The sequence below is a fragment of the Prunus persica genome, chromosome G1 (genome assembly GCF_000346465.2).
Source record: "Prunus persica cultivar Lovell chromosome G1, Prunus_persica_NCBIv2, whole genome shotgun sequence".
Taxonomy (NCBI): domain Eukaryota; kingdom Viridiplantae; phylum Streptophyta; class Magnoliopsida; order Rosales; family Rosaceae; genus Prunus; species Prunus persica.
In genome coordinates, this window is record NC_034009.1 from 1,879,290 (window position 1) to 2,021,233 (window position 141,944).

The following is a 141,944-nucleotide window of genomic DNA, read 5'->3' on the forward strand; positions in this document are numbered from 1 at the left end:
ACAGTGGATGGAAATGTCAACTGTAAACTTGATGATCTTCTGTAAGAATTTTGGATCTGGTGGTCACCGTTGACCCAAAAGAGCAAGACTTCTATTGGCGACCTCTCCCATACGGCACTCTATCTTGGCATCTACCGTCAACATTGCCGGTGAAATCACAATCAAACGCATGACTTCAATTTCTCACGCTGACCCCGAAAAAAAGACTTCAATTTCTCACAGATATTTTTCTTCTCTTAACTGTAATTAGCTTGAAAGGCACGTTATGGCAGAAATTTTACAGCTCTTTGTGGTATTACCTCTGTCTTCCAATTTAAACCTCTGTAGTAGTAGGTCAAGTAAGTCAATCTGCGTCTGCTTTGTGTTTAGGAAAGTAGGATCATTCAAATGGAGTATCACCTGGCATAAATAATTCATTCTGATAGTATGGAATATGAAATATGTTACAGTTAGTCGCTCAAACTCTCTACTGTTTCTAGCAAAACCCATTAAGTCTTAATAATTCAGTGGTTCTACTATCATAGGACGTTCTGATCAGAAATCCAAACTTAATTATATCGACTTGATCTGAACAAAACAAATCATGTTAACAAATCCACTGGATTATGGTTATGAATTAATGACTACACGGATTTCCCTGGTTGACTAGAAAAATTGTATAAGTTTGAAAAAATTTATGTGGTGGGGCCCTGATCCAATTGACGATTGGAAAATAGATCACTACACTGTACAGAAGCATCTTTTGACTACAATCTTGACAAGGTTTTCCAATTCTTAATTTTCTTCCACTTCAAATAACACCAATACATTACATTATATATATATATATATATATATATATATATATATACACATGTAGATCTAATTCAAAGACAAAACAAAGAGCAAGAACTAGAAAAGAAGAAGAAGAAGAAAAAAATGAGTACCAAACCCAAGTACGTCTCTTCTGCCCTGCTCTTCTTCCTCTGCTACCATCTCTTTCTTCACCATTCACAAGCTCAAATAGTACCAAGACCAGTCACTGAAGGCTACACCTGCACAGCCAACCAGAGCAGCTATCCATGCCAAACCTATGTCTTTTACAGAGCCTCGGCTCCTGACTTCCTTGACCTTGCCACCATAGGTGACCTCTTCTCTGTTAGCCGCTTCATGATTTCAAAACCAAGCAACATCTCCTCCTCAAACGCAACTCTCGTCTCTGGCCAGCCTCTCTTTATCCCAATCCCTTGTTCCTGCAATTCTCCCAACGCCACCATGACCATTTCTTATGCCAATCTCTCAGTCACAATCAAATCAGGTGACACTTTTTTCCGCCTCTCAAGCCGCAGTTTTCAAAACCTCACCACATACCAATCTGTTGAGCTTGTTAACCCTCATCTTGTGGCTACCAACTTGACAATTGGTGTCACTGCATTATTTCCGATCTTTTGCAAGTGCCCAAACAGAACCCAGTTGCAGAACCAAGTCAATTATCTCGTCTCCTATGTGTTTCAGCCTTCTGATAACATATCAGCAGTTGCTTCACTGTTTGGGGTGCAGGCAAAATCTATAACTGATGTTAATGGCAATAACATTCAGCCTTTTGACACCATTTTTGTACCAGTGACTCAGCTTCCAGAGCTTTCACAGCCTGATGTTACTCCTTCTGCTGCAACTTCTGTGAAGACTGAGAGGAAAGGGTTAATAAGAGGATTGGCAATTGCGTTGGGGATCACTGGGTTTTTGTTGATTTTGGTTGTTGGGTTTTCAATTTACAGAGATGGTAAGTTGAAAAAGAGAGTACGTAGGAAGGGAGATGAGGAGAAGGAGAACCAGGTTCTGTATAGGAGCAAGCAGGGATCTAAGAAGTCAAAGGAAATGGAGGTGAGTTTGATGGCTGATGTTTCAGATTGCTTGGACAAGTACAGAGTGTTTGGAATTGAAGACTTGAGAGAGGCTACAAATGGATTCAGAGAGAATAGCTTGATTGAAGGCTCTGTGTACAGAGGTTCCATTAATGGTGAGCTCTATGCCATCAAGAAGATGAAGTGGAATGCCTGTGAGGAGCTCAAGATCTTACAAAAGGTAATTTAACTTTTTGCTTTTGTTTTTCTTTTTACCCTTAGTTAGGTTCACACAGGTCCACATAGAAACATAGAAACAAGGACTTTTCTACCGGAAAAACTTGTGTGAAACAGTGTGCTATCCCAGCCAATCACCAACTGCCACATGGAAAGTTATTATACATGGCATGTCATGATTGGTCGGGGCACAAGTATTTCTCATTTACTAGCCACGCGTAGAAGGTGTCAGTTTAGACTTTCATTAACAGGATATTATTTTTTGCTATCCCCACCAATGACGTAATAACACATGAGATAACTTTTCTAGGTATCATTGTATTATCAACCATGATAGCAAAACAGTGTTAACCACGTTATAAGTAAGTTTTTGTGCATAAATTGGCCACCTTTGCTCTAGGACCCAAAAAGATTTTGTTTTAAGGTTTAGAGCTTTTTTGTTTATTTTTGTACAAGCGATATTGCGATATTAGAGGAAGGAGGAATGAAAAATAGGACGTCAAATGTAGGGATAACTCCTCTTAACCACTCTTAAGTTTTTTAGATCTCTGTTTAAAAACTGAACGTTAAACTCAGTGGCAATACCAGAAGGAAAGAATAAAAATTAGGCCACCCAATTTGAACTGCTCTGCCGTAAAACTTTATTAACCAGAGTGTCATATAAAATAAACTGTGGTCGATGTCAGCTCATTTGAATGATTCTTCTCATTACGTTAAACCAAAAAGGCTCAGTTAAGCAAGGCACGGCGTTTATGTAAGTTGTTTATCTTTTAATTAATAATTAGTAGTACAATTAGGGTTCGTAAGCATGTTTTGGCTGGTAGGTACAAGAACAAAGTCACAAATAGTGATGAGGAAGAGGTTGAATCATTCCAAAAGATTAATGATGAAGAATAGAACAGCTGTTAAAAAACCTCATTATAAAATTGCTCGGTTGCTAATGTTCAATTATTTACTGCTAATATAAATATGGTTAGGTAATCTGGTAATGTGACTTGTCTGTTTATTAGGGTTTTGTTTTTTTCTTAAAATTATTTGAAGTTTTGAAATTTTGTATCTCATTTGGTAGGAAGCTTTGAAATATTACTTAGGTTTAACGCACGCCAAAGAAGAAAACAATGCTAGAAAATTTGTTTGCCGTCAGTGGTGTCACATTTGGGTCCATTTCAACATTTAATATACTCGAATAGAGAAAGGGATATTCATATATATTACTTTTTTATTTAAAATATATATGGCGTCCGCACGGTAAGAATGTCTGAAGTCTGAACGTTCACATAAGAGAAAATGATGGTGAGTTTTATAGATAAAATGAAGTCACAATCCAGATGATAAAAGATGAAGTCAAATATTGTGTTCATTGGACTTTTAATGAAGTCAAATATTGTGTTCATAATCCATGTGCAGAAACTTCCAAACGTGCCCTTGCAATTTTGTTTTATAGTCATTTTTTTTGGTTCAATAGTTGGAGTTGGACGGTATGTATTTGGGTTGGAATCATTTTTCGTCTGGCTGAGGTCAAAGAGGACATTTCAATGCCCTTCTATGTTTGTCAGAGAATTGAATATGCAATATAGACTGTTTAGATAAAAGTCCAGGCTTGGAGTTGAAGGGCCCAATCTTCATGAGTATGGGCCTTACACTAATTTCCCTCCCAGAAAAATAAATAGAACCCAACAAAATTTGAAGATTATTTTCCCTTAATTTAGTATTCTTGGCCAAATTTAAGAGTTATAATTGACAAAACAGTGGGTTTCAAATTTTGTAGGTAAACCATGGAAATTTGGTGAAGCTAGAGGGCTTCTGCATAGACCATGACGATGATTGTTGCTATCTAATTTACGAGTTTGTCGAAAATGGTTCTCTATATTCATGGCTGCATGAAAACCAGAATGAAAAATTGGGTTGGAAAACAAGGCTGCGAGTTGCTATTGATGTTGCTAATGGTCTCCAATACATTCATGAGCACACAAGGCCAAAGGTTGTGCACAAAGACATCAAGAGCAGCAATATTCTCTTAGACTCAAACATGAGAGCCAAAATAGCCAATTTTGGGCTAGCAAAGACTGGTTGCAATGCCATAACAATGCACATTGTTGGAACTCAAGGCTACATTGCACCGGAGTATCTAGCTGATGGGGTGGTGTCAACAAAAATGGATGTGTTCTCTTTCGGGGTGGTTTTGCTCGAGCTTGTTTCGGGGAAGCCTGCCATTGATGAAGATGGGAATGTTTTATGGGCAAGCGCTGGTAGGATTTTGGAGGGGAATGAGGAAGAGAAGGCAAGGAAATTGCATGAGTGGGTGGACAGGGAACTTTTCTTGGAGTCTTGCTCAATGGAAAGCATAGTGAATGTTTTGACTGTTGCCATTGCTTGTGTGCATAGAGATCCTTCAAAAAGGCCAAGTATGGTGGACATTGTTTATGCCTTGTGCAAGAGTGATGATCTGTTTTTTGACATCTCCGATGATGGATTATCGGCTCCCCCAGTACGAGCGAGGTGAATCCTGATGAACTAAGCAATTCGTTCTTTTTGTTTTTTTATATTCCCCTTCTCGTTTAGAGAAAGAAAGAGTCGAATTCTCATCATGAATACGAGTGTGTAGTATCGTCTATGTAGTTTCACAACTATTTTAATTTGCTAGTAAAGACAATGTACAAGAAAAAAACAAACCATGAGCAGTAAAAGTTTGAGTCACATTATGTATCTGCAAATAAAATAAATCTGTTTCTACTTGTAACATTTTCGTCATGGTGACATATGTAGCTGGTGAAACAGGATACGGAGTTTAACTTTATAGCAGCAGAGAGTATGTCAGAGTAACGACCAAATCCAACAACTGACGGAAGCTTATGAAACAAGTGGGGCAAAGAAAGTGAAAAGAACAGGACCCAGCTCTAGCCTCCCAGTTTCTCAAAACCTGACTGTTAACTTGATTTGAGTTATATCAGCGAAGAAATAAAAAGGGTTGGAGGAACCTAATAGCTGGGAAAGAGAAGCATTAGGTGCCAAAATTCTAATTGAAGGCCCATTAAATTAACCAAGAACACAGCAAGAGTATAGGAAGTAAGAACTCTATGGTCTTGTAGATCACGTCACTTGTCCGGCACACACAGACAAAAAGACTCGTATATTGAGATTAGACCAGTATGAAATTCAATGTGTGACTAGACATGTGATATAATTCATCTGCTGGACCAAAAAATTGTGCTAGCTAGTATAGGAGGTCACTCTCCAACCACATCAACTTTCCAAAATTACAAATCTAGCATTCAAATCATGTTCAAAAAGCTGAAACCCCAAATTGGCACTTTGTTTCCTTTTGGTCAAGATAAGGCATGGTCCTAGAAATTCCTAGTGAGTGGGTTGTCACAGTGGTCCTTGTTTTGCCGTGCACTTCAATGAGTGCCAGAGCTTGTTTATCCCATTTTTGTCTGTTTTAGCTAGCTGCTAAAACATCCTTATTAGGAGACTGTTAAAATGACCTTTTCCAATGAGATTTTAAAGTAACAAGATTCTTTACATTTGGATTAAACCCTTATTTGACCTTAAGCATACATAAGACTTTCAACTTAGTTTGTTGTACCATCAACTAATCAAGTGTCATATTATCTATCTATTAGTCTTTGGTGTGTTTATATTTTTATTTTTTTATACACGGAGGGGAATTGGAACTCAAATATGTTGTGAGGGAGCATATCTACTCTAGCCAACTTGATTAAACTCTTATCTACGCATTGAAAGATTAGGACATTTTTTAATTTAAAATGAATAGCTCATGTAGGCTTAACTATACGATGTCACATCAAAGGTTTTCTTATTATGAATGGTCTTTTAAAATTTATTATGTTACTTTCTGTCAAGTGATCATTATTTCCCACGTGCTTCAACAATCCACCTCCTCCACTCACTTGAGTTGCCACGATCAAGAAGGTATAACTGGTGCGTACCCTTCTCATGTCTCATTTCTTGATGTCAATCAAGTAATGGAATGACAAAAACCGTAAGGAGAGACAAGTGACAAGTTGAAAACAGAAACCACGGGACTGATTCATCAATTCAATCTGTCATTGGGTGAAGATTCAGTCGTATATTAAAGAAAATTTCAAAGATCCATAATATTAGTACACCCCCAAAAAACGAGACGGGATTCTAATGTTCATAAAATAAGCCACGTGATCCAAACATGTATCTGATATTAGACTTGTGTGAAATTGCAGATTGGTCATAAGTTATATATATATATATATGTTAAATGATAATAATCTTACCCATTTCAGACCACTTAAGGAACAAGCGTGAGTTAAATCAGTTAGTTAAAATAGTGAGCTCGCCCTTTTACATTCAAATTTGAGTCATTCTCTTTAACTTCACTTGTATTTAAAAAATCACTGAAGACTTATAGGCATCCAAAACTCCATATATGAAATTTGTTGAAGTTTTCTTATTCAATCATATATTCTATGAAATCTTTGCGTGCAAAAATAAAATCACATCATTATTCATACATGGATTGCCATGTCAAATAAGTACATTTCTTCTTCTTCTTATAAAATAGAAAATAACATGCCATTATCATTTGCAATCCAATCCTCAAACAACAAACATATCATGCCATTATCTTTACAAAACAAAAACAAAAAACAAAAAATTTCTTTTTTTGCTATTCTTGTTTGATTGAATGCATTAAAAAAAATAAAATATAAAAAAAACATCCAAAGGTGCGTGGTGGTCATTACTTAAACTTGAAACACTGTGGGTTTCCAAAGGGCTGACAAGGACTGTATGTTTGCGAGGACATTGGGAGGGACCAGGTGGTCCATGTTGGTGCCTCGCGTAGATTACCAAAAGCCTGTTAATATTGAAAAAGACAGCTCAGACTTTAATGAATCTCGCTTTCTCTTTCTTTTCTCACTTTTCTTTGTGTTGCTGCTGCCTTTGTGTTCTGTCTCCTCGTCGGCCCCAGTTTCTTTCTTCCGAACCTCAAACTCAAACATCTCTGACACTACACACAGCAATGGTTGTGAGTCAGTTGCAGAGCTTGCAGCTATGCGTTTTGCCTCGTCGGGTTCCTCCTACACCCAACCGTTTTTCTTCCTCAAAGAGGTATTTGTTCTTCATCTTTTCAATTACCAAAGTGGCAGTTCTTCTTGATGCCATTTTGGTTTTGTTTGTGTGTTTCTGTGACAGTGTGTTTGTGGTATTTGATTATATGGCATTGGCATTCATATGAGAATTTTAGTGCGGTTGGTTTTCTGGACATTTAAGGTCAAAAGGGTTTATTTGCTGGTTTATGAATTAGTTTATTGTTGCTGCTATGCTTTGACCAAACTAATTTCAACCCCATCACTTGGTAGTTGGTTGGTGTTCTGGGTAGATTTTAATCTTCTTAATTATTTGGGAACTGGGGAGTGCTTGAAATTCTTAGCAGGTGAGGTGAATGTTATGCGAACCAAGAGATTTCAGGTTTTTACCTCTTGGGTAATGCCAAATTCTGTGATAAATAAAAGTGTGAACTTGTTGGAGTTGGTAGTTTGGTAGACAAAGGGAGTGTGTTGGTTTGCCTAGAAGGAATTCAATTTTTTTTTTTTTATGTAACTAAGTTTAACTGGATGGAGCTGGAGTATGGTGGCAAGGGCAAGGGAGTGATCATCATGAATTTCTTGAGGACTTCTCTAGGTTTTGGTTCACCTTTCCTTTGCAGAATGACATACTGGATTTCATTGATAATCTAAATATTTTGGCTCAAATGTTTTACTATTCCGTGGATGTTGAATGAAATGCTCTGCATAAGCTACCTTATTATTTTGGCTAAGTACTAGTTTACTAATTGCCTTTCGCATGCTTTGGTTTCTGCCGTACAGTGACATTCACATCGTTGCCTGCTTGGATTTTGGAAGTATGCATTCTTCCTGTAGAGTAGGAACTTATTGATGAGAATGATTAGTTAATGTCTGATGTTACACACATAAATGTCTCATGGTTGAGTTCCATTTTATAATTGCTGATCAAACTGCTAGATAGTTGAGGAACCAGTATGCAGGAATATCAGATTTTGTTTTTGCACGAAGTGATTGATCATATAGTATTATGTATGAAAGCTTTCCAATTTCTGTCTGAAGCGTATTGTGTGATAATACCATTTTATGTAACAGAGGGAAATTGTAATTTAGAAAGCATTTGCTCATGTCTGTTTTTGTACAATGTACTATATGTTACACGTACTGGAGCAAGTATTGAAGTATAGTTATCCTGAATTTGAGTGTAGATGAGCCATATGATGCTAACTTTGACACGATACTTCTCAGGAAATCAATGCCATGCCAATTTTGGTGGATAAAATCTTCATCTTTACATGCAAGTAATTTCATAGTACAAAACAGAGGTGAGAATAAGCTGTCTATACTCATAAGATTTTGGAATGTTGTATGTTTATTTTATCAAGTATGAAAGCATTGATATTTGATTTAAGAAATTGTTGAGCTTCTTGTATGAAGTTGAGTCCATGATTCACATGAGGAAGGGAGTCGGATTACTATGCCAGTTATTAATTTTTAAATTAGTTTATCACTATGTAGAGGACTTACCTCAACAATCTCAACAATTTGATGCTATTTTTGTTTTACAAGAACACAATTTTATTGAAAATAATGAGTACAGATCAGAGGATATTATGTCCACTGAAAACAGAGATGAAAATATTACATGCACTGAAACTTATTTTGAAAAACAGCAACCCTCAAATCTGGAAAAATTGCAAGGAAAGGTATACCCTGAGATTCTGTAGAGACTGAAGCCCATAATGATCCCCAAAAATGAACTTTATTTCACAAATTCTCCACCTCTTCACCCCTACAGCTGTCAAAGTTCTCTTTTCTTTCCAACTAACTCACCCAAAACACAGCCAAAGATCAGGTCTATTAATTGGCTTTATATTCTGATGATTCCCTAGGGAATATTTTGCATTATTTTATGTTTCATACATACTGTGATTATTTTTGTTACAGGAAAATGTGAGGTCAGTTCTCAAAGGGCAGGAAATAAGTTAGGTTCCACTGTGTATATAAATATTGCAGATGATTCGAATGACAAACTCCCTAGTACAGATCAGATTAATATTTCTCAGGTGAGCATTTGATGTAAGCTTTCTTCTTATTCTTCTTCTTCTTTATTTATTTTATTTTATTTTATTTATGACAATAGCATTAGATGTATGAATCTGCTTAAAGAAAATTGTCATTATTTTTTGTTGCATGGGATCTTTGGTTTAATCTTCATAGCTATAAGCACAAGAATGAAGTTCCTTTATGTTTGGAAATCTCTCTTTACCATAATGAGAACATGCCTATGTAAGAAAGGGATGTTACAATGGCACACGATACTTACAAATTGATAACTACAAGTTAAGGAGCAATGATACTTGATACTTGCAGAGCTCTTTTCACTGCTCTCAATAATTTATGTGTTCTGGCTGGCCCTTGCATTGTTCTCTACTTCAACAATGACAGCACCAAAAAAGGCTAAATTTTGATCACAAATCATTACAAGGCTTGATAATATTTCAGAAAAGCCATGGCATAGCAGTGACAACCTACTCTACTTTTTCTTCTTGTTGTAAAAGATGGCTAAAATGTCTGTATTCTGTTTTTTCTGGAATTTACTCTTCAAGCTATACGTACGAATTAAGCTTTTTTATTTACTAAATCATTGTTCATTTGCCCATGCAAGGTAAGACTCTTAGATTTGTGAGAAAATGCATATTGAAGTCTATCATTCACTAGTTATACTTTCTTCCAAACCTCTTTGTATCACCCGTATTTAGTCTTCTATCAAGTTAACAACTTCTAAACAAAGCTTGTCCCCAGAATATATTTTGTTTGATTGCTCTCATTGCTGAATAAAAGCTTACACCACTTTCCATGTTCCTCTATTTAGTGAATTCACTTGTTTACTCTCTGTTATCAAGTATCTGTATCCATGATAACTTGTACAAACTCATTCTAATCTGAATCTTTTTAATCTGGTAGAACCTTCTGGCTTCAGATTTTTCACTTGATTAATGTCATGGTGCTGTTAGTATTTAGTAAATTTCTTGATGGAATTTGCTGTATGTGCAGGTTCACCTTACTAAAGTCACGATGGGATTGGTGTCCTTATATTTGTCAATTAGACTGGCAAAGTCAAATGTTTTTAACACTTTCATTAAGATTGTCCAAGAGAAACTTCCCAGTGTTGTTCAAAATTTTGGGGCTGCCACCTTGCCTTTTGCCTGCGTTTCTAATTCTTTGAATAAACCCATGCCTCTTGAGTTGGATGTGTCTTTGCCTTCATTTCAAGATATTAGGTGGAGTTTTGCCCGGTTATTGTATCTATTTAACATCCAACTTGAGAAAAATGTTGCCACGTAAGTGAATTATATAATTGTTTTTGCCCTTGTTCATAACCCTTCATCTTGTAATCATCTGGTTATTTTGCTGTTGAATTGTTAAGTTCATGTTTTGGTTTCTTTTTTAAGATTTTGTGGTTTCAGATGTTAAGATATCAACCTGGCATTATTTCATCAACATGAGTGGACAGTAGGGTAACTGAACTACTTTATTGTTGCCCTCTTGTTTGAAGTAAAGATGCAATGGCATAAATTTAAACCATTTTGTTCAGTAAGTTACCAGAATAGGCAAGTATCCCAGTGAACTACGATTAGGGTCACTCGATCCAAAAGGTTCACTTTTATTCAAGCTAGGTTTGGCAAAAATGAAAGTGATATTAAAAACTTATGTAGAATAGATTATGATATTTTGATCCATAAATTTCCTTCTATTTCATCCTGGCCCATAAAACATAGTTTAAAAGGTTTGCATCTTATTCTTTTCCCCACTATAAATATAATCTGTTGAATTTTATTAGTTGCTCAACTCTATTGATTGTGCACTTATCTGTTTTGGTACTATTTAAAACTCAGATTGGGAAGAAATTGGAATTTTGTAGAATCATGTAGGATTAGAAGGCCACGAATGATGCCCTCAGGGTGTACACACAATAATCGTGATAAATGTTTTATTTTTTTTCCCTAATTCTTACTCAGGGTAGGTTTACATAATACTGCGTTCTTTGACACTAAATGGTCAAAAGCTTTCTGTGCTTGGGCTTATATAATCATGCAGAAGCTCCATAAAAGATGTATATTATTCAACGTGGATCTGTGTATGCTTCTGTGACAATCTAAAGTTTAATGATAAAATCAGCCTTCTGGTTAATTTTAGTTGTGAATGGTCAACATTGTTCATCTGATTGTTCAAAAGTATTTTTTCTAATTCATCATTTCATGCATGTAATTTATTTGGCCTTTATGTTCTCATTTGACTGAATTCTTTTGTAAATGTTTTCTAGGTTCTTTCTAGTGCTCCTGGTAGCATGCTTCTCATTTGTTGTCATTGGTGGTTTCCTGTTCTTCAAGTTTAGGTAACCTATATTCCTTTCTAACAGCAGTTCTAATTACTTTCACATGGTAAATGGCATTGTCTGCTTCATGTCGGTTTATGGTATTTCATTATTTAGCCAAATTTCTTTTCTTCTAGCATCTAGAATATTAGATTGCTATACTTTGTTTTCCCATCAATCCATCTATCTCTTGAGCAACTTTGTTTGGTTGACAATCCATTTCGGTACTAGTCTTCGCAAGTGAATTTATTATTTCTGCATTTAATTCTCATGCTTGTTTGCAATCTGATGCATTTCAAATTACACAGGGGTAGTAACGAGTCTTTGGAGGACTGCTTCTGGGAGGCTTGGGCATGTCTGTGTTCATCATCGACACATCTAAAAGTGTGATGGCGTTTTCTGATTTTCTGATTTGGTTCATTTGTCATAATTTTCATTTTTTTTCGTATTTGGTTATATGATTGTAAATAATATGTACTGTGCAGCAAAGAACACGCGTTGAACGTGTTATTGGTTTCATTCTTGCAATATGGGGCATATTGTTTTACTCTCGTTTATTGAGCACAATGACTGAACAGTTCAGGGTAAGTTCTTGAATCAATAAACATTATCATACATCTAACATTATGTAGATTACATCCTTATGACCATCATTTGCACAGAATAATATGTACAGGCTCAGAGAAGGCGCACAAATGCAAGTTCTGGAGAGTGATCATATCATTATTTGTGGAGTGAACAGTCATCTTTCTTTCATACTAAAGCAACTAAACAAGTATCATGAATTTGCCGTCCGCTTAGGTACTGCTACAGCTAGGTAATCTTATTCTGTACTGCCAACAGAGGTTCTTATATCAGGATTGCATGGCTAAATTACTGGCTTGTGTATATGTTCACAGGAGGCAGAGAATTCTTCTTATGTCGGATCTCCCAAGAAAGCAGATGGACAAGCTAGCTGACAATTTAGCCAAGGATCTTATTCATATTGATATCCTTACAAAGAGGTACAACTACTTAGAAATCATATAACTCAAGTCCTATAATCTTGTAAAATTCATCTCTATCTAGTGTTGCAATAAAAAGTTGTCAAAGTATTGGTATAATGGCCTTTGTGTTCTGATTCTTACATTGAGGTTCTACTGTTACAGTTGCAGCCTTAGTTTAACAAAATCATTTGAAAGAGCCGCTGCCAACAAGGCTCGTGCCATAATTATACTGCCAACGAAGGGAGATCGGTGAGAACTTGATCAACTTTTACTTCTATCTGAAAAGTCATCTTAGAGTATACAAGGTTTTTGTCAAAGTTTATTTGGAATTGTATATCATTCCATTGGCAGTTATGAGCTATATTGAAAATGCCATTGAATTTGTTACCACTTCGAAAATTTCCACTCTCTTGAACTTGTTTTACTTGACATCTTCCACTGTTTAGGTATGAAGTTGACACCGATGCTTTTTTATCTGTTCTGGCACTTCAACCCATCCCCAATATGGAATCTGTCCCCACAATTGTTGAGGTATATCACTAGTCAGTCTTTGCACTGAACTATATTGTGAAGTTTGCTAAAATCATGTTACATTTGCCCTCCCCAATGAATGCAGGTCTCAAGTTCCAATACATGTGAGCTCTTGAAGTCAATCTCAGGGTTAAAAGTAGAGCCTGTAGAAAATGGTGCATCCAAATTATTTGTTCAATGCTCTCGTCAAAAGGGACTCATAAAGATCTACAGGCACTTGCTTAATTATCGAAGTATGGTACAAGTCCCTCTTCAAGGAGAAACTAGTTTTTTCGTTAAGACATTTACTACATTCTATTTTTTATTCCTCAATTATACATTTCCAAAACTTTGAATTGTTATTCAAGAGGATAAAGAATAATAGACATTCTCGAATGCTATTGTCAAGGTAATTTAGAATGGCCATTCCAAATTCATGTGTTGGTTTGGTTCAGATTACCAAATGCAATTAGTAGTAGTTCCTTTACTATTGGTTACATAAGCAATATATATTTTAAGATTTTGGATATGGGAGAGTTCCAATAAAACTGCTACTCTTTAAATTTTATTTGAACTAAATATTGGTGGAACCATTAATGATATGTTTAATAAAATATTTGATGCTTTATTCAGTAAACTTTTTTGATGTATTTTAGGACTTTTTTGACATATTGAGAATGGGGAGATTCTTGTAACCATTTTTGAAATATTTTCTTTATCATTCCCTGTTGAATTTACAGAACATTATGGATATGAAGATCCAGCTTCTACATAACCTTTTAACTCATTTTCGTCTTAAAATCTAACCATGAGAGAGAGAGAGAGAGAGAGAGAGAGAGAGAGAGAGAGAGAGAGAGAGAGAGAGAGAGAGAGAGAGAGAGAGATTGTGGTGTTGTGTAATTCTCAACCTCTTGTTATTCCATGTGACACTAAGTTATCTTCTGCCTGTGCTGCTTTGGTATGCTTGTTTTTATATACGTTTGATGTTATTTTCCCATTAGAGGGAGAGTGAAAATTATTTAAGTAAAAGGACAAAGATTAACAATCAACATTCGCAAAATTACAGATGAAATGCCTTAGTTGTTGTTGATAATTTCTCCCAAAATATATTTACTTCTGTGGATAATTCCATACCTTTAGACCCTAATATCTTTATAAATATGAATTGAAATGTTTGGTCGGAACCGATGCACTAGAACTTTGATCTATCAACTCAGACATGGATGTGTGTAGTTGTTCTTATTTGTGGTGGCAATTTTTACATTAGGTTGGTCTTATTGTTAGGTAATTGGAACCATCTCCCTGTTCAGCCCTGAGATGGCGCACTAATTAATATCATTTCTACTCATTGCAGAAAATGTATTTAATCTTTGCAGTTTTCCAAGTCTAGCAGGGCTCAAGTATAGGAGAGTACGGCATGGGTTTCAAGAGGTATTACCAGCCTAATGTAATTCTGCTAGTGTAAAATTTATTGCACTTGGCTGATTTTTATTCTTCCTCTGACTGGATATTCCTTCAGGCAGTTGTTTGTGGGCTTTATAGGAACGGGAAGATAGACTTCCACCCTTATGACGATGAAATCTTGCAGGAAACTGACAAAGTATGAGAAGTTCTCGACTTGATTTACACCAATAGCTCTGAAATTTCTTATGACTTCTGAAAATTTGAATCATGAACACAATGTCAGTTAAAGTTTCTTTTCGTTAATATCTCTAGAAAATGATGGTTAACTTTACTTTCACCAGTTCCTATTTTATTTATCATGACTGGACAGTTAGACAAAACTACTATTAATTTAATAGTTACAAAAATAGAAGAAAGAACTAAGAGAATCATGGAAGCCTGACCGGATTCACTGTGCGACCGGTTCATTTGTTTTGGTGTTTGCATTATGCTGTTTGCTGGCTGACTGGGTTGTGGTTAACCATCATTTTCAGCTATATGTTTATGAAATGTTCTGCATTTATGAAACTGTTAAATTCCTCCCATAGTTTTATTTGTGAATTCTCAACATTGTGCACTTTCCTCATGTAGGTATTGTTCGTTGCACCTGTTAATGGGTCTAAGAAACCAAATGTTGCTTATTCAAATGTTGTGAGAGAAATAGGCAATGCTAATGAAAATTTGGAAGATCAAGAAAAGAATGGTAGTACCCAATCACGTGATTTACAATTGAAAACACGACTGGAAAACATTGTAAGGCGTCCCAATAAACCAGGTTCCAAGGTGCGACTTTACTACGACATAATTGCTTGAAGGCCACCAGGGCTTGAAAGATTTGGTTTCGAAATCTGAATTCTCTTATAATGCAGGGCTCAGACTGGACCCTAGGACCAAAAGAATTTATACTTCTGCTTGGATGGCGCCCTGACATCATAGAAATGATTGAAGAATATGACAATTATCTTGGACCTGGCAGTGTCGTGGTATGCTCTTATCTCTTGGGAATCTTGTTGTGAGTCCTATATGCATTGAGTAAGCATTCAGCAACTCTTGCCTTGAACTGTAAAAACTTAGCGCAGCTACTTGCTACTTACGCAAGTACATGTATGATGAAGGCTTTCAAATTGTAAATGAATCAATGGGGAAGGGATTGAGGAACTTAATGGATTCTGGGAAATTTTCTCCACCTTGAGGAAAGCATGACAGAGACTAAGTTGCATGACAGAGACTAAGAGGCATGCAGCCTAATTGGAGTACTTTTGAGATGTGTCCTTGTATTCTTTGCTATTACGTTTTTCAGCATGTAGCCTAAGATGCATTTCCTCATCAATTGGTTTACAATTGGGGTTGTTGTTCTATATATAATTGTATATGGATGTTAAATCTGATGCCTTCATGAGCTGTCATTGTTATAAATTCTGACACTTGATGAAAGATAATTTTCATTGGTCACTTAGCTAAGTTTCTGGACATAACATCACTCTTAATTTATCATCTTTATGCATGCAGGAAATTTTATCGGATGTACCGTTAGATGACAGAAATAGGGCAAGACAAGTTGCTGGTCAAGGCAAACTCAAAAACGTCAAGGTTTCTCATAGGGTACTACCTCACTCTTTCAACCTACAGAGTTGAACCTTCTCTGCCGTTATCTTTGTTGCTTTATAATTAGTTTTTGTTGAAGTCTCCTTTTCCCCTTCTAAAGCTTCATTTATTTACTTCCGTATGCTACAGATTGGGAATCCAATGAACTTTGACACCTTACAAGAAACCATAATGAATATCCAGAAGTCATTGAAGAACAAAGATATTCCCTTGTCCATCGTTGTAATATCTGATAGAGAATGGCTTCTTGGAGGTGAACATACAGAATTCCCCCTTTTTTCTTGGTTTTGTGTTGTTTCAATTAGCCTAAGGTCGCGTTGCATTAAAGTATTCTCCCCTCAGATCCAACCAGGGCAGACAAGCAATCCGCATATTCTCTTCTTCTTGCTGAAAATATTTGCAACAAACTTCATGTAAAGGTAGGTCAAGTTCAGTTAAAACATACCAGTCTTCATTTTCAATTTGTGAAATTCAGACTTTTGAGTTTAGTTAATTAAATAGCTTTCACAATAACTAAGACATAATCTTCACTAGAGAAAGTAAAGTAACAAGGTTGTGGCGTTGCAGGTACAGAATTTAGTTGCCGAGATCGTGGACTCAAAATTGGGCAAACAAGTATACTTCAGCAGACTTTCGTCGATGTTTATGATTTCTACTGATATTTGTTCACATTAGTGTTACTATTGAAATATTATACACCGAAAATTTCTGCAGATCACAAGAATTAAGCCGTCCCTGACTTACATTGCTGCAGAGGAAGTAATGAGCCTCGTAACAGCTCAAGGTCTTGAATCATTGTACTACACTTAGCTCTCGTAACATATATACCAGTCGTATTCCAAAATAACAAGTGATCGTCTGTTTGTGCATAACAGTTGCTGAGAACAATGAACTAAATGAGGTGTGGAAAGACATTCTAAATGCAGAGGGTGATGAAATATATGTAAAGGTAAGTGCTTTTAATACTCAATTTTAATAGATTTTTCCAAGAAAAATAAAAGAAAAGGAATGAAGAATTAGGAGGGCTTGGTCACATTCGGAATGAGAGACATAGACATACTGATTTGGGTACACCCCGATTGGATGTCGTATTTTTTTTTTCTTTTCCTGCCAGAAGATCCTGATTGAAAATCCATCACAGCCTTGTATTTTATACTTTGCATGTGTTTGTTCTGATAGGATATAAGCCTCTATATTAAAGAGGGAGAGAATCCTTCATTCTTTGAGCTTGCCGAAAGAGCGCAATTACGGAAAGAAGTTGCAATAGGTTATGTGAAAGACAACAAGAAGGTAAAAACATATTGATTTGGATTTGACTCTGAAATTGCTTTAGACTTCTCATACACGTCTTATGTGATGTTGCAGGTTATTAATCCAGATCCCAAGTCAGAACCCCTCTCCCTTGAGTTGACAGATTCATTAATAGTTATATCTGAACTTGAAGGAGAACAACCCATCCTTATGTAGAAAGTACATTTGGTCTTCACTTTGCCTGTCCCCATTGTTTTCATTGCTGCTATGTTTATATGATTTCAAGCTGAAACTATCACCCAAACTTTCCTTTTAAAAATCTAAAACCCTTCCTAAATAGAAGCACTCATTTATTTTGACAGTGAAAGTGTTCTCTGAGCTTGTACCATAGAAATGGCATTAAAACTGCAAGAGAATTGGAATAAAAGAAATCTGGAGGTTATGCCATAAACTACACCATTTTCAATAAACCGTGAGCTATTAAGGGAGTTGGAAGAATCAGCAGACTAGCTCAATCCTCAATAGAAGAGTTAGATATTTCATGCCAATGTCTCAATTCTTTTCGTCTATACACCCTATAATGAGGGGTTACAATGAGCATGACCTTTCATAAGGGAGCAATTGATCTAAACCACTACACTAACACTCACCATACTATTTTGATTATACTGCAACAACCTAAAAATAATGACGCAAATCGTGAGGCCCCTAAACATTTACTCATCCCCTAACCCGTGAAATCCCCTATGTGATTGAAGATGGTGTTGGAGATGGAGATGGCGATGGCCTATGGCAACGGTGCATCTCTCTCATATCCTTGAGAGAGTGCTCTGCTTATATATACATGGAAACCGAGAATAGAAAACAAATTTCACCATCAAGCAACCTGAGACCATGGTCTGTAAGTCAATCCCTCTTTTTTATTGGGTTAGAACCCGAGTTATTAAGTTTGATACTAACTCAATCTTACAATAATTCATATTTAGTGGGTCTGTCACATTCACATATTCGTATTTCTTTTCAAAAGAAAAAAGAAGTTTATCATTTACGCAATTTAAACTCCGCACTTCTCTTTGTTCACCCCAATATTTAAATTATGGCTTAAATGCTAAAATGGACCCTGTGTTTTATTACGTTGGTCAATTTAGTCCATGTGTTTCTAATTTAGCTAATTAAGTCCTTGTGTTTACAACTATTAATCAATGTGATCCATTCTTTTAAATCTAAGTTTAAAAAAATTTAAAACTATTTAAACATTAATTAAAAACATAATTATTTGAGTTCAACCATTGTCTAGCCATTTACCCTTATTTGACCAGCTCCCAGCAAGATCTCCCAGATCCTAACCCTTGCCTAGCCATTTGCCCCATCCTCAGTCATGGCTCCCAGATCGTTCACAACATCTCCAACCCCCATCTCTCCCTCTTCTGTTGTATGCCTTCATTCATCACCCACCCCCACCCTGCAATGGTCAACCCCTCTTCCCACTACTCCACTCATTAAGCAGCCCTTCCCCTCCCCGGACTACGCCTCCTTCATTTTTTCAAGTTTTTTTTTCCCTAATGTTATGTTAGTTTAATTGAAGTTTTAATATTTTTAAATCAATTCAACTTTTTTTAATTTAAAAAAGCTTTATACGTTTTCAAAAAAAAAAAAAACCAATCATGTTCATATTTAACGACTATTTTAACTGGATGGACTAAATTGGCTAATGATCATAAACACAAGGACCGAATTGGCCAAATTAAAAACACAGGGATTAAATTGGCCATTGTGCTAAAACACAGGGACCATTTTGACACTTAAGCCTTAAATTATTAACTTGTAAGTTTTATTATTGTGTAAAAAGACAAAAAAGGTCATCCAACTTAATACTTAATTCTAGTACATCTATACACACACCCCACACATCCTATCACTCTTCATATTAAGTTTTAGAAAAATACAAACTCTTGTACATCCTATTGTCAGATTACTCCTCTTTTACACCTTCATTATCTTCCCTTTTTATCTCCTATAAAATATAGAGTTATCTCCTATAAAATATAGATATGCTTTTGTTTCGATGTTACCACTGATTGTGGAGAAAGAAAAGTATATAAGGATTATCATCTTAAATGCCATTTTTTTTACTGTAGCAATGTTCTCAAATAGCAAATGACATTCATTATATCATATCATCTCAGTAGGCTAAATGTCACTTTTCTGTTGGGTAAAAAATAAAAGAAGATGTTGTGGTCATTAGTTTTCACTGTCATCATTAAACAAAACCAAACTACAATTTCTCGTATGATCTAATCACATGATAAAAACAGCTTGTGAAAACAACAAAATCTCATGTATGCTATAAATATTGTTTAATGATTTAAGTATTGGGGTGAACAAAGAAAATTGTGGGGTTTAAATAGAAAATCTCTTTTATTTCTTATTTTTTTAGCTTGGGGTGTATTTAAGGATAGTTTTGAAAGATAGTGGAGTTTTCTTAGAAGTTATGAAAATTTAAATTAAAAATTAGGGTGAACTTGAGGTGAACTAATGGAAGTGTGGGGTTTAAATAGAAAATCTCTTGTAATTTTCGAAAGTGTAGGGTCAAAATAAAAAATGCCTTAAAGCTTTAGGGATGCCCGTAGAATTAATGTAGGTGATTTTTAAAATTTATATTTTATTTCACATTTACAAAAATAAAAAACTCAAAACCCAGTTGCGCTTGAAGTTCGCTGTTTTTGCTGTGTGTCTTGGCGATTATTTTGGAGGCAAGGCCATGGCTCATGGTGGCTACGCCAAGCGGAGGGTGAGTCCGGCGGGAGGACGACGGCCCAAGTCGGCGTTGGGCCCAGAGAAGAAGCCCAAAACCGTCAACCTCAAAAAGCAGATTCGCTCCATCGAGCGCCTGCTCCGTAAGGTACTCTCTCTTTCTTCACAATCTACTCTTTCATCTCGTTCAGTGATGTGTTACTGCCCATTTCGATTCTGCTGCCGTTTTCGTTGATTCTTAGGGTTAGGGTTTGTATGGTTTTCGGGGCTTCAATGTTGTTGAGTTCTTTGCTACCCCTTTTGTGTATCAGTGATACACACAATGAGAGAGAAAGGTGCATAACTGAATTTCAGAGGAAACTGAAGCCCACAGAAATGCCCCAAATTGAACTTTATCTCGCAAACACTCCACTCCTTTCCTCCTCCTATAATGGTCTTCTGACCTAATACAGCTTGAATCAGTATTCAGTAGATTTCTTAAGATTATAATAGGAAACTTTGAGGTTTTAGCTATTGGTGAAGCCATAATCATTGTGAAATATGGCCTAACACGACGATTATTGTACCAAGAATCTATCAGCTGAAATGAAGGAGGCTCAGGAAAAGAAGTTAGAAGGACTCAAGAAACAGCAGGAGATTCAGTTTCGTCTTGCTGTGGAGCGCAAGATATTTATGCGTGACAGGAAGATTAAGTTTTTCGGTATGATTTACTGATTTATTTATTATGTATAGAGTTGATTTCTTGCGTGATTTATGGCTTAATTGCTTGGTGGAGTGTGTTTGACTCAAATCATATAAGTAACACGGACTTTTTTCAGAGAGAAGAAAAATAGAGAGAAGAATAAGACGTTTGGAGAAACTCCAACGTGCTTCTTCGTCTGGTCAGGCACAAGATGCAGAGAGTTCTGTGCAACTTTCCAAATTGAAAGAAGATCTTGAATATGTTAGGGTAAGCTATATAGTGGTATATAGTGGTCCTTGGTCTTTCTGGTTTTATGTGAATGCATGCTTGTGGAATTTGTAATTGGGAATTTGGTATGTTTTTCTGTCATGAGAATATCATAAGCTTTCATTGGAATTGAAATGTGAACTTCCACTTGACCTTGTGCCTTATGGTGAAGGGCTGAATGTATTTTACTTTACTTGGTACAGGCTTTGAATTGTTTCTTGAAATAACACATACTTGTTTCCAATAATGTCAAAAGGCTGATTTTTATTTTAATTTTACTATCAGTTCTTTCCCAAGACCGAGAAGTATGTCCCTTTGTTTACTGGTGGTGAAGTTTCAGATATAGTTGATAAGAGAAATAAGTTGCGTGAGAAGATTAAGGCCAATTTAATTGCTGCAGCAGCTAGTGGAAAGGATGTTGAAGGTATTTCTTTTATGCTTTATTTACTTCCACCAGAAATATCTCTTATAGAGGTATTCTTCATAAGAAATAACCATCTGTTGTAATGCACAATACATCTTTTTTAGTTATCTAAAGTTGTTTGAGTCATTGTTTGAATAAAAAGGTGAAAGCCCAACTTGGTGCAGCCTTCCTTCAAAATTCAATAAAGGTATATACCATTTAAAAAATAATGTAGGATAAAGACCTAGCGAACTGTCTAGTCTTCAGATGAAATTAATAGTAGAGGTAAAAATGACTGCAAGAAAAATGGATGTTAAACCTACCAAACAAAACATTATACCAAATTTTTCTTTCCACATTCCTGCCATGCTACCATTTTCTTTGTAAAATGTAGATGATGTTTATGTTTTCTCTGAGGGATGCTTTTCACCTCTCTTTTCTTCTTGCAGTTGTCAATTATGAACATAATCTCAGGGTTGCAAATCATCAAACAATTTTGTTACACTCACAAGCATGCTTTATTTTCTTGGATTTCTTACAGAAACAGGGAGCGAGGACGATGGGCTTCTGGATCTGAGTGAAGATGATTTCTTCCTAAATGGGAGTTCAAGTGATGAAGCAGATGCAGACGATGAATGGACGGATAAGAGTACAAGGTATTTATCTAACTGTGAGTGAGATGTTATATTTGAGAATATATTATTTTTCTTTTTTTTGAAGGATCATTCATGAATTAGATGACCGTGCACTTCAATAATTATCACTTTTCTTAACATGAGCCCACTGTTTGTACTTTAGCCGGGGAAGCTAAAATTTTAAAAGAACCTATTTGAATTAGTATGTAGACTGTTCTTTCATTTTTATGTGTGTATTAAAAATATGGTCTGTTATGATGGAAGTTGCATCATAATTTTGTCATCTGTTTTTTCAGAGAACAGGCTTCCAGTGCTTCTGGAAAAGCAACTTCTGGCATGTCCAGTGATGAGAGAAATCAGGTTTCCATCTTTTAACTATTGCACTGTTGTGATTACACATATTTGCTTATTGATTGTTTATATTTCTGTCTCCTCACCTGGATTTCTTAAATAGCGACAGGTTTCTGCTAGAGCTTTGATGCCTCCTCCCCGGCCATCTAGCAATTCTCGCACAAGTTCAGTTCGTGCTCAGTCAAGGTTTGGTCCTTCATCAAGCAAAAATTCCTCAAAAAAGATTGCTGAAATGTCTACATCCAGCAATACATCAAATAGCAGAAGTGGGACTTCCTTCAGTACATCAACTAGCAGAAGTGGAACTTCCTTCAAAGCTAGGGGATCCTCAAATTCAACAGCTGCCCAAAGTAGTAATTTGAGCTCCAACTCTGATGCTCGTAAGCCCCGTAGAAAGAGGAGGCCAAAGAAGAAAAAGCAGCAGGTTGGAGTTACTTGTTAATGTTAGATATGTTTTACAGTTTGCTTTTCTTTTGATGAGATCTATAGTTTATTCTGTTGAAAATTTGTTACAATGCTTTAAAGTGTACCTACTGTTAATAATTCTCCTAATATAATAAGAAAAAAGCATGGAAATTGGCCACTTATCTAGGTAGTCATGGTTTGACCTAAGGTTACCTGATTTTTGCTTCTGTTTTTTTTTTCAAAAGAATATACATCCTTGTCATACTTTCAGCTACAGAGCTGCTTGACAAGAGCTAGATTGAGTATTTTCTGTTTATCCCACTCACTGGGGGTATGGTTATTGGGTTTAGCATGCATAGATGGCACTTATTACCCACGCTACATTTCTGTCTATGATGATTATATGCTATCATTGTACAATTACCCGGGGATTTGGGTTTCATCTTGCACAGAGGGTCAAAATTGGCCGGTTGGATTGTAAGCTTCCAAGTTCCTCTTTTCATGATTTGTGAAATTGATATGCCATATTGGTTTAAGTGTTGCTTCAATTCATTTGTTAGTTTATGAGGTGGGTGCAAGGTCAAGACTCAACCCCAAAGGGTGTCAGTTGAGGTGATGGTCTGTCTTATAGGCAACTCCATTAATAGAGTGGATGGGCATTTTTTTGGCTAACTTAAAGAAGTTGGATGTATATCTCAGCCCGATTGATTTGAGCTATCATTCAAGCTGGAGGTTAAGTGAAACTAAATGATGGACTGTTATTGTTTGTTTATTCTTGGGCCCTTTATTCTTCATCTCCCTGTACTGTGCTAAGTGATTTCTTCTATTATAATATACTTTTCTCTTATCTCCCTCCCCGGCACTTATTACCCACGCTACATTTCTGTCTACTCATTTCACTTCTACTGCTGTCTGTTGTACAATTGTAACATTTTTTCATAAACAACTACTTCTATGTTTGCAGGGATGAGTCGAAGACGCGTGGTGCTTATGTGAACTTGTTTTGATGATTTGATCACTTTGAGTTGTTTATGCGAAATTCTTACAGCTCAGTCTTGACACTGAAGCGCGTAATTTATTTTTCCATGGGTAAAATAGTTGGAAGCTTGTGCTTACTGCCGTCTGTAACAATCGGTCTTACTCCATGCCTAGTCACTCCGAGCTAGGCTTGATTTATCCTGAAAATGTCTCTCTGCTGTAATTTTACAAACTCCAGCCTGATCTAGTGACAATCCCTGGATGGCATAGACTTGTACTGATTGAGATCTTGGATCGTGCCCTAGTTTGTTTACCTAGTTGTGTCTTTGCAAGGCAATTTGTTTGGATACAAAAATGAAAATATACTGAATTTCTTTCATGGGACCGTTTTGCCAAGTTCTTGCCTATGCCTAGGCAATGCTTTGTCTTGCATTTCATTCATATCCATCTTGTTGTTATGCTGCACACAACGATCATAATCAATGGAGTTTGGTAGAGATATAACCCAACAACCGACCACCCTTTTTCTTGTTTATAAAATGGAATTTGACCCTTTTTCTGATGGTTGAATTGTTTACTGTAATAAAATGATAGTTTTACCCTTTTCTGAAGGGATGTTTGTATACATGTTTATTTAAATTTTTTAGTTAAAAAAGAACTTACAAAGGATCAAGGGGACAAGATGAAATGTAAAAGGAGTTTAACAATCCTTCTGTCTTTTAGGATTTTGATTTATACTGCCTTTTACATTCATTTATAAGATATGGAACATATTTTCGTCTCCTTGTCTTGAAAAATACCTGTATTTAATTTTTATATAAAAATTGTCTAAGAAAAAATACGGAAAAATACGGGTATCTTCGCCTAATTTGTAATTGTACATGAAATTATATTTATTTATTTTCAAAGACAAGTCACAACATAATGTACATAATTTTTATATAAAAATTGTCATCTCCTTGTCTTGAAAGACAATAAGCAGCTTCAAGTAAAAATAATTAATTTATAAAACTTAAAGCTTCTGCATTTTGTGGCTGAAATTTTTCATTATTTCTTAAACAAATATATCTAATTAGATAAGTATTGCCTGCCTGCCGCAAGCGCTCAGACACAGTGCACCAAAAAGTTACCAAAAAAGGGAAAAACAGACGTTAAGTTAACGGAGTTAACTACTACTGCAACTCTTCCTTCTCCAACAGGCAACAACGAACAACGGTGAGTTCAGAAACTCATCGAGACAGAGTTACAGATAGAGAAGAGAGACAATGACAGCTCTAAAACCTTCACTTCCAATGCTATCTTTCTTCTTGTTGCTCTCACTATATTCCAACACTTTCATCCACACAGCTCTCGCCGATGGCGTCACTCCCGAGGAAGCTAAACAGCTCAGGGACGAGGTAATCCCCATCCAGTTCTCGCAATTATCGTTTCCAATCATCCTCTAAAGTTGAGTCCGATTAGGGTTTGGGTTCAATTTGGCAGTGCCATTGGGTTCTATATAGTATTAACTTTATTTTGTGATTGAAAAAGTTGCTGTGTTTGTATTGATTAAAGCAAATTGGGGCCCCTTGGTCTTCTAAACCCCATTTCAGAAAATCCCAAATTTTCAATTTTGCATAAGGCAGGGGATGTTTTCCCATTTTCAAATTAATCTGTTGACTGTTTAGCATTTTAGTACAAGTGGAATGTAGTTCACTTACCCAGTTGGGAGAAGTTTTAGCTTATTAGTAACTTTGAGTGAAAATTTGGATTTGAGGTGGTTTGGAAGGTCAACCATGGTTCTGTGAGAATGTATTTTCTGGATCTTAGGTTAAAATCAGGACTTCTCATTTTTGAAAATTTCAGATTTTATTGAATTTTCTTATTATAGCCCTAAACTTTCTCTGCAGTTTTACGTATTGTTGAACACAATCTCTAACTTCATACTGTCTTGTATTCTATTTGAATCAACAACACAGTAGAAGCCTTTGGTTCTTGGTTTCTGTATTTGATGGTCTACATGCTCAATGTAGGTTGTAATTCCTACTTTTGGTGCTCGCTATATGCTGCTTCAAAGTATATTTAGCGAATTCTTTCGGTTATATATTTTTTTCATTGCTTGTAAAATTTGTAAATTTCACAAAATACTGCTTGTCAGGTATTGCAAATTACAATGTGGTGTTATAACAATTCGGAGATATATATAATATATATTTTCAAATGCAGGTTAGGGAAATGTTTTATCATGCATTTAATGGATATATGGAGCATGCTTTTCCACTTGATGAATTAAGGCCTCAGTCTTGTGGGGGTGAAGATTCGCTTGGTGGTTATGCCTTAACTTTGGTAATACAAATCACAAACTCTTTTTTGAAATTTTTTATACAGCAAGTAAATTTTTTTTTACTTTCTGTTTTAATGTTTGAAATATGTGTTTTTGTTAAGCTCTTATGTGATGTTTTTGCCATGTCATTGTCACAGATTGACTCCTTGGACACACTAGCTTTACTTGGTGATCGAGATCGCTTTGCGGCCTCTGTTGAATGGATTGGTAAAAACCTTCAGTTTGATATAGTGAGTAGTGTTTTTCATTCCTTTTTTTTTTCCCTCTGAAGTGGTGTTTTAAACTCAAGATATTGCAAGTGGTGTTTTAGCTTATGTACACAGATTCATATTGAACTTCTTTAGCTTTTTTGCTTTTGTGGAAGATATCTTATTAGTTTACTTGACAACAGGGCTTTTAGTTTGATGAGCTGACTAGTTCAAATCAAGGTTATCCAAAAAGTCTGGTTCTTAAGACTGTTTACATGATTTGAAATGTGATGATCATTATTCACATTCACATTGAACTTTTTTGTTTTTAGGAATAAATGGATGGACTTTCAAGTTTGTTTTTTATGTATTTGCTGTAGATATCTCACTATTTCACTCGACAATAGGGCTTTTAGTTTGATGAGCTTACTAGTTCAAATCAAGGTTATCCAAAAAGTATGGTTCTTAAGACCGAAATAGGCTGTGTTACATGATTTGAAATGTGACAATTATTGTTGACATGTTACGTGTCATGTAATAATGTAGCATGAATTGCAGTGGCAGAATGTTCCCATTCTAATATGATATATTGTCAATATTGATTGTCATTCAAAATCTCCTATTATATATCAGTCTTGTCCTGCTTATGGAATTATGTTTCCTTAGGACCCTTATCTTATTGTTATCGTACATTCATTTGTTTTGCTACTATTGCACCGGTTTGCAATTAAATATTTCCTTAGCAATAATAGATGAAATTGTCAATCTAACTTTCGAATCTTTGAAAATGTTGCAGAATAAGACAGTATCTGTTTTTGAGACTACCATCCGTGTCCTTGGGGGTCTACTCTCCGCACATCTTATAGCAAGTGATTATGCTACGGTAGTAATTAGTTGCGTTCCTCTATGTTTCAAACTTTCCCATCTTTAACAAATCCATGAATTACCTTTTAATGCCATAAGCAAACATTGTACTGTGCCCTTTAGTTTGAGCTAGCACATATTGTGTTGCAACTTGCCAAACTATGTGGTATATATGCATACCAATATAAGCAGAAGTAGGGTGTAAAAAAGTGAAAGCTACCTGGTCAGATTAAAGCTAAGGGGTTACGAAAGGAATTGGTTTGCAGTTTTTGCTTTCCTTTGTTTTTTCTCTAATTACCAGAAAAATTAACAATTCAGTGGTTATAAAGCAAATTTTCCGGGCAGAACTGAATTGGAATTCTAACTACAAATAAGTTTTTGCTCATGTTTCACATTTTAGGAATCTAGGTGCATTGATATGGATTTAAAATATCAATTTCTTGGACACTATACCTTAACACTCTCGATTATCTTTAACACTAGGTGAATGCTCTACCGCCTGTCCTATCATCATATATGGCATCCCTATAAGATCAGATGTATTATTTTTGTTTGTTGATAGACTTATGACTTCACATTTGACCCTGGCTTAACTACGCTTCTGGGAAAAGAAAATACAAGATAAAAATGAAAAAAGAGGTGCCAACGGGTCCATAGCTCAGTGGTAAGAGCATTTGCCTGCAGATCAGTGGTCTCAGGTTCGAACCCCAATGGCACCTGCCCCTCCCCCTTCCAAACTTTGACCAAAAAAAAGAAAAAAAGAGGTTGTTTTAGTTTGTACGAAAGGATACATAGCAATATCATGTATGTTTCTTTTGCTATCAGAGTTTACTGGAAGCTATTTGGTTAAGTATTTATGTCTGGTAGGAGTGCAGTGTTATAGGATATAGATATTTAAAGGTCGTTGTTGAATTATTTGTACATCTTCTATTGCAGGGCATGAAAATTCCAACCTATAACAATGAGTTACTTAACTTAGCTGAGGATCTAGCCCGGAGGTTGTTGCCTGCATTTGACACTCCTTCAGGTGTGCCTACTAGATTATCCCTTTCATTTAGTATACACACGACTCTATGCAAGATGTTTCTGGCTGAACTTTCACTGTTTTGCACTCTTTGTCATTCCCAGTGTTTCAGAGGAAACTGGTGACATTTGTTGGTAGATACTGCAGGAATATGATTATGGATGTCTTTTGTTACCCTAGCCAAATAGTAATAGATAAGAACATGTTTATGTTTGAAGAACACCATGGAGTGATGGAAAGGCTTAGAAGGATTTATTCTATTTTAATGACTGAATACTGGATTTTTTGGAAACTTAACTTGATGGGAAGCTTACTGTAGCTAAACAAATCCTAAAAGCATTATGTAGAGATAGGTCATGAATGTAAAACTTTTTGTTTCTAGTTGCTGAAGTGTAGGTATTTAAGTACTGGCATTTCAAGTGTCCTTTTTAAGCTATCTTGTATAAGTATCCTTTATAAGGGGTCTTGCATTGCAGGAATTCCTTTCGGCTCTGTCAATCTGATGCATGGAGTTGATGAACATGAAAGCAAGGCAAAGCTTCTGTACATTTTCTCTTTTCTGTGCAAGTTTCTGTCTTATTCACTGTGTTTTTTCGCATATTGTAGGACAATTAATGAGTAGATCTGCTTTCTTTTTTTTTCCTCCGATAAGAAGTAAATTTTCTAGGTTCAGGATAAATTTTAAGTGAAGATGTAGAATCTTAACCACAATTGGTTATTTGTTAGTTTGGGCAAACATTTTGTGATTTCAAATTTACTTGTTAGTCTAGATAACATCAACAGCTGGTGGTGGGACTTTGACTTTGGAGTTTGGAGTGCTCAGCCGATTGACAAAAGATCCCAGTAAGTAGCAGCTATCTTTCCTTCAAGCTAAAAGTATAATCCATCTAACTTGAGGGGATCTGACTTCAAAAGAAGTATGCACTTGGACTTCACCAGTAGACAAAGATGCATTTTGTTGCAGCCTTTAATGGACAGAATTTATGCTGAAACATATAGATACATTATATTATATTTTACTTGCAATCTTATTTGGTATTGATGTTGTAACTGTGAGCTCTTTCCTCATAGTTCATCTTTTAGAGCAGATTCTTGAAGTAGGATGTTCTTTACCATCTTACTTTCCCCTTCTTTTCCTCCCTTATCTGATTGGTTTTTTCCTTTTTGTCCTTTTGGTTTTGCGATTTCTTTCTTATTGCAGTTTTTGAACAAGTTACCATGAATGCAGTTCGCGGACTTTGGGCTCGCCGTTCAAGGCTTAATTTAGTTGGTGCTCATATTAATGTTTTTACAGGTGAATGGACACAGAAGGTAACATTCCTTTAACATGATTACATTGAGAAACATACAACTCTGAGGAGGTAGATTTACTATCAAGATAAATAATAATATCCGCATAAATTTTATTTGCATGAATGGAATATTGAAAACTAAGCAGGAAAACCTACACATGAATCGTGGGCTGAAACAAGCCTTTGAATTATCTGACTGGGTCTTGGATTTTTATTGCTTATTTTGAACATTAGGTAACAAATGAACTTCAAATATATTTTCTTCCTCTATTGTTAAGATTTTTGAAGATAAATATAATGTCTTAAGGTTTCTATTTGATTGGCGATGCTCTTTTCCCCTTCTTTCATTGCTGCTTTAGTTTTCAGGCATCACTTTTTTGGTCTTAGATGTGCAGGTTCTTCTGTAATCATTGGAAGATATATTTTGCCAGTCAAATATAAAACTTTAGTTGATTTATCTGGAGTTTGAAAAGCTGAGTCTAATAATCATACTTGTTAATTCCTGTCTGGCTTGAGGATTTAGGTGTGAATAACTGTACTTTAAGAAAAGGAAGTTGGCATATTTTATAATAGTAGACGGCATCAGCTTAGTATTTATAAACAACATGATTGTCCCTCTTCATTAGATTTTATTTGAATAATGCTGATCAACCTTCTGTAATCAGCTATTGGTCTACTACCGAATAATTGATTTCTATGTAGGGCGTCCCCCTTAGTCCATTTTTCACAGTGGACTGGACATCCTAACCCAATGCTTATAGTTCATCCATTACTATTAAGTGGACCAAATGGTTTGGTCATCCTGCTAAAATGGGATTATAATCTTGCAAGGCTGGCACAGTCCCATTAAGCTACCTACATTGTGCGCCAAATGCAGAACTGATATTTAATCTTATCTTCCCCTCTAGTCTGACCTTCCAAAGAGTCCTAGATGATAGGATAATTAGTAGGTGATTTTCTTCTCTCCTATGTTCTTTGTGTGGCATTAACTATACTTATGTTTCACTACTTGTTTGCAGGATGCTGGAATAGGAACTAGTATTGACTCTTTCTATGAGTATCTTCTAAAGGTTTGTAAGATCACTTGGAATGTTGAAACCTTCTTGTAGCTATCCAATTAGATTATTTGAAATGGAAGTATCAGGTTTTCAGGCACTAGATCAAATAGTTGATATCTCTATGTCATGACTGATGAGAAAAACTCCTAGAAATTAAATCGGAAAGAAAGGATAAGTGGTGCTGAAAAGTTATGTGGGAGTGTTTTGTTGCTTTGCAGGGTTAACAGGGAGACATCATATAACATTATTGCCTAGATTTTTGGAAGATAGTGCATTCTTATTACAATAAACTAGTTTTATGGTCTTGTGGCAATCAGTTAGCCGGGAAGTTTAAGTGTTTGCTTAGTAATTTGGTGTGGCTCTTAGCTTTGGGACCTTTGCAATAATAACCATCAATTTAGAGATTGAGAACTCCTTGTTTTTCATAACTATGTTAGCAGAGAAACCATAGTCCCAACTTTTGGAATTCTACATCTAATGGTTTTTATGCCTCTGTTGATTAGTGTCTTTCGCTTTCTTTATGGGGAACGAATATTTTATGATTTTTCTTTACTTTCAAGTTCAGCATATATGATATATTCATTTTCACTAACAAAAGGGAGTTGTGACAAATAGTGATTTTGTTTTTTTTCTTGTTCTTTCTATCTTTTTTCTTTACCATTTCAGGCTTATTTATTATTTGGAGATGAAGAGTATCTATTCATATTTCAAGAAGCGTATGCTGCTGCTATGCACTATCTTTACAATGATCCTTGGTAAATGCTACTAATTAGTATATGATTCTTTGTAGTTATACATTCCCTTTAACTTAATAGAACTTCAATTGTACTTTTGTTTGGTAGGTATGTAGAGGTAAATATGGATTCTGCTGCTGTTGTCTGGCCATTATTTAACAGTTTACAGGCATTCTGGCCAGGACTTCAGGTTTGTAATATGTTTTGTCATAAGATATTAATATGTATACAGTTGATACTGGATAGTTGAAAATTTGTTCATTAGGTTTCAGTGAGATTGATTACCTTATCTTTTGGAAGGTTTTAGCAGGAGATATTGATCCTGCAATTCGAACCCATACTGCTTTCTTTAGTGTGTGGAAAAGATATGGTTTCACTCCAGAGGGCTTTAATCTTGCTACGCTCAGTGTTCAGGTACCATAATCAACTTTTTCTGAACCCTAATACAATTTTTATTTGCTTTTATTCAAATTGTTGGATTTTTTTTACTGGGTGCATGCTGGTGTCTCATTTAATGGTTTTATGTGTCTAGTTACATCCATTTTTTCATAAGTGAAAACTAAACTGCTGTGCAACTTTGGAGTATGCTAGATAAAATCTTTTACCTTAAGGTTATTATTAGAACTTGAGGTCTAGCTTTTATTCATGAATGGTTTGGTAAAAATTGCCGTACTGCTCTTTCCATCCCACTGGCCAAACAGATGGTCAGACAGGTCTTAGTTTGAGGTGTGAACATTTTGTCTTAGTTAAACCTCTGTGTATGGAGTCATTCTGCGATAGTACGAATAGTAGGGCAGTCAATGAAAACCTCTAGGCCAATGCCCCTATTTAACAATTAATTAGCGTCTTTCTTTCTCTCTCTGTTTTTTTTATAGATAACTTTCCAAGAATAGATTTCCTAATCAATGGTTTTGTTTATAGTACTATAGATTTTAGATTTCACTTTATTATATCAATTGCATGTGTAATGTTTAAGTCTACATTTTTTTTTAGCATGGGCAAAGAAGTTATCCACTGCGTCCAGAGTTAATGGAGAGCACATATTGGCTCTACAAAGCCACTAGAGATCCCCAGTAAGCTCGGAAATACCTCTGATTTGTGGATCGCTTTTTAGTATTTTGTTAACAACATGTGTAAGAGGGACACTTCTGTTACCCAAAAAAAATGTATACTTCAGAGTAGGCATTTTAAAACCATGTCTTATGCATTTCTTTGTAGATATCTTGATGCTGGACGAGACATGGTTGCCAGCTTGCAGTACAGTGCACGATGCCCCTGTGGATTTTGTCATATATCAGACGTTGAGTTCCACAAGCAGGAAGATCATATGGAGAGCTTTTTCCTAGCAGAAACAGTAAAAACTAGAACTCAAATATCTCATCTTCATATGGCTCTCAGTAGAGTAAGATTATTATGGAAAAATACATATGAAAATCTTAATTGAATTGTTTTGTTATTGCTATAAGAAGAATTTGTAAGAATATAAAACTTATTAAGAATTTATGTTGGGAGTGGGACTGAGGATGGTGGGTCTCAATTTTTGCAAATATCTCTCTGTGACAAGATGTTGTTGGGGATTAATTTGGGATTAATTTCTTAACTCCTTTGTCTAACATCAATGCTTTCCTACGGGTTTGTCTTCTGTTCCATTTTTTCATTCATTTATTTTCTTTTCTTCTCTTCCATTACATGTTATTAACAACTTGTAACACAATTAGGTTAAATACTTGTGGCTTCTTTTTGATTTGGCTGTGGGACCAGATAACCTTGTTGAAAATGGGCCATACAAGTAAGTTCTGCACACCCCTATCATTATGCTTTAGTGCCATAACTTATTTCCATAAAAGAGCTAACTTATCTATTTTTTACATGTGTGGTGGAAATGTCTCCTCCTGCAGGTACATCTTTAGTACCGAAGGCCATTTATTGCCTGCAACCCCTGAAATATCTCTTGTGCAGGAACATTGTTCATATTTTGGGGCTTATTGTCACACCGGCAACATGCAAAATGAATCTTCTGCATCAGATGTTGCAAGTAATCCTCAAGAAACTAATGATGGTAGCTTATATGGAAGAGTTCGCACTAGATTTCCTTCAGGCTCCACTTTTTCTGATTCAACCCCTATATCAGGATTGATAAAAGTGAGTATTGCATACTGGGCATTTCTCTAAAAGCATTATAAAGTTCCAAGTTTTACATAAGTATAGGGGCTAGGTCTCCGTAAGTTTATGCATTATTAAAGTATCACTTTGAAGTCTTTTGAAAATTTCTTGTCTCTTTGCAGGGTGTTTGCCCAGGACTAACTCATGGGCAAAAGTTCGGTATATCATATGTGGCATCAAGCCACAGAGCTCAGGAGGAGTCCAGGAACCTAAGAAAACCAACTGTTGCAGAGAGCCATTCACTGGTGGTTGTCCCAGGCCAAACTTCTGAGTACTCACCATCAGAGAACAAGAATTACCACGAGAAATTTTCCGAATCGAGTGTGGGAGGAGCAGTGAGTGATACACCTCAAAAACGATGATGGCGTCTTTTTTATTAAATTGAACTTCTTTGTAGTTGGTTGGAATTGCAGCCTCAGAATAATCATTTCAGCCCCTTCGGTGCTCGTCCTATATTCTTCTGCTAAAAGATCATCAACAAAAAAAAATGATTTTGGGAAGGGTCTGGCATGTCAAACTGATTGAGGCTGTTAATTGGAAGCCTTGGAACTGCTTGAGATTCTCAAATTCGGCCTACATGTAAATTATGCGGCAATTGCTTACAGAATGAGCATGGAGCTTTAGGGTAGAAATATAAACACGAAGAATGAGGCTATGTGAGAGATCTGCCTTGCTGGTTATACTGCTGCCCTTGAGACCTGAACACCGGCACTTCTTCACCTGTTAGGCTCATGTAACTTGGCATAGTAACTAAATTTATGTACATTTTTATTCTCTCTTTGGTAGGTCTCAAAAGTTTGATTATATGTGGGGGTCATCTGCTTAGAGAAAACACAGTCCAACATGTGTAGGCAGCAGGAGCTGGACATTTTCACTCATGATACTCGTGTGAGAGGACCCTGATTTAGAGAGATATTTTAGTTTCACATTATGTACTTAAATACAACACAGGCGAGAGAGGCTTAATCTAGCTGATCTTACTCTTACACATAGAGTTGGAGTTGATTCTTCGTGGGCTTGTGCCTATTTTGACGATTGGCGATTCAGATGTTTCAAACTTTTTGAAGGATTACAGTAGTTTTAAATCTCTATGTTTTTTAGTTTCCACATCTATTATTTGAACTGTGGTGCTAAGAAATGTGTTATAAGAGGATTGTAGCTCAAGTGGCTACGAATAGTTATTCATGTACCTGAACACAAGTGGTTACGAATAGTTATTTATGTACCTGATGTCATGTGTTCAAACCTTCTCTCCCCCAATCACGTGTATCCAAAAAATAAAAATTACAGGAAGCACTTCCAAATGACTTCATTTTTATGGATAAAAAAGCAAGAAGAGAGAGGTTGTACCTCTTTTTGACCTAAACAACAACACCAAAGTTAATTGAATGATGTTGCCCCCTTTTTCTTTTTCTTTTTCTTTTTTGTTAAATTGTTCTTTTCATTTATAGAAAAGTTAGATTATTCCTACTTTGCAAAACAAGCTTGAACTTTGGGCCCACTCACCATGCCCAATTTCTTTTCTATCTCGCCGTCAATTTAAATTCCTCCCCTTGACCGTTAGAATTTCGTCCTTCCATTTGGCGCCATGTAATGAATCACTCGCTATTGAAAACTGTGAATAAATGCCAAACTCTCAGATCCTTGAAATCCATCCATGCCCATCTTCTAGTCACCAGCTCCGTCGTCTCGTCCAACCTTATCCTCAACAAGCTTCTCAGGTTGTACTCGCGCTTCGGAGCTATCAGTTATGCCCGCAAGCTTTTTGATGAAATTACTGAACCAAATTCCTTTCTTTGGACAGCCTTAATTCATGGGCATGTTGAGAATCGTCGATATGAAGAAGCATTTTCTCTATTTACCCAAATGCATGGTGAGTCCATTGAGCCTTTGAATTTTACTATTGCGTCTGTGCTCAAGGCTTTAGCTCGGGAGGGTAGAGTTAAAGATGGGGAAACAATTAATGGGTTGGTCTTAAAATTTGGATTTGGTTCTGACTTGACTGTTCAAAATGCGATACTTGACTTGTTCATGAGATGCGGTAAACTTGATGTTGCTAGACGGATATTTGATCAGATGGATGAAAAAGATGTGGTTTCTTGGAACTCGATGATCTCCGGCTACGGAAGTAATGGCAGAGTTGATATTGCAAGGCAGCTGTTTGATTGGATGCCTGAGAGGAATACAGTTTCATGGACAAGCATGATTTGTGGATATGTTAAGTCTGGGGACATGGTGGAGGCAAGGGTCCTTTTCGAGAAACTGCCAACTAAAGACTTGGTGTCATGGAATGTGATGATTTCTGGGTACACCAATGCTAGTGATGTTGACAAAGCTCTCTGTTTATTTGAAGTGATGCCAATTCGTGATGTTGGGACTTGGAATCTGATGATTTCAGGGCTCTGCAAAGCAGGAGATATTAAACGTGCAGAAGATTTCTTCAACATGATGCCAAATAAGAATGTTGCTTCATGGACCATAATGATGGATGGTTATATAAAATCTGGCGACGTTAATAGTGCGAGGAGCTTATTTGATCAGATGCCTGAGAAGAATTTGGTTTCTTGGTCTACCATAATTGGGGGTTATGCAAGAAATGGGGAGCCTCGCAGTGCTTTAAAGATGTATAAACACTTCAAGGAGCTAGGAGTTAGACCAGATGCGACTTTTATATTGGGAATCATATCGGCTTGCTCACAGTTAGGAATTCTAGGTACAGCTGAATCGATAGTTGGTGATTATGTCGGACAATCAACTCTGTCTAATCTACAAGTAGGGACAAGTTTGATAGACATGTATGCAAAATGTGGAAGTCTTGAAAGAGCTACACAACTGTTTAAAATGACCCGTAAAAAAGATTTGCTTTGTTATAGCACCATGATTTCAGCCTTCGCTAATCATGGATTGGGTCAGGATGCCATTTCTTTGTTTGAGGAGATGAAAAAGGAAGGCATAAAACCTGATGGTGTAAGTTTTCTTTGCATACTGAGTGCTTGTAATCATGCTGGTCTAGTCACAGAGGGCAGGAGGTACTTTAAACAAATGACAGTTGAATATAGAATTCATCCTTCTGAGAAGCACTATGCATGTATTGTTGACCTTCTTGGTCGTGGCGGGCGCTTAAAAGAAGCTTACAACCTTATATGTAAGATGCCATTTGCAGCTCCTTCAGCTGTATGGGGTGCTTTACTTGCAGCCTGTAGGGTCCATCGCAATGTCCAACTGGCTGAAGTTTCCGCGTCCGAATTATTCAAGATTGAGCCGGACAATTCTGGCAACTATATCTTGTTATCCAATATCTATGCTGCTGCAGGAAAATGGGATGGTGTTGCGAAAGTGAGAGCGCTGATTAGAGAGCACAGGGTTAGGAAAAATAGAGGCTCTAGCTGGATTGAGTTGGGAAGTGAAGTCCATGAGTTTGTTATGGGAGATATGTCCCATTTTGATTCAGAATGGATATACCTTATATTGGATTTGCTTAAGGAAGATATGAAGTTCCTGGGATATGTAATGGACTTTGAAGAGAAAGAAGAATTGTCAACCTCTACATGGCATTCTGATATGTTCTCTTACAATAAATTGGAAGATGGATGATGGAAATGATATGATATGATATACTGAAGAAAATGTGTGGATTTTCTGGCATGATATTTTCGAAGTCTTCTGATTTAAAGGTCCCCTATATGGCTTTTTGTTGGATGCTGTCCACCAGTGTCTCCATTTCCCTTCCCGTAAGGGGACACTTAACTATGATAATAATGCAAGGTTGTATCTTCCTCTGATGAGAATTTTTTTTTGAATTAAATGGTTTCTAAGAGTGTTTGATCTTCATTCTCAAGAGCCACAGAATAGTATTAATCTCAGTTTTGAACCGTCAAAAATCACCAAGGACACCTTGTAAGGTCACAATTAATTTAATTCCTGGGCAAGAACCAATTTTGATTCCCAAGTTTTTAAATCAAGTCGAAAGGTTTTGTGACTTATCAAATTCGTATAATATGCCAATAACCAATTTTGTGATAGTAAGAAGAGTTTCCCATCAGACTCAACCAAGTGAAGTCCATAAAGCCCAATCCTGAAATGCAACTCAATGACTAAGAGAGAATCTACGGATGAGGACTCTTTCGCTTTACCTTGCGGGCCAAACAAGCTGTATTAATTGCTAAAGGTTGCAGTTTCGGTTTTCATCTTGCTGGAGGAGTAGCTCAAGATATCAGTAATACGAAGTTATGACAAAGGTATGCTCTATTGCTTTGCTTAACATGTTTACATGTTTATTTATATCTTCACCTTTGTTTCTCTTTCTTTTCTTTGTTGAGATTTTCAAATAATATGATTAATCTTCTTTTATGTATTTGTAAATTTATCTGACTGCAGAATAGGTTGTTATTTCTGTAGCTGGTTCTTTTAGAATATGCAACTCCAGTAGAATGTGCTGAACCATTTTCTAATAAATTGCTGCAATTGGATCTAAGCATCAAACCAACATCTGAATTAGCTCATAATCACTAGAGTCAAAGGCTTAAATCACCTTTAACATGTCAACTAAAAGACAAGAGTGAAATAGAAGATAATTTTGATGTTTAAAAGATAAACAAAGGGGGTTTCAAAACCCTGCATTAAAACTTCTGACAAGTTAGCAATAAAATGTTATAAAAGTGTAATTGAATGAAAAAGATCACATGGAATATGCAGCCATTTAGAATAAAAAGGGGAAAAGGGAAAGTTAAAAGCTTTGAAACATTATATCTAAAGTATAAGTTGTAAGGCTTCAATAAAGACGACCTTGTAATATAAACAAAGAATACACTACAGTCAGATGCATCCTCTGCTAATGACCATGTAGTAATACAATATTAGTCAATACAATGTTTACGAAGTCCCAAAAATTTTCTCTTTTCCTGTTGAGATTTCCAGACAAAAGAAACAAAATTTAATAATTTTACTTAATCACCGACTTTGCTGACATGTCTGGTAATTAGGGTAGATTTATAGACAGCCGTATCTTAAAAAGCCAGGAGAAAAGGAAAATCCATTTGCTGGGTTGAAAAAAATGTTAAGAGTAGATTATATATGTTTGTGAGGTAAAATCCCTCTAGGCCGAGCTAGGCTACACCACGGTGTTATTGGTCGACCTTGGCCAGACCACGATGTTAGTGATCGAACTGGGCCAGACCACGGTGTTAGTGATCGAGCTGGGCTCGAGCCTGGTCGCCATATATTTTTCCACCCTAACCCGTGTAGACTTGTGGGCCCATTTGAGCTCAGCCTCAGTGCACATGAGTTTGATTTACGTGGTGTTCACTCAAAGGACTTCGAATCCCAAAGAAGTTGGGATGTTTCCTAGTTCAAGGAGAGCTGGTTTGCCCTAGAGTCCCACTCCGAGAAGGATTAGGTCGTTTGGGATGATATAAAAGGCTAAGGCCATCCTCCGTGAAAGTTTTGCAATTCTAAGCACTAGAACCTATTGTGTAATTTTACTCTCGAACACTCGACTGACTTAAGCATCAGAGGGTCCTTGGCTGGCACCACACCGGTGTCACCCACTGAAGCTATCTTGTTTTACAGGTTCTGGAGGACAACTTGGTTAGTCACGCTGATCTAGTCCGGAAGAATTGCCCGACCTCGATCTCAAAGAGGTCATCTTCTATTGAACCAATTTTAGGCATCAACAATATATATTTATATTAATGATTATTTTAGCTGAAGTCTTAACTCTTGAACTTGAAGAGACTTTACATGTTTTACTTTTACTTAAGTCTCTCTACTCATTGATCCTAAAATCTTACTCAAAACAATAGTTCTGGTGGAATTGGAAAACCCTCGATATTTTATTCCTACAATACAAATGACTCGAGGACCATGTGCAGAGAAAAACATCAAAGCTGAACTATCAACATCTTTGGATGACCAAATTGCAGTTGTGTGACTACATATATGACCATGATGTTTCGCATTTAATTGTTAAGAAAACTAATGGTATGGTGCTATTTCTATGGCTGTCTATGCTTTGGATGAATTATCCACAGAAACAAAGAAATCTTTTGTAATTTTTGTTTGCCTCTTACTCTTAAATGATTGCCATCGTCATTGAGAAGTTTTTGTTCCCATTTAGATTGCCCTATATAGCCTTCAACTATGCTTGATGTCCAGCAAGTGCTTGGTAGATAGAAATTTAATGAAGACTCTAGTTTGTGATGGAAGATGATTAATTGATAGGATTCGATGCATCGGTAACCAGTCAAATATTTCACTACCCCTGTCATGAACATCTGAATCTGTTACTATTGTAAAATGTTTGCATGTAGTTGGAAATTTGATCATGTTTAGGGAGTAGAGAGGCCCAAGATCTTTTAAACTATTTGGTAATGCTTTAATTCCTCGACGTGGGATTCATATTCTCAACAACTCAATCATGTTTAGGGAGTGGATATGAAATTGAACATTGAATTATTGAACATCCAAATCTTTCTCAATTTGGATAACACCTTAGACATTATCTTTTGCTCATAAAACTTAAATGTATTCCAGAAAGAAAGGGGTACAAAATCTGCATGCAATCTGAAAATTCTACAAACATATTCAAATATGTATAACTTTATAATATATATATCCATATCAATAGTACATTACTCATAACCAAAACATGAAACATGTCACATCTTCCCTTTATACAATCTCTTTGGAACCAAAATCTCTCTCTGTATCCTCAATCCACAACAAATCTTGCTTCCAAACTTGTGGAATGAATCTGTAATTACTTCCACTAGATATCTTCTGCTTCTGTCTACAATCGCAATCAACTCCAGAGAAGACCTGCCAGTAGTTAAGGAGACTAAGATCTGAATATCTTCTTCGATAACCCAAGCTGTGAGATTAATTTGCTCTCCATATCATGAGATATAGAGAGAGAGATATATAGAGATATCTCTTTTCTTCTCCCTGCTCTTATGGGTTGCCCTCTCTCCCTCATACACCACACCCCAAGCCTCTGGCTTCTGATCCTTTCATGATTCTCAGCTTCTTGCAGGATGACATGAACATTTCCCATGGAACATCTCCAACCAGCATCCAGTCACCATCTTTGTCCTCATAAGTAGGTGCATATTCTGAGCCTTTGTAGCCTTCCCTCTCTGAGTATTGGCCTGGAAAAAATAAAAAATCAAGGTCATAATCAATTACTAATATTCTATTCTTCATCAAGAATTAACTTTACATCAAGCAACAAGAATAGATTAGATCTGATAGTCAATATTTTCTTACCTATAGTGAATTTGAACATGACTTCTAAGGCCTTTAGGAGTTCTGGGTAGCCTTTGTAAACCCTCAGATCAATTTTTCTGAGGTAAGGTGCTCCATCCATGCTTACTTTCACATAAATCCCAGAAATCTCAGCCTCAGTCTTATTTGCCTGAAGGCTGTTCTTCCTGTAAGATCTGATTGGTGGCCAGCCCACTATTTGTGCCCTGTCACACCAAAAACTCAAATTTATGAGCACAATATTTCAAATCTAGTTCATACCATTTCCATTGTTCTTAAATACTAGAAATTCATCTCAACATGAAGATTAGTCCTAAAGAATAAGCAGACTTACTTTGCAGGAGGGGTTTCCTTATGAGCATCAGAGGTTTCCTTTGATGCATACTCTTCTTCACTTTTTGTATCAGGCAAAGCTCTCTTCTTGTTAAGAGCACTAGGCAGCTGCCCTACTGCTTGAACCTCATCACTTTCATCTCTCCCTGGCAACCCCAATCTCAGTTCTGTTGCCTTAAGGTTGAGATCATTCTCATGTGTCTTGCTTTCCATTTGTTCCAACAATCTTCAATGAAAACAGATGAGTAGTAAACCAACTTCTTGAACCTCAAAAACAAAACCCAATTATCTGCTCTAGCAAAACCAATAAACCCAATTGAAAACCAACTTCTTCTTTCTGGTAGAGGCAAGTTTTCTTCTTTCTTCTTTTGTTTGTCGCAGAGAAGTTTGAGAAATGTGTTTGGTTTGTGGGGAGGTGGGAATGCAAGGTTTGTATTGTATTTTATAGATACAATAAAGGAAGGAGTAGAGCTGTGAAAGGCCCTTTGTTTAATTGATATTCTCTCTCTCTCTCCATTGCATGAATTATGGACAAAGGAAAGCTAAGCTGTCGGTAGCAATAGCAGCACCTTTGAGGCAATTTGCCCCTGCGTTTGGGGGACAAGAATGGGACAAGCTCAGCCCCCCCTATGCAAGACTGTGGACTCAGAAGGACGGTCAAGATGTGTTTTGGGGGATTGTGGGGAAGCAATCGGGACCCTTGGTTTTAAGGGAGGGTTGGGGAGCATCTCCATGTGAAACGGGACCACATGGATGTTTGGTATGAGCATTAGCATCACCATGTGAGACTAAACTTTGGCACTCCCTCTTTTACTTTTTTCCTTTTTAATAAATAAATCAGGGAAGTTAAAAATCCTGACTCAACCACTCTTACCATAACTCATAACTAGTTCCTAAGTTTATGTAAACTTTATTTTCTTTAAATTTAACTCATTATATTCAATTTATTGTTTGTATTCTTTTGCTATAAACAAAGCGGAGAATCGAAACTAAAACCTCGTGTGCAAGAACAAATACGGTATCACTTCAACTACAAATCCTTGCCTAGTTTGTATAGAGCAATACAATTTTTCTTTCACCAGGAAGGCTTGCTGTTTATTTTCTGGTAACACCAAATTCCAAAACAGGTTTGACCCGATTGCGTGCAATTCAATCTTGATGTGTATATAATACGCATTACAATTGTTTGACTGAATATTGCAGATAAGATGACTTAGTAAGAGAAAATAAAAATGACCCTTCATAGCCAAGCATATGAAATCCAAAACAAGAGTGGACTTTTTCTTGTTCTAAGTATCTAATCTATAACAAGAACTGTTGTGACTCAATAACATAAATTTATTTTGCTTTCAAAAGCGCAGACCTAGATCCATTATAGGAGAAAATTATGGAGATCTGATTATTATAACACAATTGTATAATCTTAAGTCTTAGTGCCACGGTTTATGGTGGGATTAGGCATTAGCAAAGCAAGGTTATCTTTATTTAAATTATGTACTTTTAATATGGGGATCAAAAGTAAAGGTTGGTCAATTAATTAAAAACTAATTCAAAGGGCTCACATGAAACACTTCAAGACATTTGTAATTCAAGTGGTTAAGAGTATTGACTCTTTGCATTAATTTTAGATCCTAAGTTCGATTCCCCCTTCCTCAATATCGTTTGTATCAACAAAAATAAAACAATACCTTGCAATTGATCATGACCTTAATCGGGTGAGTCCCACCCTTTCAATTGGACCATCTTCATGCTCATATAGTAGTGCTTGTTCAATGCATCTTAACCTACTCGTATATTATTGCATTTTTGTCCATCCCTTCCATGCCGCACTCGTGGGCGTTAAAAAGATGATCAATTATTGTCATGAATTAATGCTCTCTTCTCAAATCTCAACTTCTCATGTTCTTATCCACATTAGCGAAACCAACATATTAATCTCATCATACCAACTATTTTATTCCAATCTTGTCACTTCGAGCATTCAGTCTTTTGGAAACCAAACTTGCTATCATTAGGATATGAGTAAGGAAAGAAACCTTTCTGGATATATGATCTAGAAAGCTTTGTTAACCTTTTTGAAGATTCTTCGAACTGGTTTCCTTGAATTTGTTTCTTTCTTTCTATAATAGTATGCTTGCCATGCCATATTTATAGAATTTTGTAACAAAATCAACCTACTAAACGACACAATCAATTCAAATGATCTATTTATATTTTCTATAATATTATTATGCCTCATGTATATGTCCAAAACTTGGTCCTTTTTAGGCCTCCAACTAATTATCTCTTTCAATATTGAATTTCAAATGATTTTTTTAAAAAAAAAATAGAGGGTTGGTTTGGTAATCTCAAATGCTAAATATAAATATTGAAATGACATAATTTTCGCCTTAAGTATCTAACACAAAAAAAGGATTAAAAATATATATATAGACACACACACATATATAGTTGCATGTTATAGTGCAAAATATTGTTATTTTCCAGTCTGAAACTTTGAAGCATTCCTATCAAGGAGCAGGATGAGCATTGTACGAACGTTAAGCAATTTCACCCTGCTGGCCTTGTCGGGAATTTTGTCATTATTGCTTTATCAATGAGCAGATAGCAACGCGCATATTCATGCTGAAATCCACAAAGTTAGCTGAAATTTGTGGCATGCAAGCCACGAACATATATGGCAGAATTCAGTGATTCAGATAGATCAGTAGCCAAGCTGCTTGCACTTGTGGTGCCTGAACTATAAACTTGGCCGCTTGCTGATCAATCAAGCCAAGAAACTCAACAAGTTAAGAAAGAAAACGATGCACAACTACTACTTAATAATCAAATTTAATTTCATTAGGTCTAAATTTTCAGCTTTTGATCGGACCGCTTGAAAGGTTGGACATGATATGACTCATCAGAAAATTGCATGCATGCATGAGAGAGAGAGAGAGAGAGAGAGAGAGAGAGAGAGAGAGAGAGAGAGAGAGAGAGAGAGAGAGAGAGAGAGAGAGATTTCCAGGTCGACAATCTTTGACCAAGTATATAGGGTTGCATATGGACTATGGATTTGCATTCGTGGAGCACAAAGATTGTAATTAATGTTTGGAATCCAAGAAAATTGAAACGTGTGGTGTGTGATGGCTCTGCATGAGATTTGGATATGAAGCATTGATATATACGTTCCTCCTTCCTGCCTGCTATGTTTTATTGACTTGATATATATCAAAACCTAACTGTATATATATATATATATATCTTTATTTTGAGCTGTAATTGCTCCAGTCCAGCCCAAGATACATCAGCCCTCAAGTTGCCTGAGGGAAAAATTACTTAAACATTTCAAGTGCTTACTAATTAGTTGAGTTTAGCCAAACAAAAATGCTTTAAAACCCAACTTTTTTTCTTTCTTACTCCAAATCTCTTATATGAGATGAAAAATACGCGTAGGGAAAAAATTGGGTTTTATAGCATCTTCCTCAACTAACAAAGTTAAGTATGAAACCTAACCGGACGTTGACATGTGGGGTTTTTTCCGGTAATATGATCATGTGTTATAACGTATCCACGTATTATAATAGAAGTGAATATTTATTGATATTATTTCTTAAAAGTGGAAAATATCAATTTTGTCATTCATCCATATTATAACACATGTATAAAGCCACATTCTGTAATTTCTAGTTGTCCTGTGGGTATGTTGCCAACTAATGCCATGCATGCAAATATCCTTTTGGGACTGAGATTCAAATTACCTATTACATTTCAGCACCCAAAAAGAAAACTAAAAGCAAACTTGACAACTCTGATTATGGCGTGGTGGCTACCAAAAGAGACACTGAGGCCCAATACAGGATGTCAAAGCAGGCTGGAATATATTCTTGAATGAAAATTAGCAAGTCGGTGCATATATATATATATACACACACACACAGAGATTTATGATATATATATAGCTTTAATTTTGCAGCTATTCTTCTTAGGACCCTTCTTGTTCACTAATAATACTCCAAATGAGAAACAAAATCATACAACTCATGGTGTACATAAAACCGATATTAAGCATCTGGGTCAGTATATTATAATTAAAATAATATCTTTTTGGGTACCCCAAACCGAGTGGAGAGGAGAGAGCTTTAAGAATAATAAGGTCGACTGTTCTGTTTCATTGCTGTAAGGTACCCCATGGGCCTAGACAAAACGACAAAGCACAAGTAAAGTTTGTGGCAGTGGTCCCCCCTCGAGGAACCCTAAAAGCGGGGAGGAGTTGAGGAGCACTAGACAAAATTTGGGAAGGGTTCAAGGGTGGGGGGGGTGGGGTGGGGAGGAGGGAGAGGGAGGGTCACTGCCTCACTGGCTCACCTTTGTGCAATAAATCCGTGGGCATCGTCTGATTAACTCTATTTCCATACATATATACATATATATATATATGTGTCAGACTGTACCATCATTTCAATCTTTGGACACCAATATTGCACTTGGGTCGGGTTGGGTCCATCAATTTTTACCACATTGTGCTCCTCATTCGGATAATATTATGCACATCTTCAATTAATATGAACCGACCCATATATGGTCATCAGCAAAAACCCAATCCAAATCCTACCCTACTCACCCACTCCACTCCACTGCTGTCTCTGGTTCATCTATTTAATCTATTGAGGGACTTATTACTCAAATCGTTAAGAAAAATTATCACTACACTCGAAGTCTAGTATTCGATCACTCGTATACATTTACTTAAACATAGTACCTGGTTTAGACTAACAAAACTGGTACAAAGAAAATTTGTTTGAATCCCTCTGTTCATCACAGTTTCCAATTTTCGGATTTAAATTTTACTATAGCATACTTGGTTAATTCTAGTGTGAGATGGGAGTGCAGTCCCAACACCCAACAAGGCGATCAATTTTATTTTCTTGCAATTATATATTGGGTATGCTTGTTATAGAGTCTTGTTCACTTCAAATTCCAAGATATATAGTTGAATAATGTAGCATGTACATTCATATATATATAGTGTGGGGTGCATTGAGCAAAAATATGTACAAATACATGCATATTACTTCACACAAAACTATGCAGATATGGATCTTTATATCAATAGAGCATAATTTGTTAACTTATTGCTTTATATCATGAAGAAGTAATTACAACTCCAACAAATAATAAGTGAGGTATTCCAGTTATATTGATAATTATATCATCATTCACTCTATACAATCCTAATTATCTTTTCTATATATTTTGGCTTGAAAAGTGTGATGTTAGTTTCTTATATCAAATCACCCCAACTTTAAGGGGATCTTTCAGGGAAATGTCAAATATCAAATATTAAATTTAAATTTAATGGCTTTTGTGATAATTTTACAAAGTTTTACATTTCACTCGACATGTCAAATTAAAATATTATTTTATTATATTAGTGTTGATTTTTTTATATATTACTTTTTGGGCACATTAATTGAAAAAATGAATAAAATAATATCACAAAGTCAAAACTGCAAAAAATGAGCAGAAACGTTATTTCACCTAGGCTTTAACATTTTCGGTTGGAGTGAATCCCAACTATTTTTTTGACATGCTAAAATTGCCACATTCAATTTAACTTCTCCTTTGGAATGTGTCAATAATCTGTTTCAATAATTTTTCGGAATGTGTCAAATAAGCGGAACTAGGGTGTTGGAAATTAGTACACTACTTTAAAAGGATTCAAATACTTTTCAAAGCTAAGGGAATGGTTGATAGCACTTTCATTTTTTGTTTTTAGTTAAAGATAGATGGAAAATGTATGAGGGGAAGAATGGGGAATGAGGGATGTAGGGGGGAAAATGGCTCTAATTATACAATTTGAACAAACCAAGTATTTTAAATTGACTTGAACCTGCTAACAGATCCAGCTCAATGAAAAAGGACTTTGATTTATAGATCAATAGTCTCAATTCAAACTTTCATGACACTTTGTTAGTGTGTGTGCGTGTGTGAGAAACCTCCCACAACTACAAAAAAGCAAAAAGACGACGGTAAATCACCGTCGTGTATTGAGTTTTTCAATGGTCGTGGAATCCACCGTCATCTTTTCCCTCATAAACCACGACGCTAAATAACAGTCGTTGTTAAAATATACAACGTCATCAACAAATACAAAACGACGTCTTTGTACTGCAAAAAGATCTAAAAAAACAATCGAGGATGATAATAGACGACCAACTCTCTAAAAAAACCGTCGTTAAAAAGGAAAAATATGACACATATTAACATAACAAGGCCGCAAGATAGACATACAACGACGAAAATACAAATACGACGACGTTAAATATAATTTTCACGACAATAAAAAATATGACGTCTTTAAATACATTAGAAGACGACGTTATTGATACCTACTACGTCGCATATATAAAAACAACCGTCGTAAAATTAATTTTCCACTTCGATTTTTCGATAAAAGATGACGTGGAAATAGTTGTCAGTGTCATTATTTACGACGTATATGTTAATAGAGTAGACGTTGAAAAACTAAACAACGTCGGTTACAAATATATGAGAGTCGTATTACAAAATTTATACGTCCTATTTTCAAAAACAAACAACGACGATAAATATTAGACGTTAAATAAAACGTCGGAAAAAAATAAAAACAGACGTGTTTAGTCTGCTAAAGTTCTAGAAAATAGTCGAGGATGAGAATAGACGACCAACTCAAAAAAATCACCGTCGTTAAAAAGGAAAAATATGACACATATTAAAAGAACAAGGCCGCAAGATATACATACAACGACGACAACTAAAATACTACGCCGTTAAATATAATTTACCCGACAAGAAAAAATATGACGTCTTTAAATACATGAGAAGACGACGTTATTGAAATCTACTACGTCTCTTATTTACAAAAAACCGTCGTGAAATAAATTTTTCACTTCGATTTTTCTAAAAAAGATGACGTGGAAATAGTTGTCAGTGTCATTATTTACGACGTATACATTTATATAGTCGACGTTGTATTTATATGTATTCATTACTCACGACGCACTTAATAATATAGACGACGTTGAACTTCTAAACAACGTCGGTTCCAAATAAATGAGAGCCGTATTACAGAACATATAGACGGCGTAGATTATGATGAGAGCCATATTACAAATAACGTCGTTTAATTGTTATTAGACGGCGGTTATAATGAATTTCCGTCGGAATTCATTTCGTTCCTCTTCGTTTATAAAAGAACTTGCGACGTGGAAAATGTATGATGACGTCGTATTTTTTAACGTTTAGATTATATATCTCGTTTTTTAGACGTTGTTATTATGGGATTGGAGTCGTGTTATTTTGAATTACATGGCGGTTCTTAATCCTTCCCCGACGTGATATCCTGGATAATTGCTTCACAATAGCGTCGTGGTTCTTCATTGTTACATTGCTTTAAGACGTCGGTAAATATGCTGAATAAATGGTTCACCATAACGTCGTGTTTTATTTGAACAGACGTTGTTTTTTATGCAGAATATAATGATGTAATCTGGATCCAGTATTTTTTGCACTGATTGTTTTGTGGCCAAAACCTGTATAATGAAAGTGAAGAAATCACATTACAATATATTATAAAATGAATGTCATACACTGCCAATTACATAAGCATCATTCAATCCATATATCTTCACACCCACCTCGAATATTTTGAGCACCTAACTCACCCACCAGTTCATCAAATGTGTCAACATTTGGCATCCCTCTAGTAAATGGCTCACACTCAATTATCACATCACCTAAGACTTCATCACCAATAACATCATTATATTCTCTATTAGGCATTGATAACACTACCGACCAACCACGATGCATCGGGTCGTCAACAAAAAATATTTGTTTGACTTGAGAAGCCAAAACAAATTGGTCATTCCTATGTCCAATTTTACTCAAATCTACAAGGGTAAATCCAAGTTCGTCGACTACAAGACCAGAACTATCTATCCAATCACACCTAAAGACTGGGATTGTAAACTTTTGGTAGTCAAGGTCCCAAATTTCTTGAATGACACCATAGAAACCCATATTTGAGAGAATTGGGTTTTTATCCTTGGGCCCCCCTCTCTGCCCTCACGGTTTTGTTTCTGGGAGCTCACGAGCAACTTCCCAGTGGGTCACCCATCCTAGGATTGCTCTAGCCCCCAACTCGCTTAACTTCGGAGTTCCTACGACTCCGAAGCCAGTGAGCTCCCAAAAGGCCTCGTGCTAGATGGATGCGGGTGTGCACATATAAGGCACATCACCCTCTCTTCGTTGGTCGATGTGGGATCTTACAATCCACCCCCCTTAAGGGTCCGACGTCCTCGTCGGCACACTCGCACCACACGGCAGAGTGACTCTGATACCAAATTGTCACATCCCGGGATCAACTCCGCCGTAGCACGATATTGTCCGCTTTCGGTCCCCCTCTCTGCCTTCACGGTTTTGTTTCTGGGAGCTCACGAGCAACTTCCCAGTGGGTCACCCCTCCTGGGATTGCTCCAGCCCCCAACTCGCTTAACTTCGGAGTTCCTACGACTCCGAAGCCAGTGAGCTCCCAAAAGGCCTCGTGCTAGATGGATGCGGGTGTGCACATATAAGGCACATCACCCTCTCTCCGTTGGTCGATGTGGGATCTTATATGTTATAAAGAAGTGAAGCCCACATAGATAGCTATAGGGCATTAGTCAAAAGATGGAGATATAGATAGAGGTATTAGTCAAAAGATGGGATAATGATGTTGGGGAGAAATCATTATGTCTCCCTTAAAAGTCATTTGCTTTACCTATAAATAGGCATTATATTTGCTTGTAAACATACGGAAGAGAAGAAGAGAAAGAGTGAGAGCCAGAAGAAGAGAAAGAGTGAGAGTCAGAGAGGAGAAAGAGTGGAGTCTATCTGAGGAGAAATTCTGTCAGTGTAAATACCACAAAGAGAAATATAATTCAACTCCCAATATTACAGTGGTACTTCTCATCTTCTGATTATTCTAATTTTATAACAGAAGATAACTTTTTAGGGAACCTACCCGAAAAGATTTATTCATTCTCTAGTCACCCACTAAGAGATTCGGTATCCTCCTTAATATCAGTTACATATTTTATGAAAGTTTGATGATTTGATTATATAGTTTTATGCAAACCGCGTAAGTTAGAAGAATGATGATAATGAAGGAAAGAGGCAGCCTGGTCATTTGCCAGGCTATTTTTTTAAACTCAGAATTGTGAGCAAGAAGTGTACTAATCAGCCCCCACTGTGGTATCCACTGTCCCAAGTTCTACCAACATATGGAATAATATTATTGCGGAGAAGATTCTCATACATTTTGTTTGGGAGGAGGTAGGGGCCATCTTCTGAATAAACTAGCTCACTGTGAGTGCTTTGATCGAATTAATTATTACGCAATGCAAACATTAGTTAATTTCGTACATGGATCTGCTTTGCAAAAGTATCAAAACGGATCAACTTTGGATTGTAAAGCAACGAATTTTGAAACGCCTTAGGGCCTAAGCTCAAAAGCCATTACGCGTGTATCTTATATAACCTTATATATTAATTAACAAACACTTCACACTTTTAGAGTGTTACCAACCTAAAATGATATGGATGTAGGTGGCAATTGAGTGGTGTCATTTTGAAATTATTTTAAATGTATGAAGAATTGTCTATCATATACATGTGACCACGACGGCACTTCTTCAAGTGGTGGTGTGATCATATTCATTTAGATTCCTAGGTTGTTGAGGGATTTTAGTTATGTTGGGTTTTGTGGGCTTTAATTGAAATTATGCTTAATTGTAGTGATGTGAACTAGTAGTTGTTGGTGCAGCTTTTGTCTGCTTTAATTTTACTTTTTAGTATGTTAATTTTATTGTCATCTTGAGCTTGATATTTTTTAAATGTCGTGTTGATGTCCTAGTTTATATTGTTGAAGATTATCTACTTAAGTTGTTCTTTGATTTAAAAAATATATATTTCTCAAAACGAAAGTTGAATGAATATGCATGGGCAAGAGTTATCTGACTGCCATAATGTTAATTAGCTAATGACTACATCAAAAGAAAAAGAAGCTAATTAATGCCTATTACCCAAAAAGAATAAAGTCAAAATGACAAGTAATCTCTTTAAAGTATGCATTAATTAAAAGACATGGTAAACGAGGTCTAGCATATATAGTGAAAAAGGGTCTCGACTTGCACACTAATAATTTCATGTTTGAACCCAGATGATATCTTGATAGTGTGTGTATGAAAAATCCCCCTTCCTTTTATAGTTTATACTACCACTTGTATATATATTTTTTCAAAGACATGGTCAACATGAATTGATCTGATATTTGATACTATCTTAAGCTTAGCCGCAGCAGCAGGACCACCAAACCTCTCCATTAATTGTTGGGTTAGGTCAGTGCATTGTAAAATAAATTTGCCAAAAGTAATCCGAAAGAAGTCACTTTCTTTACTACTGGATAAGGACCTGTTTTGGATTTCAAGGGAAAAAAATGGTTTCTTGTACTCTTATCTGATTCGGACTCCACCAAGTCCAAAAGGAGGAGGAGAGGGTGTGCTTTTCCTTTGGGGCACTGTTCCAAGAATTCGTGGCCAGGATATGGCCTGATCATCAGACAGTGAGATAATTAAGATATACTAGTAGGTTAGAAACAACCCAGAATGGGGTTGGGAAGACGTTGACAGGGCAAGGGCACAGCTAGGGTTAGGCATGTTTCCTTCTCTGGGGATGTGACCTGTCTCTAAGGCATCACCATGCCTTCAAGCTTTTAAGATAAATGATGATGTCCAACACTAGTTAGGGATTGATGTTCATGAGTAGTCGAGGCATACACTATTTGTGACGTTATTAGTCATTACTTGTAAATCACAACTTGACATATATTAAAAATTAATAATATATTTATATATGTGTCAAAATATTATTTATAAATATTATATATATATATTTATAAGAAATTAGACGAATTTCTACAATGGTGTGAAAGGGAGACTCAGTACGTAAATCAACTGGAAATTTGTATTAATATAATATAGTTTAGATTTAACCAATCATGTGCTTCATTTTATGGGTAGCTAGCTTAATTTCGAGTGTATAAGATATGATTTATTCGTTCATGTGTGCTATTATGCATATCGGTAGGTTCCTGGAAAAGTGGTGTTGTTATAAACTATTTACACATGTAGTTATGGACAGGATTACAAATGGCTTAGTCGTGGTGATGATATGCCTCTCCCGACTATCAACTGACTAATTAAATTTATAGAAAAGGAAAGGGCAGGGTGAAAGGAACGTGGATTGGTAATGTAAGAAATACGTTTTTATATACATCATTTGCTACAATTATTCATTTATTATATATATGGAGAGATTTTCTCCTACACAGACTTCCGGACGGTATTACTATGACGCTATTGTAAATAAAAAGAAAAGTAAGAATGGGAAGTAGAAAATGCATGATGTCCACACAGTATCAACGTCCGAACGTTCGCATAAGAGAAAATCTGTATATATATATATATTAGTTCTTCTCTTATTTGGACGTCCACACATTATTACCATGTGGACGCAATTGTAAACAGGGAGGAAGTTAGGGAGAGGTAGTAAAAAACACATGGCTTCCGCACGGTATTAACGTCTAGATGTCCGCATAAGAGAAAATTATTTTCTTATCTATGTAGTAGAAAATACATGGCGTTTGCGTGGTAATAACGTCCGGACATCCAAATGAGAGGATAACTATATATATATATAGTTGGAATGAGGGGTAGTTGAGATTCAATTAAATGAAAATAACTATCATTAGACCAAATCTATATTTTATACTTATATAAGAAACTACGTTGTTTCCAACTTCTATCTAATTTCTAATATAAAATTTCAAAACTTCTATATTTTATACTTATATAAGAAACTACGTAAAATGTATTTAACACGATTAATACACATAAATAATTTTAAATTGTTATATGATGGGCGAATTTCGCACTGTATATTTTGAAGAAACGTTTTGAATAATAGACATATATGTAGTTGATAAATGTTTGGTGAGTTTCATAAAGAGTACGTAATGCGCATATAATGTGACTTGGACCGAACTTTTTCTTTTTCGTTTCTTGGTCGGGTGGAACATTTCATTCCATAGGAGATTCATAACCTATATACTATATGATACTCAAATTAAACTTGTAATCATGTTCCAACATGAACCCAGATTTCAGACAATACTAATTTTATTTCTAAAATTTTTATTTTCTATTCTTCTTCCTTTTGGGCCTACATTTCCTAACTTGAAAAAACCAATCAAGGTAGCTGGCGTAGCACTGCCACACGTAGTGGGATGGCATGTGCCCTCACATGAAATTAAGATATATATAGTAAAGCAAGATATGCACAAACCTAGCGCGGTGCCTTGGTTGGTGCATAATTAGCTCTTGACTAATCAATTTAATTAACTAACGTCACACAACAAAATTCAGAACAGCTCTCTTCTCTTTTTTTTTTTTGGGTCGGCCTAAAACCTTGACTGTATTTGTAACTTTGGAATAAGTATTATTGGGAGTTCAACTTAGGATTTTTTTGAACATTTGAGAAGAAAAATGCTACTAAATTTAAAGTTAGATGGTAATAAATTGTCGAATATTGCCATATAATCATGAATCCTTCAAATACAAACATAAAAAAAAAAAAAATGAAGAGAAAAGCTACTAAACTTGAAGTTAGTTGATAATAAATCGTCAAATATTGTAATAACCAAGAATCCTTCAATTATGAACATATTTATAAATAATAAAAAAGAATTAATGGTTGTGCAAAAGAAAAGATAAGGGAATTGTTATTGACACTATACAAAAGTTATTATGGATTTTTTACAGTTCAATTTCTCTATTATATTTATAAAATGTACTTGCTGACTTTTTTAGAGTGTTAACATCAAAAGTCATTATGCACTTTTCACGGTTCAATTTCTTCATTATATTTATAAAATGTACATGCTGACTTTTTTAGAGTGCTAACATACAGTTCCCAAAAGACAATATCGATAAACCTTACCTCTAGTGACATTTGATGGATATTGAAAGGATTGAAAATACAAACTATTTAATAACCACACCTCTTGCACTATGGAACGCATTCATATGAGTAGGTCCTACATACAAATTCTATCACTATGAATATCACGGTTAATGCTAGAGACATCAAAACAAAATCTCTAGTTTGGTAACTCTTAATGTCATTGAAATAGTTTTATTCTAATTTTAAGTGAATCATCTGACCGTTGCCTTGCGTTGCATGTGATGGTTGACTCTGAGAGCTACAAACAGCTAGCTAGCTTGAAGGATCAACAACAGGAGATATAGAAGCCATATTAGCCACAACCTCCAAGTCTAATCCCGTCGGCAAATGATTGCCACCATCTGCACAGCCTCAAAACATCAACGCTCCCAATCCCTCCACGTGTCAAATCATCAGGCCATCAGAAACTCGATATGACATACACATGCAGACACAGACACAAGCGTCCCACGCAGTTATATTATTGAGTGGGGGTCTTCCTCTCTTTGCCCAAAACCAACTCAACTACACAACAAGACACAAGGAAAAAAGAGGCAGCAGCGGCTCTCTGCACGTCACCACCAATACAAGCGCAAGCACAGCTTTTATTTTATTTTATATCAAACCATTTTCTTGGTTCTTTTCTCTTTGGCCGTGGCTGAGTTTCCATGGCAGCATCTGCTGTTAGCCGCAAGATGCCGAACATGCTCGGGGTCGAGCGCGATCTGAATCTCAAAGAGACTGAGCTGTGCCTTGGTTTGCCTGGCGGGGGCACTGTGCCTGAGCCAGAGACTCCCAGGGCTACTGGAAAGAGAGGCTTCTCTGAGACCATTGATCTCAAACTGAACCTTCAGTCCAAGGAAGATCTGAACGACAACGTCAAAAATATTGCTTCCAAGGAAAAAAACAACCTCCTGACTTGCACAAAAGATCCAGCAAAGCCACCAGCTAAGTAAGTGGGATTATCTGCATATTAGCACATAATCTAACCTCAATTCTTTCTAGGCTCGCAATATTGATAAATTACTATGTCTGAATACACAAAAGTTGTGAGTTAGGCCAGTTAGCTTGGGGCAGTGAGCCTGCCCTTTTATTTTTGTATATTTTCTAGAGTTTTTCAACAAACTGATTTCATTTTGAGATTTTGATCCGAAAATTTTGTAAATTAATTTTGTTTTTCTAAGTTTATTTTTCCTCTCATTTGGTTTTGTGGTTAGTGTTTGATTAAGGACATCAATTAGGGCTTCATAATTTCTATGTAGCTATAACATGCACTAATAAAATGATTAATCCAATAAATTCAGGGCACAAGTTGTGGGTTGGCCACCAGTGCGATCATACCGGAAGAACATAATGGCGCAGAAGAGCAGCAGCGAGGAGAGCACTGAGAAGGGAAGCGGCTGCAGCGCGGCGTTTGTGAAGGTTTGCATGGATGGTGCTCCATATCTTCGTAAGGTGGATTTGAAGATGTACAAGAGCTACCAAGAGCTGTCTAATTCCTTGGCCAAGATGTTCAGTTCCTTCACCATGGGTAAGTTTGAAAATATATTATTCAATCAAATTAACTCTTCGACAACAAACCCAAAACACAAAAAATTAATTACTTAGCAAAACATGTACAGAAAAAGAAATAATTTAAAAAGAAATAATACATGTTTAATTTCCTCCTTTAGAAACTGTAGAATTACCTTGATTTGGATCTTGAGTAGCAATTGTTTTTTTTTTTTTAGTGGACATGATGAAATCGTTTGTTGGTACATGATCATTACAACCTATAGCTTGTTAATTGTCACTTCATTATTATTATTTTATTAACTCTTTAATTAATTAATTATCATATTGGGATTGAATATTTGCAGGTTACTATGGGGCCCAAGGAATGATAGATTTCATGAATGAGAGCAAGTTGATGGATCTACTAAACAGTTCTGAGTATGTGCCAACCTATGAGGATAAGGATGGCGATTGGATGCTCGTGGGTGATGTTCCGTGGGAGTAAGTTCTTCATCCCTTATTTCTACAAACCCTAAATCAAATAATAATCAGAAAAACATAAGAAGAAAAAAAATTCAAGAGCATTAAAAAAATCCTGCTACACTTATTTGACAAACTTATTTCACTTTGTATATGCAGGATGTTTGTTGATTCATGCAAGCGCCTGCGAATAATGAAAGGATCAGAAGCAATTGGACTTGGTATGTGTTCACATAAAATTACTACTAAAATTCTCTATATAAGTTGCCAAGATTTGTTGGCTTTGTGACATAACTAAAGGTCATTAGGTCTTCGGTTCAAAATACCATGGCACCGTTCGGATCCACATACTACTAGAAAATTTAACTCTATTCATCTATATATTACTAATGCTATTTTTGTTTCGATTATTTTCAGCTCCAAGGGCTATGGAGAAATGCAAAAACAGGAGCTGAGCTCGATCAGTCGGTCTAGTATTTTAAGCGCACGCTGTGTCCAAGAGATGGAGCAGGGTGTGTTTCTCTGAATGTGTCTGTATTTTTATGCGATGGTATATAGATAGTAAAGATGCTGGACATTTGTAATGGACAAGAAGCAATAAACTTAACCTAGTGTCTGCCTTGTTTATTGCTATTGGATTTCTTTATAATTACCCCCATTATTTTTTATTGTTGGCCTTGTTGTCATAGTTGTTGTGTGTTTTATTCCTTCAAATTAATGCTACTTTTTTTCCCCTCGAAAAGATTCTTCATTCATTTTCTGATCAATTTCCTTTTGATGTATCCAATAATTTATTGCATTTTTGTAATAATTTTCCTGAGGAAGGTACTAATAGATTGATGAGGCAAGTGAGCGAAGGGAACAAGGCCATGTGCATGTTGATGGGGCTTTCGTTTATGGCCATTTATTTATATTCCATTTGTTTATAAATTCATGATAATCAAATATCTGTATCTGACTGGTGAATGTAGGCTGTGTTAAGTGAACGTGGTTTGAGTTCTATAATGGGATATGGTAGTTAGGATTGGAGAATGAGGTTTTCTCACACACACTACTAAGGTGTCATGAAAATTTGTATCTTAAAATTACTGGTTTGTAAGATAATGCATTTTTTCATTGGGTCAGACTATATTGACAAAACTCTTGTTTATTTTAATTGAAATAGTTTAATTTAATTTGACTCACCAAACGTGGTAGTATATATATATTTATTAATTTATAACCATGATTGAATTTTATGGGATCACTAACATTTGATTTAGGCCAATAATTTTGTAGCACTTATCTTTTCAAGATAAATCAAATCACTAATCTATGGGCTCTCTCTCTCTCTCTCTCTCTCTCTCTCTCTCCCACCATATATGGATTTCTTGGATCTGACATTGTAGCAGCCCCATGTCATATCTTTTATTGGAAAACAATTATTTTTGACAGGTTGGTACTATAGTTTGATAAAATAACTAGAACCGAATGATCGCGGAAGGCTACAAAACCACTCTTTTTTAAAGTTTCCAAGTGAGGATTTACAAATGAAAGCTCAAGCACCGATTTGGTATTAGAAAAGTTGATTGAATTGAAAACCATTCTTTTCCGGACTAAAAGAAGTTTGCTATAATTAGCGTAACAAGTTCATGCACATGCCATATATTTGATGGAAATAAAATTAGAGCTGAAAAGATGATAGGTTGAGTTGTTGGGGCATCGATCAAATGGGTTGGTTAGAGAGGAAAGACAATGTATAGTGACTATATTATTCTAATCTTTTACCTAACTATAATCATATTCAGGGAGGAACCACCTTAGTCCAATCGGGGGCACTTGCCCCCTTCCCAAAGTGATCCCCCAACACATTTCTTACATGATTATCTGTTTGGTGAGATTCTTATATAGGTTTTTGTATATCTGATTTGTTTTTTTTTTCAATAGCTAAGAAGACAAAAATCTATTGATATTTTATAAAAAAACTTGTAATTTAAGTGGTTAAGAACATTTACTTTTGCACATGAGGTCCTATGTTTGATTCCCCCCTTTCTCAATAATATTACTTGTATAAAAATTTAAAAAAAAAAAAAAATCTGTTGATGTTTTTAAATTAATCTTTCTTAAAACTTTGTTTTCAGTTCTTCATTTATTAGTTCACGAATTAAAAGCTATATTATTGTTAGCTCTTTCTATGTTTTGAATAAGGGAGAATTTTGGCCCCATTTGGTAGGTCGGACATGAATCATAGTCATTGTTTGGTGGGCTTAAAATGTGCCTAGGACTAGATATGAGCCTTGGATCTAAGTCCCAAACAATTAGGGCTTAGAAACCCAACCCCAGAAGTGGGTTTTGAAGCCAGAGAGCACGCCTCCAGCCATCTCTCTTCTTCTCTCTCTTTTCTCCTCTTCTCTCGTACCTCAGATCCTCTCTCTCTTCCCCTCTGCCATATCTTTTCCACTGCCATATCTAGACTTCAGATCTTGGACGAAAGGCATATGGTGGAAGAAAAAATTGGTGAAAGGCAGATTCATAACTTCTTCCTCTTTATTTATATATGTTTTACTTTTGCAATTTTTGTAGATTTTTTTTTTTTTTTTTTCCTTCTTTGAGATATGAAGGGAGGTAGCTGAGAAGAAGAAGTCTGAAGATGATGACTTATATTCATTTTTTTTGGTTGGATTGAAAATCGATTTTGTTGTAACTAATTTGGAAATGAGAATATTTATATATAGAAAATGGCATACTAATCTCAACTTTGGTGTTGTATTGCACCAAATAACTTCTTAAAATCTAATTATATCCCAACCAGTCCAGTGTAATGTAGAAAGGTTAATCCAATCCAGTCTACCCTACCAAATAGGGCCAATATCACCCGAAGGATAACTATAAAATGACTCCCAATTTTTTTTCCTTGTTATTTTTTCTTCTCTCTTTATCTCACCCTAAACCCTTTTCTTCCATCCCTTAACTTCTTAGTACGAATGAGAGTATTAGAATACAAATGTGAAAGTAAAAAACACTGAGAAGAAATCCCAAAATAATTTTGCAATAAGTTAAAAACTACTTTAAATTTCCACATAAAAAAATAGCTTGAGTTATCTAAGGTGCCCCACTTACCAATAATTTATGGCTGACCCAGTGCTTAGGGTTAGACCTATGGATTCGGATATACCTCAATCCAAATCCGAATTCATTTATAATTGGATTATTGAATTCGAATTATCGGATTGTATCTATCATTCCATATCAGTTATGAATCGATTTCAGATCGGATTATTATTAGATTTATTTTGAGATGTACAAAAAATAAAATTTTCATTAGTAGCCTTGTTCTTTTATTGTATTTATTTACTTTTTATATCAAATTTTGATATTTTATCATAAAAATTAGTTTTAAGTGTATTCTTAGTGCAAATAAAACTAAAATTACTCATTTTCACATATAAAATATTAATATAAAGCATAAAAAAATTAATAAATTATACTTCATAATAAGTCAGATCAGATTATTATCGGATTGGATAAACTATAATCCATATTCGAATCCATTTATAATCGGATTACCAGATTCAAATTATATTCAAATTATCGGATTGAGAAGTCCAATCCATCTCCTATTAATTACACCGAATTCAGAGTATCGATAGTTTTCGCAATAGGTAAATGATCAACTCATAGCCTATATATACTACTCTAATTCAGAAGTACCATAAAGTTGGCTCTGCCTTCGTCCCCCGTCATATCTTATGTACTTAAAATGATTGGAGTATTGCAAACGTGTGTTAGGCTAGTTTCTCATGGGGTGAACCCGGACTCTTGCATCCAAGTTCGAATCCTCCTTCTAAAAAATTAGATTTAATTAGAATAGTTTAGACTATGGCTTGTATAAAATTTTTTTTTTTTTTTAAAAAGGTTAATATTAACATTTCATTTACATACACTTCAACAAATAAAGGGCATGGCCCTAGTGGGCAATGGCCTTGTCCAAACCCAGTATTAGAACAAGCCAACCCAACTCAGAAGAGTTCGATCTGGGATTTACTTTTGAGCCCAGTCTTGACCCAATACTATTCCTCTCCCATGACCCCAATCCTATTTTTTGTAACAAACAAGCCAGTGCAGCCCTCATTGTAGCCGGTAATTCTCTCAAAACTAATCCCTATATATTGTCCTCCGTTTATCAACAAGGAAAGAGGATGTTCATCTTTCAGCTGATCATGCCGGAGAGGTGTTTAGTTAAACAATATTTAGGAACAAGCTCGATCAACCACCTGTAAATAAGAAGCTCACTAAAGTGCTTAACATAACGCGACATATACCCTCGAATCTTGAATTCGATCTTGAAACTTGTTAATTTTAACTTGATCATTACTTAGCTAGCTAATCAAATATTCAAATTCAAATATTCAACATGATGAAGATGATGAAAGTTGTCCCTGTGATGATAGAAGAAATATCGATTTTAAAGATCTCCAAAAGTTTTACATCTTCAGAATAGTAATTTAACCTTGTTCAATTACATCTACAATGAAACAGAGCATTCCCTAATGCAAACCTTGTCCAATTATATATCTAATAATACTACAAAAAATGCCCAGACATAAGCACTTTGAGAATATACAGCTAAACCTTCTCATTTCACTGTATTTGATTTGCAGGCTGTGAAAAGAAATCTTTGGCATTGCGTGCTACCTCTGCTTCAAGTATCGCTTCCAACACAATGTCCGATCCTTCAACATTCTCTGCCATCACAACCATGGGTTATTTATTTAGACAATTAAATCTCAGATGAAAAGCTCAAATACTTGCAAAATCTATCAAGAAAAAGAATGGCATGTTCAACTTATAGGTTGAAACAACTTATAGCTGTGTGCTTGTCAAACAAAGGATCTTGCATAAAGAATTTAATGTGCAAATTTTACATGCTATGTAATCAAGGAAAAGGTACGTACAGTAAAAGTTCAAGATTATTTCTATGGCATGTGTTTAACCCTACAGCCCACTTATTGTGACCTCGCAATCCCAAATACACCCACCACAACCAACCAAAATCAATTCCATATTGGAGTAATCATACACATTTTGGCCATGAGCATGAGTGACATCTTTGTTGGCCAACCATACAAAGGCATAAGTAAGACAATTATTCATAGAAACTAAAGGATTTGCAGCACACACCGTGATGACTTCTATTATTGAACATAATCTGGACAATGTAGAAAAGTACATAGTTTAAGAAACGAAAATTTCAAAATTTGTTGTTTCTGAAGATATTAGAAAGGGAATTTCCATTCCAGACTGCTCCCTGTGGTGTGTGTTCAGATTAGAACCACAAGTCATTGATATCATAAATTTGAAGTGTCATAATTCAGAAGCCTATTACCCTTGCGATTTGGTAGCATCCCAGTGCTTTCAGCTGAAACTGGGAGAACAGCAAAAAGACCACCTTCATCACTAAGGTTCTCTTTCTCTGCACTTCTCTTCAAAGAGTCAGACTTCACGGCATCAGATTCAGCCAATCTTTCATAAGCAGTTGCTTGGCTATGCAAATTAACTGACTCGGGGGTTCTATCCTGCCAATGATACATACAAGCAATGTAACATTATGCAAAGTGGGCTATTTATAACAAGACATTATAATATTAAAACCTTCAGCACAGTACTTGTTGACATCAGCTCTTCCTTGGGCTTCTCAAGTGACCCATTGGCCCCTAACAAGAAAACACATAAACTGGCAATCATTTGAGAAGCAAAAACATTACTTGGCAACAATGCATGGCTGCTAAGAATAGTGCCATTACCTGTAGGAGCCAGGTCTTGAGGATTGTCCATCAGCTTCCTAGTCAGAGGACCAGGATTCATAAGTGATATGCTTCGAACTTCATATCGAATCGACTCTAATTGTGCCAGTGCATCTTGAAGTTCTTTATGAACCTAAAAGATCATGCAATGGACATAAATTATTTAACACCAAAGGCCTTTTGGTTCAATGGCATGTTAGCTGATGACAGTTATCAATTTGTCAATCTTTTAATTCATTTATAACGAGTTCTAGTTTTTAGAAAAAAGTACCTGGCGAGCTTGAGATTGCTGCATAACATTTTCGAATTGGCCACGAGCTAACTGAACATAACCGATTGCCCGACCCGCTAGCCGCCCTGCTGTTCTAGCAATTCTAGGCAAATCCTTTGGTCCTGCAAGCAACCCATTACACACCAAACCAACTTCACATTTTCAGTTTCTGTCTCCAATAAAATTACCCAATGATTAAACCCACGATCTCAGATAACCCAGAAAGACTTTGACTTCCCTAAAGAAAAATCAGAACCAAATTTGAAAATGAAGATGCTTTAGAGCCCAACTTTCTCACATGAGCCGATACAACATGCGAGAGAATTCAGAAAAAAAAAACGTTTGAGAGTCTATAAAGCAGATTTCTTTTGAATTGACAAATAAAAGTAGAGAGAGAGAGAGCACCGACAAGAGCGGCTGTGGCTCCGATCAAGAGGAAGAGCTCTCCGTACGAAATACCCAACATTTTGGGCCTTGGACTTGACCAGGAGTGAGCTTAGGCTTTTGTTGGCGCTTTCATAAAGAACCGTTTTGCTCTTTTCCTTTTTCTTTATTTTTTTATTTTATTGAGCAAATTTTTTTTTTTTAACAAAGTGATATACTTTTTGTTTTTATAGAAAAATGAAACAGACGAAATGGTAAGTTCTTGAGGTAATTTTCTGACTGCATACTATGGTGATGTATATTTGCTTGAGGAACCAAAGTGGTCGCTAAATATGATTAAAATAGTTCTATTTTAACTATTATAGCGGCCAACGGAATTTAACTAAGTGGAAATGGTCTAAAGTTCGAATCCCACACCTTGACAGTGTGTGAGAGAAAACTCGCTCCACCAATATCACTGGTATCAAAATATAAAAAAACAAACTATTATTGCCAATTGTTAATTAGCATATTAATTACCACATTACTTTCCATAACAGAATTAGTGGCTGCATAAGTGGAGCCCAAACCCAATTAAATACGGGTTTTGGGCCTTTCAATTGAAAGTTTTTTATAAGTTTTGGATTGGGACTCCTTGGCCCTTGGACTCTGGCTCATTCGCTGTATTTTGTTATTTTCTTGTAAGTTTGAAGTCTATATCATTAAAGCAACTCCACCTATTTGCCCTTAGCCATGGCAAGGGTGGAGCTAGGGCAGCCACTATTTATGTGAATAGTAGTTGCCCTTGCAAATAGTATTTTGTGTTTCCACCCATTGCCATGGCTAAGGGCAATTACTATTCATTTTTTTATTTTTTCCCCCTATTTTTTAATGAAAATAATTAATTTGGATAATATTTTCAGATAAGATTTCCGGATTCCTACGTGTCAAGACTATTCATAATCAGATAAAATTTTCGGATAAGATTTTTGGATTCAAATTTCGGATGAATTTCAAAACCCAATTATCAGATAAATTTTTGGGTTCAAATTTCGCATGAATTTCAAAATTCAAATTTCAGATAAATTTGGGTTCAAATTTCGGATGAATTTCAAATTTCAGATAAGATTTTCATCCAATAAAATCAAGCCAGGTGGCATGTCTATCTTGCCAAATTTTTCTATAAAACCAAAGGCTCAGCTCATACCTCTCACATCACATCTCTCTATATTTTCATTTCTCAGAGTTTAGATTTCATACTTCATTCATTCTCAATGGAAGGATTTAGGAGATGCTTGGAGAGGCAAGAGCGAGAAACAAATGAGAGAAACCGTAGAGCAGATGAAATCAATGATGTGCAGAGACAAGTCGATGAGCAAGTTTTCATAGCAGTGGCTTTGTAAGATGAAGAGAACCAAGGTCGCCGCCGTGGTTCACAAGTCGACCGCAGCCGGAATGTGGAAAGACATAGGCATTCTCATGGTAAGAATCTTTTGGAAGATTATTTTATCTCAACTTCTTTGTACTCTGATGTTGATTTTCGAAGGCGATTTAGAATGCAACCTCATTTGTTCAATAAAGTCATGCATGATATTTGCAATTATGATGCATACTTTGTTCAAAAGTGTGATGCTACTGGGGTTTTGGGGCTTCTTCCGGAGCAAAAGCTTACAGCTGTTATACGAATGTTGGCGTATGGAACATCTGCTGATCAGGTAGATGAGATTGCCCGGATGGGGAAGTCCACTACGTTGGAGGCTTTGGTAAGATTTTGTCAAGTAGTTGAAACTCTGTATACTAGGGACTACCTGCGTAGACCTACTCCCAGAGACCTCCAACGGCTTCTACAAAAAGCCGAAGCTCGAGGATTTCTAGGAATGATTGGTAGCATCGACTGCATGCACTGGCAATGGAAGAATTGCTCAACTGCCTGGCAAGGTGCTTACGGAAATAGAAAAGGCCAAAAAAGTATCATCCTTGAAGCCGTTGCTGGCTTCGACACATGGGTTTGGCATGCCTTCTTTGGAGTTGCAGGATCCCAAAATGATCTCAACGTGCTGGGTCAATCCCCGGTCTTCAACGATGTATTGAGAGGCTAGGGCCCCAATATCACCTATCAAGTCAATAATACAGTGTGCCAGACGGGGTATTATCTAGCTGACGGCATCTACCCGAGGTGGACCACTTTTGTCAAATCTATTCCGAATCCCCGATCCCAGAAGCAAAAATTATTTGCTACCTATCAAGAGGGATATAGGAAAGATGTCAAAGGTGTTTTGGTATCCTTCAAGCTCGGTGGTTGATTATTCGAGGTGCGGCCCGTATGTTTGATGAGGAGATCCTCAGAAGCATTATGATGACTTGCATCATCCTCCATAATATGATTGTGGAGGATGAGTATGATTATGATGCTTTAGAGGTGTACGAACCAGATCCAATGAACACGGCTTTGACACGGATTTATGAAAGGCCCATGGGGCAAAGTGGAGAACCATTTAAGCCGGAACCGTTGGTGAGGGATGGTCATTTGATGACCCGAATGATAGATCGATATACAGAGATGCAATCTTCGTATATTCATGAAATGCGTCAAGTTCACTTGATGGAGTATCTATGGGCGGTGAAAGGCAATGAAGAAGAATGATGGAGCATAGATGCTTTGGTTATGTTTTATTTAGTTATGGTTTGGTTGTGTTGTATTTTTATTTATTATGCTTTGGTTGTGGTTTGTTATTATTATTGTGCCTTGTTTGTAGTTTTTTTTTATTTTTATTTTGTTTTGTTTGAAGTATGGAATATGTTGAATAAAAAGGTAATTTATTGAATACTTTGTTTATTAAATAACGAAATCTAATACAAGTCATTACGAATTACTACTACTAAAATAAAATACATGAATTACAACAACTTTAAAAGAAAACATGAAAAATACAAATACATAAAAGGTAGGCTAACAAATTTAATGGTTTCCATCATTTAACCAATCCGTGTTGCTAGGCCCATCATTCCGGAAAAGTCTTCTTCTCATAACATCCCTTCGTTATAGCTTCCAAAATTGTTTTGTTTCAGGGGACATATGACTTGTATCCATGGCCATGGTTTTCCGATCCGTCTTGTCTATATCTTTTTTGCGCAAATACTCCCTTTCTCGTGCATACTCAGCTTGAAGGGTCAACTCGTTATCTTGGCGTTTTTGCTCCATTTCAATTCTTAGGCCATTTTGCCTTGCAATTTCCTCCAAAAACTTTGAATTATTATTGCTTGAATTACCCACTTTCTTTGCCTTCGCGGCCTTTCGGCCAATGGGCCTCGGCTCCTTTTCTATGGGTGAGTCTTGACTCATAGGAGAATCAAGAGGTGAATCCGGTGGCATTGAATCACGGAGTGGCGTCTCGTTTAATACAACATCGGGACCCGTTGGAATAATTATGAACCGTTTGTAATATTTGACCACCTCCCAACATTCATGATGGGTGAAACTTTTTTTGCCACCCCCGGTTGCACCGAACCACATTTGTGCTTGTATAATCTATTTAACAAAAAAATAGAAATGCAATAAATACTTAAAATATATTGGATATGCAAGTAACAAAAAAAATAATAATGAAAATGCAATTAACCTTACAAATAAATTAGAAGTGCAAGAAAATTAAGAAACAAGTGGAAATGCAAGAAATATTAACAACATATTGAAAATGCAAGACATATGAACAAAATATTTAAATTGCAAGAAATATTAACACAATATTGATAATGCAAGAAATATGAACAAAATATTTAAAATGCAAGAAATATTAACAAAATATTGAAAATGCAAGCAATATTAACAAAATATATATATTAGGAGATTAAACTTAATAAAACAAAAATTATAAAATACTTACCTCGTTAGTACGATTTTCCCCGCTTCTATAGTTGTCCATCGCTTTTGCTAGGGCAGCTCTCCATTTTTCCAACTCTTTATTCAGGATTTTCCACCTACTGGATAACACCATCTCCGTACGAGTAGACCCCAGAATTTTTTCACAAAATTCGGCATGAATTTTTTTCCACATATGAAAAAATTTCATCTCATTGCCGGACACGGGACAATGACAAATTTGGAGCCAAGCCTCACACAAGGAAACATCTTCCATGGTGCTCCAAGCCCCTCCTGTTTCGATAGAAGAAGCCATAAAAATATGAAATCAAAATACTAGATGAAAAAGAGGAAAATGTTGAGTATAAAGAGTGAATAATGGTAGAAGTAGAAGAAAATGTATGAGGATTGGTGTTGAAAGTGAAGGGTATTGATAGGTATTTATAGAAAAAAAATATTAGAATTTTTTAAAAAAATTTACGATTTTTTTTCATATTTTTATTGCCCAGAAAAGCCTCAGCCGTCGGATGGTTAAAAAGATGCTGATCGGAAGGCTGGGGAGGCGACACGTGGCTTATTCCCGTTGGAGCTGGCGTCGCGCAGGTTCAAATTTTTTTTACCGTTGGCGGTAAAAAAATTTGAACCGCGCTAGCTGACGTCAGCGTGACGCGAGGGCTGACGTCGGCGACCTCGGGCTGGAGCTCGGGCTCGTCTCGCCTTCGGGCTGGCCCGAGTTAGTGGGTCCCACACCACCCCCGGGCCTGGGCTGCGCGGTGGAATGCCAAATTTTTGTTTTTTTCCCCTAGCCTCGGGCTGGGCTGTGCCGTTGGACCTGCTCTTAAAGATAAAGAGCATTTTTCACATGATTTCGTCTGGGTAAATGACTATGACAACCTCCGGAATATTTCCTTCCATGGAAATAGTCCTACATCAGAAGGATTTTGGGCAAAGGAAGATTGGTGGGGACTTTAGTAAAGGTCAGTGTCAATCCATATAGGAGAAGGAGAGAAGGGTCCATGTGATACTCCAACCCCTCAGTGTCACACTCAACAAGTCCTCAAGCTCTTCAATGTCGATGTAAAAGGTGCTTCTATGCGAAACCGGATCTTTTTAATACATAAGGGTATTTAACCCATTACGGTTGTTTTTTATTTTATATTTTTAATAAAAGTGATAGTCTAAATTACAAGAAGGAGAGAGTTTCTCACACACACACAATCAAAGTGCAATGAAGATTCGAACTTGAGACTATTAGTCTACAAATCAAGACTTTTTTTCACTGGATTAGACATTATTGTCTATAACAGTGTTTTTGTCTATACACACAAAAATGTTACGAACCCATCATATTAAATATGTCTATTTTCCCACGGTGTACGGTGGCACAACCAATCGTAAGTGTAAATAGTGCACGTAGGCCTCTTTATTTGTTAATGTTTGGTGGAATAGGTGAAAATGGAGAAATAAGAAAGCTTTTGAATTGAACCATCCTCTAACCATAGCCACTTGTTCCTTGCTATGTAAGCATGAACCATACGATACGAAAGCAAGACAAGCAAAAAAGGACATAGTAAATGTTTTGGTTGGTTAGCTTACGTTTGATAAAGGGCCAACAAAAATAATATCTAATCCCATGGACTGGAAAAGGTTCATTAGAAAAACAAAAGACTTGGGGACGGCTTATACACCCAAATAGACAAGTTTGTTTGTTTTCTGAAAAAAAAAAAAAGAAGCTAGACTTTACCTCTTATCGTATTGTTTGTCTTTTTTGGAACACTCTGTGATCAGAAAACCAAATGCATGCCCATCACATTGAAGCAAACACAGATTTGATTTGCTCTCTTAAAAAGGCCTTGATGTCATTTATAACTACCAAATCTTATGTGACGAAACATTTTGTTTTGCCTTTTTAGGCTGCAAAGATGCGTTTAAAATTATTTTTGTAAAATTTAACAAATTATTGTATAATATTAAAATACAGTTATGTGATATAATTATTTCGTATCATCGAGACAATGACGAGAATTTGAATACGGTTTGTATGATCAGTCAACCGTCAAAGGGTGGTTTCGTCCGACAACAGAGTCCTACCCCAGAAGAATAGATCCGCAGGTTCAGAAATCCTGTGGTCCAAGCAGCCCCACTCTCTCTTCTTGTTTACTTTTTGAGAAACCTTTTCTTGCGTGTCAAGTCCCCAATTCACCCCTAACAAACCGCACCATATGAACCCTAAACATAAACGCAACCCACAGCCCAAACTCCTTTTTATCTCCCAACAAACACAACTGCCCCAATACAAATCCCTAATAATCCAATCCCCAAAATTAACAATCACACAAAAACGAAAATACTAATAAAATATTGAATAAACATAAACAACTCACCGCCCCTGGCTTTTCTCACGCCAAGTTCTTCACTTCCCATTAAAATTCTCAATGATACACACTAAATTGTATTATAATTGAGATTAGGAGTTGTTGGTTTTGTTGAAAATTGAGAGTGAGGGATGTGAGTGAGATTGGGTTTCGGGGATGGTCAGATATGGCTCGAGACGGGGAAGTGGTGCCGGTGGACCCACAAGCGGTTGTGGCCGTGAAGAAGAAGTCGTCTCGGAGTTGGGTTTTGCTGGACTGTACGGGAAAAGCTACAGTCTTGGACGTGGACAAGTATGCCATCATGCACAGAGTTCACATTCACGCTCGCGATCTTCGCATTGTCGATCCTTTGCTCTCTTACCCTTCCACCATTCTCGGCCGCGACAGGGCTATAGTTCTCAATTTGGAGGTGCTCTCGTCTTTTCAATTTTCAATTTTGTTGTTTTGGTTTTTGAAAGTTTTTTGGCTGTTGTGTTTTTGTTGTTGCTGTCAATTGAATTGGGTTTGTTTGTATCTGGGTTCGCAGCATATTAAAGCAATAATCACTGCCGAAGAGGTTAGCCTCTCTCTCTCTCTCTCTAAATAAATTCGTTTTCTTCTTCTGCTGAATTGATTTTGTTTTGGGTTTTTTGAGGGGTCAGAGAACTGAATAGCCATCAGTATTTATTTTTTATTTTTTTATTTTGTTGCGTAGTTAAAGATTGCTGATTTAAGAGACGAAGTAGTACATGTATTTTAAGAGACCAGTACATAATGGTCAACCCGGGTATTAATTGGTTTTTTTCTTTTTTTTGGGGTGAGGGAAGGGAATTAAGCGAGAGGAGCAACTAAATAGATGGTGCAAATTCAGGACATTGAAAATCAAACCTGTATTATGCCCTGGTGTTCTAGAGAGGAAAAAAATGTGGTGCTTTCAACTTTCTATGAGTTGGGGTTCTTTTGCAGATGGTGATTGTTAGTTTGTTATGGGATAGGTGCTGCTTCGGGATCCAGTGGATGAAAATGTTATCCCTGTTGTTGAAGAGCTTCAAAGACGGTTGCCTCCCGTAAATGCCATACATGAAAGCCAAAAAGATGGGAAAGAGTTCCCTGCTGGGCTAATTGATGTAGATGCCGGTGAAGAAGATGGTATGACTTTGTAATTTCAAAGTTTATCATTGATGAGTTGTGTCTGTCTTTAGTATTCTTGGAAATATACAAATGTTTACATCTATCACTAACATCCTAAACATCAAAACTTCTGAGTTCTGGTTTTATTCTTTGACTTCTGAGTGATCTAGATTATGCAATGTAGAGTCTCCATTTGAGTTCCGGGCCTTGGAGGTAGCTTTGGAAGCAATTTGCAGTTATCTTTCTGCACGTACGACAGAACTGGAGACTGCTGCTTATCCTGCTTTAGATGAGCTTACCTCAAAGGTAGGACTTGTGTTTTCTCTCATTTTCTTTGCGTCTTTGTATGGGCTCTATGGTTGTTGATTGTCTCCACCTCTTGGGGAATGCTAAATGGAAAAATAATAAATAAAGAAAGGGAGCAGGAATATAGTATTTCCATTCACTGGTTTGGTTTGATTTAGGTAACTCACTGATAGTAGTTTTAGGTGTCTCAGTTGTCAGCATGCTAAAATTCTGCTTAAAGCACTACACGATGAAGTCAAGGGTTGTCTGCCATTTTGTGTGAAATTGTGTCATAGAAGAGATTCTAGATATCAGGGTTCAGAGAAATTTTGGCTTGCATACTTGCCTGCATGGTTTTCTAAGCTTAGCATCTGTAACCATGATAGAATGGCTTCTTATGCCTACTTCTTTTGGACAATATTTTGATTCAATGCAACCTGCAGATTAGCAGCCGCAATTTGGACAGGGTTCGTAAATTGAAGAGTGCAATGACAAGGTTGACTGCTCGCGTACAAAAGGTATATGATCTTCCTGTAGGGTGTGAATAATTACATAGTAGTTCATGTGTCTTATGAGGGTTAGTGAACTTTAATGCAATCACTGAAAGATGCTATTTGCATCACATTAGTGTGTGTTGAAGATGAGAGAGTAGTTATACTCAATGCCACCCACTGTCCTCATTCCATTTTCTAAGCATTACATTATAAGATAAGATGTTTGATTCATGAAGGTAACATTGTTTAGATGACTAATAAGTTTGCTAGATGCATTTGAGCACTCATACATGTATTTAATATTTAAGTTCCTTGGTCAATTGTTAGATGAGAAATGAATGGTTGAGGTGCATCCACTGTACGTCTCAGTCATCCATATCTGCCAAGTAGATGTTTTGTGGCAAAGTTAAGTTGTTAGTATAGCTTTTTCTTAAGTTCTGATAACAATAAATCATTTTTTGTTTGGGTTATTAAAAAGGACATGGATGAAATTTAGATAAAATTTAATGGTAACTCTGTAAATTAATACATTTTAAATAGAAACTTCCTGCACAGTCTTTTTTAATATATATTTTTTCAATGAAAACTAGAAACAGCTTCAAATTTTAGCCTTTCAAATATGCATATTTCAGCTTCTGTGGGGAGCAAAAAATTACTTCTAAGAGTAAACGCCTAAAACACTGGCTTCACAGAAGCCCTCTCTGGGTGCCCCAAGAGCTGTGCTGTGTGGGCGCTAAGGCTAGCAATTAGGTTTTCTTCATACTTGCAGTCTAAATTAGTATCATTATGAATGCACTTTCTTTTTATGTCTGTAAGCCACATTCTTCTGCTGTGTATCTCATATTGAATTTGCAGCCTGATGCTATCCAAACTTGCGGTATGGAGTTGAGATGAGACAAACTTTCCCAGTCAGAGTTTGATTAAAGAAAACATATTAGTTTCCTCTTTACTACCGTAAATCATGGTAATAAGTAATCCTGTATTACTTATTGCAGGTAAGGGATGAGCTTGAACAGCTGTTGGATGATGACGATGATATGGCTGACCTTTACTTGTCAAGAAAGTTGGCTGGTGCATCTTCACCAGTTAGTGTCTCTGGTCCTCCCAATTGGTATCCTGCCTCCCCTACCATAGGCTCAAAAATATCTCGGGCAAGTAGAGCAAGCATTGCCACTGTTCGTGGAGATGAGAATGACGTTGAGGAACTTGAAATGTTACTTGAGGTATAACATTGGCATACTTTTTCTGTGTCTTATTTTAGTGAAGCTGTGTATATACTAATCTGCTAATAATACCTTTGCAGGCTTATTTTATGCAGATTGATGGCACCTTGAACAAATTAGCTACGGTATGTGCTGTTTTAGATGCGTACTTATCTTTCTTTCTGGCTTACAAGGAGAATTGAACCTAGGACCTAGCCTATCTCACCCTATCCCTCCCTCCAACACTCTTGGACCCTATGCAAACCTGTTAAGGTCCAAGGACATTTGAATCTGAAGTATTGTATTTTTTTTTTGGGAGAGAGGGGGGGTGGGATAGGCGGAAGTAAGAACCACCGAAAGATTTTAAACGGTACATGTCTATGGAGTAAGCTGGTCCTTGAACAGAATCCCAAGTCCCAAGATTGTGACTTCTGGAATACCCGTGATTTCTAGGTCAGCTTAGAACCAATAATAAACAGAGCTATGAATCATAATGACTTTGACTGATCAAAGCAGAATTATAATGACCCTGAGAACCTGCAAGTGAGGGTGTACAGAGTGGTCTTCTATATACACTATTAAGGAAGGGACATAGGAATGTTGTGCAAAGATCTGAGTTTAGAAGACTAAAGAGAAGGATAAAGACTTTAAAGAAACTTGGAAACACGAACCTCATCTTGTTGTGTCTTCAACGCCTTAATGTGATAGGAAGGGGATGATATTGAGTGAACACATAAAAAATTCCCTTAAATGCATTTAAATAGTCCAACAAGAATTTTCCACGTGTGTCAATAGAAAAGGACCTTCATAGACCTACAGTTATTTGCGTGGAATACATTTAGACATATTTTCCACATTATTTACACTATATACTAAACAAATTTGACTGTTAAAATATGATATTTTGCAGCTGCGTGAATATATTGATGATACAGAGGATTATATCAATATTCAGGTACTTGATTCATCAATCTTAAATTTTTATGGCAACATACTAAAGTTTTCTGATATAACTTGTGCTTCCATATTTCAGCTTGATAACCACAGGAATCAGCTGATTCAGGTGCTTTTTTTATCTTATGCAGTATATCTGATTACCATGCTGGATTATTTTCTTTTATTTATTTTTTCCTTTCTAAATCTGGAGTATCTGTATTCTGTGTTGTGTAAGATGTGCTTTTTATTTTCTTCACGTTTCATGGTACAGCTTGAGCTTTTTCTCAGTGCTGGGACTCTATGTATGGCCATATTTTCATTGGTGGCTGGAATTTTTGGCATGAACATCCCTTATACGTGGAATGATGGTTACGGATACATGTTCAAATGGGTATGCAAAGCATTTCTGCTGGCAATCTTGTCTAGTATGACTTTAATGAACATGTCTGAGATTGAATCTTTTTGAATTGACAGGTTTGCATTGTCACGGGAATAGTCTGTGCTTGTGTGTTCATAATTATCATGTCATATGCTCGCTTCAAGGGGTTGGTCGGGTCGTGAACTTTATGAAGGAATTCTGAGATTGATCTTTTGGATCGTCTGAGAAATAGTGTCAAGGGTTTTTAGCAAATATGTGAAGGAATTTTGATAGTTCTTTTGCCCTTAAAGACTGTCGATGATGGCTGTTAGGGTTGAAGAGGGAAAAGTCTCACTCTGGGAAATTTTAAATCGGATCAGATCTGGCAGCAGCCTTTCTAATCCAAGGATATTGCAAAGTTTTATAATTGTCAACAACTTGATTAACTGGATTCAGTCACCAACAGACTGTAAATCCAATTACAGAATGAATACATATTTCTTGATTTTAGTTCATAATTCTGGTTCTGTTACACACAAGTATTCAATCAAACATACAATACTATACCTGTACTCAGCAACAATTTAATGCATTCTTCAAATTGCTCATTTGTTTATGCCTATGATCTGTTTTCCGAATGCCTTTTTCGCTTGTGTCAATCTTGAAGTCCTTGGATGGTTTAGAAGCTGGTGAGGATGGTTTACTCCTTGGTGACTTGTAATTATTACTTGAACTGAATGATGGTTAAGAGGTGAAATTTTCGAGCTAAAACCAGTGAAGAAACCAAATCAATGTGCAGTATATATATATATATATATATATACACAGAGATTCCATTGAGGGATCCCTCAAATAAGCTTATTTGAGGGACATCCCTTGTAGGCCCCACTCTGGATTGTATTGCAGTAATCCAAACTGTTTATTTTATAGATACTCATTCAAAGATCATCTCTACACAAAATCACTTGAATCCGATATCATTTGACCACTCAATTGAGTTATTGAAATTTTAGTACTTTCTTGAAGCACCGTGTTCATTGATTTTGTAAGACACAACTGAATGTCGAAATGGTTTCTGATTTGTCTAAGTTTTTGTAAGGATGATCTATGAATGAAGACCTAAAAAATAAATAGTTTGGATCATTGGGAAAAAAATTGTAAGGTACCCTAAAATGCGTCCCTCAAATAAAATTATTTGAGGAATCCCTCAATAGAAGGGGACTATATATATATATATATATATATATATATATTTCCCGAAATCAATGTGCAGTTTAGGCGTTGTTATTTATTGCTTTACACTCCCAAGGTTCAGAACCATACTCATCATGTCCATAAAGTCAGGCCAGTTAGTCTTTGGACACTTGAAAAATCAGTAATTAAATTGATTAGTGGTGTAGTTGATTCAATTTCAAATTCGTGACTTCCAAGTTACTAAACATATTAACATACTATTAAACTTTATAACAATGTTGATACTTTTTTCATTTAAAAATTATCCATCATGAAATTTAAACTCAGACTTCATCCAATAGGTTGAAGACTAACTGCCACTAGAACAAATGGTTATTGTCCCAAACAAGTCATTATAGACACAAGGACAAGATCGACACACCAAAACGACTAGTAAATGATCTTCTTTTAATAATATCACCACTTTTTTTCATTCAAGTTATGACGTGTACAAAATCTACATAGTCGATTGACAGTGATGAGAGGAGTAATTTTGGTATGTTCTAGGTGTACCATCCAACACATGAGACATGTGGAAATATTCTCCAATACACATAGAACATAAAAATAAAATATTTCCATATGTCCTATGTGTATTGGATGGTACTAGAACATACAAAAATTTCTCCAATGAGAGTTAGTTAGCAGAATCAACGAAAAACCAGAGCTATTGCTATGGTTATTAATAGCTTCATTAGTTACCAAAACAATTACACGTAGTGTCACTGAATGCAACACTATGTCAGAGTCAGAAAAGCGCTTATATACATACTACAAGAAAGAAAATCCAGAAAAGAGAATGATAGAAGGAGTGTAGATTGTATGAAGACGTCAAGACAGAAGAAAGATGAGAAATCGATTCATATTCACATATTCCATCTCTTCCTCTACTTGGTATGTGTCATGTATAAGAAATTAAGCAAAGATGGGGGGAAATCATGAAGTAGATGTGCATGTCCTCCATGATCCCTTTCTTGTTAGCTTTTGCATTGAAGGTTTGCATTATATTCTTTGGTTGCAAAGATGATCCCTCACCAATATAAACACTCAGAATTTGATGTTATTCCAATCTCCATTGATATACCTCCTCCTTGCTAGTTTGATCAGATAAACAGTCACACAGTTTCATACCCAAATGTTTGATCATTGCACCTAATTCCTATCACAAAAAACATACAATTCTTTTTTATATCACATAATTCTTGTTTTTAGAAAAAAGAAAATTAGAATTGTACATATAATCCAACACACAGAAATCGTTGTTTCTTCATGGTTGGTGAGGTGAGGTCATCTGGTTCTCATTTTTAAACCAGAGGCTGACAAATATGACTTACTAAGGTGCCACGTGGAGGTCTGCATATAACCAAAACGCTTGCATGGCTTGGCTACACCTACATTTACACTTATAACCGTCCCACTTTTGCATCCTAACAAAATGCATCCAGTAGGTAAACACCAAAAAAATTTACCCTCTTTACTGTTCATTTTTATCATGGTAGAAATTTACCCTCTTTACAAATAGAAATATCCCATTAGCCATACCCATACACAAACAAAAATACACACGAAAAAAAACAAGACCCTCCATACTCAACTAAAATACACTCAGACGAGAAACATGGCCGGCCGGATCTCTGGGCTTGTCTCAGTTTGGGGTTAGGGTTTCTCTAACCCACAAGCAAACCCATGAAACCAAACAGAAAGGCTGAAACTTTATCAAACCCTCGTTGAGTTCTCCATGGATTTCGTGGAATTGGAGGCAATCGAAGGCCTCCGATGGTGCTGGAACTCATGGCCAGCTTCAAAAACCGAGAGCACAGATCTAGTGATCCCTTTGAGCATCATGTGCACGCCATTGATGCAACAAGCTGAGCTCCCAGTACTTCCCTACGACCCAGTCACTTGCCGCCAATGTGGCGCCGTATTGAACCCATATGCCCGGGTCGAATACACGTCTCGCATCTGGTTCTGCTCGTTTTGCCTCCACAAGAACTCCTTCCCTCACTCTTACTCCAACATCGGCGAGGCAAATCTCCCCGCAGAGCTTTTCCCGACTTACAGCGCCGTCGAGTACGCCAAAACCGCGAACCCAGTTACGAATTCCGGCCCCAACCACAACTGGGCAAATGGGTTGTCCTCGTCTTCCTTGTCGTTGTCGTCTATGGTGTCGACGGCGCCCTCTTCTCTGCCGGATGGAGATCCGAGAGGGGTCAGACCGGCGTTTGTGTTCGTTGTAGACGCCTGTACGTCTGGGGAGGAGCTTGGGGCTCTTAAAAATGAGCTCTTGCTTGTTGTGGAGCAACTCCCAGAGACTGCTTTGGTGGGTCTGGTCACGTTTGATTCAATGGTTCGAGTTCATGATCTTGGGTTTTCGGAGTGCTCGAGGGCCGTGGTGTTTCACGGAGCACGGGAGCTTTCATCACATCAGGTACTTGGTCTTCTTCACTTGCCATATTGGTGTTAAAGTAGAAATGTGCATTAGAAGTTATATTGTTCGTGCTTCTAATTATCTTCTTTAGCTTTCAGTGCATGGTTCAATATGAAGGTGCTTTGTATTGGGGGTATTAATGCTTGGATATGAATGAGTTGCTTTAGGTAGTTTAGAAGATATTTAAACATTTTGTGGAAGTATGTAGAATTAGGAGTTTAATTTTGAAGCAGTCCAGTTGGTAGTCTGTAGTTAATACCTTGAGAATAGTTGAGTTTTAACCAATAAGTAGTTATACTACTTCCAGCATTTTGGTATCTGTAGAAATCTCATTGCCATTCAGGTTCAGTTTCTTGAATGTTCCCAAAAAGTAGAAATGCTCCTGCCCTTGAAGCATTGGCCTCCATGTTTGGTCAGAAGTTGAAATTTCTTCTAGGCCAATTGATCCAGCTTACTTCTGCTTTTATTCTTCCTGATAGTGTCCTGTGCCTTAATATGAATTTCTGAGTTTGCTTATAGAAATGTTAACTCATCATGTATATAATAGGAATTTAATGCGTTGCACGTTTTTGAACTCTTAGACCCAACAATTTCTGGGCATTAAACGACCAACATACCAGCAACTCGGAAAGATGTCAGTTAATCAAAAGCAGGGCTTTTTGGTACCGGTATCTGAATGTGAGTTCAACATCACTACTGCAATTGAAGAGATCCATTCTTCACTTCTAGGCAAGCCTGGCCATCGCCCGCTAAGGTCTACAGGAGTAGCAATATCAGCTGCAGTTGGACTTCTGGAAGGATGCTCTGTGAGCACGGGCTCCAGGATCATGGTCTTCACTTCTGGACCTGCAACTTTGGGTCCAGGAATTATTGTTGATTCAAATCTTGGCCATTCCATCAGAACTCACCGAGACCTCATCAATGGTCACACACCTTATTATGGTAGATCTCGCAGCTTCTATAGGCAAGTGTTACAGAGGTTAACTGATGCATCTATTGTTCTCGATTTGTTTGCCTGTTCTCTTGATCAAGCTGGAGTGGCAGAGCTGAAAGTCCCTGTTGAGAGTTCCGGTGGTTTCATGATGCTAGGTGAGTCATTTGCGTCAAATCAATTCAGAAAATGTTTGCGCCACATTTTTACTCATGACGAAGAGGGGTATTTGAAGATGTATTTGGATGCTACTATTGAGATAGTGACCACTAAAGATGTTAAAATCTGTGGAGCCCTAGGTCCTTGTGTATCTCTTCGGAAAGTCAACAATTTAGTGAGTAGCAGTGAGATTGGGGAGGGTGGTACCTACGTGTGGAAGTTGGGTACAATCACCAATAAAACATGCATTGCTTTTTTCTTCCAAGTGAGTAATGAGCAGAATGTTCAACCTGGGTCGGCATTCTTCATACAGTTCATAACACGATACCGATATGGGAACATGGGAATCCGGAAAAGGGTGACAACTGCTGCAAGAAGATGGGTTGGGAACCGTTCACCAGAAATTGCTGTTGGGTTTGATCAAGAAGCAGCAGCCTCAGTGATAGCCAGACTTGCTATTCACCGAGCCGAGACTTGTTTTGCTCGAGATGTTATCAGATGGCTGGATGACACGTTGATCCGATTTGCTTCCAAATTTGGAGACTATGCTGAGGAAGATCCATCTTCTTTCCGCTTGACATCCAACTTCTCCCTGTTTCCTCAATTCATGTATTACTTGAGGAGGTCTCAGTTTATTGATGTCTTTAATTGTAGTCCGGATGAGACAGCTTTCTTCCGGCTGATGCTGAATCGTGAGGGGGTGATGGGTTCTCTTATCATGATCCAACCCACACTTTTCCAATATTCCTTTGATGGTCCACCCGTTCCCGTCCTCCTAGATGTCCGCTCCATATCTCCAGATGTTATTTTGCTTTTTGATTCATACTTTCATGTGGTTATTCATTACGGGTCCAAAATTGCTCAATGGAGGAAGCTTGGGTATGACAAAGACCCAAACCATGAGAATTTGAGGAAGCTGTTGGAAGCCCCGGAAATAGATGCAGAGCAGTTGGTGGCTGACCGAGTTCCTGCACCTAGGCTTATTAAATGTGATCAGCATGGTAGCCAGGCAAGGTTTCTTCTTGCAAAGTTGAATCCATCTGTTACCCAAAATTCAACATACTCTAATGGCTCAGATATTATTTTTACGGATGATTTGAGCTTGCAAGTATTTTTAGATCACTTGCAGGTCCTGGCAGTGCAAGGCTGATGAAGTGGAGCACTGTATATAGCTTTTTTGATTAACCGATGTCATAGAAAAGAAATTTGTGTGTATATTTGATGAGAGAAAGGTGTGTAGTTTGTATTTACCAACAGTTGATGCTTTTGAGTACGAATCATATGTTTTTTTATATCTTTTTAGCGTTTTGCGTTGTCTCTTTTCTTATCATTTTTGTCACTACAGTTCAAGCGGTTGTCTCAGTTTCCCCCAGTTTTGAATGAATGCAAGTAGTTGCTGATCTAGTGTTTATGATATTAGCTTCTTCCCTGGTTGCATCTTTAAGCTCTTCTTTATAATAAGTCACTATTTATGTTCATTTCACATTGGCAAATCATAATTTGAATGATTTGTTAGGCACTGGCCCTTTTGGACATTTTTGCTCCAGTTTGAGGAAGGCTTCTCTGGTATCATATTAGATAGGATGAAACTGTGGGGTTGTTATCCGGTATTTTTGTGGCTACTTTGTCTCCACTACAACTTGATTTGGATGCTGTGGTAAGTGATTTGTTCTTGGAACCTGGTTGTTGGAACATTCATCTTCTAGTACAGGTTCGCTTCGGGCGATTTTCGTCTACCCCTATATCACTCAATCCGCCACCATTTTTCTTCAAATTTAATCAATGAGATGAGAGATATGAATGTTGAACCTCTTATAATATTGCGAAAAGAAATATCACAACACAGTTTTTAATATTTAAATTGCTCATTTAATAGAATGGTAAAACTGTAATTAGGCGTTTTAAAGAGACGGATGGAGTTGTTTGATAAGAGTGTTGCTAAACGAACTCCAAAATTAATTGAGTACACTTTACTATTAAACTATTTATGAAATTACTAATTTACTTTAATATAAAATGATAAAATAGATAAAATAATATTGGTATCTATTGCTTTGAATCCATGCCTTCAAACAAATTGACTTAATTTTTAACAAACAAGGAGGAGTCCAGGAGAAGTGTATTGATCCAAGTTGATTTTTGTATGCATAAAACTTAAACAATCAATAACACAAACCAGTTCATGTTGAAATATTGGAAACCCACACCCAAAGAGTTCTCCACTGCGAGGTTGAAGGTAGGAGAGATGGGTGACATATTTTACTTCCACTGCGAGGTTGGAGGCTAGGAGAGTCTGTGACTGCCATGGCTGAGGGAGAAGATGCGTTCAAAATGTCTATTGATATTTTACATTATTTTCTATTGATATTTTACATTATTTTCTATACAAATTAACAGTGTTTGTGTATTGTTAAAGGTGGAGAGACGTGTCAAAATTTTAGATAAAGGACAGGAGGAGATAGGGAATCTGGGGACAGCAGATCTCAACTCCCTTGAGACCCTATTCTCTACCCCACCCCTCCCCCTCAACAGCCCTAGTCACCATTTCTCCTTCAACTCCAATGGCAACTCATTAAAACCCAATTCTCAAATGCAACAATCTAATCCCAATCCCACTTCAGATGTTTCTAAAAAACCCATGGTTGTCGTGGTGGAGAACTGCAATTCCAGGTGGTGGTGGTACCACATGGGAGAGAGAAAAAAGAAGAAGAAGCAGGAGAGAGAGAGAGAGTTTTTTGTTAAATTATTATTTTACTGTAATTTTTTATTTTAAATACTTGAAAAGATTAAAAATTAAAGAGGGTGTACTATGAGTATTTTTGGTAGTTAAATATGGTGTACTTAATTAATTTTACATTTTAATTTAAATATTAGAGTGTACTTAGATCATAAGGTGTACTCAGTTAATTTTAGGGTTCATTTAGCAGCACTCTTTGATAAATACCAAAATTGAAAACCAAATGCTTAACTTTTATGACATGTTTAATTACAGGGAATGAGTTGTGATGAGTATTGGAGTAGTTCATCCAATTTCAATTCTAATTCCTTTTCTCCTAGATTCATGACTTCCCACATTCCAAGTAAATAAACATGTTACTTCATAACATGATTGATCTTTTTTTCTTTTAACAACTATCGGCCATGAAATTTGAACGGAAAGACCTCATCCAATAGGATGAAGACTAGATGCCACTAGAAGAAATTGTCATAGGCCAAAACAAGTCATTATAGACACAAGTACAAGATCAACACACCAAAACGACTAGTGAATGATGTTCTTTCAGTAATAACGCCACTCTTTTTCATTTAAGTTATAACGTGTACAAAATCTACGTAGTTGATTGACAAGAGTTAGTTGACAAAATCGACTAAAAACAAGAGGTATTGCCATTGTTTAATTACTATCTTTATTAGTTACTAAAGCAGTCAAACGTAGTGTCACTGAATGTAGCACTTAGCCAGAGTCAAAAAAGCGCTTATATACATTGGCCGGACCACAAGAAAGAAAATCCTGAAAGGAAAGCGACTGAAAGGAGAGCGATAGGAGGGGTGTAGATCGTATGAAGATGTGAAGACAGAAGAAAGACGAGAAAGAAATCGATTCAAATTCAGGTATTCTATTCCTCCTCATGTTTGTAGGTATGTGTCAAGTGTAAGAAATTAAGCAGAGATGGGGGAAGATCATGAGAATTAGATGTGCATGTCCTCCATGATCCCTTTCTTGTTAACTTTCGCATTCAAGGTCTGCATTATATTATTTGGTTGCAAAGATGATTTCTGATAAGGAAAACAAGAGATTTCAAGAATAACACATTTCTCTTCTTGCTTTTTTCTTTTCTGCTGAGAAATTGTTTTTTTGAATTCCGTTGATGTAATTGATGTGCACAACAAAAATTTTCCTCATCGATATAAACACTAAACAAATTTGATGTTACTACAAAATCTCCATTGATTATACTCCCTTATTGTTAGTCAGATTAGAGAAAGATAAGCATAGTTTCATACCCAATTGTTGGATCATTGCACCTAATCCTATTAAAAATAAAAAAAAAATAAAACCTTTTTGCTTTTTGTATCAGCCCTAAATTTTTGTTTTGGTATCACATAATTCTTCTTTTTCGAAAATAAAAATAAAAATATACAAATAATCCAACACACAGAAATTGTTCTTTCTTCATGGTTGGTGAGGTGAGGTCATCAGGTCCTCAGCTTTAAACCAGAGGCAGACAAATATGACTCACTGAGCTGCCACTTGGAGGCACAACTGTCTGCATATAACCAAAACGCTTGCATGGCTTGGCTACATTTACAATTTATAACCGTCCCAGTTTTGCCGTCCCAGTTTTGCCTCCTAATCAATTTGTCTCTTTTTCCATTTTTCTAATGAGGTAAATAAGTAGCTAATCGAACGGCACAAAATGCATGATTAGGTAAACACCAAAGTTACCCTCTTTACTTTTCATTTTAACCATCCGTCAGTCTGTAAAGCCCTCCTTTTCTTGTCTCCCCTTTGTTCATCCTCCTGCTATGAAATTGACCTAATTGGAACCAAATAATATCACTTTGCTCCTCTCACTTTTCCTTATTCTTTTATAATTATATTGAACCTCAATTTGCAATTCCCGCATGGCCAAGTAGAAGGTATGACGAATGCTTCTACTTGCAAAAATAACAAACTTACCAAGGAGGACAAAAGTGAGAAAAAGAAAAGTGTAAAACATACTCTTTGTATCCACTCCAAACATACTCTACCTCTCTTAAAACTCTACTATCAACAGGGTCTAACCCACTGAAAAATGACATTGACTTGCGGATTAGTAGTCTCATATTCAAACTCTCATGGCACTATGGTATTGTGTATACAAGAAACTCCCCCTCCCTGTAGTTTAAACGATTACTTGTACTAAAAAAAAACTCTACTTCCATTATTCTCTCCCACAATCTTATACACAAATCACACTTCCATACTCTTATATGTTGTTTCTGTCATTTGTTTGAGTTATGAAATAACAAATCATCCTTTCCTAGCATTTTTGTCATGAAGAGCAGTTTCTGGACATAGATTTTGTAAGTTGGATTGGATTGGTGTGTTCTTTGGTGGTGAATTTAAGAATGCAGAATTTATTTTTCTTTTTTCCCAAAGAATCTCACTCATTCATCGTCTCACACGCAGCTACTTGATTATTTTTGTTTTGTCTTATATAATTGCCTCATGCAATTCCAATCCACTAATGAATAAGAAAGTGCTTTGCATTAAAGACAAGGTCGGTCGTGATTGTCAAGGTTCACACAAAACTTTGAGTCTTTGACTCTCTCTTATCCAATTTCAACTAACACATACACATACACATCCACATCCACAATGCATGAGTATTATTCTCTTTATTTTTTATTTATAAAATGAGACTAATTTAGATTATTAACATGAAGTGTTTTTCCTCTTCTTCAAGTCTACATGAAAACACAAACATATTTTTAGGGCATGCCAAAAAATCCACAGCACTAACACATGATTTCCACGTGGCCCTCGCTAACGTGCGCCGAAAATCCCATAGCAAAAGAGAAAAATACAAGAAAAAAGGGGAAAACTTAAAAAGGGTTTAAAGTGCAAACTTACCCAACAAAAAAGAAAAATACAACCCCTTTTTGGATTTTTGGTTTGGATAAGAATTAATTTGAATTTAAAATAAACCCTTTACGTAGACACACGCACACCCCAAAAACCACACCAAAAAGAAGAAGAAGAAAAACTTGTGGGCGGAGGGAAGGTGCAGTTTAACCCCCTAAACACCATGGGCGTCTCTTAACACAATGCCTATATGTGTCTGTTTCTTTGAACTAGTTAGCGTTCGTAACAACAATACACATGGTTGTAGTTTTCTTTTTCATGCGTCCGTTTGTGTTGTGGATTTGTTTTTATGTTTTTGGAGGTGAGATTTTAGCTATTGAGCCTCGAACAGATCATCAATTCAACACCAATCCCATTGTCCATTGTCCAAATCGAACAAGACCCTTTTCACTTCGAATACCTCCAAATCCCACCCTCCCTCCACACAACAAACACACTCTCCCCTTCCCTCCCTCTGTTTTTTTTTCTCTGTTTTTTCTCGCCCACCAAACACGACCCAATAGCTATCATCAAGGCATAGAATCAGAAACCCCGTATCGGGTTTTGTTTGGATGCTCGATTTCTTGGTGATTCAATTCTAGATGTTTAATTTCTCGTCCAGAATATTGAAGGTGACATGCACCATGTGATGATGTTGTTGTTGGTACGTGAATTATAAAAATAAAAGAATACAACTCTGTCTCTGTATGTTGTTTTGAGTCTCTCTCTCTTCTCTCTCTCTCTGCTCTGTGTCAGTGTCCAATGCCAATGATGAGTAGCCAGGTGGTGAAGAGAGAGAGAGCAAAACTCGAAGCTTGCATGACATGTCCACTCTGCAATAAACTCTTCAGCGAGGCCACAACCATATCCGAATGCCTTCATACCTGTCAGTACCTCTCTCTTTCACTCTGTGTTTTGCTTTTCATGTTGATACGATTTTATGTCTTTTTGGATCTGATTTCTTGTGTTGTGTTCCTTTTCTTGACATGGGTTCTTTTGGTACATAAGTCATTAACTTTCCTAGAAAATCCTGGAAAATTGTGATCTTGTTGGCACAATGGCTCCGGGTTTATAGGTTTGATTTTGCTTTAAGAAAAAGCTATTTTTGAATCATTGTGAGTCATATACATGTTGATATTATTATTAGGTAATATGGAAGAACTGCAGAGCCACAATGCTTTGCGGGACTGTAATTGTGAATAGGACTTTAAAGATTTACCCGCATTCTTAAAGGACTTGGCAAGTTCATGTAGGTAGCATACATGCCTCCAATGTTTGTTTCTCCTTTTAAGGGCTTTGATTGTCAGAAATTTTACTTAATTCTCCATGTTTTTTTACTCATTCCTCCTCTAATCTGTTGGTTTCTTTCTAATTTTGACTCAAGTATATGGATGTGATCTGCGTTAAATGTTTTATGTGCCCCAGTCTCACAACCTGTTGGTTACTTTCTAATTTTGACTCAAGTATTTGGATGTGATCTGCATTAAATGTTTTATGTGCCCCATTCTTACATGGAATGCAGATCAAATGAGCTGCATGTTAATTTTCGTTCTGTGAATCAATATGACTCGTTTATTTCGGTTTTGAGAACAGTTTGCAGGAAGTGCATATATAAGAAGATAATAGATGAAGAGGTGGATTACTGTCCAAAATGCAAGGCTGATTTAGGGGTTTCACCACTGGAAAAACTCAGGTATTTGATTATCTAATCTATGTTTATAAATGTTTAAACATTGGCTACTCACAGAATGCATGAACTAACTATATGCTATTCTAGAAAATGATTAGATTTTAATCTGGACTATACAAACCTTTTATTTGATGTACAAACTGCTCAATTAGTAGCAAAGGCCCTGCAAGCTGAAGTTACTTAAAGGGAAACTACTAGTCTAGTAGCCACTTACCTGTTATTCCAGTCTCTATTCGACACCAGATAAATTTCAAAATTTTTGCAGAGTTTAACTGATGAGTGTAGAACCATTTTTGAGACCATCTAATGTGTTAGGAAGGAAATTGTGTCAAAAATCTGGTCTAGTTGACCATGTCAACAAAGAACACATGCAACGGATAGTTTTCTTTTCTTTTAGTAATCAAATCCTGTTATGCATCTTATGACCAAAACTCAAATGATAATAATAAGATTATTGGTTCATGCAACGATTTGTTGCAAAGATTCGACTAAGTTGCTGGGGACCCTTTTTTTTCTTTGTCAGTTGTAGCAGGGGATCTTTCTCAATCTTCCATGAGATAAATTTTACTTGATAAGAAGATGTTAATACTTTGCATATGAGAAATATGAGTTCTGAACTAGCAGTAGCCCATTTTAGTGACTTTACATTACATTTTCCTAATGTGTGGATGTTTCTTACTTGTTCCATTTTCCATTGTTACCTCAACTGGTGACCAAATATATAGTTGTCTTCGGAAAATTTCATTTCTCTTCCATTGAAATTTCTTGATGGCCTAACATACACTAGCAATTGTAAATATCAGCAATCTTTGAATCTTGATCAAATGTGAGCCTGTGTATTTACTGCAAGATATCGTTGATTATTCTTGTGGCTCAATCTATATCTTATCCACTTGAGAGAGACACAATTTTGAGAATTGATAATATGACTAGAGCAGAGATCCATGCTTGTTTTATGTTTTTTTTCTTCTTCTTGTCTACAGGGCCGACAACAATTGGGAAGATATAAGGGCCAAGCTCTTCCCTTCTGACAGAAAAAAGGTCAACGCAGCTGCAGACCTCAATGTGCAAGATATAAAGGAAAAGACCGTCCCTTCTGAAACAAAAGAGTTTAAGGCACCTGCAGACCGCAATATGCAAGATATAACGCCAAAGCTCTTTCCTTCTGAAAGAGAACAGGTTAAGGCACCTTCTGTGTCCTCAGTAACATTTCCAGCTAAAAGAAAGGAGAGGTATCTGTCTTCATTGGTAATAAGTACACCTCAAGTATCGTCCAGCTCTGATATGAGTGGAAGAAGAAGGTATCCTACAAGAAGGAGTTTTACTCTACAAGAGTCTCTTTCCATTCGGGAGCCTGAGAAGAAAGAGGAAGATTTCCTGGAGAGACTTAACTCATCAGGGACTCCAAAGAAAGATGCAGTATACACCAGACAGGTGAAAGAGGGTTAAGCTTTGGTTTATCTGTGCTTATTATTTTGATATTACAGTAATAACTATTTTGCAAGAAAAGGAAAAAAAATTGATTTAGCATTTACTTCTTCATTTTATTTTTTAAAACATGTTGAATCATCATTTTGATGCAGAATTCTATTGAAGGATCATCCAAGCAACACATGGTTAACAAGGGTGTGGAGGACAATGCTCAACCAGGGGATGGGAAAGCTAATTTGTGGAAACCATTAAACCGCCGGGTGGAAGCTGCAAGCAATACAAGTGCTGACAAGCTTCCTGTGCAACTTCCTGCTGCCGAATCAGTGTTGCCTGATAACCTCAACAAAGAAACACGTGAGATTAAGGCCATTCCGGAACATGATAACATATCCAAAGTCCATGGCAATGAAAATGAATCAAATCCTGCACCATCAGGTTCAGTGACATTTAGGAAAGCACAACGTGGTCGAAAAAGAAAACCAGCTGCATCCCAGGGACTAAATATTTCAGCACAGTATGTCATTGATGCAAATAATAAATGTGAAAGAAGATTTAGGCCAATTTGGTTCTCGTTAATTGCTTCCAATCACCAGTGAGATTTTTTTCCCTTGGCATAACAGAACTGAACTTGATTGTTATTTTTTCCCTCTTCATATATTGGTTTTACAATTTTGTAATTCATGGTTGCAGGGACGGCTATGCGCCCTTGCCACAGATACCCTCATGCTACTTGAGAGTCAAGTAAGTTTCATTAACCTCATGCTCTTCTATATTGTTATATGCTTTTTTGTTTGTTCCTGCCCATTTTGGTTTTGGAAATGAAATCACACAGTTCAATGTCATGTTTCCCAGCACCAAGGATCTTTCAGTCTTGGTGGAAGTTAATAGACACAGATCATATCTTATAAACGACTAGATTTTAAGTCTGCACCATGTCCAGGGTATTCTTGTCTCAGTATTTAATAGTTCACACTGACTTGATTAACATGTCTATAACATGCTTGCTCATTTAACAAGGTTTCTATCAACTTCTCATAACCTTTAAATTGCTGCTCTGGTATCACAAAAAAAGGAAATTTTTTTTTCTACTGTTCCCTTTTGTTATTGCAATAACTGATAGTATTTGGGAAATTTTTTGGTTTTGACACAGATGCCACATATTTTCAGAAGCTAAAAAGAACCTTTTATTCCATTTTTAATTGTTGTACAACACTATACCGCCTCTGTCGTTCGTTTATTATTGCAATTTTTTTTTTACTGGGAGCAGTGTTTCTTTCATTCTTCTTAGTAAGCCCTTCAATACTGAAAATGAAAAATTGTGCTACATTCCTTATGTTTTCATAAAAGTTACATTGTAGATTATGCAGAGGTTGTGCTACATTTAAGTTCATGGGTTAAAATAGAAGTTTGTTCTTTTTCTGTATGGTCAGTGTATGTGCTGGTTTTCGCTTGCCTATTGTTGCCTTGCCATTTATTCAAAATGAGACACTGTCAAGTGATGATAACTTTTTAAAATGATCTCTTAAAATTGTCTGGCAATGCTTAGTGTAATTACTAATTTTAGTTTCTTGGAAGCACAGACATTAATTTTGATTTTGTTTTTCCAAATTCCACAGGGATGGCAATTTACCTGTTTCTTTCATAAAAAAGTATCTGGTAAAAAAGCTGGAGCTTACTAGCGAGGATGAGGTAACATCATCTATGTCCCTTTTATATATATCAATTCTTTCCCATTTCATTTTTCCATTGTACCCATCAATATGCCTTGTAAGTTGGCCGGACTTGAAATAAATCATTTGATGCTTAATACAACAGGTGGAGATCTCATTGCTAGGTAAGCCGGTAATTCCTACATTGCAGCTGCAGAACTTGGTGGACTTGTGGTTACGGACAACACCAGCATCACAAATAATACAGACCTCCCCAGGAAGCTCAGCAAAGGAATATGTGATGGCCCTCATGTACGGTCGAAAAATGCAACTCCGGTAGACCTGTTTTGGCTGTCCTTATAGTCGCAATTCCCGTTAAAAGGGACCGCAGTCGAGGCAGTCTCAGCTACCTTCACTGTTTGTTCTCAGCATGCATCTGCACTGAACATTTCATTTGTTTTTCCTTTTCATCCCTGCACGCATTATATGCATATACTGCTTTGCATGCAGTGTGATGTACCCGGTACTAAATAGTTCATACTCTAGCAGGTTTTCTCGTTTTGTAGAATTTTCTCACAGCAAAACCACAGATTTTGAAAAGAGATGCTAGTTTAAGTTATAAATATAACAAAATGAAACACAAAACCAATAAATTCTTGGAGCTTTTCAGTTTTGTTAATCCGATTAAATATAAAACATTGGTTAAATTCCTTTCTGACAATTTCAAAATCAAAAGAATGGTATGACTTCCTCTCAACCCTTAATTGGAACCTCAATTCTACTTTGAATCAGTGCCATAATGCGATTGTGGGGCATGGGAAAGGAAACGTGAATTTTCCATGAATGTTACGATTGGGCAGCCTCATCCCATGGACAGAAACTGATAAGTGGCTCAATTTTGCTTCAGTATCTGACGGCTCACAATCACTGATGAAAATGAATTAGCACTGCATGCATGATTACTACAAAAACTGCAGTTTTACAATTTGCAAGGTTCCAATGTATTCCAAAATGGCATGAACTGACACAGTGACCCATTTCTTACCCATTTCCCCGTTTGCTCCACATTTACCATGAGAAAACAATGGTATATACAAGTTTCTCTGTTAAAAGCCCTAAAAAACATTATTTGAACCAAGAAGAAAAGCTGAACAACAATTACAATGGAGCTTGGAGCGAAGTGGATGTGTTGGTTAGAGGCATACCCCCCGGGAGGCTGTAATTTAGGTACCTGACTGAAGAACGAAGAAATGCTACTGTCTGCAATGTAAACAAGCAAAAAAGCATTAACCCAATCGCCAATTCATGGAAATCAATCCTTGAAATAGTCTTCTTACTTTCAACTAACAAATAAAAACAAGAAGATAACAAATTTCTTATAATTCCACGCTCGAGGCTGTATTTTCTAGGGTCATCCTAAAAATCAAACATTAAAACCGTACGGCAGGAATCATCTAATGGGATCAGTTAGAAAAATATTTCGCCTGGCATAGATAAGATCAAACTCAGGAAACAACCATTACTGATGCATGGCAGGAAACAACTTTTTTTCTTTCTCCAATTAAAGATGTGCAGGAGGAGCTTAACACCTATTTGTACATGGATGTCTGGAAACAAATTCACCATGGTAATCACTAGTAATCATGCATCACCAAATGATCAAGTCAGAACATTCCCAGGGCAGTTGTGTATGCATCCAATATATATAAGAAGTCATATGCAAAAGAAAACTCAGCTAAATCCAATCCCTGACCAAGTCCTGATAGAGAATTTTAATAATTATATTCTAACAAGAAGTTATTCATGTCACTGTCCCATGTATGTGCTCATATTACATAAAGCATATGGCATAGACAAATCATTTCTCAACTGCAGTGGTACTGCAACGTTTCTCTCTTTGACCAATGGCCAGGACACGCTAAAGGAGAAGAAAATATACAAGATCCATTTCATGAGAGAGAAAGAAACTCTAATTCCCCAACTCAAAGTTGCGAAAGGATTCAAAAGAAAAAAACCTCATATTGTAGAAAGGCATCAGATTTTCAAACATCTGCTAGTTTCTACATATGACATCAAGTATCGTAACAAGAAATTATAGGAAAGCATGTCCATTTCTTTCTTTTTAGGAGACTGTTAATTTATACCAGAGATTGCTGAACAATCCAACTGAAAAGGGAAAAAGCCAAACCATACTATTATTTGGCACTTGCAGCAATATGGTCAGAAAGTGATGCCAACCATACTAACGTTCATTACAACCATCTTGGAAAACTACATTCTATTTTGTTCAACTGGAAACAAATGCACAGAGAATAGATAATCCAACTTACACATGGAGAGCAAAAAAAGAATGTCATGTTCATAAGAAGTAATTTTATGCTCTTCTTTTGGAACTCAGAACTGAAAGGGAAATAGGAATATATGCAATTTTTCATCAGTCAGGTACGGCACTGATCAATTCAAACTAGAGTTACTAGAACTAACAGGTATAACCAAGTAATAGCCACAAACAAGTTGGTATGAGTTCTTGCTATTGCACCACCAAAATGTTTACATGTTATATAGGAACTTCAGCGGTATGTAGCAAACTGAGATTTGAACTAAGTACATGAAAAAGAGTTATATATGGTAGTTTGGCTGTAAAATACATAATCCTGAAATAGGTTCAGTTCTGCCTCAAAAGATTTTTTTTTCTTTTTGCTCGTCCAGAAAAGATTGTTGATAGAAAGATCATATGTTTGTCAATTATTCAAACATAAATCGTCTATATATGTGTATATATTCAGCTTAACAAACAAAGCTCCGACTGTTTTGACACAACAAAAAAACTATCAAGGCAGTATGATTACTGTGAAGACGACAACACATCTACATATTCTCTACATGATTTATATGCCAGTGGTACAAAGTTTTCAGGTATCATCATGCTAAACATTATGCTTAGCAAAAAAGATATTTGCAGCTATGCTAGAATAACAGCAACATTCAATTTTTATGCAACAGGGCATTCAGGGAGGCAAATGACATTTGATACAGTCGAATAATAATTTTATAAGGACATTCTCAAATGAATTTAGTACCAAAAACAAAAACAGATGAATGTCACAGATACCAATGAAGTATATCTATTAAAATTCTAAACTCCCTGTTGTAAACAAGTATTTAGAAGCACAATCAATCCAATGGTAATGCTTGTCATCATACAAAACCCATTGTATGACTAAATCATTAATAAAATCGAATAAAAACCCAATTGAGTTTCAGTTTCTCATTAACTAACACTTCCAAAAGTGAAGACACAACCTAAACCAGCTTAAGAACACAATGCATCATATGTAACAATTTCCACCAAAAGTTCAAAACTTCCCCAAAATTCAACAAAACCCCAGAAAGGAAAGAAAATATTCAAAACCAACCCACCTCATAAAAGCTCGAGAACACCATGGAAACAGTCACATAATGGTATAATTCCCACTTGGGTCTTGATCATCCGAGAGCAGAGCGCCATAAGGAGATTCTTGGTCATCCATAACAAGGTCCTCCGTGCCCCTAAACACCGCGTGCAAGGAAACCAAAGCCACCCCAATCACCACTGAAACGACGACGTTGAGCCACACATGGGTCAAGACCAGAGCCAACACCGTAACCAACCCAAGAATAACCATAACAACCCGGTCTCCGACAGTAAAGCCAAAGACCTCGAGGGGCTGGTCACGTGAGAAGTAGAGAACGAGCCACGCGGCAAAGATGATCAAGAAGACGATGATGGAGACCGGGTGGTATATGAGGCTGAGGAAGAGCACGATCAAGAGGACCAAGGTGTAGTTAGAGCGGAAATGGGTCAAGTTCTGGGCCAGTCGGGTCGTGACCTCAGAGAGATTGGAGGGGAGGCTGAGTGCGGTCGGCTCCAGGAGCTCCCCCCATGGCCGAAGCGTGGCAATCGCTGATTGGCTCACTTCCTTCACCTGGGACACCAATCCGGTGGACATTGTGAAAGGGGTTCTTCAAAAGCCTTCGATTTTGGGGGAGAATGCTAAAATCCGAGCAAATCAGATGGGTCTTTCCGCTTTGTGTTTCTTTCGTTTCAGTCTCGCTGCTAATGGCGAAATGGCATTTCGTCAACGGTGTTGACCTACGCCTGGGATTAATCGGATTTTCTTTGACGGGTTTGGACTGGTCACTCACAGTGGGTTCAACCCAAGAATTTAGGGCCCAATCTAAATCCAACTATGGGTATTTGGGCTAAGCAAAGCCCAGTATTAAAGAGAAAAAAAATTGTTTCTTACAAACGGCTCAGTTTTAAATCTATATCTTTAACTTATTAAAATGGTTGATAATTTCTCAAAAAAATAAATAAAAAGGTCGATATCATATGTCTACACTAAAACCTCTCGATCTAACTGCTTTCTAACCACATTTGTTACTGGGGTCTAACTCAATGAAAAAGGTCTTAAGTTTACAAGGAAGATGGTTTTTCACACACAATACAAAAGTGCAATGGTAATTCAAACATGAGGTTACTAGTTTGCAAATCAAAACTTTTTTTCATTGGGCTAGACCACGTTGGCCTCATTCCTAACTTTTAGATATTCTAATTGAGTGTTTAAATAATTTTCAATTCAAGTATTTTCTCAATAGATAATTTTTGAATAAATACCTAAAAACCAGACGGATCGCGGAGGGAAACTGCACAAAAGTGCCCCACTCAAATAAAATCAAACAAGAAATTGGGGATTGCAATATTGCCACAAATTTTGCGCCAAGAAATGAACGTTGCTCACAGTGTTAAGGAAGATATCTCCATTAATTAGGCAATATTGTAAATTGATACTGTAGTTATTTGCTTCCTTATTTAGTCTCTGATCAAGCCTTGGTTATAGGTGATAGTTTAGGATACTATTGACTGAATCATTGTATAAAGCTGTAAACCTAGTTGTGGAATAATATATCGAACATTATAATCCCATTCTATGCTTCTCATCATGGTATCAGAGCAATAGATATCTGGGAAAATAAAAGCAAACACACAAACACCCAAAACAACCTAGCAAACATAGCCATGGTTGATAGCGCAGACATGAAGTCAACCTCCTCAGGCATGACTTCGCGTTCAAGGTGGGAGAGTCCTAATCATCCACTCTATCTCCACTATTCGGACCAGCCTGGTGCAGTACTTGTGCCACAGCCATTGGTGGAAGACAATTATAATACATGGGTTCAATCCATGACCATGGCCTTAACGTTCAAAAACAAATTAGGGCTTGTTGATGGGACGGTCAAGAAGCCAAATGAAGATGAACATGAAGAATTGCAGCAATGGAATCGATGCAATAACTTGGTTAAGACGTGGCTCTTAGGATCCATGTCAAAAGAAATTTCAGGTAGCGTTATCAACTGCAAGGATGCACGGCAAATGTGGCTCGATTTGCAAGAAAGGTTTTCTCATGTGAATATCGTTCAATTGTTTCACATAGAAAACGAGATTCATGACTGTGTGCAAGGTAACATGACGGTGAGTTCATATTTCACCAAATTAAAAGGCCTATGGGACGAACGTGACGTGCTGTGCTCCATCCCTGCATGTAGTTGTGATACAAAGAAGGAAATCACTTCTTATGTTGAAACCCAGAAAACAATGAAATTTCTCATGGGTTTAAATGACTCCTATTCCACTGTTCGTAGTAATACCCTTCTTCTTGAGCCTTTACCCACAGTGAACAAGGCCTACTCTCTTGTTCTTCGCCATGAGAGACAAGCAGAAATCTCAAGTGGAAAGCATACTCCCTCTTCTGAAGCGGCAGCTTTTGCTGTGAAGAATAGTGGCCGAGAAACTGCACTAGAGGATGGTGGTCTTCGCTGTGGAAAATGTAACAAGACAAATCACAGCACCCAAAACTGCCGTGCTCATCTCAAGTGCACCTTTTGTGGGTGGAAAGGTCATTCCTTCGAATATTGCCGCAAACGCAAAGCGGCTGCTGAAGCTGAACAAAGTCGCTCATCCACTTCCAAGGGTAACCAAGTTGCCGTGCACGAAAAAAAGGACGGGATGCCAAACTTTCTTATGCCAAACTTTCCTTTTTCTCAAGAAGATTGCAAGCAGATGCTCGCAATGTTGAGCAAAAACAGATCCTCCTTTGCAAATCAAGTTGGTAATTCTTCGAATAATGAAGAACTTTCAGGTAAAGCTTTTTCCTTCATGTATAATGGCATAACAAATGTTTGGATCTTGGATAGTGGTGCAACGGACCATATTGTTTGCAGTCCTCATTGTCTCACGTCGTCGAGGTCTGTTGCAAACCATACCGTAGAACTACCCACTGGTTCCCTTGCCACAGTTACCCACATTGGACAAGTTGTCTTCTCTCCCAACCTTGTGCTCAATAATGTTTTGTGTGTACCATTTTTCAAATTAAATTTGATATCCATTAGCAAGCTTGCACATGATTCCCTTTATATTACCATCTTCCTAAAACAAGTTTGTGTCATACAGGACCTACGCTCGGGGAAGATGATTGGGACGGGAATTGAACGGGAGGGACTATACTATCTCGATCCACCAAAGAAAGGAACATGCAATGCCATTCAAACATCCAACCATCACCTTTGGCATCAACGTCTAGGACATCCATCACAAACTGTTTCCAAGTTATTTCCTTGTTTTCAACATAAATCTTGTGATTCTATTAAGTGTGTCATCTGCCCATTAGCCAAACAAACAAGAGCACCATTTTCATTGAGTTCTATATCCACTAAATCATGTTTTGAATTGATACATGTTGATATCTGGGGGGGGTATCATGTCCCTTCTATTTCTGGTGCAAAATATTTTCTTACTATCGTTGATGATTACAGTAGGAGCACATGGATTTATTTGATGAAACACAAATCTGACACACAACAGCTCCTTGTACAATTCATCCATTTGGTCGAAACTCAATTCGACACCAAAGTCAAAATGATTCGAAGCGATAATGGTCCCGAATTTAACCTTGCCAGTTTTTATGCCACACAAGGTATCATCCATCAAACTAGCTGCGTTCACACACCACAACAAAATGGTGTTGCTGAACGTAAGCATCGCCATTTACTCAATGTTGCCCGAGCTCTACTCTTTCAAGCCAACATGCCAAAATGTTTTTAGGGGGACGCCATCCTTGCTTCAGCCTATCTTATTAATCGCACACCCACACCCCTTCTTCACGGGAAAACACCTTATGAACAATTGTTCCACAAAGCACCCAATTACTCACATTTACGAGTCTTTGGCTGTTTGTGTTTTGCTTCCACTCACGCACACAAACCTTCAAAATTTGATCCCCGTGCCCGTCGTTGTGTCTTCCTTGGCTACCCATATGGTACAAAGGGCTATCGCTTATTTGATCTCCAACTCCACAAAGTGTTTGTCTCACGGGACGTGATTTTTTTTGAAGACCAATTCCCTTATCACTCCGATATTTCCGCTGCTCATAACCAATCCCCCAATCCACCCGCCTCCCTGTCGTACTTTGATCTGGACTCTTTTCCTGCCACATCTCCTATGTCACACGATCCCCCTGCACCTTCCTCTCCAATTTCCCCTATCGCTTCCCTACCTTCACCTTCCCCCTCTTCGGCACTCACATCCATCCCTGTGCCTCCTTCGTCTCCGGACCCTACACCCCTAAGCCTACCACCCGTTTCGCCAACCGTCCTGCCAACCCCATCCCGACGTGGAACACGACCTACCAAACCCTCTTCTTTTTTGCAGGATTTTCATATCGAGGTCTCTCTCCCGTCCCGGTCTGCTCCCACATCTTCTACGAACGTGGTTCAGTCTTCGTCAGGTACTTCCCATCCTCTCTCCACTTATTTATCTTATGATCGTCTCTCACCCCACCATAAAGCCTATACCGCTAATCTCACCCTCCTTAAGGAACCCACTAGTTTCTCGCAGGCTGTCCGAGATCCAAACTGGTGTGCTGCCATGCAGCATGAAATTGCTGCCCTTCAGGCCAATCATACATGGACCCTCGTGCCTTTGCCGTTGCATAAACGTCCCATTGGCTGTAAATGGGTTTACAAAATTAAGCTCAAACCTGATGGCACTCTTGAACGGTACAAAGCACGCCTCGTTGCAAAAGGTTACAGTCAAATTGAAGGTGTTGATTACCGTGAAACTTTTGCTCCGGTGGCTAAGTTAACCACAGTTCGCGTGCTCCTTAGCGTGGCTGTTGTGCAAGGTTGGCACCTCCATCAACTGGATGTGAACAATGCCTTTTTAAATGGTGATCTCGAAGAGGATGTATACATGACCTTGCCCCCTGGTTTCGGACGAAAGGGGGAGACTCGAGTATGCAAATTAAATAAATCCCTCTACGGTTTAAAGCAAGCTTCGAGACAATGGTTCATCAAGTTGTCCAATGCTCTCAAGGCTGCTGGATTTCATCAATCATGGTCCGACTATTCATTATTCGTCCGAAGTCGTCATGGTAACTTCATTGCTTTACTAGTCTATGTTGATGATGTGATACTAGCAGGGAATAATCTGCATGAAATTGAAGAAACCAAGCAATTTCTATCTCACCATTTCAAATTGAAAGACTTGGGGCAACTCAAATATTTCTTGGGCATAGAAGTTGCACGATCAAAGCGTGGAATTACCCTATGTCAACGAAAATATGCACTAGAAATATTGGATGATGCTGGGTTTCTAGGAGTTAAGCCTTCACGGTTTCCTGTGGATCAAAATTTGTCTCTCACACAAATGGAAGGAAAGGTGTTGAATGATCCTTCATCATATAGAAGGCTTGTGGGCAGGTTAATATACTTGACAATAACAAGGCCTGACTTGGCTTATGCTGTCCACATGCTAAGTCAATTCATGGAGAAACCTCGGCAACCACATCTTGAGGCTGCACACAAGGTCCTCAAGTACATTAAACAAGCACCTGGACAAGGAATTTTTCTCCCTTCCACGGGTTCATTACAATTACAAGCATTTTGTGATGCCGATTGGGCTAGATGTAGAGATACTAGAAGGTCGATAACGGGGTACTGTGTTTTGCTTGGTCAAGCACCTATTTCCTGGAAAACTAAGAAACAAACAACTATATCCCGTTCTAGTGCAGAGGCTGAATACCGTTCTATGGCCACCACATGTTGTGAAATCATATGGCTGAAGAATATTCTGAAAGATCTAGGAGTGAAACACCCACAACCAGCCAACCTGTTTTGTGACAATCAAGCGGCATTACACATCGCTTCAAATCCTGTTTTCCATGAACGAACGAAGCACATAGAGATTGATTGTCATCTAGTACGAGAGAAGATTCAAGAAGGAATGATACGCACGGCTTACATAAGGACAAGTGATCAACCAGCTGATATATTCACCAAGCCGTTGAGTTCAACGCAGTTTGAAGTCTTACTTAGCAAGTTGGGTGTCATTAACATACACTCCAACTTGAGGTGGAGTGTTAAGGAAGATATCTCCATTAATTAGGCAATATTGTAAATTGATACTGTAGTTATTTGCTTCCTTATTTAGTCTCTGATCAAGCCTTGGTTATAGGTGATAGTTTAGGATACTATTGACTGAATCATTGTATAAAGCTGTAAACCTAGTTGTGGAATAATATATCGAACATTATAATCCCATTCTATGCTTCTCATCACACAGAAACCAAGAACTGGGACAATATGTTGAACATCGTAGAGAAAGAAGAGAGAAGAATAAGATCTGAACAGCGATTGGAGTAGTATGAGTGTTATTGGGACACAAACTCTATGGATTTTGTGTTCTTGAATCTTGAGATGATTTCAGAGATGTCACTGTTCTTGATTGTGAAATCGAATTTCTCGAATTTGATTTCATATATTTCAGAGAGGGAAGCAGAAGAGAAGGGCAGAGATGCCAGCGTCTGCCCAAATGGTTCATTATATATCATGTTAACATAACAACCCATAGTAGAAGAGAAAAAAGAAAGAAGAGAGAAGATATGAAGGAAGATCCCTCTTGTATTATTTCTTAGATAGATAAGATTATTACATTGATTGAGATTATATCTCTCCCTTCTCTTACAATATAAGTTTATAACAACTCTCTCAGCTTATGAATTAAACAAACTCTTAACAACTCTCTCAGCTTATTAAACAAACTCTTAGCAATACATACAACTATATATCAGCACTTAGTTCATTGACCCTTATACCCGTAGAAACTATTGAGGATTGAAGACTAATGTAGAACTGCATTAAGTTGACAAGCAGAAGGAGAATCCCTACGGTCAAAGCAATAACTTTCCATGGGGTACTACAGTAGTCGCTCCTAAATTGTTCGAAATACCAGTTCCATTTAACATGGTAATATTTATTCACTTCGACGCAGAGTTGGTCATACTGGAAATCTTTGACTGTGGTGTCAATGGAAAGGCTGTGCAAGAACTTAGAACCATCTTCAACGTTGAGCCAGTTAGCTAATATGTTCTTCTCAGAAAGAAGCTTTATATCCTTATCGGAACTGATGATGAGTTTATCCATGAAAACGGCGTAAGATGTTATTTGATGATGAGAATTGACTCCGACAGCACTGCTCAAAGGCGATGAGGTTCCTCCATAATGGTTCGGTCAACCCTGCAACTGCTAGTTCTGGAATTGTTAAAAAAACCCCATTTTTAAATTCGATGTTCATTAGATTATTATCCGAGCCCCTTACAAATTTAACTCCTGCTTCTGAGAGAGCTGTTGCTGCAGGAATTTCCGGTCCCATCTCTTTTTCTTCCTTTTCTGCGAACCACTAAAGACATTTTTTGTTATTTCTACCGGGAAGTTCAAAAGGTTTGATTGCGAAAACAATGGAAGTTTTGATTAGATCAAGTATGTGCAAAAATCGATTCTCATCAACTCGATCATTATTAACCCGGTCCTCCTTAAGATATTGGACATAGGAGTTGATATGTTTCTTCAACGAGTTTTGTGAGCAGAAGGCACTGAGCAGGACTACACTGAACGGGGGTCCACGGTCGATTTTGCCCAAGGTAAGGCGATATAAACAGCTGAGAACAAACCAAGGAAGCTGATTTTCTAATAGCAAAAGATCATGACATACATATTGGAACATGCAATCCATCTTCAATATGGGGTCATCATCATCTTTTTTCCCATAGACAATCTTCCAAAGTAGATGTATTACGAAGCAACCATCAAGTATCATAATTTCCATGAACTCTTTCTCTTTAAGGTGATCAAGTGGTTCTGCATAAAAAGAACGGGCGCGTTTCTCAAACTTAATGATGCCTTTCTTCGTTCCATTGTTAATGCTTTCAATGAATTTTTCAAGGCTTATATCCATGCGGGTGAGAAGGGTATCTAAATACCACTGCTTCACAGTTTCCATGCGCTGGAGTTTTTCGTGATCGTGTCGTCGATGGAAGGGTCCGATTGAGACGACGTGAGGCTCATATGCCTTTGGATTATGTCTCCGGAGAGCTTCGGGAACTTTGAAGATGCAGCTTGCGGGAGGCAAGGGTGATGTGCCAGGGTTTCTTCTCATCTTCTCTTTCAACGCTTCTAATAAAGTATCTTCTCGTACAATATAAGTTCGATCTGCACTGCGTTCCGTTTCAGTAGCCATGATGATGACCGGCCCAACTATATACGTACTGTCCTGAAAGTCTGAAGCAAGTTGCAATGGCATAGAATCAAATTAGAGAACGTAATTCGTAACTCCTAATGCAATAATCTTCTCTTCGTACTAGCTAATATTTAAAATATGGAAGAGAGAGTAAATATTTAAAATATAATTTCATAATTGCTTACCAACCCTTTCATTTTCTGATACCGATCCCTCACACACAGGGTCACATGCACGCAGACATGCCTACTTGATATTATTTAGAAAATAAAACCCAAGTCCTTTTTAGATTATTGTCCTAAAGAGAAGACAGAATATATTTGTAAAACTCCTCAACTTCTATATGTCCGTATATCTCTTTCATTTTCTTTACTTTTATTTCCCTGTTTCCCGCTGGTTATCAACTCTTCTCACCTAGTAAACTTTCTACACCCAACAAGATTTTAATAATTTACTGTCCACACCCAGCAAATCTTCAAGAACTATACCCATTTCTAAAGTGATCCGAAAATCCCATGCGGATATTGGGCGGGACTAGTCTTGAGCATCTTTGCTCTTCTATCAGCCTCTAGGCCTCTAGTCATGTTGAGTTGGTTCTTATCATCGTTGTTCAGTTTGCCTCTTTTCATTTTAGGCAATTGGGCAAAGGCTATTTAAACAAACATTTGTCCTTACTTCATACAATTATTATATGTCCCCGCCATGGGGCTGTAGGTGGCAGTGAGTCCATGCATATTAGAGATAATATTGAACAAGTAAATAGTAATACTGATGCGAGGTCAGTGATTCCATCCCTTGCGTCAAGTTCGAATTATTAAACTCACACACACTACACGGATGCTAGTATGACGGTTTAATGTTTCACGCCTAGCCACCACCAGCTACCCCAACAACATGGAGTGGGAAGACTACTTCGAAAACAAGGGTATTATTCCTTCTATGACCTCAGCGGGGACGAGCCGACAAGGTTTTCACGGGAGCAGGACGCTTGAAGATACGTTCGTACCTCCTATTGGTCCTCTGAAGCCTTTCCGGGACCTGATGGGTTCCGATTAAGAAAAGCATACCAGACTTACTGATGGTTCTAAAAACCATAAGCAGGTTTAATTGCAAAATAATTTCTTTTTAATTCTTTATTAGTTTGGCTAATGTAATGAAACACTTTTTTGAACTTTAAAACAGGTGCATGAGCTGAGTGTGCTACGGAGGAAGAATCTGTTTTTGTTCTTTTCAAGCCTGGACACTTGTGACCGTGAACATCTTTCAATTCTGGAGTCGATTAATGCTAAGGTAAGTAAACAGAGGATTATTATTTGGCTAAAACATCTCCTGCTATTTTGGAGTTTTCAGCTAAAGACATTCAGTACGTAAAATCTTGTCCATCCCAAAATCTCCTGCTATTTTGGAAGTATGAACTTCACAAAGTTTTGATCACCCCAATAATGGGGCCCAAACTAAGTCCAACTAAGGGTTGGGCTAAAACACCAAACATCTATTGGGGCTGGGCTTAAGTCTGAAGGGAATTGCTACAAACGGCTCAGTTGAAAGAAAGTATAGAAGAGAGAAGGAAAAATTGTCTTACAAACGGGCTCAGTTTAATGAATGTATGTGTCTCATTAACTGCTTATTATTAAGTGTCCCTTAAAATCTCTCAGCCTAACTACTTAACTTTTGTTTTTAACAATGCAATATTCTAAACTGCTCACTGCTTTAACCTGCTCTTTTGAAGAATGCGATATTCTAACCCGCTCTTTTAAGGTTCTCATCATAAGCACTTAAGCTATATAGGTTGGATACTTTACTAGAATACAACAATATTGTTTTTTACTTTATTAAAAAACAAAAAAAGCAAATGTGTATTGTCTTTTGATTTTACTCCTTACCTGCTTGCTTGTTCTGCTGTGTCACTTTCACCTTTGTTATTTTTTTCAAATGCGGAGTCTGAACCATCAGCGACACCTTTGGACCGTTGGCTTGGCTGAGTCTTGAGAGTCACAACGATAATTTCACATGAAAGAATTGCCAAAAAAGGAGGACACGTTACACGTATACATATAATTGTTTCCAGTTTTGTCGGAGGCCGAGCCATGTGGCACAAGCACAAGCAAAGAGGGCGTTTATGGATTTGTCAAAGATTTTGCATTTCTACTAACTATAATAATTCAATTACAAACAAAAATAATAATTTTTCTGTCCTCGTTCGCTACCTTCACACTGCCTGCAGATATTAAAGCACGTGCTGTAAACATTTCACGTGTCCTGGTCCTAGCAAGATAGATAATGGAGGATATATATTTATATATTTATATATAATTATTTGGTCAAGGCAGTGGTCCAGAGGAAGTCAGAGATAGATAGACAATCTGCAAATACAAAGGATTGAGTGGAGAGTAGTGGAGACTGACCCAAAGCTGAAAAGGATAAAGCATTCCCACGTTGAGCATTATTCACAAAGGATAATGCCTTAGAAAATCATTCCTTTTATCAAATCCCAACTAACACTAGGAAGCAAGAAGCTTAAGATGATGTCTTCTTAAATTACACTAGCGAGTCAAAAAGTTTGTAGCTGAAATGATTAAAAATAGTTATTTATGTACTCAAAGTTTTGTGTTTGATTCTTCTTTTCTTTAATATTGTTTGTATTAAAATTATGAAAAATATAAGACAGCTCTAATATGAATAATACACGAAATGTAAGCTCTTAGGGCATATTAACGGTAAAGGAAGAAAAAAAAAATTATTCTTTCATTTGTAAAAACGATGTGTGTTTTAAATAATTAAGAATCCTCTATGCTCATATTATTTTGGGTGTGAATTGAAATGAGAAGAATTCAGAACAGAATGTGTAACACATGGGAATGTTTTTCCCCAAAAACTGGCGAGAGAAAAGGACGTCTTGTTCAATATTCACGTGCTAGAAGCCAAAGGCTCTTGGGATTATCATCGATGACATAAAGACAAACACTGTTTGATGTTTCCCTGACTTCAGACAATTATTATATGTCCGCATGGTGTTAGTATTGATTTTGTCATTGGCATTTTTTAGAGAAAAATTAGATTAAGTATAGATGGTAAATTAGTTGTGATGGCGGTTGTTAAAATTTCAAGATATGCTTTGAAGGTTTATATGTCAACCAACGATCACTAAGGTAAATTCCTTATTCAATCATGCATCCTGATTATGGTATTTCAAGCATTATTTCAAACTCACAATCTGATTAATATTTTGATTAAGAAGACTTTTTATTTTAAGAAAGATTAATTTATTTTATAAATTGCTTTCCAGTTTTGAACATTAAAAGTCTTCATTGATTGGAAATCAATTAGTCTGATTTTGAAAAATTAATATGTTGATTAGAAAGTAATTGATTTTGTTTACAATTTTGAAAACCATTATAAAAAGCAAAGCTTGATTTTCATTCGTTCAACAACTTCCAATGACTATAGAGTATTTCTTGAGTTTTCATATACACAAAAGAAAGTTGTTGTGCTTTATTTTCTAGAAGGATAAATCATCAAGAGTAAGATTATCTTGGTGATTTATCTTTGTATTCATATTGCATTCATTTGTATGTTCAGTGACTCATATGGTTGAGGGCACTAAGACCGTTGAGGAGGTTTTTTTCCGGTGAGCTTGAATCGATTGTGACTAGTATCGGATTCAACATAAGGAGAGTTGGAAGAACTCTGGCGAGCTTGAAGCAATCGTGACCAGTATTGCGTTCAACATAAGGAGTGTTGAAAGATCATCCCACGAGAAGTTGACTTATGAAGAAGTTGATACGTTGTCTAGAGTGTCTAGGACAAGTTTGTATATTTCTTGTAATTATCGTTCTATAGTTGATTTGCCTTGGATTATCAGGTTCCGTGGATTTTCTCTAGAGGTGAGATTTTACCACGTAAAATAACTTCGGTATTTTTATCTGCTTTTACGTTCTGTACTGTAGAGGATTGACTTTGACGTGTTTTTATATATTACTGTATTACTCTTGACTACTCAAAACGCAGATTTTACTTTTTAGTGTTTTAAATCATTCTATAAATATTTTCACATGAAGATACAGATGTCATCTCAACAAAGCTCTGGGTAATACGTGGCATCTCGATTTTTTTTTGGGGGTCGTTAGGAAGGGAAGGGGAAACTCACCTTTGGCCTTGCCTGACCTTTGCTGCATTCATATTTTGCATCACATGCACTCTTGAAAAAGGAAGACAATAAAGCTATTCATTTTCATTTGTCTTTGTCACTGTCCATGCACGCATGCAGTTGTTGTACGTACAACTTACAAGCTATTAATTAGACATTTTAAAAAAGCTCTTTATCCAAGTACCCACTAATATGCGGTGATTTAGAGTAATTGCTCTTTTAGAAAAAGTTTTGAATTCGAAATCTAGTATCCGTATAGTGTGTTTGTGAGTTTAGCATACTATAGCTCATCTTAATAAAAAAAAATGTCTTTAAAAAAAAAAAAAGAAGCTTTATATTTCTATATTTTCTTCCATTATTCCCTCTCTATTTAAATAAATAAAAAATTAGCAATGAAGCCCGGTAAAAGAATGTAATTGTATTAAAAAAAGACAAGAAAGAAACATGAAGGAACGAGTGCAAAAAAATAGTTTAGAGATGTTGCGAATCAATAGTCTTTTTCAACTCAGACACATTATTGTGTTTGAGGCAAACCACGCACCGCATGAAATCTCTAGAACCTTTTATTTCTCCACGCGTGAAATCAACCCTCAAAAGCTAGTTAATTACACAAGTGAATGCATGAGGTGAGGAGAACCATATGGAGAAAAAAGAAGGCATCATTTTACCAAATGATATCAACTATAACATAAAGAAAGCTTCTTATTATAACACCATTTAAACTTTATGCCAAACACGTTACAAAACAAAATGTGCAAAACATTACCTAGGTGAATAATTGCTGAAAGTGTTTGGTGAATTGTTTGTTTTGGTTTGTGTAACCCCACTACTACGATTAGGCACGCATAATTCATAATTCACAATTCACGTGTGTATTATTCATATCATATTTATCGGGCTCTCTTCAATCCAGACGCTTCACGTGGCAATTCCATGTAGAAATGGGGTCCATTTAGAGGCTACCGTACAAGCTCAATTGGGCTACAAATAGGGCAGGCATACGTTGCAAGTGCTGCACCACCAACCAACACAAGCATTTAGCCATAAGCCTTCCTTATTCTCTATCCTTCCCTTCAAAACCCCCAAGAGTCGCTGAGCTCATCATCATGGCAGGCAATGGCATAACACACAATGTGGCTACCAAGGTGGCCTCAGTAGTTACTACAGCTCAGAACCACATTGCTGGTCATGAGCTTAGCCTGTTTGCCATGTCTGACCAGAAAATCTTAGAGCAAATTTATGGGACTCATGTTCATGCTGATGAATCCTTTGACGATGATTCTCTTTTTGTCATCGTTGAGAACATCCTCAAGCGTGCAACCCAAATTGTTGACAAAATCGTGCAGGTATATACAATATTATGTTATCAGATTGTCAACCACTGTAATTTTAATTGACACTCTAATTACTTAGCGTGTGAAATTATTTCATAAAAAAATAGTTGTGCACTTAACTCACTGCTACATACTGCTTGTGCCTTGTTTCAGGGTACCCAAGTGCATGTTGAAAACATAGAAGAGAAGACCCCCAAACCAGGCTTCAGTACACCATTGTGCACACTTAAGTCAATAGCCTCCGAGGTCATAACCTGGGAAATTTTCTTTATTTTCATTATGATATTGATTGTAATTTTTTCTTGTCATCACACTTATCTTTTTCTTTTGCATATTAATTAACACTATCATAGTTAATTTGAAATTTTCAGATGCAATGCAAGCCTCCAGGTGAGGAAGTTGCGCACAGCACAACCCTGGCAATACTGAACAAGCTATCAAGCTATTCATGGGAAGCAAAGGCAGTGCTGACTCTAGCAGCTTTTGCTATGGAATATGGGGAGTTCTGGCTCCTTGCCCAGCTTCGCGAATCGGACCGACTTGCCAAATCAATTGCAATCCTGAAGCGAGTCCCTGTCCTCCTCAAGCACTCAAACCAGCACAAAAGAAGACAAGCAGTGCTTGAGCTTAACAATCTGATCAAGGCTACATTGCAAGTGATTGAGTGCATCGATCAGTTCGATAAGCTTTCTAGCTACGACCCGAAAGATGTGCCGGGATTAGCAATTGCAATGGACCATATTCCAGTGGATGTGTATTGGGCTATTATGACTGTTGTTGCTTGTGCAACTAAGGTCACTATTCTCACCAGTGATGAGTAAGTTCTTCTCCTTTAATGTTTGACCAAAAATATAGTACACTGGATCTTGATGAATTTGTGCTCAATTTTTTTTTTTGTCCAGTAACACAATTATATTTGTTTCAGGGTCAAGGACCATGATCTAGCCCCGTTTGCTCAAAAAATCCACTATGTCCTAAACAAGCTTAAGATCCAGCTAATAGTTTGCAGAAAACAAATTGGTGGGTTATTACTTGCAGATTTTTCAGTAAAATCAGATACTCTGTGTTGTATTTGCTTGAAATGAAATGCTGAAGAAATTAAGCTTGTTGTTTGGTGCAGAGGAGGCAGAGGCTTACCGGAGGATAAGGAAAACCTTCCAAACTCCTACTGAGATTATGGAGGTTTTCAAGGCCCTCATCTTTACCAAGGACAATGTCCAGCCACTCATTGATGGTTCTACTAAACAAATGGTTAGCTCTACTGACATTACTTGTATTATTTCTATTAATTTGGTTTGAAGTACGGAAAGTTACTTAATTACAACGTCCCTAATTGGTTAAACAGGTCAAAATCGATATATTAAGGAGGAAGAATGTGCTGTTGTTCATTTCAAGCCTGGACATCTCCGATGATGACATTTCTATCCTCAAACCCATCTATGAGTTCACCAAGAAAGAGAACCAGCATAAGATTGTCTGGGTTCCAGTTGTCGAGCACTGGACCGATGACCTGCGAAAGAAGTTTGAGACCCTGAGGCTGAAAATGCCATGGTACACAGTGCAGAACCCTGCACCCATAGCCGGAATCAGGTTTATCAAGGAGGAGTGGAACTTCAAGGGTAAGCCTGCACTGGTGGTGATGAACCCACAAGGAAAGGTTGAGCATTCCAACGCTCTCCACATGATTCGGATATGGGGAGTTAAGGCCTTCCCTTTCACAAAGGCAACTGAAGAAGAACTCTCACATTCTCACAGAGATAGATGGGTGGGCAATGTAGTCCACGACATTCACCCATCTCTTCCCAATTGGGTAATTTCCTTTTAAAAGTAGAGCTTATGTTGCATAAATTACGTTCTTAGACCGGATTAGTTTGTCACTTTACTTGACAGATGACAATTTATTGATGTAACAAGTGAATCTCGCTTACCATAAAAGTAATGTGATCCGTAGATGTGGTCCACAAATATTACGGTCTCTGTAGCATTACTCTTACTTGGATATAAAATGCTCGTACATTTGGTTAATTAATTTAATTACCTTGGAAAACCAGATCAAAGAGGAAAAATACATCTTCTTCTATGGAGGCAAAGACAACGACTGGATTCAGCAATTCACAAAGAAAGCAAGTGCCCTCGCAAACGACCCTGTTTTCAAGGAAGCAAAGATTCACATCGAGTTGTTTTGTGTGGGGAAGGGAAGCAAAGGAGAAGATGACCATGGCATTCTAGGACACTTCTGGTCCGGCATAGAAAGCCTCTTCTTCACCAAGGGCCACAAGCAAGTCGACCCAGTCACTCAAGAAATCCAGAAGCTGCTTTCTTACAAAAACGAAAGTGGATGGGCTGTGCTCAGCAAAGGGTCTTCTGTGTTGCTGACTGGCCATGGAGTCTCAATCTTAAGGGTCATAGAGGACTTTGACAAATGGAAGGACCATGTGAAAGAGAAAGGCTTTGAGTTTTGTTTCAAAGCATACCATGAGAAGGTTCGTCTTGCAACTCGACCTTGCTGCCGCCTAGATATTCCAGGCTCTACCGGGAAGGTCCCAGACACAATGAAATGCCCAGATTGCCACCGTAGCATGGAGACTTTTATCAGTTACAAGTGCTGCCACATTGATGGCCCTAATGCACATCATTAAATTAAGTTTATGTGGCTAATCAGTTAATTAACTAGTATATTGTAATGGCTAGAATAAAGGGCATATAGCTAGCTCATGCATTTTGATGCCTGTAATGTGTGGAGTTGTGATTGTAATTTCGTCCTACTATGTTTTCTTGTGGTCAGAGTTGTGGTAATGTGATGTATGATTTGTTGGCTAATAATAATATTTGAATAATTTCAAAGTACTGTTTTTGGTTGTATACTAATTTACTTGGGGCAGAATAAATTTCCGCCCTAAACAAAGGAGGGGCGGATTAAAGAAGCGACCTTAAAAAAGTGCCTCTAATAGTATTAGTGGTGCATATTTTTGTAAATCCGCCTTTATTGTTTTTCTTGATATATATGTTACTATAATAGGGGCTGTTTTTTTTTTTTTTGGGTTCAAACAAAAGAGAAATTCCATTAAAACTGAATACCAACTTGGTCCCAACAGTGTACCTCTCATGCAGTATGACAGGACCCGATCCAAATTCTGCTTTGAAATCTGAGTCAGACCCTGTGCGTGTCCGACACCTGGTGAATGTCGGGCACAAATGACCTATTTGCCCTTCTATACAAAACACGATAAAAACAACAAGGTTGACTTCTACCGAAAAACCGGCAGAATTTCCCTTGTAACTGGCTCAATACCAAAACATTTTCACCTGCCAAATAAGTATACATATCTACAACCAACTGCCAGCATACGTATATATACATTCCAACAGTTCAATTCACAGTCTATGACAAAATATCAGAGCGACTACTAAGAATTTACAAAGGAGTGAATCTTTTTACAAAACAAAAATCCTACATCAAAGAAAGGCGCGGAAGATGGGAAGTGGCCCGGTGGTGGATTCCTGTGCACGTCTACTGCCTGGGGGCGCAAAACAACAAAAAGGGTGAGAGGACCCAAAAATAAAGTTTAGAACATAACATATGAACATACTAACCCCACTTGTAAAAACTAGGGGTGGGCACTCAAACTGACGAATCGGAAATCCGAACCAAACCGCATCGAACCAAACCGGAAAAAAATCGAGTTGACCAAAAAGTCAAAAACCGGTCAAAAATCGAACCGGACCGGTTTGGACCGGTTCCAGATCCAGTTTCATGTCTTTAAAAACCGAACCGGGCCGAACCGAACCGGTGAAACTAAAAAAATATATAATTTCAATATATATTTACATTTAATGCTATATTTTTAATTTCATTAAAAAAAACTAATATTTATCCAAGTTCAATGTCAAAATATCTCTCTTTTCCCACTTTAATATTTATTTTTTATATGAAATTGAATAATTTGTTAATTTTCAAGTAAAAAAATAATATTTCAGTTGAGAATTGTATTAAAAAATAATTTAAAAAAATAATTTTTATAATCCGGTTCAAAACCGAACCGGAACCGGAACCGGACCGAAACCGGTTCAAACCAAACCGGACAGTTTTTGAAATTTTTTTTATTAAAACCGAACCGAACCAAACCGGATAAATAGTATCGGATCGGTTCTAATTTGAGGCAAAAACCGGTCCAAACCGAACCGTGCCCACCCCTAGTAAAAACAGTTATACAAACTAGCTTATTCTCTTTATTTCTGAAATCCATGCATGTATATAACTATACATTTGAAAACAGTTGAAAACTATCACCTAGGTGTACCCCTATTTCCGTCAAATCCTTATATCCGTCAATGCCTTGCATCACCATGGGTGACACATACTCGCAGGTCTCAGTGACACGAGGTCAGTCCGAGCCGCAACTCGCAGGATTCAGGGAACCGTAGTCCACCTTTATCCGCATTACTCGCTCCACACGAGTTCGAGTACCAAAGAACTCGTGGGGCAACTGTCAAGCATGCTGACTAAACCGAAGGCAACAAATATAATCCGAAGGCAACATTTAATATCTGGGTACCAGGTGGTTTAAGAAAATATAAAGTTTCTGAAGAAAATCTGTTGAATATTAACTTTCTGTAACCTTTAAAATTCTGCTGCCATTTATCTGATAATTAACGGGAATATCTGTTCCTATAAGCTTTAAAGGAAATTTCACTCGGCAGCATGCAACATAAAATATTTTACAGAATAAAACAGCTGATAACTGAAACTGAACTGCTTAAATTCATTTATGAAAACAAAGAGTCCACTCACTGATAGTCTGAGCTCACTGGACCTCTTGAAGGTCCCTCCTGCGGGTCAACTGGTGTCCGGGTGCCTAATTCAATGACCATAATAGTCTATTAATATAATATAGTATTAAATTAAAAACTCTACCCCCGGCTCCTAAACGTACGTGCGTGAATTTAAAGTGATCCCTATGCCCAGAAAAGCTTTCCTTCCACGTGGGATAGTTTAGCGGTATCTTGGGACTCAAAAAGCGCTAAAGTCCAAAAAGTCAATCCGAGACCCCATGGGTCCATGACCTCATAATATGATCCGGAAGCCGCTAGAAGGTCCAATATGTCTAGGACACATGTCCCGAGGGTATTGGTGTCGATCGGACGGTCGGATTACTCACGATCGTGTAATCGCATAATTTCTAAACCCTAGCCCTGGGGTTCGCGATTTTGGAGTATCCGGGACTCCGATTCACAATCCGTCGAATCCTACACGTTTCTAAAATTATCTAGAACAACATATCTGAACTTGATTACGATCCAAAGGCTCAACAGTATTGAACCCGATAATCGCACAATATAGAAAATCCGTTCAAGGCTCAAACGGTATCCAAATTGAGATCCGTGAAGTCCTATGCGCTCATGACAACCTAAGGATCGCATCAGGACACAGTGCCACTGCACCACCCTCGCCCACGCCCCGCCGCAAGCGCCGGCAGTGATGGGTGTCCAAAGCGATAACGCATTGCCGGAAAATCTCAAAACCAAGGCTCCAAACTCCTATCCTAGGTATAACACCATATTTGGAACCTCTTTTGTTCTTGGACCAACCCCAAAAACTGACCGGACGTGGCCGAACACAGAGGCCGAAAACCGGCCGAATTCCAATTTGAAAACTGAGCTAGCTACGGTGAAAATCAGTGCAAACCTACCCAACCATCAGCTAGAGCATGGAAAATAGGTAGAAATTCATACCTTACTCGATAAATTTGGAGGAGAATTGAAGGAGAACGAACGGTTACAAAACTATGCAAAACCGGCTCGTTTTTGGACGGAATCCGGCGACTACAGCGACGGCTTGCAGCGGAGAGTGGTCGGAGCTTGAAGACGGAACCGAGCTGGTTCTATTGGCGCCGACGGCAGGGGCAGAGGTGGTCGGTGGCGGGAGTTATGGTGGTTGGAAGGTGACGGCTGGAGGTAGACAGCGGGAGAGGGAGAGAGAAAGAGAGAGAAGCTGAGGTTTTATCAAAAATCTGATTTTTCCAATTTACCGTTTTGCCATTCGTGATATTTTAATCGTATTTTCTTCGTTAAAGCTCCGATTCGAGCTCACTTCGTGTCTACGAACTCGTTTCGTCGTGCTCTACGCAACGGTGTATGTGGAATTGTCAAATTCCTTTTCGGTCAAAAAGTCAACTTTGAGGTCATAATTTATTCAAACGGCAAAATTGTCTTTCCTCATCATAATATACTAATTATAAATGAATTTTAAGTTTGGGTCATTACACAGTAGATACAAAACACTACAAAAAATAGTTCCATTATTTTTTGAAGCAGAAAATGATAGTTTAGAAAAGAGAAGAGAAGAATTCAAGAATGAATTTGCAAGAGAGAAACATAAGACAGAATTCAAGAGGGTGAATTCTTGAGTATTTACAAGGATATTAAAGGGTTTAAGCAAAAGGGAGAGAGAAATTAACACCTAGGGTTTGAGATGATATAGAGCTAAAGGGGTTCTTGTTGTAACCAAAGTTCTTCATGTTCTTCTATTGAAATTTCTCAAGGGGATCACCAAAGAGGACATAGGCACGAGGCCGAACCTCTATTCTTGTGTGTTTGCTTTACTCTTTTCATGGTGTGTGCGTGTTTTATTCTCATGGGTTTGTATGTGTGTCGTCGCATAGTCCATCAACGACAAGATTTTGGAGTGTTTTCACACAACAAGTGGTTTCAAAGCTACTATTCGAGACATGCTCTTATAGTTTTAAGAGTGTTTGCAAGTGTTGACGATGACCGACGACAAGAAGGCAGAAAAGAAAATGATGCAACCACAAACGGATAGCGTGAAGCTCGAGGTGAAGATATTCACAAGGAATGAGAAATTCACGCTATGACAAAGAAAAATGAAACATGACCCAGCCCAGAAAGGTCCAACCATTAATATTATCTTGGTAGGTGAGGAGAAAAGGCTGGAAACCATGACAACGGAGGAGAGGGACATGCTCAGAGAGTTGGCTAGTAGGTCCATCAAGGTGATGGAAGCACAACAAAGCAAACACGGGAAAAGCTCAAACGGATGTTTGAAGGGAAGTCAAAATCAAACAAACGCTTCATGAAGGAAGAGCTCCTAAATCTTCGGATGAAGGAGAGTGGAAATCTCTTGGAGCATCTTTGCACTTATAATAGGAGTATTGTGGACTTACAAAAGGTGGACGTGGCTTATAGCATGGAGGATGAGGCATTGATGTTGTTGGCATCTTTGCCTCCATCATATGAACACTTCCGGACTACACTGATGATAAAAAAGAGTACTTTAAATTTTGAGGAAGTGGTGCAAGACTTGGCGCATCACAGGTTGGCTCAAAGTTTTGGAGATAGCTTTCAAGGTGCTCGTATATTAACATGGACCGGAGAGAGGGCCGTTCAAGCAAGCGAAAGGCAAGAAAGGCAATGGGAGGAATCCTAAATTCAGGGACAATGAAGGGTGCTTCAAGTGTGAGTTTACGGACCATTGGAAGCGGATTTTTCTGATATAGAAGGAGAAGCATAACAAGATGACGAATGTCGAAAGTTCAAGCGCAACTAGTGATGAACTTTTGACGATTACAGATGAGGAGCGTAACGGGAAAGTCGTGGCAAATTCTTCAGATAAGAGTTCTACTTTAGTTTGGATTTTAAATTCTAAATGCTCTTATCATGTGTGTTCAAATAAGAGTGTATTTGATACATATGAGGAAAGGAAGTGTAGCAAGATTCTGTTGGGAGACAAAACAAGTTATGATGTTTTGATTGTGAGAACAGTGAGGATCAATATGCATGACGGTGTTGTTAGCCTTAATGATGTAAGGTATGTACCAACACTAAGAAGTAATCTTATTTCCCTTGGCACTTTAGATAGAGAAACATAAGTTAGTAAAAATTAAGCGCCCCTCAACTTTCATTGAGGGATCCCTTAAATAATTTTATTTGAGGGACACCCTTTAGAGTACCCTACGAATTTTTTTTTCAACGATACAACCTATCTATTTTTCAATTCTTCATTCATAGATCATCCTTGCAAAACATCAATACCAACAAAATCAATGAACACGGTGCTTCAAGAAAGTACTTAAATTTTAATAATTTAATTGAATAGTCAAATAATATCTGATTTAAGTGATTTTTTTGTAGAGATGATCTTTGAATGAATATCTACAAAATAGATTGGGATTAGTGAAATACAATGCGAAATGGACTCTACAAGGGTGTCCCTCAAATAAGTTATTTGAAGAGTCACTCAACCGAAACTCTGTATATGTGTATATATATATATATAACTCCAGTATTAACCCCTGATATCATAAACAGAAATGTAAACAATGAAATAATTACACTGCGTCTCTAATGTAATCATCTAGATGAAATGTATATAAACCTAACTAACCAAAGATTAGTTATAACAGCCATTAACAAATTCAAACAAACTGCCAACGACTATAGCACCTGTCTAGAAGAATCTGTTGGCTGGCAGCTGCTGAGATGTACACTGTATAGCAGCTGCTAGAAGAAAAATGAAGGGAAATGTATGAAGGAATTTGACTATAACAGTTCAATAATATCTTACATATTTTGTATTTTATAAAAGGGAGATTCACTATTATATCCAACATAGGAGCCCAAATTATAAAAAAATCTCATATGAAATGGACTTTAGAAACATACCCAAACCCCATTTACAACATAACAAAAAAACTTTTAACTTCTTTTAAATTACAAAACTATCATTGATTTCTTAAAACAAACCCAACCCCAAAACCTCATTAAAAAAAGCCCAAAACAATCAATAGGGCATCAAAGTAATTTAATAATCAAAATTAAATTCAATAGGGCCAGTTGTCATTTTTTGGGTTTGTTTATAGAAATTAAATGGTGTAGGGTTTATTTATAGTTTTAGTGCTAAGAATGGGTATATGACTAAATATCTCTTTATAAAATTAGAAATGATAGCGTAATTATGTGCAGAAAGGGTCGAAGAACAATGAAAAAAGAAGCCAGTTGCAAAAAATTAGATATTTAAAAAAAATTAAATTCATCATGTACCTTGACATTGAATTACAATATTTACCTACTCATAGTCTAAAATATGGATAATATCGACAAAATATCGACGATATTATCGTTTTTTTGGGTCACAGATATTTCGGAACTTATCCATACACATATTGTATAAATATCGATGTATATAATTTCGCTCACACTTCAGCAATATTTTGTCAAAATATCACTATAATATTGAAAATATCGATGTAATGGAAAAAAGGAAAAAAAAAAAACACAAAGCGCACACAGAAAGGGGATCCGAACCCTTGCCATTTCACTCCTCCAGCGTCTTAATCACCATATTGCTTATGTTTTTGTGATAATAAGCAAAGGAGAACTTTATGTGGTACTAAGCCACTCATATATCTTACCATGCAATGTATGAAGTGTAAAATATTGTAGTAAATCATAATATACAAATGATTATGGTGTGTTTCTTTCATTAGTTATTACATATTTTCTACATATACAGTGTTTGTTAGCTCGCTATATAATCAACTTAAATCAGTTAAACCCATCATGCAATGCATTTCATTCCAATTTTTTGTGATAAACTAATAGATAATTGACTAAATAAACATCCTCCAAAGTTTCAATAAAATTTTTCAAGTTTTTCTTACAATTTCCTTAGTTTTTATTCAATATCAATATTCAATTTTTATCGATATCAATAATATTCCGATATTTCCATCGAAATTTCCGTATTTTTAGACTACCGATATTTCTAATACCATCGATATTTTAGACTTTGCCCACTACTACTAGTGTTCAACATCATCTATCCACAAAAACATCACTTTTAAATATTTATGTATAAAATATCGAGCATATCATGCACGATCATTCGAAGAATTTGTTTGAACATATATAAATGAAATGACCCTACATTTGACAATGAGGTTTACTTTAACACTTATATAAAACGGAAATAATATTATTTTGTTATTTTCGATTAATTACAATATACCATACGTAAATATATCTATTACATATAGTTTCTTTAAAAAAAATATATATCTATTTACATATATAGTTAAGATTCAGCGAGGACTTCTAATGTAGTTTAAAGCATATACAATATCTACGATGCTGTCGAAATATAATTTTCATATATTTTTTTAAAAGGTAAAATCACATTACTGTGCTTCTATATTTGAAAAATGAAATTTTAAGCAATTTTCATATTATGTATAGCTCTTTCATTTCTATGTTTTTTTTTTCCCTATTTCCTTCTGGTTTTTATTAACTCCTCCCACCTAGCAAACTTTCTACACCCAACAAGATTTTAGAAACTTAATAATTTACTCTCAACACCCATAAAATCTTCAAGAACTAACGCATCATCAAATAAACCTAGTTTTACCCTCAACCTTTCCTCCACTTATTTCTAAACTTCTTCATGTAACATGATTTTTTTGGTGAGTCCTTATTTAGTTAGGATTTTGGTTTCTTATTTAGTTAGAATTTTGGTTACTTACCAATTATTATTTAGTCCTATTGTGTCTGCGTGAATTAGCTAAAGTTGATTTGGAAGAAATGCTGTCATTGTTGTTGCCGTTGTCATTGTTGCCGTCGTTGATATTGTCTTTGCTTTCTTTGCTTTCCGTTGCTATGGTCATTGATGTTGTTGTGACCATGCCATTTGCCTTGCCTTGCCTTTACTTTGCCTTTGCTTTGTCTTTGCCTTTCCTTTTCCTTGCTTTACCCTATTTTTAGAGTTTGGTTTTGCCTTTGCCTTTGTCATACCTTACCCTATTTTTAGGGTTTGGGTTTGCCTTACCTATTGCCGTGCTCATAGGATTTCTCTATTATGCCTTACCTACTACTGTGCTCATAGGGTTTCTATGTTCTGTCTTATCTACTACCATACTCACAAGGTGTTTGTGTTTTGTCTTATTGCCTTGCTCGCAGGGTTTGTGTTTTGTCTTATCTACTGCCGTGCTCACATGGTTTATGTGTTCTGCCTTATCTACTGTCGTGCTCACAGGGTTTCTATATTATACTTTTATGTGATCTTCTATGTGCTCTATTTGTTAGGGTTTGTCAGTGCCGTGCTCACATGTTTTCTGTGTTCTGCCTTATCTACTACCATACTCACAAGGTTTGGGTTTTCTCTTGTGTTTCCGCTGCGATCTTTGCTTTGGTTTGTCAGTTGGTCCACTCATGGTTGATGAAAAGAACTTCTCTATAATTTGTTTGTCTCAAGTTGGGCATGTGAAACATCTTTGTCTCAACTTGAGGCGAAATGTTGGCGAGTCCTTATTTAGTTAGGATTTTGATTTCTTATTTAGTTAGAATTTTGGTTACTTACCAATTATTATTTAGTCCTATTGTAATAGTGATTTATTTCCCATTGTAATTTAGATATATTTTCTATTTTATTAAGGATTAACATATCTTTGTATTTGTATAAATACTTTTATATTGAAGAAGAATAATAATATAAGCATATGAGCATATGTCACATCCCGGGATCGACTCCGCCGTAGCACGATATTGTCCGCTTTGGGCCCCCTCTCTCTGGCCCTCACGGTTTTACTTCTGGGAGCTCACGAGCAACTTCCCAGTGGGTCACCCATCCTGGGATTGCTCTGGCCCCCAACTCGCTTAACTTCGGAGTTCCTACGACTCCGAAGTCAGTGAGCTCCCAAAAGGCCTCGTGCTAGATGGATGCGGGTGTGCACATATAAGGCACATCACCTTCTCTCCGTTGGTTGATGTGGGATCTAAAATCCACCCCCCTTAAGGGCCCGATGTCCTCGTCGGCACACTCGCACCACACGGCAAAGTGGCTCTGATACCAAATTGTCACATCCCGGGATCGACTCCGCCGTAGCACGATATTGTCCGCTTTGGGCCCCCCCTCTCTGGCCCTCACGGTTTTGCTTCTGGGAGCTCACGAGCAATTTCCTAGTGGGTCACCCATCCTGGGATTGCTCTGGCCCCCAACTCGCTTAACTTCGGAGTTCCTACGACTTCGAAGCCAGTGAGCTCCCAAAAGGCCTCGTGCTAGATGGATGCGGGTGTGCACATATAAGGCACATCACCTCCTCTCCGTTGGTTGATATGGGATCTTACAGCATAACTGAATATTTATCTTACTTTATTTGACAGATCCATATCCTCTCTAATCGTGGAGGTTGTTCTTATTTCAATTGGCTTTTCATTTTACGCCTCACCTATCTTTTTCCTTCTTCATATCCATTAAAAGTATAGCCTGTTGTATCACTTTCATAATTTAATCTCCGTGGAGTCTGAAATCTTTTGGCCCTTTGGTTAAAGTGAAAAATGTCATTGATGTCTGTCGCCAGAGCCATGTGGCAGAAGCACAAGGACGATTATGGTTATGTGGAATATATGCATGCAGCTGCCCTTGAATTTTTTTAATTTTTGTGTGTAATTCTGTAATGGACGTAGATACAAACAAATTAATTAGGTCCTCATTGGCATTCACACATGCAAATTCAAAATATGTGTGAGAATGTGAAGGTAAAAATGTCTTATATTGAAAAATTAATAAATTTTGAAAGAGTTTATAAGGAGTTAGGTTACTTCCCCTATTGTCAGTTGATTTTAAAGTAGAACCTCAACGTGCTGTAATTATTTATGTCCTCGATTGCCTAAGATTTCATGTCCCCATTCACACATGTAGATGGCGAGGACACCTCTTGATTTAACCTAATTTTTTTTTATATCCACACACACGCAATCTCATGCATTTTAAGTCTAATATGCGAACAATTTAACTAGGTGACGCAAAGCACATGTAGCCGTCACATGGGCAAATTTAACCTGACTTTGATGCCAATAAGAAAGTTGAGAATCCATTCCAAAATTAAATATTGACTATAAAAGGAGTAGTTTAACTCTTTATAAATCTATGCAAGAGTTCTTAAGTTTGTAAGTTCATAATTCTGTTAGGTTGTTATTAGTTAGTTAGATGAGATAATCAATCAAGTATTTAGTTGATTAATTGTGCATTGACAGAGTATGATCTTCAATATTAATGACAATGAAATAATTACACTGAGGTTTATATACATCTCACCTAAGCTGACATTAGAGGCTAACTAACCAAAGATTAGTTATAACAGCGATCAACAAATTCTAACAAACTGCTAACGGCTATAACAGCTGTCTAGAAGAATCTGTTGGCTGCTGACTTGCTGCTGAGATATATATATATATATATATATCCACAAACACTCCCCACCGACTATAGTGTTCAACGTCATCGATCCACAAAAACTTCATAGTCAAGACAAATCTAGTAAAGCACCAGTACACATGTATCATGCGCACAACCATTCCAAGAATTTGTTTGCACATAGCATATATAAATGTATCATGCACAACCATTGTTTTGTTTTCTTCCACTAACAACCTACCATTCTCAGAGACTAATACGTACAAATTGTCAAGACATGTACATGTGTAGTTTGAGAGCTCGAATTATCCATCCTACAATTATATATATGGCTTTCTTTGTTATTAGAGTTTGAACCTGAGATTACTGACTTCTTAATACTATACCTTTATTTCCCTATTTCCTTCCGGTTATCATTAACTCGTCTCACCTAGCAAACTAACTTTATACACCCAACAAGATTTTAAAAACTTAACCCAGCAAATCTTCAAGGACTACGCATCACCAAATAAACCTAGTTTTACATTCAACATTTCCTCCACTCATTTCTAAACCTCTTCATGTAACATGATCCATATCCTCTGTAATCGTGGAGGTTGTTCTTATTTCATTTTACGCCTCAGCTATCTTTTTGGCTTCATATCCATTAAAAGAAGGTAAAGTATAGCATGTTGTATCACTTTCATAATTTAGTCTCTGTGGAGTCTGAAATCTGAAGTGAACGCGTGGAACAAAGAGTACGAAATCTCTTGCCCCTTTGATTAAAGTGATGATAATGCCATTGATGCCACATGCAAATAGTTCAAGATCGGTCAGAAAAGCTAACATTATTTCCTTCCAGTTATGGCAGAGATACTTCTGTCGCCAGAGCCATGTGGCAGAAGCACAAGGACGATTATGGTTTTGTGGAAGAGATGCATTCATCTGCCCTTGAATTTTGTAATGGACGAACATATACAAACAAATTAATTAGGTCCCCATTGGCATTCAAACATGCAAATTCCAACTTTGATTCAAACATACAAAGCTTGTAAAGTCCTATCCAAAGCTTGTGATCACATGTCCAACTTTTCCTAATTCGAAGAGGAAATTATTAGATGAGAAATTCTTTGGTGGGGCTTCGATCGTTAACCAAGATTTTTTACTAAAACCATTTATACTATAAGTACATGTACTTATTTGTTAATATTATAGGCTCTAGGTTCATGGTATTGAGAGTGTTTAGAAAATGAAAGTTTTTAAGTGTTTAAAAAATTTTGGGCCTCTCCACTTATTGTAAATTAATTTCGAATTAGATGCTCACATTTTAAAAGATAGAATATCAACTCGTACTATAGTAATATTATGTTATCTGAATCAATAACCCTATTTGACGGTTTATAATTGTCACAACCAAATTTTTTTAGATTTTTTAAAATTAAAATTTCGAACTTTTAGAGATTTAGGATTGAGTGAATTTCACTAAACCACATCAATTGGAAGCATATTTGCCTTTCAGACCAATATCCTTGATTCTTTTGTTAATGCTTGGTTGCTGGAATGAATTGAAATGAGCACAGAAACGAGAATGAAAATAAGAACGGAAGGGAACCATTTAAGCCTTGAATATAATTTCCATTTTCATTGTTTCGTTTGGTTCCTCTAACAACCATCATTCTCAGAGGACGTAAAATTGTCAAGACTGTACATGTGTGGCACGAGAGCTCGAATCTCCTCTGACGCTAATTGTTGTCTAGATATGGCTTTGTTTCTCGACCAAAAAGTTTTGCTCTCAAATATAATTCCTCTTCTTCTTTTTTTTTAATTTTTTTATTTTTAGTACAAGGGAAGGATTTCTCACATACAAATAATATCATAGGAGTTCGAACCCGAAACATCTTATTAGCAAACTTTTATTTCCATATTTTCTGCTGGTTATTAACTCTTCCCACCTACCTACAGCAAACTGTTGGAAAATTTAATATTAACTAATATTGATTTTCCTATTTGAATGGAAATTAATAAAATCCATTGGGTTAAAGACATCTTCACATGGGGGGTGATAACTCTTCAAACCAAGGGATGCATTGTTTGGGGTGACAACTCTTCAGACCAAGGAATGCATTGTTTGCCTTTTCAGATTGGGATACCTTTTTGGAAAGGGTATTTCATCATCTATAAATAGAGCAATCCTCCTACAGTTTTATTCATTCAGTTTAATTCTCTACATATAGACTTTCACATATAGAAAGCATTAGAGTTTTCATAAAGAGAGGTTCCTGCATAATTTTGGTTCAAAGTTCCTTGTGAATTGCAGTGCTTCTTTCATAAGGAGGGGAGTCGTTGTATCCTGGGAGGCGAACGCTAGTGAACCATAAGCACCAGTGTGGGGCGTAATTCGTCTTAAGGTCAGAGTGTCCAACACTTGCCTCGACTCAATTAAGGTTCTTCTAATGCAATTATGCTTTGTAAAAATCTGTTTTATGTGTAGTAGTTATTTTGTTTATTTTATAGCAATTAAGCACTCATATTTTCCAACACAAACTTTCTACACCCAACAGGATTTTAAAATTTTAATAATTTTGCTGTCCACACCCATCTAGCAAATCTTGAAGAAGCATACATCACCAAATGAATAAACCTAGCTAGTTTTAAAACTCAACACTTTCTCCACTCATTTCTAAAAACCATATGATCCAAATCCCATATCTTTGTTTTGTTTGGCTCTAATCGTGGTGAGTTATTGGATCTTGTCATCGTTCTTCATTTGTCTTTTCATTTTACAGCTCACCGATATCTTCATATCCTTTTAAGTTTTCCTGTGGCCTGTTGTATCACTTTCATATAACTTAAGTTTCCGGTACCCTTTTGGACGTTTGTTTAAAGTGACAATGGCATTAGTGCCGCATGCGAGGGTTCAAGATGGTCCAAAAAATGGTAAATATTATTTCCTTCCAGATCTGGCAGAGACATGTCTTCGATTAAAGTGACATTGACGTAAGTAGAAACAAACAAATTAATTATTTAATTAGGTCCCCGTTGGCATTCACACGTGCTGAATCCCAACGTGCTGTATATATTTCTATCCAGTTATGGCAGAGACATGTCTATCACCAGAGCCATGTGGCAGAAGCACAAGGCGATTATGGTTTTGTGGAAGATATGCATGCAGCTGCCGTTGAATTATTTATTTATTTATTTATTTATTTAATTCTGTAATGGACGTACATACAAACAAATTCATTAGGTCCCCATTGGCATTCACACATGCAGATAATATAACGAGAACAGGTGAGGATTCATCGATTGCGGAGTCAGGATTTCACATATAAGAGGCATCTCACAAAATATATATCACCAAGTAAAGTGATTGATATCTACCCTTTGTCTTATTGTTATTATTATTATTATTTCTGGTGATGAATACTCTTGGTTCATTTATCATTATCACTAAGCTTATATAGTTTATCATTATGCACATCACATGATTCTTGCTTTGGTTTTTGCCATTCATATCTGACATCAAATGTCTCCACTTGATTGGTTTCAATTTTTTTGTCCGAGTTTCTTGACTATGAATATGATATAAGTGCCAGAAGCCAAGGCCTGCTGGGATTATCTTATCTTCGAGGACATAAAGACGACGAGTATTTAGAATTTTATCTTTTGGTAACAAGATTTGTATTTATTTATTACTAAACCCATGTGTTAGATTAATTAGATTCTAATAACAACCGTAACCAAAACCTAGTGCCACCCCAAAGTTTGGTCAAATATTAACTTTATTATTGAAGCTCAAGATTTGGGTTTTGGTTAAGAAAACACAGAGACTGATTTTTGGAATTCTTTTTTGGAGCTTGAATTTGTTATAGGGCAAAACAAAAAGGGAAATATTAGCAACTTTCTCTCTAATTTTCTTCTTTAAACCTTCTTCATTTTCCTCATGATATGTGTCATTCTCCTAACACTTAAAACAATGTCATTAATGCATTATACAAGCTAAATATATATTTTTTTTTTCTAAATTTACCCTATTCAATTATCCTTTTTTTTTTGACAACTTTCTTACCATCTTAATAAAAAGTGTTTTTTTTAATGTCAATTATTTTTTTGAAAGAAAATGTCTGCTTTTTTAAAACAGAGGAAATGTATGTTTTTTTTTTTAACCCAAAAGAAATGTCAAGTTTCTATAAAAGACGTCATTCACATCCGTAAGCACCCCAATGGTATAGAGTTTACAGACTAACTTTTTTTTTCAAAGAAAATTGTTTGATTGCATTTTTTTTATACTACTAAATAAACCAAAATAACCCCTAACAACATAAGCTTGAGATCAAATAAATAGAAGCAAAAGAAAAAAAAAATCACCAAAATCGAATTTGATATGAAAAAAATAAATATATTACAGTTTAGATTAACAAAAGAAGAACGAAAGAATGGTCTGCATCTGTACTATACAAATGGCTATAATATGTTGTTCTACTCTATTTTTATTATTTCTTAATGGTCGTGAAGATAAACATTTATAACAACCCAAGGCAAAAGGCTTAGAGGAGAGCCAAAACCTGTACAAATAAGAAGCAAAGACCAGCAAATTTGTTAAATTTCACATACCGACAAACAAATACCCATATAAATGACTTATGCAAAGATGCAGGCCGCAAACAAATACCCATTAACCTAAGAAAATAGTTCCAAAATATATCAATTTTCAGCACAATAATATTCCAAAAACGAAAAAACCATATCTTTGGCCTTAGACTTGGAGCGAGAGAAGCTTAACAAGAAGACTATTGGCAACAAAGTTGGTTGATATAAATTTTATTAATACAGTCAATCAGTTCATAGACAGAGAAGCAGAAAAAGAGTGCATTTTGTGGTTGAGAGTTGAAAAGGCACGGAGAATTCTTCTGAGCGACAAAGCTAGGAGAAGACGTCCAACAAAATGACAAGGAGAAGAAGACGCTTTAGCTTCTATCAAGGGCAAATATGGAAATATAATAATTATTATTTTTGTAATTAATAGCACTGTTTCAAGTGTAAAGAGAGTAACACACGTCATGAAAAAAAAAATCCAAAAAAAAAAAAATTAAAGAAAAAATTACTAGTATTCTCCAAACAAAAATATTCGGGTACAAAAGAGAACAAGAGATAATCGGCTACGCGGCTTGCACCTGATCAAATTCAAAACCGAAAGGACTGAAAACTGGCCTGGCCACCCCCCACCTCCTCTCTCTTAAAAAAGAGACAATAAAGGGTCATTTCTCTGCTCCCACTACTCGAAGCTCCCGTGATATTTATGATGGCCCTTTGTCTGAAATGTCTGTTTTAGTGTCCCAAAAAAAAACAAAACAAAATAGACTTATTATATTATGTACCACCTCTCTAATAGAGGTCGGTCTTATTATATTGGTAGACTCCACTTTTATTGGAGATGTGGTATACAATGTGATATAAAAATGTGATAAGCCTAATATTACCCAAAAAATATTGTCTGTTTCTGTGAGTAATTTGACTCGGAGATAATATGGAAAGTAAGTTAGTAGAACGAGATTCACGTGTCACTACCGTAAAAACTGAAAATGGCTATAAATAGGGCAGGCGTATTGCAAGTATGCTGCACCAACAGCGAGCTACGAGAGCCAATTCTCCTTGTTCATTATTAGCCCTGCCCTAGCCTTTGAAATTCCTCAGCCAACCATCACCATGCTAGGCTTAGCAAACAATGTGGTTAGCAAGGTGGCCTCAGTCGTCACTGGTCACCATGAGCTTAGCCTGTTTTCCATGTCTGACAAGAAAATCTTGGACGAAATTTATGCAACTCATCATGTCAATGTTGATACTTCCTTTGATGACGATTCTCTTTTTGGCATTGTTGAAAACATCCTCAAGCATGCAACCCAAACTGTTGACAAAATTGTGCAGGTACGTTTATTTTCTTAGTATGGGATCTGTTATGTTATTAAACTGTCGATTCTTGATTATTATTATAGTTATGTTGTGATTTGAATGTGTTACATAAACTTGTGGGTTGTTGCAGGGTACCCAAGTGCACGTGGAAAACATAGAGGAGCACACTCCCAAAGCCAGCTTCAGTACACCACTGTGCACACTTAAGTCAATAGCCAGCGAGGTAACTTCAAAAAATAAATGATTTTTATATATTTCTTGTAACATTTTTCATGTATGTACATAATACATTAGTACGCTTTTTTGTGTTGCAAATTAACACTATGATAAACTTGGTTTTTTTCAGATGCAATGCAAACCTCCTAGTGAGGAAGTCGCCCACAAAACTACCCTGGCAATACTGAACAAGCTGTCAAGCTATTCATGGGAAGCAAAGGCAGTGTTGACTCTGGCAGCTTTTGCTATGGAATATGGGGAGTTCTGGCTCCTTGCCCAGCTTCAGGAATCGCACCGACTTGCCAAATCAATTTCAATCCTGAAGAGAGTCCCTTTCCTCCTCAAGCCATCAAACCTGCAAAAAAGAAGGCAAGCAGTGCTTGAGCTTAACAACTTGATCAAGACTACATTGCAAGTTATCGAGATCTTCGATCAGTTCGATAAGCTTTCTAGTTATGACCCAAAAGATGTGCCGGAGTTGGCATCAGCAATGGACCATATTCCAGTGGATGTGTATTGGGCTACTGTGACTGTTGTTGCTTGTGCAACTAAGGTCACTATTCTTACCAGTGATGTGTACGTTCTTCATCCTCAATAACTTTGAAAAATACTTATTTGCATGTATGTTTAGTATACTTTATAATATGACCATGGTTGCCTTTGTTTCAGGGAGAAGGAACATGACCTAGCCCCATATGCTCAAAAAATCCACTTCGTCCTGAACAAGCTTAAGATTCAGCTGAAAATTTGCAGAACACAGATTGGTGTGTAATTACTGGCACATCTTTCATTAGGAATCATATTAACTATATGTTGTACCTTGCAATTAATGAAATGCTGAAGAAAATATTTATTGTTTAATCCAGAGGAGGCGGAGACTTACCGGAAGCTCAAGAAAACCTTTCGAACCCCTACTGAAGTAAAGGAGGTTTTCAAGGCCCTGATCTTTACCAAGGACAATGTTCAGCCACTGATTGATGGTTCCACTAAACAAACGGTTTGCGCTACTGACCTTATTCTGAGTCATGACATTTTATAATTATACACCACATCTTTTATAGAGTGAAACTGTGGTGGCGGGCCATGATTTTAATTTAGTTTGAAGTATGACAAGTTAGTTACACCATTCCTAATTATTATACCAGGTTGAGATCGACATCCTGAGGAAGAAGAATATACTACTGTTCATTTCAAGCCTCGAAATCTCCGATGATGATATTTCTATCCTCAAACCGATTTACGAGTCCACTAAGAAAGACAATCAGCATAAGATTGTGTGGGTTCCAATTGTCGAGCAGTGGACCGATGACCTGAGAAAGAAGTTTGAGACCCTGAGGCTGAAGATGCCATGGTACACAGTGCAGAACCCTGCAACCATTGCCGGCATCAGGTTCATCAAGGAGGAGTGGAACTTCAAGGGTAAGCCTACATTGGTGGTGATGAACCCACAAGGAAAGGTCGAACATTCCAACGCATTCCACATGATTCGGGTTTGGGGAACTCAGGCCTTCCCTTTCACAGAAACAACCGAAAAAGAACTCTCAAATTCTCATGGACATAAATGGGTTGGCAATGTAGTCAAAGAGATTCACCCGACTCTACCCAACATGGTAAGTTACTTTTAACTAATAAACCAAAGTGCATATATTATTTGGATCTATGATGTGCATTTAATGATAAAGCACGCTTTTTTTGTGGTTGAATTATTTTGATGGAACAGATGAAGGACGATAAGTACGTTTTCTTCTATGGAGGCAAAGACAATGAGTGGATTAACCAATTCACAAAGAAAGCAACTGCCTTTGTAAACGACCCCATCTTCAAGGAAGCAAAGATTCACATTGAGCTGTTTTGCGTGGGGAAAGGCAGCAAGGGAGAAGATGACCACGGCATCCTCGGGCGCTTCTGGACTGGCATAGAAAGCTTGTTTCACACCAAGATTCACAAGGAGCCCGACTCAGTCTCACAAGAAATCCAGAAGCTGCTTTCTTACAAGAACGAAAGTGGATGGGCGGTGCTCAGCAAAGGGCATTCTTTGGTTGTCACTGGTCATGGTGTCTCAATCTTGAAGGTCATAGAGGACTTTGACAAATGGAAGGACCATGTGAAAGAGAAGGGCTTTGAGTTTTGCTTCACAACATACCATGAGAAGATTCGTGTTGCAAATCGTCCTTGCTGCCGCCTTGACATTCCAGGCTCTACCGGGAAGGTCCCGGAAACAATGAAATGTCCCGATTGCCACCGTAGTATGGAGACTTTTATCAGTTACAAGTGCTGCCACATTGATGGTCCTAATGCACACCATTGAGTTCTGGGTCTCTCTCCTTTTAGTACCACCACTATGTAATGGGTTGTTAATCAAATATGTTCCAAGTGTCTAGTACCACTACTAGGCATTAGATATTATTATTGCTAGAATAAATGGGTAACTCATGCATTGTGATGCGTGGTAGTTTGGTTTCCAAGCCTGTAATGTTGAGAACTGGTGGCGTTTCTTTTGGTCAGAGTCATGGTAGTCTACTCTATGTGATGTTAATGTTTTATTGTTCAATGTTTGAATAATTTCAATGTACTGTTTTAGAGTGTTTACACACACCCATTGCATATATTCATGTACTTGGGTAATTCTTGTTCATAATTAAATATGAGGAAAAGCCACTTAAAACCAAATTTCAACAATTTTTTTTAAATAAACAAGATTAATTTCAAGCCATTCCCTAAGCATTCACCGATTTTATGAAGCTGTCAAACTGTTTCCCAAATTAATATACCCACTTCTCACTACTACAAAAAAGCAAAAAGACGACGGTAAATCACCGTCGTGTATTTGGTTTTTCAATGGTCGTGGAATCCACCGTCATCTTTTCCCTCATAAACCACGACGCTAAATAACCGTCGTTGTTAAACAATACAACGTCATCAAAAAATACAAAACGACGTCTTTGTACTGCAAAAGATCTAAAAAAAGCAATCGATGATGATAATAGACGACCAATTCTCTAAAAAGACCGTCGTTAAAAAGGGAAAATATGACACATATTAAGAGAACAAGGCCGCAAGATAGACATACAACGACGACAATAAAAATACGCCGACGTTAAATATAATTTTCACGACAATAAAAAATATGACGTCTTTAAATACATTAGAAGACGACGTTATTGATACCTACTACGTCGCACATATAAACACAACCGTCGTACAATTAATTTTCCACTTCGATTTTTTGATAAAAGATGACGTGGAAATAGTTGTCAGTGTCATTATTTACGACGTATGTGTTTCTATAGTAGACGTTGAAAAACTAAACAACGTCAGTTACAAATATATGAGAGTCGTATTAAAAAATTTATACGTCCTATTTTCAGAAACAAACAACGACCATAAATATTAGACGTTGTTAAATACAACAACGTCGGAAAACAATAAAAACAGACGTGTTTAGTCTGCTAAAGTTCTACAACGTCTCTTATTTACAAAAAACCGTCGTGAAATAAATTTTCCACTTCGATTTTATCTAAAAAAGATGACGTGGAAATAGTTGTCAGTGTCATTATTTACGACGTATACATTTATATAGTCGACGTTGTATTTATATGTATTCATTACTCACGACGCACTTAATAATATAGACGACGTTGAACGTCTAAACAACGTCGGTTCCAAATAAATGAGAGCCGTATTACAGAACATATAGACGGCGTAGATTATGATGGGAGCCGTATTACAAATAACGTCGTTTAATTGTTATTAGACGGCGGTTATAATGAATTTCCGTCGGAATTAATTTCGTTCCTCTTCGTTTATAAAAGAACTTGCGACGTGGAAAATGTATGATGACGTCGTATTTTTTAACGTTCAGATTACATATCTCGTTTTTTAGACGTCGGTATTATGGGATTGGAGTCGTGTTATTTTGAATTACATGGCGGTTCTTAATCCTTCCCCGACGTGATATCCTGAATAATTGCTTCACAATTGCGTCGTGGTTCTTCATTGTTACGTTGCTTTAAGACGTCGGTAAATATGCTGAATAACTTATTCACAATAACGTCGTGTTTTATTTGAACGTAGAAAGTGAAGAAATCACATTACAATATATTACAAAATTAATGTCATACACTGCCAATTACATAAGCATCATTCAATCCATATATCTTCACACCCATCTCGAATATTTTGACCGCCTAACTCACCTACCAGTTCATCAAATGTGTCAACATTTGGCATCCCTCTAGTAAATGGCTCACACTCAATTATCACATCACCTAATACTTCATCACCAATAACATCATTATATTCTCTACTAGGCATTGATAACACTACCGACCAACCACGATGCATCGGGTCGTCAACAAAAAATATTTGTTTGACTTGAGAAGCCAAAACAAATTGGTCATTCCTATGTCCAATTTTACTCAAATCTACAAGGGTAAATCCAAGTTCGTCGACTACAAGACCAGAACTATCTATCCAATCACACCTAAAGACTGGGATTGTAAACTTTTGGTAGTCAAGGTCCCAAATTTCTTGAATGACACCATAGAAACCCATATTTGAGAGAATTGGGTTTTTATCCTTGGCACTAGCAACTTGCATGGTATGTGCAAGTAAATAAACTCCACTATTTTGAGTTGTCCGCACATCATCTTGTGCCTTGATATTGAATTTAATACCTTTAATAAGATAGCTCCTATATAATGGCACTGACATGTTTGGACCAGCTGCTAGCCACCTTAAATTTTCTGATACGCCATGATTGTCTTCCTCAACTTCACTTTGAACCTGCAAATTAATCATATCTTAATTCATCCTAACATATAAATAAGAAGAAAATTAAAAGAGAAATACGTTATTCAACAACATATACCTTGAAGCGTAGCCATTGAATGAAAGTGCTATTGTGCTTATCCTGCAGCCACTTTGTTCTCTTTCTAAATTTTGGATAAGCAGTCTTGATGTGGATCATATGTTGCCTACATGACACGAAAAATTCAAGCATTACGGTCCCAAATATATAAGATAAACATAAGAAATAATTTTAAATGGAAACTTAAAGAATAAAACTCATACGTACTCGATATAAGGTAGGACTTCCTCCGTATTCTCCAAGACATATAGATGTGCTTGATTCAACAGGTCCTGATCAACTACGCTCACTGTGCAACCTGATAATGGCTTTGAAACTCCCATCTTTTGGCTTGAAGGCACTCCAACTGTACTAACATCAGATAAATGCTGAGTACAAAACTCTACCGCTTCTTCAGCTATATACCGCTCAGCAATGCAACCTTCGGGACGAGTACGATTCTGAACATACCCCTTCAGCACTTTCATATATCTTTCAAACGGATACATCCACCTAAAATATACTGGCCCACATAGACGAACTTCTCTGACAAGATGTACTACTAGATGAACCATGATATCAAAGAATGAAGGGGGAAAGTACTTCTCAAGCAAACACAGAGTAACTACTACATCTTCTTCCAACTTATCTAGCTTGGAAACATCAACAGTCTTTGCACATATAGCATTGAAGAAGAAACACAAACGAGTTATTGCATACCTTGCAGGCTTCTCCAAAACAGAACGAATTGCCACAGGGAGCAATTGTTGCATTAAGGTATGACAATCATGTGATTTAAGGCCAAGAAGTCTTGAATCTTGTACAGATACAAGATTTTTAATATTTGAAGAATAACCTTCAGGGACCTTCATACCATAGAAAGAATTGCAAACCTCTCTCTTCTCTGCTCTTGACAAATTCCAAGGCCCAGGAGGCAAACGAGTACGTCTTTCTCCATACTCGGGTTGCAAATCAGTTTTGACCCCCATGTTCAATAAATCTAATCGAGCAGCAATCCCATCTTTATTTTTTCCAGGGATCTCCAGCAATGTACCAATGATACTATCGCAAACATTCTTCTCAATGTGCATAACATCTAGGGCATGCCTCACAGGAAGGTATTTCCAATACTCGAGATCAAAGAATATTGATTTCTTCTTCCAACAAACTCTGTCACCATTTTCAACCATATGCAGCACTTCTTCTCCGGTTAATGGCTCTGGAGGTATGCCATATTCAGGTTTCCCATTAAAAGCTGCACGTTGCCTCCTATATGGATGATTGATTGGTAACCATTTTCTATGCCCAATGTAACAAATTTTGTGGCCATTTTTCAACCTGTGACTAGGTGTATCATCGCCGCATATTGGACAAGCTTTATATCCTTTAACAACACAACCAGATAAGTTTCCATAGGCGGGGAAATCATTAATTGTCCACATTAATGCAGCTCTGAGTGTAAAGTATTCTCCATTATGTGCATCATACACTCCTCTAATCCCAACCCACAAGGATTTTAAATCATCAATCAAAGGCTCCAAGTAGACGTCTATATCATTTCCGGGTTGTTTAGGACCGGAAATCAATAAGGTTAACATCATGAACTTTCGTTTCATGCACAGCCATGGAGGGAGATTATATGTAACTAAGATAACCGGCCAACAACTATATCTGCTACTTAGAGAACTGTGGGGATTAAATCCATCAGATGAAAGAGCCAATCTCAAGTTTCTCGGCTCATTACCAAACTCAGGCCATTTATCATCAAGAAGTTTCCAAGACGGGGAATCCGCCGGATGAGACATCTGACCGTCAATTGATTTTCTAGCAACATGCCACCAAGTCAAACTCTTAGCTGTCTCATGTGATTGAAACATCCTTTTAAACCTTGGAATTGGGGGAAAATACCACACCACCTTCGCTGGCACACCCTCTTTCAAGATTGCATCTTTGCCTTCCTTCCACCTTGAGATACCACAAGTAGGACAATTAGTTGAATCCTCATACTCCTTCCTATACAAGATGCAATCATTGGGGCATGCGTGCATTTTCTCATAACTCAGCCCCAATGCACACAAAGTCTTTTTAGCCTCATACATGGAGGTTGGTATTGTATTTCCTTCTGGAAGCAAATCGCCTTGAAGTATCAATAATTCTGTAAAACAGACATCACTCATCCCATGTTTTGCCTTCAAATTATACAACTTCACTAATGCCGATAACTTCGTGTACTTTCTACAACCAGGGTACACTGGTTGATCTCCATCCCCAATCACATTGGCAAACTCATACGGATCCGAACCAAAATCACCAAAATCATTATCATCCATATCAATTTCTTCAGACACAAAACTGTACCTACTATGGCCATCATCTTCTTCAACATTTCTGCTAGCATTAGTAGTTGCTTCCCAAGGTTCTCCGTGAAATGTCCAATTCTTATAGCTTTGGTCAATTCCATTAAAGTATAAGTGATCCCTTATAATTCCAACCCCAAACAACTTCAAATTAACACATTTAACACATAGACAACGGATATGTGTTGTAGTTAGAAGATTTTCTACAGCAAAGTTCAAAAATGCTTCCACCCCAAATTCATATGCCTTCGATCTTCTATCCGAGTGCATCCATGACTTATCCATCTCCGACACTATAACCTATTATCTATAATAAAGTGAAAATACAGGCAATGACCATCACTATAGCAGATTATACAAAGATCTAATAGCAAGTAATACATAACAGAGACGACGGGTTTTAATCAAAAACAGACGTATTTGGCATATATAGACGACGGATTTTCAACAGACGTCGTCTATTATACGTAATACAAACGACGGTTTATGAAAAAACCGTCGTGTATAAGTAATACAATGACGGTAGTTTAAAAACACCGTCGTGTAATCGTCGTCGTACGCCTTAAAATTCGTCGTGTCTCAGTTTATTTTCAAGAACACAAAACCCATTAAGAACACAACATATATATGAAACCAAGCAAGAAACCAACATATACATGAAACCAAGCATGAAAACAATAAATCCATTCCCAATTCAACATAACATAGGGTGATTAAAAGATACGACAAAATTAAATCCATTCCCAATTCAACATAACAGATAATGTAATCCATGAACCCATTAAACAGAAAATCCATGAACCCATACCTATAAGCATTGGTGCACTTTGCACCTTCTCCAGAGCGGAAAATGACAAGATCAAATAAAGGTGTCCTTTTGCTGGAAATCATTTGGAAGTTGGTGATGTGTCTTTTTGTGTTGATTTCCAGCAAAAGTACACCTTTATTTGATCTTGTCATGAACCCATTAAACAGAAAATCCATGAACCCATACCTATAAGCACATTATTAACAGATCGCAAAGCATATACCTAAAACCCTTTAACAAAACAACCTAATATCATTCAATGAATTTACAAGGGGAAGATAGGGTTTGTACTTACAGGTTGGACGAGCTCACAGATTCGACGAGCCTGGAGAGTGCAACTTTTAATTAGAGCAGAAGTGAGAGAGCGAAATGTTATGTCGCGTGAAATCTGAAATTTTAGGTTTCAGGGATCAAAGTATAAGACTAAGAGCCAAATCTAAAAAAATTTAGGTCGCGCGAAAATTTTTAGAGCGCGCGCGTTATAAAACGTCGAAAGAAAAACCAAGGCGAAAGTTCTACAAGTACCGACGTAAATTTAATATTCCACGACGGAAACTTCATTTTTCGGATTAAGAACGTAAGGCCGTTCATTTTTCGGATTAATTTTAAATTTATTTTGAATTTTTTATATAACGACGACTGAAAAACCACGTCGGTGTTAAGAAATTAAAGACGTTGTAAATTATATAAACCGACTTACATATTAAAATAACGTCGTTTAAAGCGTAAACCATGTCGTATGTTTTACTGTACGACGTAAAATATGTATTCCACGACCCAACCACCGTCGTTAAAAATTAATACACTAAACCCATAAAATTAAATTATACAATTTAAAAAATTAAGTTTATAAAAGGTTTTATGGTTTTAAAGCCTAACATATAACATAGACTACCCAAAAATTATACTTTAAAAATAAACCCCAATAAATAACAACCCTAATCTCTAAACCCTAGACTCTAAACCCTAAACCATAAAACTAGAAGTGATTTTATGACTCATCAAAACAATTTTGTTTTGGATGGTCATTTTAAATTTTTGTTATTCAAAATGAATTTTTTCAAGGTTTATGTGGAAGAAAATATATCAATGACTTCATAGGAGTTGACTTTTCAATTTTCTGATTTATTTTATATTTATTTTGAATATTTTGATATAAAAATAATAAAATATTCTTACCATACAACAAACCACGTCGGTGTTAAATAAATTGTAGACGTTGTAAATTGTAATAGACTACTAAGTCGTTAAAATGACGTCGTTAAAATGAGAAACCACGTCGGTGTTAAGAAATTAAAAACGTTGTAAATTATATAAACCGACTTACATATTAAAATGACGTCGTTTAAAGCGTAAACCATGTCGTATGTTTTACTGTACGACGTAAAATATGTATTCCACGACCCAACCACCGTCGTTAAAAATTAATACACTAAACCCATAAAATTAAATTATACAATTTAAAAAATTAAGTTTATAAAAGGTTTTATGGTTTTAAAGCCTAACATATAACATAGACTACCCAAAAATTATACTTTAAAAATAAACCCCAATAAATAACAACCCTAATCTCTAAACCCTAGACTCTAAACCCTAAACCATAAAACTAGAAGTGATTTTATGACTCATCAAAACAATTTTGTTTTGGATGGTCATTTTAAATTTTTGTTATTCAAAATGAATTTTTTCAAGGTTTATGTGGAAGAAAATATATCAATGACTTCATAGGAGTTGACTTTTCAATTTTCTGATTTATTTTATATTTATTTTGAATATTTTGATATAAAAATAATAAAATATTCTTACCATACAACAAACCACGTCGGTGTTAAATAAATTGTAGACGTTGTAAATTGTAATAGACTACTAAGTCGTTAAAATGACGTCGTTAAAATGAGAAACCATGGCGGCTATTTAACTATACGACGTAAAATATATATTTTACGACTTAACCGCAGTCGTTACATAAACGTCGTCGATTATACCCTGAACCCTTAAGAAATTGAAGATATTGTAAACCATTAACGACTCAATTGTTCAAAGAACGTCGTCTAACTATTTTTTTTACGTCGTATTTGTTTAAAACACGCAACAACAAAATACGACGGTTATTGACTTTATTAGGTCGTTGGAAAAGTATTACACGTCGGTTAAGCAATTTGTATGTTTGTTTTTTTTTTAATTTAAGAAAACCTCAACAAATTTTTACATTACATATTATAGAGAAAATTTGTACATTATACATAAATATCAAGTGTTCAATAATTGCCCTGTTTAATAATTTGGAAAACAAACTCTGCCCATTCATTCCGGACTTCATCAATGGCTTCTTGGGGGTATGAAGCTTCCTGGTTTCCCTTGGCATACTGCATAAACAATGACTATTAGGGTTTATAAATAAAAAGAAATTCAATCACAGACGACGATATTTTTCATAACCGACGTAGTATATCCATTCAACGACGTTAATTTTACATGACCGTCGTTGATAATACAAAAAACGACGTGAAATGTATGAAGGTAATTTCTTCTTACCTTATTCTCAAACCCCAAGGAAGGATCCATGATGATGTCCCTCATGAAGCGCATTACATAATACCCGCATTCGACATTGCTGGGTTGCTTTGGTGTGCCTGAGAGAGTTTTCCAAATTACATTTTTACGTCCTGCTCGGGCTATGTGGGTATTATATATTTTTAAAGCACTGTTCACGATGTTTTTGGCCTCTTCATCGACCACACGATTTCCTGGCAGAGGATCCAGAAAATAGACGGTTTCTCTCTTTGCTCTTACAATCAGCAAAATCCAATGACGGCTGCACAAAATTAATATAAAAACGACGGTTATTTACAAAAACGACGTATTATAGTATTTCACACGACGAAATAAAGTAGATAACGACGACATTATATATTTATCACGACGATAAATAAATACCGACGTGGTTAGTAGTTTCAAACGACTAAATAAAATAAAACACCGACGTGGTTAGTTTATAAGCTGTCATTTATTGAAAATCATAAAAACAAAATCCTAAGGAGACTAACCCTGGATTGTAAGGCATCATGAAAATCTGTTCACCGTCTGTCTTCTGAAGTCGAGCTGCTACGAGTCGTGATCTTTCAGTTATTGTGCCAGAGTTGGCACTAACTGTAGCAGGGTCGATAAAGCCAACCATACTGCACATATTGGCTTTTTTCAAAACATCGTGTAAGTACCTAAACAAATAAAATAATATAAACAAGTCAGCACACAAAACACGACGGTTATGTATAAAAAAACGACGTATTATAATATTTCACACGACGTACTGAAATAGATGAGGACGTTATAATATATTTATCACGACGGTTGTTAGTTAAGACGACGTGGTTAGTTAGTTAAGACGACGCAATATATAAACCAACGAGTTATTATTTTAGAAGTACAAACCTCATATATACAGCCAATACAGTAGCTCCAATTTCTTCCATGCCTGCAAATTGTGTAATATCTTCAGGCAGGAGGAAGGTATCGCGCTCACCACCAAACACCTCCTTATCAATTGTAAATTGGACTGTCTTATCCTCAGGCAGGAGTGTCGTTTCCACAAAACGACAAAGGGTTTTTAAAGAAGATGGCGCCTCCATTTTTGAATAAGCACCAACTTCAATAACCTGTTTAAAGAAATAAAAAAAATGACGTGGTAATTCAATAAAGACGACGGTTTAAGTAATAAAACGTCGTCTTAAAAGTATTTAAACGACGGTGAAAAAACTGTCGTGGTAATTCAATAAAGACGACGGTTTTATGAATAAAGCGTCGTCTGAAACCATTTAAACGACGGTGCAAAAACCGTCGTTTAAATATTTTATTACGTCTTAAAAAAATTCCGCCGTCTAAGTTTTAAACAAACGACGGATTAAATAAAAATATCGACGTCTGAAATTTTGAAAAACAAATAAAAAAGGCAAAGTTATGTGAACATACCTTGTCGTCATGCTTTTCTTCATCTTCTTTCTCCTTTTCTTCTTCCTTCTCTTCATCTCTTTTTTCTTCTTCCTTCTCTTCATCTGGCTGATGTTTCCCCATTTTGGCAGTATCATCCTCCAAATGTAGGGATCTCACATCACCTCCAGAGCAGCTAGCTTTGTCAGACATTGGATTTTTGGGGCTTTGGCTAATTCTTGGTTTAAGCATGCTTGGATCAAAATTGGGAATTAATTGGGAAAGCTGACTCAGGAAATGCTCCCTCTCAGCCTCTACCAATTGTTTTGTCCTAGCCTCCATCCTTAAGGCCTCTTCCCTTGCCTTAGCCTCCATCTTTTTAGTCTCTTCTTGAAGGAGAACTCTTAAACTGTCCTTCAAACGGTCGTCAAAGCTCACCCTCTGTGGTTTGGGCAAATTGAAATATTGCCTTGGGGAAACACCAGCACCAACTCCCCTCACCCTGCCTGGATGCTCGGGGCCCAAAGCCATGGTCAGCACATCATTGCTGCCATCTACTCTGACTTTGCCTTCCGAGACTTGTTTCTGCAATTCATCCTAAAACAAAGATAAACAAAAAAACACACGACGGTTATTTATGTACAAACGACGTATTATATAATTTCACACGACGCAATAACGTATAAACCGACGTTATTATAACTTATCACGACGGTAGTTATACCGACGTGGTTATTTATTTAAAACGACGAAATGAATAAACAACCGACGTCTTATGCTATAATTAAAGATAACAGAGTAGTGATTCCTATTTAGACCGTTAACGACGTTTTTAAAAAATTTTCGACGTGGTAATATCATTCACACGACGCGAAAATGAACCACCGACGTCTTATGCTGTAATTACAGAAAACATAGTAGTGATTCCTATTTAGACCTTTAACGACGTTTTTAAAAACTTTTCGACGTGGTAATATCATTCACACGACGAAAAATATAACATACGACGTAATAAGAATAATTCACAGTTTAATAAAAATTTAAAACAGAGTGATAGTAGGCTTACAATTAATTTTGCTTTCTCTGCCACCTTTGGATCAGGGATGTTACCATGTTTGTCCTGTCTAGCTCTCTTCCATAAGGTAGATCGATCAATTTCTACCCCAGGCATGGTTTCCTCCAATTGATCCTCCAATCCAGCATATCCTTTTCGAGACAATCGATGATTGTACTCGAGTTTCTCCCTAATCTGTGCATGTTGAGAATGCACAGACTCAAAATCTTTGGATAGCCTTGAAGCTACAAAGGCATCCCATTGTGCTTTCTCTATGAATTTATATGTTTCAGGGGGTTGGCTTAATTTCTCCCTGTCATTGGTGTATGGAAGGATATAATGCCTCGTTAGTGTAGACTTGAAATCCTTCCATTTCTTGGAAGCAGAAGCTAAAACAGAGGTCTTGCCCCCTTGGCCTACGACAAAAGCCATGTCAACTGCTTCCCAAATCTGCTCCTTTATATCCTTGGGGATTTGGGACCATTTCTTGTCCACAAGTGGGATCCTGGAGCGTGCCAACACACCAATATACGACTGCATCTCAATATGTGCTTGGCCAACACCTTTCCCCCTTTTATTGTACTCAACAATTGGCCTCAGTTTCTGAAGCTTTCTCTTCACAACACGAGGCATTGTGCTCATACCTCGACCAGTCTTTGAATCATCTGAGATTGTTGTCTGGCTGGTTTGTTCTATCTCAGCAGATGATGAAGCAAACTTCATCTTCTTCGAAGACTTCATCTCCTTCGAAGACTTATCTTGAGGAGCTATCATTCCAAGCTTCTTGGAGCCAGAATCCTTAGTTTGTTGTTGAGAAACCATTTTAACAGACAAAACTGCAAGTGAAAATATTTCAGGAAAACATTAAGAACACAAACGACGGTATTAAAAAAATACGACGTATGATATGATTTTAGACGACGCAATGAAATAATCTCAGACGTAATAAATGTTTAAAACCATTATTTATATAACGTCGTGGTAAATATGTTCACACGACGTCAATAGTAATACACCGTCGTGGTAAAACTATTATTTATATAACGTCGTGGTATTTATGTTCATACGACGTCAATAGTAATACACCGTCGTGGTATTAACATTCACACGACGTAAAACAATAAGATATTTTTCGTCTATATTAGATACCAACCCTAGTTTCTTTTTCTTTATATTTTATCAAATAAGGGAAAAACAAAAACCATTGTTCAGAGAAATCAAACCTGCAATTAAACAAGCATATAAAAAAAGACTATTATTTTAAAAACAACTTTGTCAATTTTCAGACGACGCTAGAACAACTGACGAACCGTCGTGGTCTACCGTCGTCTTATTTAGTTGAGGTAGTTGTCTTCAAAGTTGGAAACTTTCCCTCTTTGTCTGTATATTTTATCAAACTTGGAAAGAAGTAAAATGATTTTGGCCAGAAAAAAGGTAAAAAGATTTTTCAAACAAAAAACGTATGAGCATGCAAAACAGTAACCAAAATAGTGAAAATGAAAGCTTACCTTTTGCGTGCAATGAAAGCAAGAGGAAGATGATCGATGTTTAAGTTCAGAGACGACGAAGAAGACGAGAGGAAGACGATGAGAAACTCTGACAATGCTCTGACAAGGAAAAAAGACGAAAAGGTTTCTCTGGGAGATTGAAATTTTTAATCGGGTTTGGAAACAGTGCATGTGTAAGTCGAAAAGTTGCTTACATATAAAACCATTTCAAAAAAATAATACGGCGGTTACATTTAACTACGTCGTTTTTAACTAAAACGACGCAATATTTTTCATTCGACGTGGAATCATTTCATTTAACGTCGTTAGGTTTAATATAACCGACGTGGATTTTAATTTTTAAATTATGAATAGAATTTTTTTTCCCGTGACCTTTCAGTTTATTTTTCAATTACAGTGCGTTATAAATAGAGTTTTTTTTCCGGAGGAAATTTAAAACGAAGGAAATTAATATTCTGCAATATGTAAAGTTTCTTTTTTGGATGACAGATTTAAATAAAATAAGAATATAAAAACAACAAATGTGTAAGTCAAGTAGACGAAAAGTTGCTTACATATAAAACCATTTCAAAAAAATAATATGGCGGTTACATATAACTACGACGTATAAATTACAAAATACGACGGTACATTTAACTTCGGACGTGGTAAATAAATACGACAGTAGTTTGTAGGTACCGTCGTAGTAAACTCAAAAATTAAAGTACATAAGTAATAACTCGCGTCATGGTATATTATTTAACACGTCGTTTTTATTAATTTACCGACGTGGATTTCTGTAATATACGTCGATCATACCGACGTTGATTTTACAATTTAAACGGCGGTTTGTTTGTAAGGACCGCCGTTGGTTTTAAAAATTTATTCTATAAATTTGTCGCTTTCATTCATTTTCGGTTTACATTTAAGGTTCCAAGTTCTTCCTCTCTCAGTCTCTCATGTCTCAAAGATAATAATTTGGATGTTTTCTCAAAGAGAAATTGAGCTTACTCGCATCAAATATATGTCCACAAGAAGAAGCTTGTCAACTAGCCTTCTCACTTCCTTGATCAAGCCTGATAGGACACTTAGTGCTTCTGAATACTCCTTGCTTTCCATCAAAAGAGATGCAAGCCTGGCCTCCACTCGCTGTCGAAGGAAAGTTCGCTTCTCAGGGAAATCTGAAGATCAGATGTGCCTGATCCTCTGCTTGATTTTCTTGCCTAAGAAGATCCGTCGGATTTATTGTGATAGCCTCTTCCTTTATCCGTAGAGCTTCAGAAGAAGAAGATGGGTTTCAAGAATGCGATAAAGAATAGAAATGGCTTCAGATGGCCTCTAAAGCATGAGCAATTGAATCAGTAGTTTCTGGGAGATATGATGAAGACATTGTCAATGCTTTGAACTACACAAGTCCTGCAGAAAGATATGTTAAAGAAACTGAAACAACGGCGGTTTTCTGTTCTACCGTCGTCTTTTCTCGTCGTCTATATTAAGTTACGATGGCGGTAGATTTATAATTACCGACGTAGATTATTTTGTTAAACGTCGTTAAGTGTACTACAACCGACGTGGATTTTAATTTTAAATTATAAATGGAGTTTTTTTTCCCGTATTCTTTCAGTTTTAGTTTTCAATTCCAAAGCGTGATAAATAGATTTTTCTTTCCCGAGGAAATTTAAAATGAGGGAAATTAATGTTCTAGAATTTGTAAACTAACACGACGCAATATTTGCAAATCTGTGTCATCTGTTAAGATTATGATGTGGAACAGAGTTCCATCTGGTAAGATTTCGTAACCCTTGGGATCTCAGACAAAACTGATTATGTCGGCGGTGTTCTATATAAACCGTCGTGGTTATTTCAATTCTTGTCATTAAGTAGATCTACCGACGTAGGATAAGAAAATCAAAGAAAAAAATTGTTAACAAAAATTCTTATTAAGACGACCGTTAAAATTAAAGGTACGACGTATAAAATGAATAAATACGACGATAAATTTTATTGTACGATTTAAAGATAACGTAGTAGAACTATACGAGAATGACGTCGATATATTTATATTTTCCGTCGTTGTAAATTAATTTAATACGGCGATATTTTGTATTTTAAAGCCGTGGATTTGTTTGTAATTATACGGCGTCTTATACGAAAACCTCGTCGTGTTATTTTATGAGTAAAAACGGCAGTTTTTATTGAAATCGTCGTCTTTACTTTCTACGTCGGTCGATTCATAACTTCTGCCGTTCTTTGTTGGCATTGATTTTACACTGAGGAAATCTGTTTCAAATAGACGTCGGTTGTTTAATTATGTACGTCGTTGTTTTTGAACAGCCATTTGAAACTCCATTTTTTAGTTGTCTAAGGTTGTATTACACGACGGTGTTTTTAGAACCGTCGTCTTTTTATAAACCACGACGGTTTTCACTTAGACCGTCGTTGTTTTCTGGTCGTCTTTTTCACTTTTTGTAGTAGTGTCTCATTGTATTTTAATGATTCCAATGTATATTTTTTAGGTAGTCCCTCGAAACGAGATGCTTTAATGATTTCTAATTTGTTCCACTTTTTTGAAATAATGATATTTGAATAAAGACTTAAAATATAGATGGTTTGAATCGTTGAGGTAGAAACTTAAATAGTTTGTTAGAGATAAAGATTCCCCTAACTACTGTTTTGTAAGAGAGTTAAGCGCTCTCATATGAAAAAAACTGAATCTGTTGTAATATTAACTCAACAAAGCTAAGAAAACATGAGAAGCAAATTTTCATCCTTTTAGTTTTTATAGCAAATTTGTTGAGAGTATTTATTCCGCGTTGAAAATGGAAAACTTGGCATAACATTTTAATGTTGTGT

At 36.7% G+C, this 141,944-nt stretch overlaps 15 protein-coding genes across 18 annotated transcripts; 11 read left to right on the top strand and 4 right to left on the bottom strand.

Annotated features, from left to right (window-relative positions):
* Positions 843-5,258, top strand: LOC18789828 (serine/threonine receptor-like kinase NFP). Of its 2 annotated transcripts, none has more exons than XM_020568362.1 (3): positions 843-2,064; positions 3,829-4,559; positions 4,827-5,258. In XM_020568362.1, exons 1-3 carry the CDS (start codon positions 919-921, stop codon positions 4,831-4,833), a joined length of 1,884 nt encoding a protein of 627 aa, XP_020423951.1. In that variant the 5' UTR covers positions 843-918; the 3' UTR covers positions 4,834-5,258. The 2 variants fall into 2 exon arrangements, with proteins under 2 accessions (XP_020423951.1, XP_007221990.2); XM_007221928.2 differs by having other exon boundaries at positions 4,839-5,258.
* On the top strand, positions 6,511-17,654 carry LOC18788514 (putative ion channel POLLUX-like 2). The gene is made up of 24 exons (XM_007225233.2): positions 6,511-7,166; positions 8,369-8,445; positions 9,068-9,186; positions 10,178-10,464; positions 11,448-11,519; positions 11,807-11,882; positions 11,984-12,082; positions 12,161-12,315; positions 12,398-12,502; positions 12,647-12,733; positions 12,931-13,015; positions 13,101-13,248; positions 14,349-14,425; positions 14,514-14,594; positions 15,029-15,220; positions 15,307-15,420; positions 15,947-16,039; positions 16,172-16,295; positions 16,385-16,461; positions 16,610-16,657; positions 16,757-16,826; positions 16,918-16,991; positions 17,222-17,332; positions 17,408-17,654. The coding sequence occupies exons 1-24, from the start codon at positions 6,946-6,948 to the stop codon at positions 17,507-17,509; spliced, it is 2,694 nt and encodes an 897-aa protein (XP_007225295.2). The 5' UTR covers positions 6,511-6,945; the 3' UTR covers positions 17,510-17,654.
* LOC18791694 (rRNA-processing protein EFG1) lies at positions 19,968-24,147 on the top strand. Of its 2 annotated transcripts, none has more exons than XM_007222169.2 (8): positions 19,968-20,195; positions 20,618-20,747; positions 20,866-20,996; positions 21,282-21,420; positions 21,941-22,055; positions 22,331-22,394; positions 22,489-22,809; positions 23,755-24,147. In XM_007222169.2, exons 1-8 carry the CDS (start codon positions 20,055-20,057, stop codon positions 23,758-23,760), a joined length of 1,047 nt encoding a protein of 348 aa, XP_007222231.2. In that variant the 5' UTR covers positions 19,968-20,054; the 3' UTR covers positions 23,761-24,147. The 2 variants fall into 2 exon arrangements, with proteins under 2 accessions (XP_007222231.2, XP_020410433.1); XM_020554844.1 differs by having other exon boundaries at positions 22,495-22,809.
* LOC18788740 (alpha-mannosidase I MNS4) lies at positions 24,863-34,446 on the top strand. Of its 2 annotated transcripts, XM_007221944.2 has the most exons (17): positions 24,864-25,165; positions 25,974-26,093; positions 26,229-26,321; positions 27,076-27,162; positions 28,080-28,170; positions 28,644-28,699; positions 28,938-29,010; positions 29,369-29,478; positions 30,479-30,529; positions 31,184-31,272; positions 31,360-31,441; positions 31,552-31,665; positions 32,245-32,324; positions 32,470-32,605; positions 32,970-33,040; positions 33,150-33,393; positions 33,537-34,446. In XM_007221944.2, exons 1-17 carry the CDS (start codon positions 25,034-25,036, stop codon positions 33,774-33,776), a joined length of 1,869 nt encoding a protein of 622 aa, XP_007222006.1. In that variant the 5' UTR covers positions 24,864-25,033; the 3' UTR covers positions 33,777-34,446. The 2 variants fall into 2 exon arrangements, with proteins under 2 accessions (XP_020410431.1, XP_007222006.1); XM_020554842.1 differs by lacking the exon at positions 32,245-32,324 and having other exon boundaries at positions 24,863-25,165; positions 31,559-31,665.
* Positions 34,699-37,245, top strand: LOC18788528 (pentatricopeptide repeat-containing protein At4g02750). The gene has a single exon (XM_020554841.1). The coding sequence runs from the start codon at positions 35,008-35,010 to the stop codon at positions 37,006-37,008; it is 2,001 nt and encodes a 666-aa protein (XP_020410430.1). The 5' UTR covers positions 34,699-35,007; the 3' UTR covers positions 37,009-37,245.
* Positions 39,916-41,537, bottom strand: LOC18793200 (auxin-induced protein IAA4). The gene is made up of 3 exons (XM_007226200.2): positions 41,009-41,537; positions 40,678-40,880; positions 39,916-40,559 (listed from the first exon to the last, which is right to left on the bottom strand). Exons 1-3 carry the CDS (start codon positions 41,218-41,220, stop codon positions 40,384-40,386), a joined length of 591 nt encoding a protein of 196 aa, XP_007226262.1. The 5' UTR covers positions 41,221-41,537; the 3' UTR covers positions 39,916-40,383.
* LOC18790846 (auxin-responsive protein IAA14) lies at positions 54,540-56,785 on the top strand. Its single transcript, XM_007223748.2, has 5 exons — positions 54,540-55,021; positions 55,374-55,600; positions 55,929-56,064; positions 56,203-56,264; positions 56,461-56,785. Exons 1-5 carry the CDS (start codon positions 54,738-54,740, stop codon positions 56,496-56,498), a joined length of 747 nt encoding a protein of 248 aa, XP_007223810.2. The 5' UTR covers positions 54,540-54,737; the 3' UTR covers positions 56,499-56,785.
* On the bottom strand, positions 60,465-62,829 carry LOC18790225 (sec-independent protein translocase protein TatB). Its single transcript, XM_020561074.1, has 6 exons — positions 62,503-62,829; positions 62,098-62,219; positions 61,827-61,959; positions 61,675-61,736; positions 61,409-61,598; positions 60,465-60,767 (listed from the first exon to the last, which is right to left on the bottom strand). Exons 1-6 carry the CDS (start codon positions 62,561-62,563, stop codon positions 60,664-60,666), a joined length of 672 nt encoding a protein of 223 aa, XP_020416663.1. The 5' UTR covers positions 62,564-62,829; the 3' UTR covers positions 60,465-60,663.
* Positions 68,521-73,699, top strand: LOC18790940 (magnesium transporter MRS2-2). Its single transcript, XM_007222958.2, has 11 exons — positions 68,521-69,103; positions 69,221-69,250; positions 69,669-69,822; positions 69,989-70,110; positions 70,533-70,607; positions 71,579-71,806; positions 71,887-71,931; positions 72,696-72,740; positions 72,819-72,848; positions 72,993-73,112; positions 73,196-73,699. The coding sequence occupies exons 1-11, from the start codon at positions 68,861-68,863 to the stop codon at positions 73,280-73,282; spliced, it is 1,179 nt and encodes a 392-aa protein (XP_007223020.1). The 5' UTR covers positions 68,521-68,860; the 3' UTR covers positions 73,283-73,699.
* Positions 75,754-79,234, top strand: LOC18789480 (protein transport protein SEC23). The gene is made up of 2 exons (XM_007225190.2): positions 75,754-76,740; positions 77,322-79,234. The coding sequence occupies exons 1-2, from the start codon at positions 76,051-76,053 to the stop codon at positions 78,978-78,980; spliced, it is 2,349 nt and encodes a 782-aa protein (XP_007225252.1). The 5' UTR covers positions 75,754-76,050; the 3' UTR covers positions 78,981-79,234.
* Positions 83,649-89,056, top strand: LOC18791651 (E3 ubiquitin protein ligase DRIP2). The gene is made up of 7 exons (XM_007224565.2): positions 83,649-84,324; positions 85,032-85,131; positions 86,112-86,562; positions 86,712-87,151; positions 87,250-87,300; positions 88,176-88,248; positions 88,375-89,056. Exons 1-7 carry the CDS (start codon positions 84,201-84,203, stop codon positions 88,546-88,548), a joined length of 1,413 nt encoding a protein of 470 aa, XP_007224627.2. The 5' UTR covers positions 83,649-84,200; the 3' UTR covers positions 88,549-89,056.
* On the bottom strand, positions 89,140-92,329 carry LOC18791032 (PRA1 family protein D). Its single transcript, XM_007223503.2, has 2 exons — positions 91,629-92,329; positions 89,140-89,468 (listed from the first exon to the last, which is right to left on the bottom strand). The coding sequence occupies exon 1, from the start codon at positions 92,195-92,197 to the stop codon at positions 91,661-91,663; it is 537 nt and encodes a 178-aa protein (XP_007223565.1). The 5' UTR covers positions 92,198-92,329; the 3' UTR covers positions 89,140-89,468; positions 91,629-91,660.
* Positions 98,983-99,819, bottom strand: LOC18789998 (UPF0481 protein At3g47200). The gene has a single exon (XM_020554619.1). The coding sequence runs from the start codon at positions 99,817-99,819 to the stop codon at positions 98,983-98,985; it is 837 nt and encodes a 278-aa protein (XP_020410208.1).
* On the top strand, positions 104,988-108,320 carry LOC18792950 (protein SIEVE ELEMENT OCCLUSION B). Its single transcript, XM_007225057.2, has 7 exons — positions 104,988-105,312; positions 105,454-105,546; positions 105,672-106,117; positions 106,226-106,320; positions 106,421-106,551; positions 106,646-107,110; positions 107,352-108,320. Exons 1-7 carry the CDS (start codon positions 105,073-105,075, stop codon positions 107,937-107,939), a joined length of 2,058 nt encoding a protein of 685 aa, XP_007225119.2. The 5' UTR covers positions 104,988-105,072; the 3' UTR covers positions 107,940-108,320.
* Positions 124,094-127,215, top strand: LOC18791524 (protein SIEVE ELEMENT OCCLUSION B). Its single transcript, XM_007226911.2, has 7 exons — positions 124,094-124,408; positions 124,524-124,616; positions 124,740-125,185; positions 125,279-125,373; positions 125,476-125,606; positions 125,755-126,219; positions 126,330-127,215. Exons 1-7 carry the CDS (start codon positions 124,190-124,192, stop codon positions 126,915-126,917), a joined length of 2,037 nt encoding a protein of 678 aa, XP_007226973.1. The 5' UTR covers positions 124,094-124,189; the 3' UTR covers positions 126,918-127,215.

Excerpts from the sequence above, each read along its gene's own strand:
- LOC18788514 (XM_007225233.2), top strand. The coding sequence starts at position 6,946 with ATGAATCTCGCTTTCTCTTTCTTTTCTCACTTTTCTTTGTGTTGCTGC. Across the intron at positions 8,446-9,067 it reads TTTCATAGTACAAAACAGAG|GAAAATGTGAGGTCAGTTCT; the intron begins GTGAGAATAAGC and ends TTTTTGTTACAG. Across the intron at positions 16,296-16,384 it reads TAGAGAATGGCTTCTTGGAG|ATCCAACCAGGGCAGACAAG; the intron begins GTGAACATACAG and ends TTCTCCCCTCAG.
- LOC18790225 (XM_020561074.1), bottom strand. The coding sequence starts at position 62,563 with ATGTTGGGTATTTCGTACGGAGAGCTCTTCCTCTTGATCGGAGCCACA. Across the intron at positions 62,220-62,502 it reads AGCCACAGCCGCTCTTGTCG|GACCAAAGGATTTGCCTAGA; the intron begins GTGCTCTCTCTC and ends GGTTGCTTGCAG. Across the intron at positions 61,960-62,097 it reads AGCAATCTCAAGCTCGCCAG|GTTCATAAAGAACTTCAAGA; the intron begins GTACTTTTTTCT and ends ATGATCTTTTAG.
- LOC18788528 (XM_020554841.1), top strand. The coding sequence starts at position 35,008 with ATGAATCACTCGCTATTGAAAACTGTGAATAAATGCCAAACTCTCAGA.
- LOC18790940 (XM_007222958.2), top strand. The coding sequence starts at position 68,861 with ATGGCTCGAGACGGGGAAGTGGTGCCGGTGGACCCACAAGCGGTTGTG. Across the intron at positions 69,823-69,988 it reads AGATGCCGGTGAAGAAGATG|AGTCTCCATTTGAGTTCCGG; the intron begins GTATGACTTTGT and ends TATGCAATGTAG. Across the intron at positions 72,849-72,992 it reads ACAGGAATCAGCTGATTCAG|CTTGAGCTTTTTCTCAGTGC; the intron begins GTGCTTTTTTTA and ends TTCATGGTACAG.
- LOC18791651 (XM_007224565.2), top strand. The coding sequence starts at position 84,201 with ATGCCAATGATGAGTAGCCAGGTGGTGAAGAGAGAGAGAGCAAAACTC. Across the intron at positions 84,325-85,031 it reads ATCCGAATGCCTTCATACCT|TTTGCAGGAAGTGCATATAT; the intron begins GTCAGTACCTCT and ends TTTTGAGAACAG. Across the intron at positions 87,152-87,249 it reads TTAATTGCTTCCAATCACCA|GGACGGCTATGCGCCCTTGC; the intron begins GTGAGATTTTTT and ends TCATGGTTGCAG.
- LOC18789998 (XM_020554619.1), bottom strand. The coding sequence starts at position 99,819 with ATGGCTACTGAAACGGAACGCAGTGCAGATCGAACTTATATTGTACGA.
- LOC18791694 (XM_007222169.2), top strand. The coding sequence starts at position 20,055 with ATGGCTCATGGTGGCTACGCCAAGCGGAGGGTGAGTCCGGCGGGAGGA. Across the intron at positions 20,196-20,617 it reads TCGAGCGCCTGCTCCGTAAG|AATCTATCAGCTGAAATGAA; the intron begins GTACTCTCTCTT and ends TATTGTACCAAG. Across the intron at positions 22,395-22,488 it reads CCAGTGATGAGAGAAATCAG|CGACAGGTTTCTGCTAGAGC; the intron begins GTTTCCATCTTT and ends TTTCTTAAATAG.
- LOC18792950 (XM_007225057.2), top strand. The coding sequence starts at position 105,073 with ATGGCAGGCAATGGCATAACACACAATGTGGCTACCAAGGTGGCCTCA. Across the intron at positions 105,313-105,453 it reads TTGTTGACAAAATCGTGCAG|GGTACCCAAGTGCATGTTGA; the intron begins GTATATACAATA and ends GCCTTGTTTCAG. Across the intron at positions 106,552-106,645 it reads ATGGTTCTACTAAACAAATG|GTCAAAATCGATATATTAAG; the intron begins GTTAGCTCTACT and ends TTGGTTAAACAG.
- LOC18788740 (XM_007221944.2), top strand. The coding sequence starts at position 25,034 with ATGACAGCTCTAAAACCTTCACTTCCAATGCTATCTTTCTTCTTGTTG. Across the intron at positions 31,442-31,551 it reads CATTCTGGCCAGGACTTCAG|GTTTTAGCAGGAGATATTGA; the intron begins GTTTGTAATATG and ends ATCTTTTGGAAG. Across the intron at positions 33,041-33,149 it reads GTTGAAAATGGGCCATACAA|GTACATCTTTAGTACCGAAG; the intron begins GTAAGTTCTGCA and ends CTCCTCCTGCAG.
- LOC18789480 (XM_007225190.2), top strand. The coding sequence starts at position 76,051 with ATGGATTTCGTGGAATTGGAGGCAATCGAAGGCCTCCGATGGTGCTGG. Across the intron at positions 76,741-77,321 it reads GGGAGCTTTCATCACATCAG|ACCCAACAATTTCTGGGCAT; the intron begins GTACTTGGTCTT and ends TTGAACTCTTAG.
- LOC18790846 (XM_007223748.2), top strand. The coding sequence starts at position 54,738 with ATGGCAGCATCTGCTGTTAGCCGCAAGATGCCGAACATGCTCGGGGTC. Across the intron at positions 55,022-55,373 it reads CCAGCAAAGCCACCAGCTAA|GGCACAAGTTGTGGGTTGGC; the intron begins GTAAGTGGGATT and ends CAATAAATTCAG. Across the intron at positions 56,065-56,202 it reads GTGGGTGATGTTCCGTGGGA|GATGTTTGTTGATTCATGCA; the intron begins GTAAGTTCTTCA and ends TTGTATATGCAG.
- LOC18791032 (XM_007223503.2), bottom strand. The coding sequence starts at position 92,197 with ATGTCCACCGGATTGGTGTCCCAGGTGAAGGAAGTGAGCCAATCAGCG.
- LOC18793200 (XM_007226200.2), bottom strand. The coding sequence starts at position 41,220 with ATGGAAAGCAAGACACATGAGAATGATCTCAACCTTAAGGCAACAGAA. Across the intron at positions 40,881-41,008 it reads AAGGAAACCCCTCCTGCAAA|GGCACAAATAGTGGGCTGGC; the intron begins GTAAGTCTGCTT and ends TTGGTGTGACAG. Across the intron at positions 40,560-40,677 it reads CATGTTCAAATTCACTATAG|GCCAATACTCAGAGAGGGAA; the intron begins GTAAGAAAATAT and ends TATTTTTTCCAG.
- LOC18791524 (XM_007226911.2), top strand. The coding sequence starts at position 124,190 with ATGCTAGGCTTAGCAAACAATGTGGTTAGCAAGGTGGCCTCAGTCGTC. Across the intron at positions 124,617-124,739 it reads TTAAGTCAATAGCCAGCGAG|ATGCAATGCAAACCTCCTAG; the intron begins GTAACTTCAAAA and ends GGTTTTTTTCAG. Across the intron at positions 126,220-126,329 it reads ACCCGACTCTACCCAACATG|ATGAAGGACGATAAGTACGT; the intron begins GTAAGTTACTTT and ends TTGATGGAACAG.
- LOC18789828 (XM_007221928.2), top strand. The coding sequence starts at position 919 with ATGAGTACCAAACCCAAGTACGTCTCTTCTGCCCTGCTCTTCTTCCTC. Across the intron at positions 2,065-3,828 it reads AGCTCAAGATCTTACAAAAG|GTAAACCATGGAAATTTGGT; the intron begins GTAATTTAACTT and ends CAAATTTTGTAG. Across the intron at positions 4,560-4,838 it reads GCTCCCCCAGTACGAGCGAG|GATACGGAGTTTAACTTTAT; the intron begins GTGAATCCTGAT and ends CTGGTGAAACAG.